Below are 142230 nucleotides of genomic sequence, written 5' to 3'. Positions count from 1 at the left end.
AAGTTCCAGGTCAGTAGTTCTCCAATCAGGGTCCCGCAGACCCGCAGAATCAGCATCACTTAGGTGTTTGTTATCAATTTGAATTCTCAGGCCCCACCCCAGACCTGTTCAACCAGAATCTCCGGGGGTGGGGCCCAGCAACCTGTGCTTTATCAAACCTCCCAGGGGATTCTAATGCATGCTCAAATATAAGAATCACTGTTCTAAGCAAAGCCTTGCAAACGAGGGCCAAATTAGGATGAGAACAAACTCACTGAGGATCTGTGACCTGCTCCTCATTAAAGGCTGCCACCCTCACCGCCTATCGTCAGTCTCTAAAGCCCGGCCTCGAGCTATATCTGAAGTCTGGGTCTGGACAGAGATCCAGATACATCCAGAGCAACCAGAGACCATGCCTTGTGGTCCTTCTCCACATCACCCCCCTCCGCCCCCCTTCCCTCCCCTCCCCTCCCCTCCCCTCCCCCCACCCCTCGCATTCCCTTTGCACATTTCTTGGCAAGTGTTTAGTGACTGTATCTAGGAGACCCGGACGGGTTAAGTTAACCACAGTGATTTGTCATACATTACGGAACAGCTGACACCCCTGAGACCGGCTGAACCATGAGATCAGTTAGAAACAATGCTGTTTGTGCCCTGTGTGTAGACACTGTATGGTTGTGGTTACTGCACGTTGAGGGGTTCAGGGAGAGGAGGTCTCCTTGTCCTTGTAAGGAGGGATGCCAGAAAGGCCAGCTGTCCTTCAGGAATTCTGTTTCTGCCATTTCCTTTCCAGAAACAGTAGGTTTATAATTGCAAACCGAAGTCTGGTGCAGCCCCTGTCATTGGCCCCTTGGGGCTCAAGAGAAGCACGCAGAAAGCAGAGACCCTCTCCTATATCCAGGAGCCCCTAGGTTTTGATAGAAGGTCTCAGAAATATTTGGCAAGGACTCATTGCTCACAAGCCTTTCTTTGAATCCTGGTGTCCTCTTCGATGTCATGGTAGCATCCTGCAGCAAAGATAGGCCAGGCCTCCATTCTGGTCCTTTCTCTAGATCAGTTGGGTTACATGTAACCAAATAAATAAATATGGCTTAATGTATTACTCCACATAATATGGAATACTGAAACATGCCTGTGCCTGCCTGGTTAATTTGGCAGCCCAACAGAATTATCCAGCACCCCATTTCCTTCCTCTTTCTACTCTGCCATGTTTGTGGTTAGTCTTATCCTCAGGCTTGTCCCCTCTTAGTCACAAAATGGCTGCATTAGCACTGGCCTAATGCATATGTTCACCAAATGCAATGGTGACCAGAGGCAATGGAAAAGGGAGTTCTTTCTTATGCCCTCGTTTTAAAAATTTTATTATGCAAATTTTCAAACACACACAAAAGAAGACAGAGTAGTATGAAGCCACCACCCACCCCCCCAACACCCCCTGCATTTACCCACAACCCAGCTTCGATCATTGTTAGCCCAAGATGGGTCTTGTTTCACTGTTACCCCTCCCCTCCATACACCCTGGGTTATTTTAAAGCAAATCTCAGACATCATCTCCCATTTAAAATGTATCAGTAGCTAATAGATAAAGACTCTCTCCTTTAAAAACAAAAGCAAAACAACATTAACAACAAAAAGACATTTCTTTGTCACATCTAACAAAATTATTCACAATTTCTTAAAATCATCTTGTATCTGCTCATTGTTTACATTTCTAGGTCATAAAAATCTTTGTTTTCTTTAGTTTTGTTTTGAAGACTTGGTTTGTTCAAATCGGGGTCCAAACGAAGTCCACACAATGTGTTTGGCTGATGTGTCTCAGAAGACTCCTTTAATCTAAACCATGGGTGGGCAGACACATGGGGCCAAACCCAGCCCACAGCCTGTTTGTGTACACACACCCCACCACCTTCACTTGTTTATGCTTTCTCGGCTTCATTTCATGCTGCAAAGCAGAGTGGAGTTGTTTCTACAGAGCCAGGATGAGCCGCCAAGACTAAAATATTTATTACTTGGCCTTTACAGAAAAGGTTTGATGACCCCTCATCTAAACAACTTCCCCCCGTCTTTTTTCTTCCTCTCCATTTTTTGGGTTGAAGAAAGGAGGACATTTCTCCCACAGAATTCCGCATTTTCTGGTGTCCCGTTTGAAGGGCCAGGTAGAAGCTTCCAGAGGCCGACCCACAGCAGTGTACCCAGCTGAGGCCCTCCTCGGAAGCACGTGGCTGCTCAGGAGCTGAACGAAATCGGATTTCTATCAGGAAGGAAGGAGGGGAGTGAATAGTTAGGTCGGAAACTGAGGATGATGATCCCAACCTTCCAAAATGGGCCAACTCAGCAAAATGCCGGAGGGGATTGCATCTCCCTCTGCTGGCTGTAACCAGTCGGGGTGCCCCTGCGCCCCCAGGACACAGATTCTCCTTGCTCCATCTTCCAACTCACAATCAGCATCTAACGAACCCTTGGCACGCCCCCTCTCCCAGGTTTGTGCCTGACACCAGAGATCCAGGGGGGACTATGGCACACCCCTCTGAGCTCATCATCCACTGAGGGTGTTTCCGGGATGGGAGCAAGCACAGGTGCCGGGAGGGCGTGGAGAAAGGATGCCAAACCTGCATTTGCACAGCCGGAGGAGGTGCCCAAGGGCTGGTGGGGAGGATGGGGCAGGATCCCACCTCTCAGGAGTTGAAAAGCCCTGTTAAGGGGTCTGGCCCATCCAGAAGGCTCTCAGCAGCCCCTGGAAGCTTCTATGAGGGGCCAGGAGCAGCATTAGGCTTGAGAAAGCTAGCGAGATGTAAAACCTGCTATCAGATTCCTCACTCACACAGAGGCATGAGTCAACCATGGTTGTATACTGGGGTGATTAGACCCCAGGGGGTGAAAGCGTTAAGATACAGTATGAGGGGTGCTGATAATAGTATTTTGTCTTTTCCAAAATATGTCAAATATGTACATTTTTAATGCATTTATCTTTATATTATATTTCATATTATATAATCTCTATTTTAATGTACAATTTATGAACAATCTGAGGGTTGCTGGAGGGGAGGTGGGTCGTGGGATGGGGTAACTGGGTGATGGGCATTAAAGAGGACACGGGACGTAATGAGCACTGGGTATTATATACAACTGATGAATCACTAAACTCTATCTCTGAAACTAATAATACACTATATATTAATTAATTGAATTCAAATTAAAAAAAATTTTTAAATAACGTACAATTTATGCATTATATATTATATACTATAAAATCTGTAATTATATCACGATGTATAAAATGCCTAATTTATTATATATTTAATATAAAATTTTATTTATATAGTTATTAAATTATATATCAATATAAAGATATCTATCTGAATATCTATCTGACGTATTTCAGAAAGACAGAATACTCTTGTATGTCTGTATTTCCAACGTCATGCGGTGCATCGCAGGGTGGCATTCTAATGATGAAACTGAGCCTCTGGAATGACACCACGGAGGTAGCACGTTTTCTCTCTTCACCCAAAGCCACCTTTGCTCCAATAGGTGGCTCTGGGCTATGGCCCCTCTTGGAGCTGGTTTTTAAATCTGGAAAATGAGAACAGAAATCCCTATCTCCCATTAGGGATGGACACACACGATACCAGCCATATATCTGGAAGTCCGTTAAGAGCCGGGGCAGAGGAGGCAAAATACTATTGGCATTTTGCTTCCTTCTTAGCTCTTAAAACTGAACACCCTGCGTGCCTGAAAAGCATCACTGTCTGCCACTCAAAGGGCAGACGGGTTGGAGGTGAGGCTACATTTGCTCATTTCCAGGATGACCCGCCCTCTTTTAAATGGGGAAGGGGTGGAGGGGACACACAGACACCCACACTTTGCCTGTGGAATTCCTGCCTTCCATTGGCACAGAGCTTTCACAAGCCCTGGCTTCGAAATCGTCATGAGTTGACAATTGTCCTCTGTGTCCTCCAAAAGAGGGAGAGGTCTTTGTTGAGCACTGACTGTGTACTGGGGGCTCTGGAAAGCACTGTCCAGGCCCCTAGAAACCCAGGAAACGTCCAATCCTCCAGCTCTGCTCTCCGTGGACAAACTTTGAACTCAGTTCAGGTGACCTGGATGTATGTCTGCTTGTGAGTCCAGCGGTGAAGGTGATGTTGTGTATAATGTTGTGTATGCATTTGCCCAGCGAGAGGAAAAACCTCAGTTGGGAAGTTGGAAGGCTGGGGTTCTGGTCAAGACTCTGCTGCTAACGGGCTGGGGAGCTCTGGGCTGTGCCTTCCGGCCCTGCGCTGTGAGCGCGCAGATGAGATCACCCTCGGGGGCCTCTGAGCGCCCCCCCATGACTCAGCCCCCAGGGCTTTGCACACAGGCTCTTTCCTGAGCCAGGGGTGCCTTCCCCCCCACCTCCTCCTGGCAAGCTATGACTCTTCCTTTAGATCCTTTGTCAGCAACCACCTCCTCCCTGAACCCATTATGACACATACTTCTCAGTGAAGCATTTCTTATCAATTTTTAAAAAAGATTTTGTTTATATATTTGGCAGAGAGAGAGAGCACAAGCAGGGGGAGCAGCAGGGAGAGGGAGAAGCAGGCTCCCCCTGAGCAGGGAGCCCGATGTGAGGCTCGACCCCAGGACCCCGGGATCATGACCTGAGCCGAAGGCAGCAGCTTAACCGATTGAGCCCCATAGGGGTCCCTCTTACCAATTTTCTTAAGGGCAGGGCTCAGGTGCCGTCTCACTGAGGCTTGGCACACAGTAGGTGCTCAATAAAACCGTGCTGTATTGACTAGCATCGAGGTCCTTTCCCTCAGCCCTCCACGCTGGGTGAGCAGCACTCTCCAGAGGGCTGAGTCATTCTTCTAACGGTTTAAACCCTTTGCCGTGAAAGCTGTGAGGTGAAAAAGGACAGAGGCCTCCAGAGATACTCAGGCCTTGGGAACCAAGGGAGGCTTGAAACACATCAGCTCCCCCAACAGCTGATGATGACACCCTCGCGGTCACCATTAGTCACCCACCCGCCACAGGCACTTCTGTTCTTTTTATAACTCTGGGCAGCTGAGGCCAGCGGGCCCTACACCTGCCCCCACATTTATGCTCCACGGGCCTCCAGGATGTGCTTTTTGGCAAGGCCCCCAGATCAATTAGCCAAGTCAGTGCTGAGAAGTTGGGAGGTTTGTGGGGTGGGAACCGGGTCAGAAATCCCTCGCAGCCAGCAAAGAGCTACTTCGGGCCAGTGGAGCTGAGCCTTGGGCGGAAGGGGTGCCAAGGGCTGTGGGAAGACCAGGTCACGGAGAGAGCAAAGTGCACGGGGCATTTAAAGCACAGGGTGAAGACCCAAATCCGGAGCGGGCTAAAAAAAGGGCCGTAGATTGCATGTTACAAGCTGTGTGCTCTCCCGGGTCCACTCCAGCTGGCCAAGAGGAAGCTTCCTCCCACCCGGCCGCGACTGACCTCCACCGAATGTTCCAAATAGGTCCACATATGTCTCCAGCGCCGTGGCCCAGAGAGCAGAGCAGCTGAGAGATGGAGCCCTCCCGGGAGGCAGCCACACCCAGTGACCTCACGGCTCACCACTGAGCCAGGAGCACCAGGGGGAGGCAGAAGGCTGGGCCCTCCATCAGTCCCCGGGGAGTGGCTTTTGGAAGGGGCACCCCTATCAAAGGACAAATGGCCCAGATAGCCAAACACAAGCCACAGATTAGCTCCAAGACTACATGGGTTTATCGGTCACCTGCAGACATGTCAGCAGCTGCTGCCCATCGTGGGCTTGGGTGTCGAGCTGCGGCAGCCTGGTCTCAGACTGGATCCGCCCAGAGCTGTCAGCTGTCAGCTCTGGGGACTCCTTGGCCCTTCCTCCTCCTCGATACAGGAGCATGAGTGACAGCCAAGGTGATGCTCAGGCTGCTTGCTTCCCTCCAACCTCCAGCCCCACAGCCTCAGTGACAGGAAGGACAATGAGGGACCCTTACTCCTCAACCCTCCCCCACCACCTGGGTGACAGCATCCATGGGGTCTTCTATCCCTCATCATGGCTCCCATGGGGCTCTTGCTCTTCCCTCTTCCAGAAAGCCATGTCTCTATAGCACCCACCCTCATCACCGGAACTATAAAGATTTGTGAAGGTCTGAGATGTTACCCTCCTTGTGGGCTCACCCTCTTTTCCGGGGGAAGACACTAAATGCCTGGGGCAGAGACCAAGGACTTTGTTGTTTATGGCATGGTGGGCTGAGTGAGCTTCTCCTTCCCTGATGCCAAGTCCCATGGGGCCAAGTTGGAGGTGGGCCCTGGTGGATGCTGGGCCCATAGTGGGTTGGTGTCGCAGTTGAGGAACCCTGAGTTTAGGAAATGCCCGTCTTACAAGGGAGCTGCTAGCAAATGGCCCTGCCCTGGAAAGAGACAAGATCATTACATGCCAGGGCCATCTGCTATGCAAAAGTCCTCAAAAATGTGGTCCAGAACCAAAGCTATTCAGGAGACAGAGTCTCCTTAGAATCATGTCCCAACAAATACGGTGGAAATGATGCACGTCTGTTAGCTGTGCAGAAAGAGGCCACCTGTCTCCTTAAGTACAAGGGCAGTGGGATACTACATCCTTTTTTCCCTTGGCTGAGCCCTGACTCAGACTAGAGCATCGAGAAGCAGGGTCTGAGACACCCAGGGGAAGGCTGCTGGGGGAACCAGGTACCTGGGGTCCAAGAGAGGGAAGGAGGCCGCAGAATGGGCATCGGAACTGATAAGGGGGCTCCGGGAGCCCAGCCTGTGACTTAGGTGACCTGTTTGTGTCCACCCCCAAAGAACCCCCACCCATGGGACTTCCTTCCCTGCTTGATCCACCTGACCTCCCCGATCCTAGCAAAAGGGAAGGCCCCAGGGGAATCCTGATCTCATCCAGCTGGTAGGAACCTGAGGGCTCCACGAATTTAGCCCAGAGGTTAAAGCCTTGGGCCCTGGCGTCAGACTGGGACAGGTTCAAGCCCGGAGCAAGCCACCTCACCTCTCAAGTGCCTCGCTTTCCTTCTACGTAAAATTGAAAGAATAAAGGTAGCTCCTCATGAGAGATCTTGTAAAGATTAACCCACCAGTCCATGGCAAGTGCTAAGCTATCATGAAGCAGCTGCACCATGAATGATGACCACTTGTTTCCCAGCGATGGTTCTGGTGGGAAAACTAAAGGCAGAAAGTGGAGGCAGACTGGCCAAGGTCCCACAGCAAGAGAACAGAAGCTCTGTATTCCAACCCAGATACACCAACCTCCCTCCCAAGACGCCCACCACCAACTGGGGCTGCCCGATCCACTAACCCCACTTCCTTCCTTCCACCCCTTCTCTCCCACTCGGCAGCCCGGCACCCCCCACCTTGGGTGGTCGATGCCTGGCCAAGGGGATTCCACCCACTGTCCCAGGTTTGTCCTGTCAAATGCACACCCTGGAAGGGCTCCAGGAAAGTCCGAAATGCTTGTGACTTTCGGAACATTTCTTAACCCCCTCGAGCCTCAGTTTCCTTATCTGTAAAATAGGAAACTCACAGAGCTGGTTTATAGGACTGTGGTGAGGACTGCTAAATGCAGAGTACTTAGCAGAGTGCCAGGCACGTGATAAGGACTCAACCAATGTCGGCTGTTACTCTGACCGCATTTAGTAGTATTATCCTAAATGAAGACACCTAGATCTGGGGGCTTTGTGGATTCTCTGCTCCAAATGAGAGCAGGTGAGGGGGTGCTGACCATGATTAAGTGGCTCACACACGCACTTCTGTCAGAAAGGCCTGGAAGCAGAGCGAGTACATAGTGCCGTGATGGAGGAAGGACACGGCGGCCACCAGCTGGACTCAGCTCTCTGGGGTCCCTCACCGGAGCGGGAAGATGACCACAATGTGCACAGCTGTCTGATGGAGGTCCCCACCGGGCTCTCTCACGCTCACAATGACTCCATATAATCTGCCGGGCAGGTGGGGACCAACACTCCTGTTTACAGATGTGGAAAAAGCCTCTGGGCCACAGTTCCACGGGCCCAGAACTGGAACCCGTCCAGTAGAGCGCCCAAGGTCCCACAGAGGCAGGGGTCCCAGTGGGGCCAGAGCCAGCTGGCTCTGCAGCATCTAGAGGGCCTCTGTCCTACTGCTCACAGGTCGGGTTAAGCGTGGGCTGGGTGCATGGCTGGGGTCACCAGCTCGTCCTGGTTTGCCCGGCTTCTCCAGTTTGGGCATTGACAGTCCCTGTCCTGGGCACACTGAGATGGGTGTGCGCCCCTGCGCGCCCTCAGTGGAGCCATCCCCAGCTCCTGCTGTGCACCCCACCCTAGCTGCACCATCGCCTAGGAGACCTCCCCGCGCAGGAGGTGGAGGTGCTAAAAAGAGGGTCAGGTGTGGCCGAGTCAGCAGTGGGGAGGTTGAAAGGAGGAAGGAGGCAAGAAGCTGTAGAGATCTGTCTCTTCCACTCCCTTTGCAGGCTCCGCTCCCCATGAGCTAGTGTCCCCCCGCTACCCCCCATCTCTGCAGCTCCATGCTTCTCCTCCTGGGGCTCCCCTCCTGCCTGCCTCCTGGCTGGTGGGGGAGAGCAAGGATGTGACCAGCCACCAGTGTTTGGGCTCCTTCCTGGGGGACACAACGCTTCCAGCAGCCTGATGGCCCCTGCGTCCTCTGCCACAACGCTCTGCAGCAGGGTGCCCTTCAGCACCTGCCCTGGCCCTCCCCAGCTGCCAGCATTACCTGGCCAGGGCCACATCTGGCTGTCGTGAAGAAGTGGCCCAGGATTTGGCTGCTAGTATCCACAGTGATTGGCAGGTCCGGCTGGACATGGCCCAGATGCCAGGGGTCAATGTGACTGTGGCCGTGACTAGCCCGTGACTGCCCCACTCCAAGGCAGCCAACTCCAAGGCCCCGAAGATGTGCCAGGACCACAAACTTGGTGGCGTATCAGTTCTATGGGTTGTCAGGCACAGGGGTGAGGCCTGCTGGATGGCCGGCGGGGGCAGATTAAGTGCTTAATGCAGTGTCTGCCCCTGGTAGATGCTCAAAACAGTCGTTTTTAATTTGACCTTTCATCCCCCAATATCACAGTGTGCACCCTCCCCTTCCAGCTCCCTTGCCCCCATGGTTTGGTACCCTCTAGATGTATAGCTCCTAACTGGCACCCTTCCCAAATCGGACATTTATCCCTTAGGTGATAGGGAGGCATGGACGGTGGTTGGACAGGGACTGTGTGACAGGCCATGGGAGAGATGGGGGTTGGGGGGCTGGCCCAGGATGCTGCCCACAGGTTCAGGAAAGGGCAGACTCTCTGAGAAGAAGCTGGGTGAATATACTAGACAGTTCGCGGCAGTCGGGGGAGAGGCTAGGAGGAGAAGGGGGAGCACATAAAGATGACCCCACTGGTTCTTGCCTTGGTGATTGCGGATGGGTGGGAAACATCCCCTGAAATGGAGAAGAAAAGATCAAGAGGGAGAGGGAAGAGCTCATTTGGAACAAGGTGAGTTTGAAGTTTCTGGAACAACCAAGGGGGCCCACCCCCGGCATGCAGTGAGCACCCATGCCTGGCATTCCTGGGCGACGAGAGATCTGAGAATCATCAGCCTCTGGGTGGCAACAGAAGCCACAGGGATTGGTGAGCTGACTCTGGGGCCAAAGCAGTCAGGAGAGAGGCTTGATGGTAGAATTAAAACAACACTGACTCCTAGCAGCTGAAGGTCTCGTCCTCTGAGTTTTCGGACTCCTGGGCAATTTGCTGACCATCTTACGGGACAGGATTAATTTTCAACCCCTTCTGTACATAACTCTCCAGCCCCTGTGCCAGGTACTTAATTCCCATCCTTGAGACACGTTCTTCAGTAGGATTCTGGGTCCTTCCGTAAATGGCACTTCCAGTGATTTCCCCTCCTCTCCAAGGTAGATGGATATGCAAATTACATCTCCATCATCTCCCTTGCCAAACCCTGGTGTTCGGGGCTTTTTGCTTTTATCTTTTAACTTTGGGCATGAAAATTTTCAAATATATACAAAAGCAAAGAGTATAAGAAACCTTCATGTACCCATAAACAATCTTAAATAATTAACTTGTAGCTAATCTCCTTCATTTATACGCTCCGCACACCCCTACACACACACACACACATGCTCCATCCTCACTGGATTATATCGAGGCAAATTATAAATAGTTTAGTATGTATCTCTAAAATATAAGATCCCTTTAAAGAAAGTAAATTTCCATTTGAAGGGTAATATATATACTGAAAAGTGCACAAAGAGCATGTGCTCAAGAAATATAAGAAATCTACACCCCTAACTCATGTAAGTACTTCCCAGAACAAGCAATAAAGCATCGTGAGCTCCCCAGATGCCCCTCCATGTAGTCTCCCCAGCCCTAACCCTTCACAAAATGATCACCATTCTGACCTCTGCCACCAAAGATTAGTTTTTCCTATTTTGAACTTCATATACGTGGACTTGTACAGTTTATATTCTGTTGTGTCTGGCTTCCTTCACTCAACATTTTACATGCAAGATTCATCCACCATTGTTTCCTGTATTGGTTGTTGGCTATATTTTGTTGCTGTGCAGAATTCCACAGCATGAAGATACTACCGTTCATTCCCCCATCCTGTTGTAAGTAGACATTTGCGTGGTTTCCATTTGGGCTGTTATAAATAACATTGCTATGACCATTCTTGTACGCAGCTTTGGTTGGACATAGCAATCATTTATGTACACAGGATCAGGATTGCCTGACCATAGGATATATGTATGTTAATCTTTAAAAATCTTAAAAACCCATGGTTTAACCACGGGTTGTCTGTCTTTTTCTTATGGATTTGTAGAAGCTTATTTATATTCTGGATTTTAATCCTTTGTTGGACATGTCTATTAAAAAATGATTTCTTCTGGGGCGCCTGGGTGATTCAGTCATTTAAGTGTCTGACTCTTGATTTCAGCTCAGGTCTTGATCTCATGGTTGTGAATTCAAGCCCCATGTTGGGTTCCATGCTGGGTTTGGAACCTACTTAAAAAAAAAAAAAAGGATTTCTCCTACTCTGTGGCTTATCCTCTTTACTCTCTTCATATCTTTTCATGAACAGAAATTCTTCATTTTCATAAATTCTAATTTATCCATTCTTCCTCTAGTAAGCCCTTTTTAAATCCTACTTAATAAATCTTTACCTCACCAAGGTCTTAAAGATAATCTCTTATGTTATCTTTTAGAAGCTTTACTATTTTTTTTCATTTGGGTCTACATTCATCTAGAATTTATTTTTACATGAGGTAGAGTAAGGTTCAACATGCATGTTTTTCCTATATGGGTATTCAAATTTCACATATCATTTTTAAAAATGTTTATTTGTTTTTATTTATTTGACAGAGAGAGAGATAGCGAGAGCAGGAACACAAGCAGGGGGAGTGGGAGAGGGAGAAGCAGGCTCCCCGCCAAGCACACAGCCCGATGCGGGGCTCGATCCCAGGACCCTGGGACTATGACCTGAGCCGAAGGCAGACGCTTAATGACTGAGCCACTCGGGAGCCCCTCATATATCACTTATTGAAAAGAACATTCTTTCATTGCATTTCAGTGACACATTTCTTGGAAATTTGGTGATCATATATGTGTGTCTGTCTCTGGACCCTATTCTGTCCATTGGTCTATTTTTCTATATGTATGCCAACACCATACTGACTCAATTACTATAGCTTTACAATAAGACTTTATATTTGGTGGTAAAAGTTCTGCATTCCAGCTTTGTTCTTCTTTTATATATCCTTGACTATCCTTGGCCTTTTGCATTTCCATATAGATTTTAGAATTGGCCTATAAATTTCCATATTAAAACAGGATTTTGTAGAATTGCCTTATATCTATAGATCAAATTGGGGAGAAATGACTACGCTACAACCTTAACTGTTCTAATTCATGAACATGGCATATCCCTCAATTACATTATTTACCTCAGTACTGTTTTGGAGATTTTTGTATAGCAGACATTCTTCATTAAAATTTTTCCTAGGAATTTGATGTACTATGATGTTATGATAAATGGAATCATTCTTTAAAATTTATTTTATAATCATGGCTGGTACACTGACTTGGAATCCAGGGACATTGCTAATTTACTGTTAATTCAATAGTTTATGATTAGATTCTTTTCAATTTTCGATGTACTTAATACACCATCTTCATAAAATGATAATTTCATTTCTTTCTTTCCAATCATATGCCTTTATTTCCTTTTCTTCCTTATTGTACTAACTACAACCTTCAATATAATGTTGAATAAAATTGGTGAAAAGAAGCACACTTGTCTTTTTCCCATTTTTCAAGGAAAAGCTTTTACTATGTCACCATTAAGTATGATGTTAGCAGTAGTTCTCATCTATTTTTAGATTTTATTAAGAGTTTTTATCATGACTGGGTATTAAATTGTATCAAGTGCTTTTCATATACCTGAAAAGGGTCTACTATCCAGAATATATAAACAACTTTTACAACTCAACAATAAGAAAAATAACTTACTTTTTAAATAGGCAAAGTATTTGAATAGACATTTCTCCAAAGAAAGTATACACAATGACCAATAAACACATGAAAAGATGTTCAACATCATTAGTCTTTAGGAAAATGCAAATCAAAACCACAATGAGATGCCATTTCACATGCACTAGGATGGTATAATCAAAAGGACAAATGACTACAAATGTTAACTAGGTTGTAGAGAAATTGGACCCTTCATACACTGTTGGTGGGAATGTAAAATGGTGCAGCTACTTTGGAAAATGGTTTGGCAGTTCCTCAAAAAGTTAACCCTAGAGTTACCATATGACCGAGGAATTCCACACCCAAGAGAAATGAAAATGTAGATTCACACAAAAACTTGTACATGAATGCTGACAGCTCCATTGTTTATAATAGTCAAAAAGTGGAAACAATCCATCAACTAATAAATAAACAAAATGTGGTATAACTATACAATGGAATATTATTTAGACATAAAAAGAATAAAGTACTAATAAGTGCTACAACATGGACAAACTTTGAAAGCCTTATGCTAATTGAATGTACCCAGACACACAAGAACACATATACTTGTCATATGATTCCATTTGCATGAAATTTCTAGAATAGGCAAAGCCATAGAGAGGAAAAGTGGATTAGTTGTTGCCAGGGACTGGCACAAGGAGGGGAGGAGAGAATGGGGAGTGACTACTAATGGATGTGAGGTTTCTTTTCGGGGTAATGAAAATGTTCTAACACTAGATAGTGGTGATGGTTGCACAACATTGTGCATGTACTTAAGACTACTAAATTTTACACTTTAAAAGAGTGGGTTTTGGGCGCCTGGGTGGCTCAGTTGGTTAAGCGACTGCCTTCGGCTCAGGTCATGATCCTGGAGTCCCGGGATCGAGTCCCACATCAGGCTCCCTGCTCAGCAGGGAGTCTGCTTCTCCCTCTGACCCTCCCCCCTCTCATGTGCTCTCTCTCATTCTCTCTCTCTCAAATAAATAAATAAAATCTTTTAAAAAAATAAAATAAAATAAAAGAGTGGGTTTTATGGTATGAATATCTTAATTAAAAAAAATAAAAACAGTTTTACAGCTGATATATAGAGTTAAATTGACTTATAATCCAAATTATTCTTAACAATCTCTCAGGAAGGCATAACATTGGAGACAATGACCCTGAATAAATCAGTTGATTTCTATATAAAGACAATATTTTATACAACAACAAAAAAAGGAAAAACATTTTTTTTCTAGGTTTGGGATTATTCAGACATTTCATTCCATGTAAATTTTGGTAAGCTATTGCTTTAAGGAAATGTATTGATTTTATCTAAATTGTCAAATTTATTGGTATAAAATTATTCATAATAACTTCTTATGATCTTTCTAATGTATGTAGGCTCTGTACTGATAATGCTTTTTCATTCCTGATACTGTCGATTTGTACCTCTTCCCTCTCTTTGTCTATATCAGCCTTGCTAAGGGTTCATAAATTTTATTTATCATTTAAAAAACCAAGCTATGGCTATTAGTTTTCTTTATTGTATATTTGCTTTCTGTTTCATTAATTTCTTCTCCTCATTATTTCCTTCCCACACTGTTTGGATTTAATCTGTTGTCCTTTTTAACACCTGGAAATGGTTTTTTGATTATTGATAGTAAATCCTTCTCTCTTTTTTTGATGTGTGCATTTATGACTATAAATTTTCTTCTAAGTATGATGTTAGTCGCATCCCACATATTTTGGTATGTCCTGTTTTTATTATCATCCAGTTGAAAGTATTTTTCAATTTATTCCTTGACTTAGGGTTATTTTGAAAGAATTTAATTCCCAAACATTTGGGGATTTTCTTTGGTTTTTTGTTCATAGAATTGATTCTAACTTAATCCATTGAGTCATAGAATACTGTCTGTAAAATTTCAACCTTTTGAAATTGAATTCATTTTCTAGACTTATTTTATGGCCCATTATATGGCCAATTTAGAGAAATATTTAATGCGCACTGGAAAAGAAGATGTATTTCTTTAGCACATGGATGCAGTGCTCTATACACATCAATAGAGCCAAGTTTATCAATCATGCTGTTCAAATCTTCTATATCAATACCGATTTTATTGTTGTTTACTTACTTAGTCAGTTATAGAGAGAGGGAGGATAAAGTCTTTCACTGTGATTGTGTATTTACTCTGTCCCACTGCTTGAGTTTTCTTCTTTAGGTTCTCTTTTACACAGAGGTTGGATCTTCTCTGTCTTCCATATCTATCTCTTTCTCACATGTCTTTTCTTTTTCACTCCCCAGTTTATTTTTATTTCTTCTTAACTTTCCTCCTTTTCATCTATTTCTCTAATGATATTATTTGTGTTATTTGTTCACTCTCGTATTCACTCGTTTTGTTTTTTTTTCATTTCTGACATGGTTTTTCTTTTTAGAAAAGAAAAATTGTCTTTCTTAACTCTATGTGAGCTCTTTTCAAGTCTTCCTTTTGTCCAATCATCTCATTTATTAATTTTTATGATCCTGAGTTAAGCTTTAATTTCATAGCTTCCATCATTTAAAAAAAAAATTCTTTTAGCTCATTTTGAAATATTAAATTAAAATTTTCGTTTGTTTGTGGGCAAGTCTTTCTAGGGGCCTTCATGTTCTGATGGTCTGTTATTATGCTCATTAGTCTCTTTTCTTATAAGAACTCTGAATGGAGCTGGGTTCCTTCTCTGCAATCCTATTCTGTTGCCCATGTTTGAGTGAAATAGGCTTCCCCGTACTCCTAAGTGGGGAGAATGGGAGAGGATTTCTTGGCTAAGATTCATGACTCTAGGGCTCCATCTTCAGTTGTACTGAAAAATGTCCTTGAAACTGCCTTCAGAGGAGTTTGAGAACTGTTTCCTCTGTTACCCTCCCCTACTGTGTGTGTGTGTGTGTGTGCACGCGCGTGCGCACGTGTTGTGCATGCAGGCATTCACAGAAACCAGGGTCCCCTATTTTATCTGGATCTTCTCCCTACTTGGCTCTGCACTGTCCTTTTGTTTACTTCTAGCCATTTCCCCTCAGTGTAGGGCTTTGTCCTAGAAGAGATATTTGGCTAATGAATTTCAACATTTCATGGGGAGATGCCATGTGTTCTTGGGAGGATTAATTTACATCATGATTGTAAAGCATTCCCCAAGGTTCCTGGCAGATAGTATTAGACATAGGATATTTATAATAGTTATAATTATTAATGCCTACCACCTTGTACCATACATATTAGTCCTACCCCTAAACACTCTCTCTTTCTTGCCTCCATGCCTCTGCTCCTGCTATTCCTTTCCCTGAAAAACTTCTGCACAATCTCTGTCACCTACCAATCCTTCAAGAGCATCCTATTCTGGTTATATGAGTGGGTTAACTGAACCCAACCACCACTCTGGACCACTGTAGCTCCATTTCTAAGCCACACATCCTAAACCTCCTCTAAGATTTTATGCCAATGCCCTAACTTTTATTTAGATTTTTTGTCCTATGCCAAGACTTTTACATATATGACCTCTTAATCCCCACAGCAAAACCCTGATTATAGGTGTAGTTGGGTATATCTAATTATTGGCCTTATTTTACATTTACGGACAATGAGGTTGAAAGAGATTAGATGCTTATGCCAAGGTTGATTGTTGGTTGTAATAAAGCAGGTATTTTGACCAGGTGGTCTGGTTCCCAAGACTATAAGCTTGATCATGGTGCTACAACTCTCTGGATTATAGTCTCCATTAAGGATGGAGTCCTGGCTTATATGCCTTTGTAACTCTCTGTAATCATCAGTTCCTAGCAGCACCCAGCACACAGTAGGTGTTCAGCAAAGACTTAATCGTGAGCTACAGTAGATGAATGTGCACAGTACGTTGTGCTGCTTAAATGCACAGGGCTGTGAGGTTTTAGGAAGAAACTTTTCTAGCTGAAAGGCAGATGGAAAAGTCTCAGACACTGCTCAATTTCTTCCAAAGAGTCATTAGTCAGACTCTTACTCAGAATTTCTTTTTTTCTTTTTTCCATTCAGGTTTGAGCTCAGTGAGATGTTTATGTTTTCACAAACCCTTGGCCACTAATAACTCATCGCAGAACTCCCAGACATGGCTAGGCACAGCACTGAGAACATTCAGAAAAGCCACACCAACTTTCTGAGCTCTATAATCTGAGGCCACCACTCTCACAGAGAAATCCCAGACCTACTGTTCTTTAATAGAAATATCAGAAAATTGAAAGCTCACTGATGAGTTAGAAATCCAGTTTTTCCAGACGTTGGAATTTCACTTGGATGTGGATTTACTAGGCAGCTGTATGTGAGCTGGACTCCTGAGAAAGCACTGGCCTTGAGCCAGAAAACCAGGGTTTGGTCCCTGCTCTGCCACTTGTTGGCTGTGTAATGTTGAGCAAGTACCTCTTCTTGTTCGTTCTTTGTTTTTTCTCATTGAAAAAACAATTAGGGATAACAACATTCTGCTTATGTCACAACATTGTTAGGCACAGACAAAAATAATGTATGTGAAGGTCTTTGTAAGCTAGAAAGTCTGTGCCATATAAAATCAAGAGGGTAAGCCATGGAAGCCAGTTGGGAAGGCTGGGCTGCCATTTTTTCAACAGCCATGATGGCACCACTGAAGCAGATGGGTGAGCCAAGAAGGCAGCCTGGTGAAAGTGGAGAATGGAGCAGAGAAAGAAAAGGAGATGAAGGCTATGTCATCTGAAAGAGAAATACAGAACACACAGAAGGAGAGAATGAGGAGCCTGATGTCTTTATGGTTTCTACAAGTACAGGTATTCTGGGTGATTTCCACAGTAGGCTCTCCTTATAGCAACCTCATTATTTGCAAGAGATTCAACTTCCACAAAACATTATTTCCATGATATGTACATTAGCAAACTGGAGTCTTATTTTTTTTTTTAAGATTTTTTTTTATTTAAAGATTTTATTTATTTATTTGACAGAAAGAGAGACAGCAAGAGCAGGAACACAAGCAGGGGGAGTGGGAGAGGGAGAAGCATGCCTTCTGCCAAGCAGGCAGCCCGACGCGGGGCTCGATCCCAGGACCCTGGGATCATGACCTGAGCCGAAGGCAGATGCTTAACGACTGAGCCACCCAGGCACCCCTGGAGTCTTATTTTATTAATCAATAGAGATTAATGTGATGGGATAAACTGCAAACCAAGGGTATGACCAATGCCCTCTTAGTGCCACTTAAGTTGGGTCAATCTCACATAAAAATGTTGTCGGGGCACCTGGGTGGCATAGTTGGTTAAGCGACCAACTCTTAATTTCTGCTTAGGTCATGATCTCACGGTTGTGAGATCAAGTCCAGCATGGGGCTCCATGCTCAGTGAGGAGTATGCTTGAGATTCCCTCCCTCTGCCCTTCCCCTCTCTAAATAAAAATATAAAATAAGATTGTTCAAGCATGCTCTTTCACTCTCTCTCTCTCAAATAAATAAATAAATCTTTTCAAAAAAATGTTGTCAGTATGTAACCACCACAAACCTGGTCATAGCCATCGTCTACCATGGGTTTAGACTTCTTTGTTGAAACAGGAAAAAATTTCCCCTTCATTTAATGGTGTGTGAATTAACTGGTGATTGCTATACTTATCAGTTTTTTGCATCTTTTGGAATGAAACAGAATAGAATAGATTAGTCTAGCACATAGTAGGTGATCAATAAACATTTCATTCAATATTATTGAATGAAATATTTATTGAATAAATAACATTTGTGAGATCAAATATTGTAGAATAATTATTCTTAAAATCTACCTTGCTGCAAAAACACCTAGAAAGGCTGAGTTAAATACAATGACATGTATCAGAAAGCATAGATGAAATTGAATATAAGTGAGAAATATCCCAAGGAGTCAAAAACTGAAGAAGTAAGAACTAAAGAGAAAAGCAGGCCAACAAGCCGTGGATGCCCTGAGGCACATGCCAATCCAGGAAAACCAGATCCGGAGTCATAATGGCCCCAAAAGTAAAAGGCAATAATGTCTTGGGGCAAGGCAAGGGGAATGGAAGCTGAGATCATCCCACATAAAGCTTAAATAAATTCTCCATGGGCTAATAAAGTCAACGAAAGTGTAGACTAGAAAAAGGATCTATTTACTAGGAAAAGGAATCAAGGAAGATACTTGTTTGTATCAGTCTCAAATCTGAGTAAAACGACAGTCTCTCCTAAAACCTAGTAACAACAGACTTACCTTCCCTACATTTGTGGTTCAATTTTACCCTACTGCTATAGGGCAAACTATGCCAAGCCAACAAATAAACATAAATAGGTGGGTGGGTAAAGCTGGGAGGTGCCTCACAAAAGCAAGTACAAAAGAATATTCTTAGCCCAGGCTTTGCAGGATGCCCACAGGTAAAGAGAGGCCAAGCATGAGAACACAGTCTAAACTACAGGCAAAACCCGGGATACAAGCCACCAAGAGGGCAGATTCCATTGATAGAACAAGATAAAGAATTAGATGCACCAAAGTCTTCGGATATTGGCATGCCTAGATGTGAAATTTTAAATAAGTATGTTTGAATGTTTTACAACTTTTTATTTTATTTTTTTAAAAGATTTTATTTATTTATTTGACGAGAGAGACACAGCGAAAGAGGGAACACAAGCAGGGGGAGTGGGAGAGGGAGAAGCAGGCCTCCCGCCGAGCAGGGAGCCCGATGTGGGGCTCGATCCCAGCACCCTGGGATCATGACCTGAGCCAAAGGCAGACACTTAACGACTGAGCCACCCAGGTGCCCCGTTTTAAAACTTTTTAAAGAATATAATCACAATGCATAATCACAGAATTCGGAACAGAATGAAAACATAAGCACAAATTTGGAACTGAGTGAAACAGAGATCTTATAAATAAAAAATAAATCACTGAAAGTAAAAATTAACTGAAGAAAAATCTGGAAGACCACACATTCTGTAGGTAAGATGGAGGGAAAACCAACTCACTCATGCATTGTTGGTAGAGTGAAAACTGAATGCCAACCCTATGGAGAGTGTTTGTTGTGTGTGTGTATGTATGAAGACACACTTCTATATGCATGTATATATCCACTATATATGTATATGTGTAAAGTATGTATAGATATGCATGTATATATATGTAAATTGTGTGTGTGTGTATTTTATGTAGGATCCGCACCCAGCATGGAGCCCAATATGGGGCTTGAACTCATGACCCTGAGATCAAGGTCTGAGCTGAGATCAAGAGTCAGATGCTTAACCAAAAGAGCCACTCAAGTGCCCCTGTGTGTATGTACTTTTATATGTGTTATACACAACAAAATTGAAGACTCATAATGTTCTGATCCAGCAAATGAGTTATGTATGGGTTATTCAACTGCAACATTGTAAGAGCAAAAGACTGTAAATAACTCAAAGGGCCATCAGTAGGAGGCTGGTCAAATAAATTATGTTTCATCTATGTAATGAAATACTATGCAACCATTTAAAAAAATAAGAGAATGAGGAAACTCCCTAATATTGAAGAGGAAAGATCTCCAAAGTATACTATTTTAAAACAAAATAAAAGCACAAAGCAAGATGTATAACATGCTTCCTTTTATGTGAGGAAGGAAGAAAATAAGAAAACATTTTTAGTAGTATTTACTTATATTTGTACGGGGGGATAACTCCAAGAAGACACCAAAGAAACAAAAAAAGAAAAAGAAAAAAAGTGGCACCCATTGAGGTAGGCTGGAATGGGGCAGGAGTGAGGTTATTCACTAAATATGTTTTTACATTGTTTGGATGTTTGCATCTTGGTAAATGTATGAGCTAATCTAAAAAACTCAATGGATGGATTAAATCGCAGACTAGACACAGAGAAAGCAAGCATTAGGGAACTGGAACAAAGAAGGGGAGAAAAACCAACGAGCACACGGACAGACACACAAAAAGTAGGAAATAAGAAAAAGAGCATGACAGACAAGGAGGAGAGAGTGAGGGGCCTTGTTGCATTGCTGCCGGGCACCCCACAAGGCAAAACTAGAGAGAGCCGGGGAGATGGGGTATGTGAAGGGATGATGGCCAAGATGCTTTCCAGAATGAGGAAAGATGAGAATCCTCAGATTTAGGAAGAACAAACCCCAAAGAGGAAAAATTAAGAAGAAAGTCATATCTAGATACACATTTTGTAGTAAGCTTTCAAAAAATCAAAAATGAAAAGATCTTAGAAACAGTCCCTTCTCCCCCCAATAGATGAATTCTCTACACAGAATAATATGTAAACAACAGCCACGATGCAAGACAGGAACAGCGAAATGACCTCAAAGCGCCGAGAGGTGTCAACCATCAGGGACTTCAAAGTGTCAACTCGCTAAAATGATGACCCAAAACCGAGGGTGAAATAAAGACGTTTCAGGCAAACAGAAACTGAGAGCAGGCGCTGCCAGAGACATTTCCAGTGCACAGTACTTTAAGGAAAAGAAAAAAAAACGATCCGAGAAAACTCAGAGATGAAAGACTAAGGAGCAAAGAAACTGACAAATGTGTGAATAAGTATAAACAAACGTTGACAGTATCCTGTAATAGCACCAATGACTAAGTTAGTACAGGAAGAGTAAGAGTGAACAAAAGTCCCGGACGACAATACCCCAGAGAATGAGAAAGGGTGATTTTAGTTAACGGCATTCTAAGGTCACGAAATCCCTAGAAAGGAGAACAACGAGAAACTTTCAACCTTGCTAAGAATGCATGTTAGCCTTTTTAAGGGCAACCACTAGAGAATCAGAAGGGCTCTAAGAGCCAACCGGCACAGAGAAAAGAATGTGACTTTTTAAAAGTTCCATCAATCTAAAAGAAGGCAGGAGAAGGGGCGCCTGGGTGGCTCAGTGGGTTAAGCGTCTGCCTCCGGCTCAGGTCATGATCTCGGAGTCCTGGGATGGAGCCCCGCATCGGGCTCCCTGCTCCGCGGGAAGCCTGCTTCTCCCTCTCCATCTGCCACTCCCCCCTGCTTGTGCGTGCTCTCTCTCAACTAATAGATAAAATCTTAGAAGAAAAAGGCAGGAAAAGAGGGGAGAAAGCATGGAAAGCAGGACATTGATCAAACACATCACGGTAGAAATAAACTCTCACAGAACAATAAATATAAATGAACCTAATTCAGGGTCACACCGCCAACTACCCAGATTGGGTGACATCACAAAATCCAATGACTTGTGGTTAACGAGACCCACCTGAAACATAAAACAAAGGGAATTTAAAGGTAAGATGAAAGATCTCCCTGTGAGGACTAATCGAAAGAAGGTTGGCACACTGAACAATGGTCAAGATGGTAAACTTCATGTTACGTGTATTTTACCACAATTAAAAATAATTAAATTGGGCGCCTGGGTGGCTCAGTTGGTTAAGCGACTGCCTTCGGCTCGGCAGGGAGTCTGCTTCTCCCTCTGACCCTAACCCCTCTCATGTGCTCTCTCTCATTCTCTCTCTCTCAAATAAATAAATAAAATCTTTAAAAAAAAAAAATAAATTAAAAAAGAAAATTGGAATAGCTCTATTAATATCTGACTAAATTTATATTTGGGGGGGAGAAGCATCATTTGGGGTGGTTTAAAGAATTTAATTCACCGGGAAGACAAAGCAATACTAAACTTGTTTAATAAAATAGCCTCAAACATATAAAGCCAAAGTTGACAGAACTCTCATTGCAGGAGAAAATCTATAGGTCTTGAACAATCTGTCTTCACAGAGCGAGAGTTTAACATGATTTCCTTAGTAATTAAAATATCAAGAGACCGTAGTTTTGAACATAATACGCTGCGTCAAAAAATCAACCAACAGATATTTTTCTCACGTACACAGGAACATTTACCAAAACATTTAGTTAACCACCGAGAAAATTTCAACCAGCATCGAAGAATGGCTTTCATCCAGACACGTCCTGCTACAGTGTGACTATATTAGAAATCACTAGCCAAGTGATAGTATTTAAAACCCCATTTTCTTGACAGTGTAAAAAACATACTTTTAAATAACTCACAGGTTAAAGAAAAATCAGGACTTTTAGAAAATGTTAAGAAACCAGGCAGTAATGAAGAAAGACTTCCTACCAAAACTGTAGAGAAGCAGTTTAAAAGATTTTTAGGGCAATGTAGAGCCTTAGGTGTTTACATTAAAAAGGAACAAAAATGAAAATTAACGAGCTAAGGACTTAAGAAGTTTGTAAGGGGTGGCTGAGTGGCTCTTGGTTTCGGTTAAGGTCATGATCTCACGGTCGTGGGATCGAGCCCTGTGTGGGGCTCCGCGCTCAGCATGGAGTGTGCTTCAGATTCTCTCTCCCTCTGCCCCTTCCCGTGCTCAGGCTTTCTCTCTCTCTAAAATAAATAAATAAAATCTTTTTTTTTAAGTTAGTAAAAGAACAATAGAAGGAGTTCAAAGAATATGGGAAAAAGGAAGGAAATTAAAAGGTAAGAATGAAAGTGATCAAATAGGAAATAATGATTCGATAGAGAGGATCAATAAAGCCAAGAGCAGCTTCTTTGAAAAAAATAATAAAAGATAGAAAAATCTTTAGCAAGACTCATCTAAAAAAAAGAGACAATGATAAAAACCTGTGATCAAAAAGAAAACATCGCTAAAAAGATTCAGAAAGATATTTTTTCTAAGAGCGAGAGAGAGAGAGAGAGAGACTACTATAAATAACTTCATGGTCACAACAGTGAAATTTCAGACAGATTGGAAATTTTCCTAGAAAAATGTAACTTGCCAAAACTGATACCAGGAAAAAAGCCAGAAAATCCAAATAGAGCCATCACTGCTGAAGATATGGGCTGAGTACAAAAACTGGGTGCCAGTGTTCCACAGAATGGAAAAAGAGGAAAGACTCCCCAGGTCTTTCCATGAAGAACCCCAGAGGAAGAGGGAACCAAGAATAATCACAGGATGAAGGGAATGTCACTGTGACTGCATTTGGTTTTTTCAAAATAGGCACAATAATTGCAATCTGCACCCCCCGTTTTTTTGAAGGACCTCTCTGATTATAGTTCGTGTGTGTAGTGCCTAGAGTAAGTAGAGTTTATGTAAGTAGATGCAATCAGGATCAACAGTTTCCTCATGCATTCTGTGTAGAGTATCCATGGAACCTTTCTGTCAAGGGTAAATATTTAGTAACCTTAGGAAAATAGACATCAAAACCATATCCACAAGCAAAGGAATGAAGTTGGACCCCTTTACAAACACAAAAATAAACTCTAGGTGAATCATACCTGAATGGGAGAGGTAGAACTATGAGACTCTTAGAAGAAAGTATAGGAGTAAATCTTCATGATCTTGGGTTAGGCAAAGACCTCTCAGGTATGACATTAAAAATATAAGCAACAAAAAGACAAACAGATACTTTGGACTACATTAAAGTTAAAAAAAAAAAGTTTTGTGCTTCAAAGGACACTCTTAAGAGAGTGAAAAGATAACCCAGAATAGGATAAAATGTTTGCAAATCATATATCTGAAAAGGGTCTTGAATCTAAAATATATAAAGAACTATTATAAATGAACAACAAAAAGACAACACAATTCAAAAATTGGCAAAGCACCTGAATATACATTTCTCCAAAGAACATATACAAATGACCTATAAGCAAATGAACAGAAGCTCACCATCATTAGCCATTGGGGAAATCCAAATCGAAACCACCCTGAGATACTACTTCACATCTACAAGAATGGCTGTAATTAAAAAGTCCAATAATAACAATGTGGAGAAGTTAGAACCCTCCTACAATGCTGGTGGGAAAGTAAAATGGTGCCGCCACATAGGAAAACAGTTCCTGAAAAGTTAAATGTAGAGTTACCTTATGACCCAGCAATTCCATGATTAGGTATATATCCAAGAGAAATGAAAACCCAGGTCCACACAAAAACTTGTACGCAAATGTTCATAGCAGCATTATTCATAACAGCTCCAAAGTGGAAACAACCCAAATGGCCACAATTAATGAGTAAATACAATGTGGTAACTCCATACAAGGGACTATTATGCAGCCACAAAAAAGAATGAAGGACTGACAACATGGTACAACTTGGATGAACCTTGAAAATATGATGTTACATGAAATAAGCCAGACACAAAGGTCACATCTTCCATGAGTCCATTAATACGAAATGTCCTACACTTTCTGTCCTCCATCCATAGAGACAGAAAGTAGACCAGCGTCTAATGAAAAGAGCAGTGACCACTAAAGGATACAGGGTTTCTTTTTCAGAGTGATGAACGTGTTTGAAAATTGATCATGGTGGTGGGTGCGTGACTCTGTGAGTATACTAAAAACCACTGAATTGTACACTTTATTTTTTTCTTTTTTGAGAGAGAGAGAGAGAGCACAAGCCAGGGGGAGGGGCAGAGGAAGAAGAAGACTCCCCGCTGAGCAGGAAGTCTGATGCGGGGCTTGAACCCAGGACCCAGGGATCATGACCTGAGCCAAAGGCAGACGCTTAACCGACTGAACCACCCAGGTGCCCCTGAATTGTACACTTTAAATGCGTGATTGTATGTGAGTTCTATTTCAACAAAGTGACTAATCATAAACCATATGGAGGGTGTCTGGCAATTGAACACACTGTGTGAAAACTTACGTCTCAGACAAAAAAGTGTTTGTAAATCTCTTGTGAAGCGCTAAATGTCCCCCGGGGAGGACAGCTGTCATCAGGCGCAGAGGCCAAGAAAGGTCGTCCTAGACCCGATGTTATCCTCGCTCTTTAACGGACCGCCCCCACCAGGGTCCCTTGGACAGTAGCGACTTCACATGGCACTCGGAAAGTGCCAAATGCACATTTCATCAAGAATCCAAGGATTGTGAGAAATCCCCAAGACCTCCGTTTGATGTTATGGATGAGCAAACTAACCTGGAAAGGGGTTCAAACTTAGCAAGTTTCCAACAAAGCTGAGTCTACGACCTATTCCCTCTTCCTCACCTGTCTCTTCCTACAGAACTAAACTCACAGCCTCGGCAGGCTGACCTCTTTTTTTTTCTTTTCTTTTCTTTTTTTTTAGTTTTTTACAGGTGATTTTTATTTTTAAAGGTGACAGCAGCAGTAACAGGGGCATTCAACAGATATGTTTTGAATCACACTAGATTCTAAATATGTTTTGTGTTCCTGAAAGAAACATGGCGTGTCCCTATCCATTCCTTAAACGCAGAGATGTAATTTTATTCATGTGATGGTATCAACACTATTCGACATGTAGGGCCTTTTCCTCCCTGTTTAAATTGAATTTCATTTTGAAAAGCTGATGTTGAGATGTGTCGACCTATTTTAATCGGGTTACCTTCTACTTTTGTAAAAACAACACTAATTTCTCTGAATGCCGCTCCAGAGTACTTACCTGGTAGCAGTCTCTGAAAAGTTTCAAAGATCTTAATATATGTCTTCACGCTGCCATGCAAACAACAACCCAACTCCTGTTTACGTCCATGTGACAAAACTAGGCACAGACAGATAGAAGGCGGTCAGGAGGCTACAATTTCTGGAGGGGGGCGGAACCTCGCGGACGAGATGGCGTCCAGGTTCCCCGAAGGCAGCATAAGCCCCTGTTCCTGTAAGAGCAAGGCCCTCATGGGGGGACAAAGACTCAAGGGGTGAGCTACCCCTTGGTGTCACACGTGGTCTGGGGCCTGTGGGTATTTGTTCCCGTCATGTACACCAGTTGCAGTGTGAACTCTTGAAACAGCCCCCCCACTTACCCAGCTGTCTTCACCTCAAACCAGTGTGATTTTGGCCCCCAGAAGTTGCCCTGTGAGTCACTCAACCCATGGAAACCTCACCCCACCCTGACCTCAGGGAGGACAAAGGATGAAGACCCTGGGCCTCTGGCCCCACCCACATCTCTTTCCCCATTTGTTCACCCACCCACTCTGCGGCTGCAACCTCAGGCCAGGGCTGGAGAGGGGCTGGGGAACCAGTGTGGCCACTGGTTCTCCTCACAAAAGGGGGAACAGGTAACTGTGTCCTGGGGTACGTTGTTTGGGGTCTAGAGCCTGGGCGGGCTGGGAAGCAGGTGTGGGTAGGAAGTGGGCCAGGAGGTTAATTTCTCCCCACTGCCTGGGGAGGGGGGAATGGTCACCTGAGTTCACCCATGCTGAGAACCAGACACTGTTCTAAGCACATCACATGTAGTAACTCTCACGTTCTTCACAACCTGTAGGGTCTACACTATTATTATCCCCCTTTTCAGCTGAGGAAACTCAGGCGCAGAGAGGCTAGAGAAGCTTGCCAGGTCACACAGCTAGAGCCTAAAGGAGCTAGCCCAAGCCCCACGGTGAGCTCCTATGCTATGCCACCTCCTAGGCCTCACACACGTGATGCTGCAGATCAGAAGCAGGGGGACTGCCCTTGCTGGCCCACTCGTCAACCCCAGAGTTGAATCTCAAAATCCCCAGGCCCCTGTGTGTGCTCCACACCAAGCCTCACCTGTCAGCCCAGGCCTCCGCGCCCCAGGCAGCTCTGCTTGAGGGATGAGATTCTGGCCCTCACAGCTTTGCTTCCTGGAGGGCTGTCAGAAGGGCCGGATGGGGAGGTGAGGACAGGATGGGTGCTGGTGGGAGGGGGAGAGCGGAGGGGACCCATGACCACAGCTGGAGGGGCGGGACAGGAAGCAGAAGTGATGTGCACGGTGGCCTGGGTGATGAGCTGTGTGGTGAGCCTGCCTGGGGGCTGACACCACCACTTCAGGAGCATCTCCGGGGGGAAGAGAATGTCTGTGTAGAGCGTCTCCGCCCAGGACCCCAGGTAGGGAGGAAGGAGGGCATCGGGGAGGCTGCGAGCCCCTGGGTGGGGACAGAGAGGCCCGGGAGTGGGGCTGCTCCATCCGGGGAAGAGCCTGTTGGAGCAGGAAGTGCTATGACCCATGAGACTGTGTGCTGTCACTGACTTGCTGGGTGGCCTCATGCCTGCTCCGGGCCTCAGTGTCCTCACAGAGAAAGTAGAAACGCTATAGGGCATTGTCTATAAGGCCGCTTCAGATGCTGACAGGGAAAACCTTTTAGAAAGCTGGAAACAGGCTCCCTGGAAGATCATATGATGAGGACCAGGATAGAGATGGAGTTCTGTGCATTAAGGTCATAAACTGTGCTGGCCTCCCAAGTGGGATGACCCCAGAGCCTTCTCCTATTTACTTCCCCTGGGGCCTGCATGTCACCTGGAATCCCACCACCCAGTCACTCCTTCAGGTGAGGCGCAGAAGGCCCTGGCTAGAATGCAGGCGTTCCTGCTCTCCACAACCCCCCATGTCTCAGAGAAGCTGCGGTCCCTGGCAGGTGCTGGAAGGGACAGCCCTCCGAGGAGTCCAGTTTGGATAGGGGGAGAGTGTGGAGACTCCAGATTATAAACAGGTCCCTGTGAGGCTCCAGAGCCACCTCAAAATTGGGAAGAAATTTCTAGCCAATGGTTGCCCAACAATAGGCCACAGGTAGCTCGCGGTACTGCTGGAATTCTGCAGAGCATGGCAGAGAATGCCAGAGGAGGCGTGGGCATCCGGAGATCTGGAGAGGGAGCGTGAAGCCCTCCCCACACAGGAGGCAAGGGCAGAGGCACGTGCTCAGCCTCCAGGCTGGAATTCGGGCTACTGTTCTCCCATGAGGCTCAGAGAGCAGGCCCCAACGGGAAGGTGGGGACAATAAGGGCAACGCATTCTTTCTTTCCCAGTTCTGTTAAGGGCTGAGAACGAGAGAGGGCAGACAGAGAACAAGAGAGGTGGGGTGGGAAAAGCATGGCTTGTTCTGGGGCCCAAAATGATACTCCCCCAGAATCCAGGCTTCTCTAGAGTCCCAGATCCCTCCCCAAAATCGCTCCATCTGCGCTCTGCCCCCTCTTCCGTGCGCAGAGCCCCTTCCCCACCAGCAGCGGCTGTGGTCCTGGGGACAAAGCCATCAGTCTGAATCCCCATTAGGCCTTAAATAATGAAATCCTAGCAAGGGGCTCCTCCTGGCTGGGTGACCTCAGGCAAGTGCCTTCTCATCCTTGGGCCCATTTGTACAGGTGGGGGATGGGCCAGGTTTGTAAAGGCCATCGCAGCTCTGACGTTCAATGACTTACGAGGTATCCCATTCCCTCTCCATTCCATATGCCATGATGGTTCATCCTCCATACCTCTGCCCACAGCTTCCAGAGCCCAGACGCCCCCCGTCTCCGCAGCTCCATGGGTGCCCGCCTGTTCCTCCTGGGCCTCCTCCTGCTGCTGCTGCCCACGCCCACCCCAGCCCCCTGCCACACGGCCACCCGCAATGAGTGCCGGCGCAACCAAGTGTTTGTGCCCGGCGCGGCGCTGGCCGGGGAGGGTGTGGACGTGACCAGCCTCAGGCGCTCGGGCTCCTTCCCCGTGGACACGGAGAGCTTCCTGCGGCCCGATGGCACCTGCACTCTCTGCCAGAATGCCCTGCAGGAGGGCGCCCTCCAGCGCCTGCCCCTGGCACTGACCGACTGGCGCTCCCAGGGCTCAGGCTGCCAGCGCCAAGTGGTCAGGGCCAAGGCCAGTTCCACTGAGGGTGTGGCCAGGGAGGCGGCCAACAGCATCCGCAATGACTGGCGGGTGGGGCTGGATGTGTCTCCCAAACCCAGCGCCAATGTGCAGGTGACCGTGGCCGGCTCGCACTCCAGGGTGGCCAACTTCGCTGCCCAGAAGGCCCACCAGGACCAGTACAGCTTCAGCACTGACTTGGTGGAGTGTCACTTCTACAGGTGAGTGCTGCAGGTGGGGTGGAGGAGCTCAGAGAAAGGGCTGGGAAACTCGGCATGGTCCGGGGGCCCTGGGATGGCAGGGTGGGGACTCGGAGGCTGCGTCCACCAGGAGGATACACAACCCTGGTTCTCGCACACTGGGTGGTATGGTGCCCTCGGGCCTCCTCCCCGGGGTCCCCTGAACAGGAAGAGCCCTGGGAGAGAACAGGTGGAGGAGGAGCGAGCAAGGCTGTGCTGAGATCCCCAACATGGTGCCATTTGGATCTACGGAGTGCCCAGTTCCCTCTGTCCTGTGGGCAGGAGACTTCCCATCACTGGGCCTCATTCACCCACTCGACCACGATCACGCCTGTCATGTATCAGGCTCTGTGCTGGGAATTAGAACTACAGGGCTAGACAGCAGCAATCAGACCCCTCCCTTCAGGGACCTGGGTCCCACAATCCCAGAAATGCATGGTCTCCATGGAGCACCCAAGTCACCCACCCTGATTTCTCCCACAGTGAGACAGGGCGTCTCCTGCCTTGTGGCCAGAGCTTTCAGGAGCCCGATCTAGGGGACAGACGGACAGGGCCACAGGACTAGGTTCCAAAGCTAGAGGGTCACCATCAGTTTTCTAACTAGAAAATAAAAAGGAAAGAAAAAACTTTACTTTGCAAAGGAAAAGCAGAAATTCAGCATACCTAGGTCACCAAGGAGCAACCTTGGGTTTCCCTGACAGCTCAGTGGTTCAGAGCTTGGGCTTGGAGCCAGGCCACCTGGGTTCAAGTTGTCTTTCTATCACTTACATGTGACCTTGGGCAACCTTGAGGGATGGCCGAATGGGGAAAACTAACCACTGCTGGCCCATCTGATGTTTCTCTCCCCTTCCAGTTTTCACCTGGTACACTCTCCCCCACTCCACCCCAACTTCCAGAAGGCTCTCAGCGACCTGCCCCCCAAATTCAACACCTCCACAGAGGCTGACTACATCAGGCTCATCTCCCACTATGGCACCCACTTCATCCGGTCCCTGGAGCTGGGCGGCCGGGTCTCGGCCCTCACTGCCCTGCGCACCTGTGAGTTGGCCCTGAACGGGCTCACAGCCAATGAGGTGGAGGACTGCCTGGCCGTCGAGGCCCAGGTCAGCATCAGTGGCCGCGCCAGCTCTTCATCAGAACTCAAGGCCTGTGAGGAGAAGAAGAAGCAGCACAAGATGGAGACCTCCTTCCACCAGTCCTACCGGGAACGCTTTTCCCAAATAGTCGGGGGCCACCACACCTCCGTGGGCGACCTGCTGTTTGGGAACCAGGCCGGGCCGGAGCAGTTCTCAGCCTGGATGAACTCACTGCTGGCCAGACCCGGCCTGGTGGACTACACCCTGGAGCCTCTGCACGTGCTCGTGGAGAGCCGGAACCCACGGCGGGAGTCGCTGAGGCGGGCCGTGAGCAAGTACGTGATGGACAGGGCCCGGTGGAAGGACTGCAATAGGCCCTGCCCCCCGGGGCAGCAGAAGAGCCCCCACAACCCATGCCAGTGTGTGTGCCCCAGCTCGGCGGCCACCAACCAGGACTGCTGTCCCCGGCAGAGGGGCCTGGCCCACTTGGAGGTGATGAAATTCCAGGCGACAGGCCTGTGGGGAGACCACTTCACTGCTACAGATGCCTATCTGAAAGTCTTCTTTGGAGGCCAGGAGCTGAGAACCAACACGGTGTGGAACAGTAACCACCCCAAGTGGGAGACACGGCTGGACTTCGGGGACGTGCTCCTGTCCACAGAGAGGCCCCTGCGGGTGCAGGTCTGGGACAAAGACAGTGGCTGGGACGACGACCTCCTCGGCACCTGCGACCAGAAAGCGCAGTCGGGCTCCCATAAGGTGACGTGCAACCTGAACCACGGTCACCTGAGTTTCTTCTACCACGCCAAGTGCTTGCCTCACCTGGAGGGGGCAACCTGCCTGCAGTATGCCCCCCACGGTCTTCTGGGGGCGCCTCCAGGAAACCGGAGTGGGCCAGTGTGGTGAGCGCAGTGGGCCTTGAGAGGACCAGGGGACCTCTACCTGGACTGAATGGGGTTCTCACGGAGGGAGCCAGGGCCTCTCTTCATATCCCCAGTAGATAGATGGAAAACTGAGGCTTTTTTTTTTTTTTCAATGAAGTGGCTGAATTTCTAGGCCAGCCCTGAGTGTCCTGTCCAAACTGCCTTAGCTCTCTGATATTCTCGAGCCCTGGAAATGAGCTGGGGCTAGGCCACGCCCTCCAGCGCCTGCTACCCACGCCACAGCCTGGGTCAGGAGCTGGGCAGGAGGCCAGGAGGCCCTTCCTCCCAGACTGCTTGCTGTCACTGAAGACTTTCCCTTGCAGCCCTTGCCAGCATGGGGAATTCTTCATCCCATTGGGTCTAACCCTGCCCGTCCCGGCTGCTCTGCTTGCTCTCTCTTCTTCGCCCAGCCAGCTGTGCCCCTCAGCCAAATCCGGGACCGTCTGGACCGGCCTCGTGTGTGCACAGCCTGACGGAGGACTGATACCTGTGCTGTGATGGCCACCGTCATGGCCGTCCCTGTGGCAGAGGAGAGGGCCGGGACCAAAGGCGGCCGGAGAGACGGACGTCTACATCAGCAACCCTACCCAGCAGGACAGGGGGCTCACCCCGGAGCAGGCCAGCAACTGGCTTTCCACTTCCGCTGGAAACGTGGGGACCCAAAATATTTCACTTCCCTCGAAACTCCTGATTCAAGACCCAGCAGCACACACTCGGGGAGAAAGGCAACAGACATTCAGCCCTTAGCCGGGTGGCCACAGGGAATGGTGAGGACTATGGTGAGCTGATTTATGGAGCTCTGGCCCCGCCAGGCATTCCCAGGCAGGAGGGCTGGCAGGGCTGGGGATTTCTGAAAGTAGCCAGAAACCCCAAATTAACTTCTCTAATTGCTGGCAATGCAGTTCCCTTTGTAAAAATAAACCTACGTACAAGCCACAGAGAACGTGTGTGCAGGCCGGAATCGATCCAGAGCCGTCAGCTTGAAAGCTATCATTTCACCAGAACCCCCGTGACGGGCTGAGGAGCTCTCCCCCGTCCCCCACAGTTGGAGGGGAGAAGGCAGTGACTCCAACTAGGGGGTGACGGAGGCTTCCTGGCCTTGGCACGTAGGGAACCCCAGAGCCTCGGGGTCTGCCCTCAAATGAAATGGTCTTTGTTTCACACGCTTGGGACACAGGCCCGTGGGGGTGGGTGGCGAGATTCGGGCAGCCTGCTAGAACTGGCAGGATTGGGCCAGGCAGGGCTGCCGTCAGAGGGGCCCCGGCTTGCTGGCCTGGCTTCCTGACTCTCTCCGAAACTCCCTGCAAATTAAGGCCTTTGAGGTTTGTGTGGACCCATACTCTCAAAAGCCCAGCAGTCATGTTACACTGACCCCGAATCCCCAAGGGGGGTGGGGGCAGGAGGGACTGGCTGGCTCTAAAAGGCTGATCGAAGCCAATGTTCTTACACCTTTCCCTTCACAGCCACGCGCACAAACAAGAGCACAAGAAAAATCTTGAAAGGTCATGCAGGCTGCTGCGCTCATTGAAAATAAACATGGGTGTGGGCCGTAGCCCTCTGGGAAAGCAGGCCTGGCTCGGGGGACTGCTCTGACTAAAGAGGGGAGCCTTGTTTAAGTGCCCACAGGATCAGTGACCTCCAGCAATCGCTTTGTTCCCTGGGCCTTGGTTTCCCCAGAAGGATACTCTTCATTTTTCTCCGTTCCCAGGACTGTTTGGAAGGGGGCCACAAGCCTTTCTAGAAGGTCAATGTTCCATAAAGGGTACTGAAAGGCCATCTTGTTACCCCTCCTGGTGTTCCATCTAGGGAGGCTGGGACCCGGAGGATGTAGCTGCGGTTGCAGAAGTTATTAGCACAGCCAGGTCTCCGAGTCCTGCGCACGGCGCTCCGAGCCCCAGTCTTGGGAGAGACCAGCAAGGCTCTAGAAAAAGGGCCCTTGGGCGAAAAGGTGTGGGATGGCCAGGGAGGAGGAATGGGCCGACCTTGTTGAGGAGCAGCTCACCCTCAGCCCCAATTCGAGACCCAGTGTGACATTTCCCCTTCCAACCCACACAGACTGGAAGACTGTCAGCCCAAGGCCCCTTGTTTGCTCGGGGAGTTCCCTGCTGGGCCAGATCGCTTCCATCGGCCCTCCTCAGGCTCTGTCCTCACCCTGTCCCACCCTGCTCCGGCCTGGGAGGCTGATCTGTCCGCACCCGTCTCTAGTGGGCAAGAGATCGGGGGCTTGGGGGGGTTGGTGGGAATTTCAGAGACTCGAGCTTTTGCTCCCCTCCAGTCTCTCAGTGAGGTGGCCCGTGTCCAGCTGGGTCACTGCTCTTCCCAGGGGGCTTCTGCCTGTCTCTGGGCAACTGCCCCCCTCTCTCACCCTTTCAGACCCGGGGATGGTAGCAGTTCCACTGTACTAATCCTGAGTTACTGCACTATCCCATGTGTTTCTCTATAACCCCCCCTCTGTACACAGGCCTTTTAGAAACAACCCTCCCTGAAATTATTACAATTGGAATTTGCCACTGGCCTCTCTATGGCCTGAATGTTTGTGTCCCCTCAAAAGTCACAGGCTGAAATAGTAGCCCCCACGGTGATTGCCTCAGGAGGGGGGTGCTGTGGGAGGGCATGTGAGCAGGATTAGTGCCGTCGTAAAAGAGGCCCCAGAGAGATTCCAGGCCCCTTCCACCGTTGGAGGACCCATGGGAAGGTGCTCTCTACAAACAGAAAACAGGCCCACTGAATCCACCGACACCTTGACCTGGGACTTCCAGATTCCAGAACGGAGAGGAATGTATTTCCCCCCTGCGTAAGCCCCCCAGTCTGTGATATTTCATTATAACAGCCCCAATGAACCGATAGGGGCCCCGATGACACACCACCTATGAGTCCCGGTGGAAAGCAGAGCCCCACCCCCCCAGCAGCTGGAAATGCCCGACTCTTTTGCTTCCCCGTCCTCCCCTGCAACTAGGAAAGGACATGCGATGGGGTCTGTCCGTAGGAGGAACCTGCCCCAGGTATGGGGTCCCTTCAGGAGCAGAGGTGAGCCCAAGTTTCGAGGATAGGTGATTTATGGGAGACGCAATCCCAGAAAGCCCAGCAGGGGAGAGGACGAGTGAGCCAGGGAAGGGACGGTGACCCACCATTCAGCAAGTCACCACCGTGGGCCCCCAGAGCCAACGAAGAACACGCACCTCAGAGTTATCCCAGCTCCGCGTGGAGGGAGTTGGGCGGCAGTATTTAGCACCTCCCATCGGTCATTGGTTAGAGTACATTCTTTTTCTACTGAGTTTATCCAGACTTGGCTTCTCTTTCTGGCAAAGAAAAACCCTGGCTTGATGACACCGTCCATCTTCTCCCTCACTACTTCAACACTCCCGTCCCCTTTCCCAACCATCCTTCCACCCCCATCTGTCCTTAGAAGCTGCTCACTTGTCCCCAGCACTCCCCCCGCCCCCTTCCCAAGCGCACAGAGCACAGAACGGCTGGGACCACTCACAGGTTCCATCCTTGAGCAGATGGTCACAGAGCACCTTCTGTAAACCAGGTCCCGCAAACTAGCCGTGCAGCCCACCTGCCTTCTGGCGGCCTGTCTGACCGGGAGACACATGTGGACTTGGAGGACGGTCCAGGGGGCAGGGTGGCGTTCAGACAGGGGGGCGGGGCGGGGGGGTCTCGGCTGCATTGCTTTTTTCTCATCCCCCGTCCTAGGTCCAAGTGATCACTCCTCAGACCTGGGGCTGGCACCGAGCACAGCTCAGTTTGGGGGTTTTTTAAAGCAGTTCCTTCACAGCACCTTCATCTCCCTTCAAACCCGCTGAGTGATCTCTGGGGTGCAGCCCCGCTGCCCTGGAGGCTGCAGAGGGGGACCTGCTGGAGCACAGGCAGTGTGGGGGTGGGGAGAGCCCTCTGGGAGGCGCAGGGGCCCTTGCAGCTTTGGGAGGTGTGCATCCTCTCCACAGTGTTCCTGATTTCCCCCCGTCTGTCACCCAACCCTGGGCATTTCCGCATCCCGACATTTGTGCCCTTGTGCTCATAACCTCAGCCTCCCCGGGACAGCAACATCTCCCGGACATGTCTTCCTGTGGGCTCCTCACAGATCCCTGGGCTCCTGTCTGCTTCTCAGTGTCCCTCCAGCCTACCGTCCCTCGGCCCACTCTGAGCCTGCCCCCACATCTCTGCCCGAGGGCCTGAGCTAGGCCTGCTCTGCCTGCCCCACGGGGAAGCTAGAAGAGCCAGGGCGCAGTGTCCGTGCCCCACCCATCCCAGACAGCCTTCGCCCAATGGCCGATGGGAGGTGGGTGGCGCATCAACACTCCAGCTCCCTCCCCGTCGGGGGGAATAACTCTGACGGAATGCCCAGGGTTCCCCAGCAGGGTGAAGCTCCCGTGCCCACAGGGGCGACTTGCTCGACCACACATGCTCTCTTGGCTGGCCTCCTTGCCAATCTCAATCCCTCATTCCCCTACTGGTATTTTCTGGAATCACCCCCCACCCCCCACAGAAACAACCTGCTTGTGAACCCGTCTCAAGGTTTGCTTCTGGAGAAACCAGCTAAGACACACATCTGACTATGTCATTGCTTGCTTAAAACTCTTCACTGGTTCCTTGTGGCTCCCGAGATAAAGCTCAGACCCCCTAAGGCGACCCCATGTGCTGACCTCACTCTCAGCTCTCTCAGGCCCCCACCAAACCCTGCCTCACCGAGCTTACCGGCTCCTCGCTGGCCACGTTCTCTCTTGCCCTTCCCACATGCCGCCTCCTCTTTCTGCAAATTATCTCCATCACCCTAAGTCCTCCTCAGCCTTCAGGCTTCAGCTTCCAAGACAGTTTCCTCCAGGAAGCCTTCCCTGGTTTCCAGGTCAAGGTCACAGCCCACTGTCAGGCCAAGGGCCACTTCTATCTTAGTCAGTGTGGAACCAATAGTCCAGCCCCCGGCCTAAGTCTGCTGCTTGAAAACTACTGGATGGGCGATTAGATGGGAAATGGATAAATGAATGAATGGGGCATGTGAGCAGACTCTTCCACCCTGTGCTTGAACTCTCCCACAGGCAGGGGGCTCATTACCTCGGGAGGTAGCTGTTCTGCCTGTGATGGGCTCTAACCACGAGCTGTCAGGGGACACAGACACCTGTCTTCTCAGAGTGTGCAGCCCTACCAGCGGATCAGGCGCCCTGTGTGTCTCCATCTCTGGTCCCGTCTGCGGGCTGACTGACAACCTGACAACCACCGGCTGCCGCTCACGCCTCCCTCCGGGAGGTTGCCACAGAGGGAGACACACGGCCCGGTGCAGGGGCTGGCCCAGCCGCCGCCTCTCTGTCACTGACAATGGAAACCAGAGCCTCTCAGGGACCGGACGGACGGCTCTTCACTCTTACCCACCTCTCACCTGCAACGGCCCTAGGCACGACTGAGTCAGTTCCAGCTAGGGGTAGCTCTTTCTCCGGGCGCAGCAGGTGCCCCCTTGCCCTGGGCAAATCGTGACCCCTAACCTGCTCACGGGATCCCTCTCCATGCCCCCCACCCTGCTGCCTGATGAGGCCTTTTCCAACTACGGCTTCTGTAGTCCAAGCGGCCACACACACAGGCAGGGCCAGACTGAGCATCTGCCTGGCCTCATACAGTACAGGATGGCGGGGGGTGGGGAGAGTGGGTCTGGCTCAGCTGAGATTCTCACCAGGTGGTTAGGGTTAGTGTCACGCACAGAAAGAGATCAACCTCCATCACAGACAGGACCCTCAAGAGCAGCCAAGGACTGACATCCAAGCCAGGCCACAAATGAAATGATCCCGGCCACACATTCACCCAGACTAGCCAGAGACATATCATATGAACCTTGATTTTGATCCAAGATTGAGTCTCAACCTCAATTAGTTCTCTGTAGTACACTGCAATCATGCAACCCCCTCCCCTGCAGATCTCGTGGTTCCCAGCTATAAAACAGGGGCTAGAACCCTGATTTCTGCACCGCTTTCCCGCTGGGAGCGGCTGGGCCTTGGCCCTCAGTGGGCATGGCCGGATGGACCCAACACCCGCAGTGCCCCCGGGGAACACCCCCTGAGCACCACCTCCCCCATGCTTGGAAGAAGCCCGGCCCCACTTGCCTTCCTCTTTCCAAAGGCCCAGACACACAACCCAGCCCGCCAGACCCCCAACAGCTGCTGTTGTTTTGTGGGCTGTCTTGGAATCTGTGTGCCGTGGGGCTCCCACTGCACATCTGGCCTCACCAAGAATCTGCACAACAGCTGGTTCCCAGCTTCCTCTTAAAAGGGCAGTGACGTCAGCTCGCTGGCAGGACACTGGCTTTTCCCCTGGGAAACCCAAACTCCCTGTGAGACTCAACCATCCTGCAATGAGGCTGACCACCCCCCCTCCCCCGCCCCAGAACATGTCTTTGTCCCCTCCCTTTTGTCTGTATTCACAGGAATCGGCCCCTCTGGGACCGGGGACCTTTGCCCAAGGTCCCGCTGCCGCCAGCTGAGGCCACGATGCAGCAGGGACATGGTGCCATCTGCGCCTGCCCCTCTCCCACAGGAATGGGGGACTTGGTGTGATTTCATTCTGTAAAGCATTTCTCCAAGCCGGAGGAATTGAGAGACTTGCTGCCCTTCCTTGCCTCTTCCCTTCCATTCTTTCCCCCTCGCCAACACCACAGAGGAAACGCTAACAGACAGCATTTCTGCAACACTTACTGTAGTGTTCGAAGGAGCAGACCTGTGCTGAAGCATTTAATCTGCCCAGCAGCCTAGGAGGGGGGTGGACTTATCCCCACTTTAGAAATGACGTCTCCCAGAAAGCGGAGGGCCTTCCCCCACTTCGTTCCGAACCTTCTCCGCTCGTGCCACCGTCGGACTGCCCAGATGTTGAGAGCCCAGTTTGCACTCCCCCTCCTAGTCTTCAGGACCATCTCCATGCCTCAGAGCGGCTGAAGGGGACCCACTTTAGGGGGCTGCTCGCAGGGGGAGGAATCTCTCTATGCCGCCGCTCGCTTTTTAGAAATGTCATAAAATATACCTAGCATATTTATCACTTTAACCATTTGTAAGTGCACACAGTTCAGTGGCTTTAAATACATTCCCAATGTTGTGTAAGCCTCACCCCTCTTTACGCTTGGAAATTTTCCAGTATCTCCAACAAAAACTCTGTACCCAGCGAACAGTAACTCCCTCTCCATCCTCCCCCCAGCCTCTGTAACCCCTAGTCTACTTTCTGTCTCTACGAATTTGCCTGTTCTAGGGGCCTCGTACAAACGGGATCCTACAGAGTTTGTCTTCTGTGCCTGGCTTCTCTTGCTAAGCACAGTGTTTCCACGATCCACCCAAATTACAGCACGTGTCAGGACTTCGTTCCTTTTATAGCTGAATGATATTCCATCCTATGTATGTATCATTTTGTTTATCCAGTCATCAGGCCACGGACACTTGGGTAGTTTCCACTTTTTGACTGTTGTGAACAAAACTGCTATGAACAGTGGGGTACAAGTATCTGTTTGAGTCCCTGTTTTCACTTCTTTTGATACATACCGAGGGGTGGGATTGCTGGGTCACACGGTTGTTCTATGTTTAACCTTTTGAGAAACCACCACATTGTTCCCACAGCCCTGCCACTAGCTTCTTCGCCACTCTCTGCCCTCACCTTCCTGTGTTCAAATCAGGACTTGGACCCAGATCCAGCTCAGCTGTCCAGCCACAGGGAGACCATCCTCACACTCATGGCAGGACCACGGCAACTCCAAGCTTTCCTAGGGGCCAAGGGCCCAGCTTTGCCCACCACTCCGCCTCCCCCCTACAGAGCACAGGGCCCACCGGGCAGGGGCAGGGGGAGAAAGCTGAATGGGTGGGCACCTGTTCCTGGGTGGCGAGATTCTCTTGCCTAGTATGCTAAGTCGCTCTGTCTTATGGGTTCCACAGCCCCTCGCACGCACCTGGCATATAGCACGTACTCAATAAACACTGGTGAGTGAATCCCTGTTGACGTGCATCTCTGCCCCCAAAGGACTATGAGCAGGGGGGTGGCTGAGACAGCGAGCATGGAGCCCAGCTCCTGAGAAAGCAGGCAAGGAATGCTGCACCTGAGCTGGGCTGGAGGAAATGCCGTGAGGTCCTCCATCCTTACCTTCTGGGAGAAGCAGGCTCCCCACTGCCCCCTGGTAGCGTGGGGAGCTGATATATTTGGAGAAAGGGACCCACCAGAGCCAGCCAAGGTGCCCCTGTCCTCAGGCACAGGTGCATAGAGGTACAAACGCCTAGTGAGATGCCAAGGTGCGGATGGGACTCTAGGGGTTTCTGTTTTTACCTTCACGTACCATGTCTCAAGTGCCCGCTGTGGGGCAGGCCCTGTGTAAATATGCATTATATTATTTTGTTTTCCTAAGAGCCCCACTTCACAGAGAAGGAAACTGAGGCTAAGGAAGGTGTGGTAACTTGTCCACGATGCTGGGAAGGGTGAGATTCGAACCAGGGACGGTGCTGCCAGTGGTCCAGAGTACATGTCCTGCACCTGCCCCCAGGCCTACCCTCCCAGTCTGCCTTCCCTGGGCATCAGCCCCTCGGCTGCTGCAGACCTGAGGCGGTGCCCACCACCCTAAATCTCTCCTTTGCTCCCATCGGTTCTGGCTTTCCCTCTGGCTCCCCATTCCCTCCGCCCTGGTCCATCCTGCACTGCAAGGTTCTCTAAGACCCTGGTCACCCCCTCTGCTCTCCTTGGCATTTGTAAATGATTCCTACAGGCTACACAGCACTCTCCAGGGGCTAGAACTAGGGGCCCTCCCTGAGCCATACCCTCTGGACCAGAAGAGGGTAGGGAAGGCTGGATTGGGAATTCCAGGAAGCTTGAAGGAAAAGCAGGGAGCATGCATTTGCCGAGCATCTCTCTGGGTGGGGCCCAGTGCTGGGCATGCAGACCCTCCTTCTCTCTGTCACTTTGACCTCCTCCGCCAGTAGGCAGGGACCCCGTAGGCAGGACAGGACGAGGGCTGGTTCGAGGCCTTGCAGACTGGCCCGGGAAGCCCACTCCCTTCCTTCCGGATGGCCGCCCGATCCCCCACAGGAGACTGGAAAGGAAGCAGCCAGTCGCTGGAGGCAGCTCAGGGGAGGGCCCCGGGGACAGGACTCCAGCCTGGCCAGAAACCCCCTTCCCACCCCTGAAAGAGCAAAGCTGGACAGAGAAGTAGAAAAGCCTATGTTTAACTGGAGCCAGCAGTCTAAACATAAACATCTGTTCGTGATTTCAAAAAACAAAACAAAAATACGGTTTGCAGAACCAATTCACAGAGCAAACGAGATGGCAGGGAATTCTAGAACTTTGTTAAGAACCCACAGTGCTTTCAAGTCCTTTGGAAACCATTTAAACCGTGCAAATGTGCTTATTAAGCAAACCGTGCAAATTAGCTTATAAAGTCTGAGTAACACCTTGTGATTCCGATCTGGTACCTACCAGTGAAGCAGGTGCTGCGGGGACCCAGCCCGGGCACACGGGAGCTTATTCTTGGCTAGCATCCGTAGCATCTCTGAAAATGATACTAGGGCTTTCCTTGAAAAGCTTCAGTGATATAGACCATCTGGTCGTTTCTTCCCTAATTATGTCCCCCACCTATTTCTAAAAAACATTTATTGTCTTCGTCGTACTAACAAGACTGGGCAAAGGGGCCCCTTATCCTTGCCATCGGGAGCGAAGAGCATTCCCCAAGCCCTCCCAGACCAGATGTGTGTGGTGGGCTCTGCCCTTACTTGCTAAGTGACCTTGAGCAACTGCCTTCTCTGGCAAGTACCCAGCCGCTCATGCGTCACCTGGCCAGACTAACAGCTAAATCACACGTGTGCTTCGGCTGGAAAGGACCTCACGTGGGAGCAGCTACAAACACACCACGTACAGCAGCATCGGAAAGGGGCCCTGCTCGTGGGTGGGGGCCTGTCCTGCTGCTGATTCCACAGACAGCTGGGGAGCTCAAAGAGGGTCTCGAGGGCAGGGGAGCGTTATGCACTCCATTTTAGAGATGCAGAAACGGAGCCTGGGGCAATGTATCAGGTAATATTCGGTGCCCAATAGTGCCCATTGGCTCAGGACTCACTCATGGAGACTCTGCCCACTTACGGAGACATAAGGACCCGCTCCTGGGGCAGGTGGGGGGGGGGCAACTTTCCTCTTCAGCAAATCTTCCCTAGAAAAATCTCTGTGTAAAGCCAGGTCCCCCTGCTTGTTCTCAGCCAAGGAGAGAAGGGGCCCAGCGGGGGAGACCGCCAGCCAGTGTGCTGACGCTGGCCTGACTGGGAATCCGAGGCAGGAGGGACAAGGGCCTGTCTAGACTGCGGCAGCCTCGCGCAGGAGGGAGGGAGGGACCCAGGCAACCGGAAGGGGGGCTCATCACGCATGGCCAGCACCTCCTCCCCCTGCGCTTTCATGCCCCCCTCCCCCACCAGGCTTGCCCTTCCAAGAAGGTGAGGGGCAGCAGGTTGCTTTAGCCGCTGGGAGCCTGCATTCTTCAGATTCTCTCTCAAAACCCTTGAGAGGAAATTGCGCCCCAGGGACAAGGACATAACCTCCCTCTGTGAAAGTCATAAACACACCTGTGTTCGTGCCCATCTGGAAAGCCCAGGAGAGCACCGCTGGCACCCGCCGTGCAGGAAACACCACCCAGGAACCCAGCAGAGCCTGTGCCCAGCCAGCTCGGGCAGGTGCTTTTCAGAACCGTCTGCAGCTTCTAGGACACAAGCTCTAAGCAGATGCTTCTCTGCGTAGAAGGTGCAGAGCAAGGCTTCCAAAGGCAGGTCCACACTGACATTTTCCGTTGAGGACAAAGGAGCAAAATAAGGACAGAGACAGCGTGTTACAGCTGCCCCTTTATCTACTTGAAGACCTGTCACTATGCCGCACCCCGAGAATTTGTCCTTGGTTTGGGAGGTTAAAATGTCCTTTTATGATATGATAGTGTTGTGACAGTGGTGAATTTCTTTTTAATGGGCTTTGCAAAATTTTGCATCCTCATATTCTTTTGAAAATTCTATTGTCTCTGCAATCAAAATGTTGGGGAACCAGTGGAGAGAACACAAAAGGGAGGCCCCCCACATTTTGGGGGGTCACAGTTTTTGTGTTTGCTTTGAGAGCCTGATGTAAACTCTGGACCCTCTCCTGAGAAAAGTGTATAAACACACTTTTACATGCAACCTCAAACCTCGGAAGCCCTGAAACTCTCAGTGAAGGAGAAAGGAGGAAAGTCCCATCAGCACGTGCCTGCTTAGACACCCACAGACTCAGGGAGGTTCTTAGGAAATGCGGTTTCTTTGGGGCTTCAGGCTGTGGGTTAGTGATTGGTATCAATCTAGATGCTCCAGTGGATCTGGAAAAGAAGGGCAAAGAAAGAACCCTGGGCAGGGAGTCAGCGTGCTGGCTCTGCCTTGGCTCCCTGCATGACCTTGGCTAAGGCATGGCCCTCCAGCCTCGGATCCCCCATCTGCTACGTGAAGAGGTCCGTTGTGAAGTACAAGCTCCCTCAGAGACCATATTCCAGTAGTGAAGGGATTTCCAGTAAGTTTTATTCATTCTTTCTTTCAAAAAGAAGAGTTCCTACACCTGCGACTTGCCAGGTCCTGGATAACTGGAAACACATGAGCCACGGTCCCCAGCCCCAGGTAGCCTCCAGTCTGTGGAGGAAGCAGCAGTCCACTGTTACCAGCAGACACTCAGGGCAGCTTGATGACCTCAGTCCCAGCTCCCTCGGGGATGCACGTGGAGCCTTGGACAAATGGTGAAACCTCTCTTAGTCTGCAAATTAAAAACGGAAACCCCTGCCTCACCTGACCTGCGAGGCTTTGGCGAAAGATTGCGCACAGCGCCCTGATCTGACGTGTGGAAGTCACCACAAGCATCCCATCAGTGACCGTCCCCTTCTACCTTGCCTCACGAACACCAAACGCTCTGCGAAGTCCTGAAGCATCAGACGCTGCTGGTCACCGTCCGTGTGCCGAGCCCTTCCAGACCGCGGGGACAGGAGCCCAATCTCACGCGGCCCTTCCCTGAAGCAGTTCGCGTGTTAGCGGAGGATAGAGACCAGCGCATGCACAATAGCGTACAAGTGCGTTTGGGAAGTGGGCGCGGGGAAACATGGATGTTCTCTAGACAGTTCTTTCACCTTTCCTGTAGGTTTGAATTTGCCACAATGAAATGTCAGGGAGAATCATGGCTCGAGAAGCCAGAACCCTTTCTGCAGGTGCCCGTGGGCCTTCAAGCTGCCTGGCGGCAGAGACCCGAAGCCAGCGGCCTGTGGAGGCCACACAAGGGGCTAGAGAAAAGAGAGAAGGCGCACCAGGCCGAGGGAAGGGCGGAGGTGAATTCTGGAGGTGTGAACGAGCACAGAGTCACTAGACCCAAGATGCCCGGTGTCCTCCTTGAACTGTCGTGGAGCTACTGGATGGGTGGTGTCCACACAAGGCCTGGAAGAGGGCTGTGCTGGTTATTCCCTGCTCCTCTCTCCCCCCACTCCCCATCTCTGGACCCTGGTCCCCTAGACCATGGTGCTGGGACCTTCTCCAGTCAAAGGGGGGCACGGACAGATCAGCGGATGAGAGGAGAGAGAGGTTGGGCCTCTCCCCTGCCTCCACCAGCCCTGCGCTCCATGATGTCGCTCGGGTCATGGCTGTTCCAACAACTCAGTTCCTGGCAGATGGCCCCCAACGTCCCCTGAAGATACGTGTAGTGGGCTCAGGGAGGGCTATGCTGCCCCTTGCTCCTTCGGGTCCAGGGTGGTTACCACTCACCCCTGTACTAGCTCCTGGGCGCCTCACCAGTCCTAGCTGGTCCCCTTCACCCGGCCCACGCCTCTGCAAATGGTCCTCACATTCGGTTCTCATCACAATCCAAGCTAAGGCTGCCGTTCATTCTCTGCCGGGACCCTAACTGCCGCAGGGCCCGGCACATAGTGTAAACTATTTGTATGTAAAAATTAAGATTAGGGGCACCTGGGTGGCTCAGTCAGTTGAGTGTCTGCCTTCGACTCAGGTCATGATCCCAGGGTCCTGGGATCCAGCCCTGCATTGGGCTCCCTGCCCAGCGGGGAGTCTGCTTCTCCCTCTGCCCCTCCCCCTGCTTGTACTCGCTCTCTCTCTCAAATAAATTTTAAAAATCTTAAAAATTAAGACTAAAGATATGCTCTGATTTCCCTTTTCCAACCCAAAGTCCTTCAAATATCATAAAAAGTGTACAGCTTTAAAATTCTATGCCAGTTCTGAAGAAGAGGTCGGAAACTGTGATGAGTCCCTGAAAGACAGAAGACCAGTGGGATGGGCCGGGCAGGGGGGTTGGCAGCCCACAAGCCATGTAGGTAAACGCCCTCTGTGAGAGGAGGAACCCGCCTTCAGGAAGCTTTGGCTCAGAGATGCCAAGCCAGGGAGCAGGAGGAAGCCTGGGCCCCCATCGTGGCATGGCTTGGAACATTCCAGCAGAGGCAGCTGGAGAGTCTGACTCTCCCTGGGCCCCCGAAGGAGCCTGGGTCAAGTCAAGGTAGCAGTGGAGGGTGCCCTCAGTACAGCAGGGAGGGGGGCACTTCGGGCAGCACCCTGGGGCCGATATACACCTGGCACAAGGGGGCAGCCCTGCCAGAAGGTCAGCCGCTGGCCCACGCGGGCATCAGCATGTCCCATCCCTCCCCCCGAGCTGCCAGCTCAGCCTGCACCAAGGAGGCACAGACCTTACAAACAGGATAGTCTGAAATCTCAAGACCAAGATGAGTGCACAACCCAAACTCACCAACCACGGAGGAAAACCAACAACATGAAAGACAAGCCCCCCACTCACTAAAGAACTAACGTCCAAGGAAACAGGGCTAACCAAGTCGGCCCTCAAATAAGAAGATCTTCAAAGAGATGAGGCTTATTCAACCAAAAAAAAGAATGAAATGTAAATCTGAAACATATAAAATGTGACTGGGGGTGGGGGTTGGAACAGACCCACTACATACTTATCAGAATGGCTAAAGTTAGAGACTGACAATACCAAGTGTTGGTAAAGACGTAGAGACACTGGAACCCTCACGCTGTTTGGAAAAGAGCTTGGCAATTTCTTAAACAGTTCAACATACACCTCATGTGTAAGTCACTCTCCCCCTAGGTATCTAGCAAAAGAAATGAAAGTTTATGCCCAGGGGCGCCTGCCTTCGGCTCAGGGCATGATCTCATGGTCCTGGGATCGAGTCCCACATCAGGCTCCCTGCTCAGCAGGGAGTCTGCTTCTCCCTCCCCCTGGCTTATGCTCTCTCATGCTCTCTCTCAAATGAATAAATAAAATATTTTTTAAATAAATAAATAAATAAAATAAAATAGTTATAAGACCAGAGAGACTGGATGAAAGAATTGGCTGTATATCTATCTACCTATCTAAGAATTAAACAGATTGTATTAAACATTTATGCCTATTAATTTAAGAAAGACAAGCTGGTAGAAAAATAAACCCATAAGAGAATAAATCCAAAGGGCCAATAAACATATGAAAAGATGTTCCATCTCAGTAGTAATTGGAAAAGTCATATTAAGATAAAAATAAGACATTTTTTTTCCTTATCAGATTGGAAAAAGTTAAGAAGACTGGTGACCTCAAATGTCAGAGTGAGAAGGGGGAAGTGGGTATTGTTATAAACCGTTGGTGTTTAATTCAGCCCAGAAGACAGCCTCATTTAGTTCAAAGAAAGAATGACAAGAATGACAGTTACTTTGGGAGTGCATAGACACGCTGTCCCATAGGCTTTGTGCATGGGTGACGTGAGTAGATGGTAGGAAAAGGAAAGAATCCACTAAGAGGAGGTATGAAGTCAAATTTGAAAGGCCCAGGTCTTAGAAAATCTGTCACTATGACTCATGGGAAACAAGCATTTCTTGTGGGTATTGAGGGGAACCTCCTGAAAGCACGTAGGGGTTTGAATAGCATCGAGTCCGAGAACCACAAGACCTTGAGGGAGGGTTTTCAAAGAAATCATTCCGTCCCCCTCAGCCCCCCCTCCACCCAAGCAGAGAGAGCTAGGGCACTCTTCCAGAAGGATTCTTTTTTTTTTTTTTTAAGATTTTATTTATTTATTTGACAGAGAGAGACACAGAGAGAGAAGGAAGAGGGGGAGTGGGAGGGGGAGAAGCAGGCCTCCCGCGGAGCAGGGAGCCCGATGTGGGACTCGATCCCAGGACCCTGGGATCATGACCTGAGCCGAAGGCAGATGCTTAATGACTGAGCCACCCAGGCACCCCTCCAGAAGGATTCTAAACCTTGAAAATGTCAAAGAGGATTCCAGTAGCAAAGAGGATCCCCAATATTGCTGGCTCCAACACCCACCTCTGAAATGAACAAGGGCTTGGAATCACTCTCCGGGCCTCAGTGTCCCTATCTATAAAATGGGGGTCATAATACTACCCTGTGGTATTGTTGGGATGTTGAATGGGATGAGGACAATAAACAAAGCTAAATACAGCACCTGACAAAGTAAGTACTCTCATACGGAACATAATAAAATAAGCACAGGTTATTGATCTGAGAACCACTTGGCTACAGTGTGGACTGAGGGCATAGAAGGATGGAGAAAGGGGAACCCTCTTACACTGTTGGTGGGAATGCAAGTTGGTACAGCCACTTTGGAAAACAGTGTGGTAGTTCCTCAAAAAATTAAAAATAGAGCTACCCTATGACCCAGCAATTGCACTACTGGGTATTTACCCCAAAGACACAGATGTAGTGAAAAGAAGGGCCATATGCACCCCAATGTTCATAGCAGCAATGTCCGCAACAGCCAAACTGTGGAAAGAGCCGAGATGCCCTTCAACAGATGAATGGATAAAGAAGATGTGGTCCATATATACAATGGAATATTACTCAGCCATCAGAAAGGATGAATACCCAACTTTTATATCAACATGGATGGGACTGGAGGAGATTATGCTAAGTGAAATAAGCAGAGAAAGTCAATTATCATATGGTTTCACTTACTTGTGGAACATAAGGAATAGCATGGAGGACATTAGGAGAAGGAAGGGAAAAATGAAGGGAGGGAAATCGGAGGGAGAGAGGAACCATGAGAGACTATGGACTCTGAGAAACAAACAGGGTTTTAGAGGGGAGGGGGGAGGGGGGATGGGTTAGCCTGGTGATGGGTATTAAGGAGGACACGTACTGCATGGAGCACTGGGTGTTATACAAAAACAATGGATCGTGGATCACTACATCAAAAACTAATGATGTATTGTATGGTGACTAACATAACATAATAAAATTAAAAAAAAAAAAAGAAGGATGGAGAGGACAGGCTCTAAGGGAACGTGTGTGTCTGATGACATTTTAAAGCTAAAAATAATGCAACATACATGGGAAAGCAAGCGTTACCATCTTTACAAATCAAGAAGGAAAAGACAAACCCCCCAAAGAAAAAGTCAGCAAAGAACACACAGACAATTCATAAAAGAGAAAATACAAATGGCCAATAAACATGAAATAAAGTTCAACCTTACTATCAATTTCAAAGAAATACAAAATTAAACAAGTATGAGATCTATTTTGAGCCACAAAATGGCAAGAACTTTTTAAAAATGTAACAGGCAATGCTGGCTAGAGAGAAGAGCACACTCAGGCATGAACTGCTCTTCGGGACTGCAAGGAGGACGTTTCTAGAGCACACACTGGAGGTGCGGTTCAAAGACCTTGAAAATGGGGATTCCCTTTATTTAGAAAAGAATCAGAGGTTCGCACCACCATATGCACATTTGGGGGCATCAACTCCTTCTGTCCTCCTGTCTTTTCCACCCCTCTATCCACAGGTAAACGTGAACAACGGTGTCCTGGCTGCAGTCCACAGTCCACAGGACCAGCGGCGCCTCCCTTGAGACAGAGGGCAGGGCAATGAAGAACAGGTGAAGTTGGAGACAGGGGGTCATTCTACCCCGAGCAGTGCCAGAGAAGGTTGACCTTCCCCAGGAAGCAGGACAAAGTAGCTGCTCAGAGAGGCCAAGACAAGATTGAGGGGGTGTCGTCCAGGTCCTCAGAGTGATGGACACCAAGATGGGATTAGATGTATGAGAGATTTATTTGGGGAACCCCATGAAGGAGGAAGGGGGAGGAGACAGAAGGCAGGGAGGGCCTTCAGACCATGATGCGGGCTGGTAGTTGGGGAAAGAGAGAGAGGGAAGGAAGGGCCCCCCACGGCCATGTGGCTTGAGGAGCTCTGGGGCCGAGCACGGGGGGGGGGGGGGAAGACCCACGCTAAGCTGCCAGTGGGGAGAGACACTGCAGTGGGCAGGAAGTGCCCAGCTCTATGGCCCCTGAAGCTTCCTGACCCAACACAGCTCTCTCCCGGGCCACCCAGAGGCAGGGAAATTTTCTGGAAGCCGGGTTGTCTGCCCTAATCCAACTGCAACAAACTTAATCGCTCTCCAGTCGGCTCCCCAGGGCTCTGCCGCTGCTGCCTTCCTCTGGGACACCACCAAGTCAGCCCTTCCCAAGGCCTCTCCCTGGCCTGCTACCCACCACCCTCACGCCGGCTGCCCTGCACCTGCTCTGGGTGTTAGAGAAGTCAGCATGGCTTTCCTAAGAGAACAGCTGCGTGAGACACTGAGCAGTGCCTTCGTCCCTCATACTGGCTCCTCCAGGAGGGAAGGAGACGTGGATGAGCTCTGCCTCCCGGACCCCCTGGCCTCCGGAACCCCTGGCCTCCAACTCCCTGCCATTACTCGCCTACTGGCTCAAGCTTCCCTGACTTTCAGGGAGCCTCCAGTGTCCCCATCACTACTTTGGGGACACCTCCGCTGGACTCCTTTGCTCCGGGTCTTAGAATAACAAACTCATCAGAACAAAGACGATTCCTGCGGGAATTCCTGCCAAAAGTAAGGCACGGCACTGGGCACCCTACCTTAACTTTGATCTTTCCCTACAAAATAAGTATTTTCATCTCCTTTACAGTTGAGGAACTGGAGACTCAGACGAGGTGAGTCACCCACGATCTCAACGGCCAGGGTACGCATGCTGAAACCATTCTTGCCGCCGGAGCAGAGAGGGCTGTGCGTCTCAGCTGGGGCCAGACCAATGGGCAGCGAATGCCACAGCCAGGGACAGCACCGGCAGGAGAAAGGCCCAGCCGTCATGGGCTTCTCTAGCGACACGGGTGCCTTCTCTAGCCAGAGGGTGGGAGTGGGGGTGGGAGCTGGGCGCGGTGAGGATACTGGTTGAATTTTCATAACGAGCTGCTGATCATTATGGGTCATAACCCCCGAAATTTCATTTTGCTCCATGTCCCTGAACACAACAGTCCTTCACACTATAGCATGAATTAGCCTATTGTGCGGCTTTCTTCAAGGAGGGGCTCAGCATGACAGCCCCAGGCATCCAAAGTGAGATGGTCACGCATGAAGGATATGAAGGAAGGAGAGGGATGTCTGGAAAAACCTACCTTCTCCAAGAATCGGTGCTTTCAACTCACCTTGCCCACCCACCGCTACTCTGAAGGAGCCAGGACCACAGCTCACATCAGTTCTAGAATATACTACAGACATCAGCAGGCAGGCACACTTCACATGGGAATAAAAGATAAGCAGCCTTTTGTAAGGAAAAGCCAAGGTAAAGATCTAACAGTGCTGGTTCTGCAGGAGAAGCTGGGGGTCCCCGGACTGGACACGGCGGGAAGATCTATCAGGCAACATCTGGGTGGGCGCTCCATTTTTCCAGCTCATCCTAAACTGGTTCTTGGGACGAGCAGAGAAGACAAAGCCCCTCTGGGGGTCCCCCTTCAATATGACCAATTCCTGGAGTCTGGTCAAGGCCGGGAGGGTAAGCGGGGTCAGGAAGAACTCAGATCATTTGAGCCCTGGGGGTCCAAGGGTGAGGTGTTCTGACTCCAGGCCCAGCATGTCCCTGGGCTCCATGCCCCCAGGGTCCACACCCTCAGTGTTTCCTTGTTCTAGAAGCTCCATCAGAAGGGAGTAATGGAAGCCAGGGCCCCAGGCTGAACTCTGGACCTGGTATCCGACCTCACTGCTCCTATCTACGGGCAGCCCGCGGCATCCCAGTTCTCGCCATACCCAGTGCGAATGACTCGTTCATTCTCTTCCCAGAAATACCACAGGCTCTGGAAGGTGGGGCTGTCCCTGTCACAGCCCCATGTGTGACTGTTGAATCACTGCCCACAGCCCACATACAGGCTTCTCCACCTTCCACAGTCACCCTTATATACAGAAGCCCGCACGTGCTCATTAACACCCACACGTACACCCCTAAGGCAGGCAGGGTCCCAGCAAAGGCTCGTCTGGTTTGGGCACAGGGGCAAATTGGCGTGGCAGGACCCCCAAAAGACCCAGAAGCCTTTGGGAAAGAACGCAGGGTACGGGAGCGGGAGCCAGGCATATCGAGGCCGCTGGCCTAGGTGCCAGGCCCCCAGGGGGCAGTGGGAAAATAGGGTGGCAGCTCAACCAAGTGACCTCGTCGGGCTCCTCGACTGCAAGTAAACGCAGACCCCAGGCCCTAACCCAAATGACACCTCCCAGCCTGGGCACTTGAGTGCGGGAAAGCCTCCATGATGTCTGAAGTTCTGGAAGGCACAGGGATGCCCCCACAGCGATGACCAGACATGGGATAAGTGAGGGACTACTCCTGAGCACCCCAAAAGGACTGGCGGAGAGACTTTGCGAAGTTGGCTAAAACTGACCTCACGCTTACAATGCGTCAGGGGCTGTTCGAAGGTTTCGCGTGTCTTCACTCAGCAAACAGAGTCTTCAGACGCCCTGCACCAGAGGGGCTGCTGACCTGGGAGCCAGCACTGTCCACGTAACTGCCAGATGCCCTGCCACAGGCGGGTCAGGCCCAGGGAGCCTGAGGGGACACACCCGTGAACACACCATCCACTCCTGCGTATCCCCAGGCCGAGAACTGCCCACGTGTGCGTGCGTGCACACACACACACCACTACGCATGTCTCTACATTCACATTCAGAAGCCACAGGGAGCATCCTTGGACTCTGCCGTGCTGGGAATAACCCCAGGAGGCGTTCCCTCCCAGGCTGAGAAGACCACCACCCCTAGCCCATGGGGTTCTGGGTTCCAGCTGACCTCGGAAATACAACCCAGAGGGTCTCATTCCCCTAACGCTGGGAGAGCATGGGGAGGAGACTGGGATCTATGCCCTCTGCCTCACTCTCCTCACTGCCTCTTGACACGCCAACCTCTCTATGCCATTGTGTCTCAGTATTTGGGGGCCGGAAGGGGCCAAGCAAAGCCCGCGGGAGTGAGAGAAGGAAGTAGAGGCTGAAGTCCGTCCTCCGTCATAACCCCTGAAATTTCATTTTGCTCCATGTCCCTGAACACAACAGTCCTTCACACTATAGCATGAATTAGTCTATTGTGCGGCTTTCTTCAAGGAGGGGCTCAGCATGACAGCCCCAGGCATCCAAAGTGAGATGGTCACGCATGAAGGATGTGAAGGAAGGAGAGGGATGTCTGGAAAAACCTACCTTCTCCAAGAATCGGTGCTTTCAACTCACCTTGCCCACCCACCGCTACTCTGAAGGAGCCAGGACCACAGCTCACATCAGTTCTAGAATATACTACAGACATCAGCAGGCAGGCACACTTCACATTTAGCCATTTTTAATGCTCAAAAGCTCTGTACAAAATAAAGTCACAAATGAGTCCTCACAACACCCCTGTGAGGTAGGTAGGCAAGTATTATTCTCCCATTTTACAAATGGGGAAACTGAGGCAGAGAGGCAAAGTGACCAGCCCGTGGTCCCAGCACAGCTGAAAGTCAGGGTCAACTGTGAGAACACAGAGGATCCCTCCCAGTTCAGCCTGATCTGTGACCCCTCATCTAGACCTTGTCTGCAAAGAAATGAAAACTTTTTAATTCATGCAAAAATAAAAACAAAAACAAATCCGAAAAGGTAGTGAACAGACATACAGTAGTTTTGCAGAAGATTTCAGCCAAGATGGCCAAATATTTTCCACTACTAGGTAGATGTGAACAACTCTGGCCTCTCCTCCTGAGACCAGAGACGTGTCCACTGGTTTTCTGCAGAAGGGCATGCGTCCAACCAGGGAGGGCTCCCAGGCTGCCACGAGCCAGGCCCAGGGGGGCAGCCTCCACACTGGTCAGCCCCCGGGGCTTCGGCGGACCGTGGTCCCCAGAGGAAGAGCTGCACGACTCACCTCCACAGGGCCGGCCCTTCCAGCAGCCTTCCCACGGTGGGGACAGAGCTGCTCCTGAGGCCTCCCGCTCCTCAACCCTCGGCCCCTCTGCTCCCTCTGGAGGGAAGCTCAGGGGTCCTCAGCCAGGATGGCCTGGAACCCCCCTTAGCCCACTCACATGCTCCGCTGTTCACTCAGGGCCCCCCAGCGGTCCTCGGGGCTCCTGCTGCAGCGGAGGGGGACCTGGGGCCACCTGGGCGGCCAGGGCGGGGAAAGTGCGGTAAGACCAGCTGCTGGGAGCCTGGGCTTCCTCAGCACTGCCCGCCCTGGCTCTCTGGGAAATGAGGCAGGCCTCTTCCATAGGGCTGCATCCATCTTCTAGAAGCTCCTTCCTCCCGAGAGGGACTCCTCCCTTCTAGCTCCTTGGGGACCTCCACAGTCCCACCAGCCCCAGGGGAGGGGGAGGGGAAGGAAGGAGAGGCAGAGCCTCCCCCAGACCCAGCAGGCCACGCCGTTGCACTTCTCGGGGTCTCCAGGTTGGAGATGGGGCACGAGAGGCAAGGAAACTGGGTGAAGCTGCCATTGAGGTGACAAATCCACCAGAGCCCTGTCTGTTCCCCAGGGACCGGGGGCCCCAGGGCAGTGCTCAGGCAGCAATAGGGGAGAGGCCAAGCGGGGAGGGCAGCAAGAGAAAGCAAGCGGGGAACCGGCTCCGCGCCCCAGGCTGTCAGGACCGCTGTGAGGTGGCCGAGGAGGGTGCGCGTGGCCGCAGCGAGTAGCTTTGCTCGGCTACTTGGGGACCGAGCTCCCTGGAAGCCGTCTGCGGTCTGCAAGCACGCGCACCTGTTGTTCACAAGTGTAACTGTGCACTACTCGTCCTAAGAAAAGCTCTTTTTAAAACAGGGTCCCAACCCCGCCCCAGTCTCTCCTGGGGCCTGGGTTCCTCAGGACCACTCCCCGTGAAGAGCACCTGGAGCATCCCCAGCCTGCATGGAGCCCTGTAGGAGGGGGCGGGTAGGGGCAGGGGCAGGGGCGGGCAGGGGCAGGGGCGGGGGGGGGGGGAGCCCATCCTACAGGAAGTCCCCAGCGGCGGAGGGCTCGGGTCTGCGGCTCTGCTCCTGCCACCGGCAGCGCAGCCTGGAGAAGGGCTGCTCCTGCCCGCTCTCGAGCTCGGGGAAGCCCAGCTGGTTGAGGATCTCATAGACTCCGGCCTTCGATGCCACCTGGGGGAGACAGCAGAGCCGGGGGCCGTAGTCCCAGGGAAAGAGGCGGTCATCCAGGCCCACCCGCCCCCTCCACGTCACCACGCCCTCCTCCCCTCGGCAGGCTCTGGATCACACAGCTGAGCCTGGGGCCCAGCGCTGCCTTCCACCAGCTCAGCCACCTGAGCAAGTCTGCGTTTTCACTACCACGAGCTTCAGCTTCCTCATCATGGGGACAACTGTCTCTACCTCCCAGGATGATGCTGGAGGGCTCCAGAAACCCAGAAAGCACCCGGCAGATAGTAAGGAAGAGGAGAGCGGCGCAGGAAGCCAAGCACCTGTGCCCATGCAGCCCTGATGTTCGCACTGAGACACTAGGGGTCACGGGCCCAGTGGCTCATGGGCATTACAGCCGGGGCCCCCACGGAGGGCTAGAGAAGGCGCTGTGCGTGTGGGAGCCAGCAAGCAACCCTGTGGCTGTGTGTTCCGGCCGTAGACCAGGCAGGTCTGCCACAGGCCTCCCCTCAGGCGGGCGGGGGGGGCCTCCCTGGACATTCTCCATGCAACCCTGTGGCCCAGGGCCTGGGAGACACAACCCATTCAGTGACCAGCCCCCCTCTCTCTCCACCATCTTAGGAGATGGGGAGGATGCAGGCTCCACTCAGACCAGAGGCAACCTTCACCCCCACCCTCCACGCATCCCCAGGAGGGAGGGCCAGAGGGCCCCTGAGGCGGGAGCCCACACTCCTGACTGGAACAGCTCTCTCCTTCCTAGACAACCCCCAACATGCACCACCTAGTTGCAGCTGGTTCAAGCTCCCGCCCAGCCCCTGGTTCTCCCAGTGTCCACTCTCCAAGGAGAACCCAAGCAGAAGTGTCCTAGGTTCCCCACGACCTCCATCCCACCCAGGGGTCCAAAGAGGAAGCCAAGTCCAGGCCTGCTCAAGAGGATGGCCCCAATGTGGCCTTGGGTCCCCTGACTCGACACTCATCCTCGAAAGGACCACCCCTAAGGCTGTCTTCGGCTCACACAGGGCCCAGCACACGGCACCAGACATATCTCGTGGCATCCCCACCACGACGTCCTCAGGTGCCAGGGACAGCGTCAAGACGGTCTCTGCCTTCACGCTGAGGACAGCTCGGGGGAAGGGCCCACCTGTCCCAGGTCACGGCTGGGAGGTGGCAGGGGCCAGGCCACCACGCCGTCCTGCCCCTCGCAGGGCACAGGGGAGGAGGGAACACAAGAATGGGCACGAAGCACGCAGGTCACCTCAGCCCTGGGGCTGCCCAGAGCAGGGCCGGGCCCAGCACACTGCCCTGTGCCGTTCCCCACACCTCCCCCCTTCTCACTGATTCATGCCTCCGACTTCCCCCGACGGCCGGCCACATGCAGACGCCGGGCCGGACACCCAGTGCTGAACGAGACACAATCCTGATCCTGGAAGCTTCCCGTAGAGCCAAAGGACAGCTCTGCCCACGGGGGAGCCTGCTGCCGGGCCCGCGGGGGCCGCGCGGGGCGGCCTCTCACCTGCCGCATCCACGAGCTGAAGGGCCTCTGCCAGGAGCCCGCCTTCTCCAGGTGGAGGTAAGCGTTGAAGAGCACCAGGTACACGTAGCGCTCCAGGTACTGCAGGGCCCGCAGCAGACACCTCCCGGCCTCCGGCTCCGATTTGGCCGCTTTTGCCTGGAGGACGGCAGAGGGTGAAGAGTCCAGCGGGGCCTCGCCCCCCACCCCCAGGCACGGACACAGCACGCACACAGACACACAGACACACACAGACACACAGCACCGGGGCTGGGACGGGAGGGATTTGCACAGCGAGGCCCACGGCATGGCCCCGGCTCAGGTTCCACGGGAAGCCAACGGACGGCAAGGCTAAGCCATCGGGGCTCTGACCGTGGACGCAGCAGGGCCTCCCCTCCGCCCCCGAGGCCTGGGCTCTGCGGCCTCCAGTGGCTCCCAGGCAGGTGAGTGCGTCTCTGCCTGGGAGGGGGACCCGCATCTTGGCCTCTGACCCCAACTGGTCCTTAACGGACCTCCTTGCCCATTTCTCAAATGGCTCCGGATCAGGGGCAGAAGGGGGTGAATCCAGCCGTCCGGCCTCGGCCCCACCCTCCTCAAGGCTGGAATAGATCCTAGAAAGGCCACCAGGGCTGGGGGCAACGAAAGATACAGAGGCTGAGGAGAGAAAGAGGTGCGTGTGTTGGGTCGGGGGGCATCGGTGCTTTTAACAAGCCATCCTGAGCACCTTCTAAGAACGGTACCAGGCCACGTGCCGGGGGGAGAAGGAACCGCCACGCCACATGACTGGAGATAGGCTTCCCAGAGAGCGTGGGATGTGGCTGGGCCGTGCGGGCCGGCAGGGTTGGGGTGGAGAGAGCCAGCAGCCCATGGGGCGGCACAGAGGTGTGGACGGGGCCCAGCAGGCGGGACCCGGAAGGCGCTGGCCTGACTGGATCGAGGGTGTGAAGGGACAAGAAGGGGAACTGGGCTGGCAAGCAACTGTGGAAGCCCACGCTCTACTCTAGTCCAGCTTCCCAGTCTGGCAGGCGGATGCCGGGGCCCCAGCCCAGACCCATCAGAGCAGAGCCTGAGAGACACGGGCCTACGCAATCCTGAGAAGCTCCCCGGGGACTCTCTGCAGCCAGGGTGGAGCCCCGTGGCTTTAGCTCAGGGGAGTCACTGAAGGTGTAGGGGCAGGAGTGACCTCTGAACGGAAGACTCACAGGAGGCTAATGCTCAGGAGGAAGGGGACTTAAATGGGGTCTTCTTGAGGCTTTCTCAGCGCGGGCATCGGTGGGCACCCCAAGGCACACAGAGTCAGCTTCCCTGTGGCACGGTGTCCTTGCCACCATGCCTGAGTTGCTCCTGTGACCCACCACGGACGTGCAGCCCGCCCTGGAGGGGAAGCCCAGGAGAGGGAAGGCCATACCTCACCCCACACCCTCCAGGTGTCCATCCGGACCCACAGCAGCTCTCTGTGCACCAGGAAGAAGACAGAGCCCAGGGGCCGTCCCCTCAGGCGCCAGGAACATCCTCGGAGGGCACAGCCAGCCCCAGGCCCCCGGGAACCAGGAAGGGCGGCCTCCGCACAGCTGGGCCGCAGCTGAAAGCCTTCCTGCTCGGCACACCTCAGCCCAGTGGGTCTCCTCTGGAAGGCTCCAGGGTGGGCCCCCGCCCCTGACATGACATGACCCCTAGCCCCAAGAACCAGGAGCTGGAGTGGGCCCGTCTGCAGGGCCTGTGGTCCCCCACCTCTCACTTCTGCCTCAGCTAACAGCCTTCCCGGGGTCGAGTGAGCGCTCGGTAGGAAGGAGTTCTGGGGCACTGGGGATGGGGCAGGGGCGGGAGGTGGAGAGAGGATGGGGCCCCGGATGGGCGAGGGGCCCATACCCACTGCCCTGACTCCCTGCGAGACACGGCTCTGGGCTCGGTGCTGCCATTGAAACTCTCAGCTCCCAGGTTTCTGGAGGCAGGATTGCTCAGGTACGTAAGGTACGAGGAAGCGCCTGTAAACCATGAACGGCCACAGCGAGTCATAGCACAGAAGAGAAAGCTCCAACACGAGGGTGACGCGTGCAGCGACCCTCGTGGGCTGGGGCAGCGGGAGAGGGCAGCGGCAGAGCAGCCGGACCAAGGGATCAAGACAGGGTGGGGGGCAGCCGGACCACGGAGGGCGTCAAAGAGGCAGCAGTATCTGAGGTGGGGGGGGGGCAGAAAGGTACCCTGAGAAGGGGAGGAAAGGGGCCAGAGGGTGAGGTGTATCCAAGGGAGATGACAGGGAAGGGGGCGCAGAGGAGGAGGCAATGTGGGGCGACCGGCGCCCAGAATAGGGTATGGAAGGCCAGCCAGGCCCTGACCTACAGACAAAGGGGCCACCGAGGGCTTCTGGCGGAGGTGAGGGTGGAAATGGCCCTGGGGCTGCTGCAGGAGCTGACTGGAGCAGGGGAGAGCGGGGTGCCTCTTGTTTTAAGCATCAACCAACCAGGTGCCCAAAAAAAAAAAAAAAAATGCAATTTTGTTTAGAAATTAGGCAGTAGACACACACACACACAAAACAAACACGATTTTACCTAGAGACAAAGTATGACCAATACACCACCACCACCACTCTGCTCTCCCGGAGGAGGATCATTCCATGCTGCCCGGCACGGGGCACTCCCCACCCCATCCCTCCCACTGCCTTCCCCGTCTCCATCCCTGGAGCTTCTTGAAGGAGAGAAAATTACCCACAGTTCCACCAGACAAGAACCATTTTAAACTACTTTCAATTAGAGAGTGCTCAGGAAACATCCTTTGGGCAAGAAAAGCCCACGGTTCTGGGGCTGGCCCTCGGGCACAGCCACCTCAGCCCTGTTTTCTCCAAGCCCCCGCTCCCACAGGGACAGTGGCCTGCTGCTCCCAGAGACACCAGAGAGGACTGCGTCTGAGCACTATTCAGGGTGGTGAGGTTGGGTGATTCCTTCTGAGCCCTACTGGCAACGTAGGGTAGAATTATCCCTAAATTCAGACCGCAAGTAAAGGTGACACCTGACACCCCCCCAGAAGGTTCCATGGGCACATCTTGCGTGATCATAGTCTGTGATTTGAGACAATGACCCATCTTGCTATCAAGGCCCTGGTTTCCTTAAAATCAGCCTATGTGGGCACTGTCTGGGGAGGAGGATAGGCCAGCCTCCTCCTGTTGATAAAAATAGTGGAGCTGTTTTTAAATGGCCTGGGAGGCCAGGCTGTCATTAGCTGTGGTGAAGCTGGACAAGGCTTCCTCATCCATTGGGACTGAGCCCTAAAATAGAAGAGGCCTAAGAAAGGTGGCCAGGGCGCTGGGCACTTCAGCTCTCTCAGGCCAGCGGTCAGCCGGCACCCACGTGGGCCTGGTGTTGCCAGCAGTGGCCCTCTTGAAGCTCCTCCCTTTGCTGGGCCACGTGGAAGAGACCCACCAAGGCAGGGCTGATGCCCCTCCCCAGGTATGTCCAGGGTCTACCACACACCACATGCCAGGCTGAGCATGTCACATCCAGAGCAGAGTGTTAGATCCTAAAATGTCTCCTAGAGGGACACCCATTTTGCAGATGAGGCTGGGTAAGGCCAAGTAACTGCCCAATGTCAGAGTTCCCAGCTGGGACACAAATTCCAAACGCCCAGCTGTCTGACCACCCTGGGCCCTTTCGCCATCGTCAAGCTCAACCACACCCTGCCTCATGTTTGCCTCTATACCTTGACCCCACCACGCCCCCACCCACCCCCTCCCTTCCTCCTGCCTGGAAAGCCCTTCCCCTCCACCAGGCCTGGCCCTGTTCCACTTATCTCTCCAGGCCCAGGCTAAGCCCCTGCTCTCCTGAAGCCTGCTCTGAGTGCTCCAGCCTCCAGCCTCTTCTCGGCCTCCTCTACTCCCCAAGGAATGATCAGTCTGGAAAACAAGCCTGGGGGCAAGCACCAGATTAGAATGAGGTCTACATCTTCCCTGCCCCCCCCCCCCCCCCCCCCCCCCGCTGAATGTCAGGGTCAGGACACAGACTAGGCATGCAGTAGTCACCCAGCTGGTGGATGAGCACTGACTCCCCAGGCCCTCTCAGCCAGTCTCATGCTTCCAATGCCATCTGGAATCTAGAGTCCAGACGGGACACTGGGGACCCCACATGCACGCCTCCGCCCCCGGGGATCCAAACTCCATGCTGAATGGAGACTCCAAGCACGCTGCCGTGCTTGAGGGCTCCAGGTAGGTTATCGATCCAGCTTCTCCAACTCACAAAACATGTCCCAGGCGAACCTCCTGAGCTCCCCCAAAACCTGCCCGTCCACATGTCTGTGCATCTTAATGTCTATCCTTCTTGCTGCTCAGGCCAAAACCTGGCCTTCCTCCCTAACTTCGCCCTTTCTCAGCCCCACATCCAACCAGTCAGGGCATCCTCCCAGCTGCTGCTCGCCTCTTATCACCTTACTGCCTCACCTCAGTGACAGCGGCTGACTGGCCTCCCTGGCCCCCCCCCACCCCCACTTCTGCGGCCTAGTCCCAACACAGCCCCAGAGTGAGCCTGCTAGAACCTTAAGTGGGCACCTCTGCTCAACCCGCTGCACAGGCCCCTGCTGGCACTCAGAGTAGAAGCCGACGTCTGTGTAATCATCTGTGCGATCCCAGAGCAGGCCCCATCCCACCTGCCCCCGTAACATCTGACCTCCTCTCCTGCCCCTCAAACATACCAGGAAGCCCCCACCTCAGGGCCTTTGCACTTGCCGTATCCCTCTGTCTGGGTGTTGGCATGGCTCCCCCACTCACCCCCCTCAGGTCTGTGTTCAAACGCTACCTTTTCATCAAGCCCCTTCCTGAGCCAGACCCCATGTAAAACTGCAACCCCCTAGCCCCACAGACATTATCACGACCTGATACAACGTGACTTTGACTTGTGTCTTGTTCCTTGTGTGTCTCCCTCCCTGGAGTGCGGGTTCCATGAGGGCAGAACTTCCCTGTGCTGTTCATGAGGCATCTCCAGAACTAGCACAGTGCCTGGCACTCAGGAATCCTAAGAGAAATGTCTGCCGAATCGGGGACCAACGAATACTTCTATCTCCCATTTTTATTAAGCCCTGCATCACAGACTGCCCGGGGTTACCTAGATCAACACTTCTGCTTTCCAGAAGGGGAGACCGAGGTCAAAGAGGTGAACTGACCTGCCGGGGTCGCATGGAGAGCTGGACGCAGCCCAGGCCATGGGAAAACAGAGCCCAAGGAGAGAAACAAGAAAAAGCGAGGCCAGGCTCAGGGCCTGAGTCAATCCAAGCCAGATGACACCCCCATTACTGGAGTCTGCCTGCTGTCCTTTCCCTGACCCACTCAATAGGAACGAGCATGGAAGGCCTGGTGGCCTCTGCTGTCCTCAAAGATGGCTAGTCTCTAAGGGGCGAGGTCCCAGAGCGCTGACCCCATCATCCTTCTCAAAGCTCAGTGCCACCCACTCCTCGGCAGACAGTGGCCCCAAGCAGTGTCAGCCACTTCCAGGGGCTTTCTGTGAGTCTCTGCAAACTCCCCTCAGGCCTGTCCTGGGGCCTTGAGCACAAGGAAGCTTTCTCTACCTAGTCCCCAAAAAAGAGAAAATGGCCCTTGGCCCATAGACAAGTAATCAGTTTTCCAAAGAAAACATTCTTTTTTTAAGATTTTATTTATTTATTTGAGAGAGAGCATGAGAGCGAGAGCGAGCACGAGCAGGGGGAGGGACAGAGGGAGAAGCAGGCTCCCCACTGAGCAAAGAGCCCCATGTGGGACTCAATCCCAGGACCCTGGGATCATGACCTGAGCCGAAGGCAGATGCTTAACCGACTGAGCCACCCAGGCGCCCCCAAAGAACACATTTTACTCAGTACTTCCAAAGCAGGAAGGGACTAAACCTGGCACCACGGGCTTCTCGGTGCACCATTCATTCCACAAACGTCGTTTACCCCTAGGTCAGGCTCTGGGATGCGGTGCCAAGACATGGCCCTCGGGATCCCACTGCCCTGCACATAAGCTAGTGAGTTGGCCAGGTGTCCCAACCCCCCTGCCCACCGCACCCTATATACCCCACCCCTACTTCATCTTGTACCCAGGCTGTGCTCACCGCCACCATTCCAGGCAGGTAGAGAAGCAATGGTGACCCCAGGTGACAGATGGGAAAGGAGAGGCCCAGGCAGGCCAAAGCAATTCACCCAGGGGAGTGCAGGGAGTTCCTAGCAGAGCCCAGGCTAGAACTTGGGGCTTCCAACCTAGACTCAGGGCATTTTTGTGTGGCTGGAGAAGAGTGTCCTCTCCTGGCGGACCAACAATGTGGACAAAGAACAAAAAGGTATAAGGAAGGGTAGGAGTCAGTTTTCCTATTTAATCACATGGTGACTTATTCAACCTTCTGCCCATTCGTCTGCTCACTAGACAGACGTCTGCGGAGCCCTACCCATGCCAGGCAGAGTCTGGGGGTCAGGGGGTCAGAGACAAGCCCTGGCCCAGCAGAAGAGAGATGAGCAGCAGAGAGAGGCGCCCCTGGTGACAACCACAAGGCTAACAATGGCAGCAGTGAGCACAGAGGCAAGGTCTCCTTGATGGGGACCCCCTGAAAGCTCCAAGCCTGATGGTGCACGCGTAGGAACAAGCCTGGCTCACGGCAGGTGCTCAGGGCATGTTGGCTGTCGGATAAAGCAGGAAGTCCCCCCGGAGGGTGGAGATTGTTCCTGCTCAGCCACACCATGGGAAGGACGGGAAAGCAGAGAGGTCTCAGCTCTGAGAACATGAGAGGGACCCCACCTGGGGCTTAGACCCAGAGCTGTCTCACTCGGTATTGTTCTGAATACCCTTTGTCTTTGGGGGCACCAAGCTGAACCTCTGACCTTTCAGCAACTCTGCACCAACCCAGGGCAGTGCGTACAGTAGGCCCTGGAGGCTTCCTCACTGGCCCCTTCCTGTCCACCCCCCACAACCAAACTGCCCCAAGTGTCACGGCCACTGGGGAGGAAAGGAACACAGGCCGAGGAGTTGGGAGATAGGTTCTGGTCCCGCCTCAAGCTGATCACGGGGTCATCAGGCCTCACTGTCTTCCTCAGTAAACTGGGCTAGTAAAACCTACCATCACCTCCTTACCAGCTACTCTGAGGACCAAAGGAGACAAAAGATAAGTTCTTAGAAAACCAAAAGCACTGCTCAAAGTTAGAGATCTACAGACGAAATCTCAATTGGAGACCAAAGGACATCTTATTATATCTCTCTGTGTGGCTACTTTTATCTCAGTTTTTCTTCAAACTCTTTCTGAAGGGACAGACGGGAGACACATTAGACTGTTTTAAACACAGAACACTAAGAATTAACGTCACCAGCCAAGGCTAAGGAAAAGGCCCCTGGCATTAATGATTCTAGCAGGACTTCCTCCAGGAGCCCTGACCTTGGTTTCTGTCACAAATATTTTTCCCTTTCCAGGCCCAGCAGGAAACAACTAATTCACCAGATGGTGTCCCCACCATGGGCTGGTGGTCATCCCAGATTCTCCTCAGCCTAGGGCCCAGCTTTGTCACCTCTATCACAGCCTCACAGAGTGGCTTAGTTCAAAGAGCTTTCTCTTTCTTTTTTCCTTCTGAGGTGGTTTTTAAAATGCCCTAGCATTCTGGCCCCCTCACACACATAGCGTTGGTCAGGTCCCGGCCCAGGCTCACTGACGCTCTAGAGAGTGGAGGACACATCACTGGGCTGCAACCTGCAGAGGCCAGGCAGCCTGGGACAGGCCCAGGCAGAGAGGGGAGTCAAGGCTGTCGGACCAGGGAAGGCCTGTCTCTGTGGAAAATGTACGTACAGTTTTAGTCCCATCCCCCCTCTGAGCCTGCAATGTGCTCTTGTCCTCTAGCCTTCTCAGGCTGGGAACACAAGGGCACGGGTCGTGGCTTCTAGTTCTGATTCCCCCACCGCCCCCAGCAGCAGGGCTTGAGGTGGGAGGAAGGCGGGGCCTCCTCCAACTTGGGCGGCAGGATGGCGGGGCGGAGAGGGCCCGATCTGCGCATCCGGGTCTGGGGTCTCGCTCTCCTCCTGCCATCCACCAGTGTGGGTTCTTGGGCAAGCCCAGCGCCTCCCTTCCTCAAATGCAGACACGGATGTGATGGTGCAGACTGCCCTTCGTCAGGCACAGATACAGAGTAAGCACTGAGCCAGACCGTGGATGCGAAAATGCACGGTGAGCCTTGGGCGGGGGGGGGACCTCCCACGCTGTCTCTGAGTCGGGACGTATGGGGGCTTGGTCCCCTGGCCTCCAGCACTGGCCTCTAGCAACTCCCAACCTCCCCTCAGGAACCCCTCCATCTTCCTTCTCCCAGCCCACCCCGGTCACCCAGACCCTCATCACAGACTTCAGGTTCATCTGAGTCTAGAGGAACCCGAGAGCTCACCAAACCCAACATCCTTCCCCTCGGCTTTAGAAAAGCACCTCCCAAACCTCCTTTGAACGTGAGCAAGTCAAGCGAAAACCCAAGCTCTGGCCCTGCCTTCCTGCCTCCACCACACCTCAGTGCAGAGGATCTTTCTGGAATTACTGCAGTTAGTTAACGGAGGGGGAATGAGAGAGCCAGCATACCAGCATTTTGCAAACCCTCCGTGAAATAAAGAATCCAGGGGATGAGCACCAGCAGCTGCCCGGTCACAGAAGAGACCACGGGCCTTCTGTACCCTGTGGCAGCCCACAGCATCACCCATGATCAGTTAGAGCCAGGGGTGCAACTAACCAGGTCCAGACTGCGGATGCCTAGGAAGCAACCCGCTTACCTCTGGGGTTACGCTTCTGGGGAATAAAAGGGGGAAGAGCTGCTCTAGATTCCATGGGCCACATCAGCCAAATGTGACATGTGGCTCTTGTTCGGATCCTGATCCAACTGCAAAAAGACTTTGTGAGACCACTGAGAAAATCTAAACATGGACCAGGTGCTGACTGGTATGAAATAACTTTTAGAGGGTGGGGCCTGGGAGCTAGGATCTTTGCCTCTCAGCCCCGCTCGGATACCAACTCACATGGGACCCTATACAACCCACTCTCTAGCTCATCTGTCAACAGAGGGGACAAATGCTCTGTAAGTCTTTTAGCACTAAAATCTGAGGGTCCCTGTGGGGATTCTGAAGCTACAGGATATCACAGGACACTCTGGCCCTACACTGATCCTCAGAGCCCTCCCATTAGTTGAACACTTGACGTGTATCAGCCCTGTACTTCTGGTCCCTCGTGTCCTTCCCACATACAGCCCTGCTGGGAAGCAGTACTGGTGCAGCCTGGCAGGTGGGACACAGGCGGTCAGAGGGGATGAAGACGGCTGTCACCCACATCCACATTCCTTCTGCCAGTCAGCCCAGAACAATCCGGCCATTCCAGAGTCCACACACACGCATGCATGGAGCAGGCCAGAGGCCCCTTCTAATCTCAAGGCAGCTGGGGCAGCTCAGGCCATCCTGACCTCAGGCAGGACATACGCTCTGGGTCTAGCCAGGCCAGGTCAAGTGCAGGGTGACCTTGGAGGAAAGACATTCTGCCTTTTCTGGCTAAAGGACATAGTGGCCTGGTCACCAAAAGCTGTGATTCACAAATCCGTGTCCATAACCAGTTTCACAGGTCTACAGGAACTTAGAAACATAAATCTGTTCAAGGACTCTTAACTACTCGGAGATCATGTCCATTCTACTCTGAGATCATGTCCATTCTACTTTTCTGGTACTAAAATATCCTTTCTTTTATGAAATGCCAACCGTGTAGATGGTAGTTAGGTTTTTAAATTTTTGCTTCTTTCTTTCCCTCCATCTCTCCTTTCTTTAAAATGGACACATTTAGCAAGGTTATATACTGGCAACCGTAGAAAGGTCCTTCCCTGTTTTAAACGGGCCTCTTGAATCCCAACTACTGGGATTGAGGTTGCTTTTAGCTCTTTCTTTGTTCTCTACCAGTAGTTCTAGGATCTCTAAGATTAGTGTCTTTCTAAGAAAATATATCAGACAGCGCCTTCCGTCTCTCTCTCCCATCCCGCTATCTGTCCACATCCAGGTACCCGGGAAAGGCTGTGGGAGGACACGGTGAGAAGGCAGCCATATGCAAGCAGGATGAGAGAGCTCAGTGGAAACAAATTGGTCAGAACGTTCATCTTGGACTTTCCAGCCTCCACAATGTGAAAAAACAAATTTCTGTTGTTTAAGCCATGTGGTTGTGGTATTTTGTTGTGGCAGCCCCAGCTGAATAATGCACGTATGATGGCCTCTCCCTTCTCGAGGTTTCGGTCTCATCCGCAAAAGTGAGACAGTCACACTCTGTGAGGCCGGCAGGACCCTAACGCCAAACCGAACAAAGACATAAGAGACCAAGATCTCTTATGAATCTGACCCAAAAATCCTCAACAAACCAAATCTAGCAACATAAAAGACACACCATGACCAAGCAGGATTTATCCCAGAATGTAAGGTTGGTTTAATACCTTCAATTAAAATATCATTCCATATCAATAGAATAAAGGGCAAAAAATAAGATAATCATCTCAACAGACATGGAAAAAGCATTTAACAATATTCAATATCTCCTCATGAAAAGAAAACACTCAGTAAACTAAGAATGGAAGGGAACTTTCTCAAGCTGACAAAGAGTATCTATGAAAAAGCTAAAGTTAACATCAGATTTAATGTGAAAGGCTGAAAGCTTTCCCCCTAAGATCAGGAACAAGAGAGGGTGTCTGTGCTAGCTACTTTTACTTAACATTCTACTGGAGGATCTAGCCAGGGCAATTAAGGAAGAAAATTAAATAAAAGACATCCAAATTAGAAAGGAAGAAGCAAAACTATCTCTATCTGCATACGACATGATCTTGTAAACAGAAGATTCTAAGAAATTCACTAAAGAAAGTATCAAAACTAATGAATTAGTTTAGCAAGTTTGCAAGGTAGAAGATCAATATACAAATATCACTTGTATCTCTGTATAGTAACAATGAACAAACTAAAAAATGAAATTGAGAAATTAACTCCATTTACAGTAACACAAAAGCAATAAGCTACTTATGAATAAATTTAATATAAGAAGTGTAAAACTCACACTCTAGAAACTATAAAATATCTTGTAAAAAAACAAAGAAGTCCTACATAAATGGAAAGACATCTCATATTATGCATCAAAAGAGTAACTATTGTTAAGATGGCAATACTCCCCAAATTGATCTGCATCAAAATCCCTATCAAAATCTCAGTTGGCTTTTTTTTCTTTCAGAAATTAGCAAGTTAATCCTAAAATTCATATGGAAATACAAGGGACCCAGAACAGCCAAAATAAGTTCTGAAAAAGAAGTCATACTTGGAGAACTCATTTCCTAATTTCAAAATTCACTACAATACTATGGTAATTAAGGCAGTAGTACTGGCATAGAACAGATAGATCAATGGAACAGGATTGAAATCTCAGAAATAAGCCCTCACATTTACAGTCAATGGATTTTTTTAGAGGTGTCAAAACAATTCAATAGGGAAAGAATTGTTTTTTCAACACATATGCTGGGACAACTGGATATCTCCATGCAAGAGAATGAAGCTGGATCTCTACCTCACACCATATATAAGAATTAACTCAAGATGAATCAAAGACTAAATATAAGAGCTACAACTATTAAATCTTAGAAGAAATCTACTTACCTCTTTGAGGTAAATTCTCATGACCTTAGATGAGGCATGACACCAACAACAGAATGTGATGTATCCATACAATAGAATATTAGTCACAAAAATGAACGAAGTAATGATCCATGCTAGAACACGGATGAAACTTGAAAACATCATGCTGAGTGAAAGAAGCTGGTCACAAGGACCACATCTGTAGGATTCCATTTTTATGAAATGTCCAGAATAGGCAAATCCATAGAGGCAGAAAGTAGATTCACAGTTGCCTAGGGTTGGGGAAGGGCGAAATGGGGTGATGAAAATGTTCTGTATCTGGTTGTGGTGATGGCCACACAGCTCTGTGAAAGTACTAAAAACTGTTGAATTGCACACTTTAAATAACTGGATCGTATGGTATGTGAATTCTATCTCCATAAAGCTGTTATTAAGAAGACAGCAAGAGGGTGAGACTCGACTGCAGCAGATCCCCCAGTGTGGGCCCCCACCAGGAGCATCAGTATCACCTAAGAGCTTTCCAGACCTACGGAATCAGAAACTCAGAACTGGAGCCCAGCAACGGGTTCTCCAGGTGATCTTGAAACTCACTGCAGCTGGGGACTCCCGCTTAGACGAGGTGGTCCTCAACCTTGACTATGCATTGGGATCACCTAGGGAACTGTACAAAAAAACACTCACACGCTGGCCCCCCCAAGCAGACCTAGTAAATTAGACTCTCTATGGATGGAACTCAGGCATGGGAATGTTTCAAAGCTCCCGTGTGAAACTAGTATGCTGCCGCTGCCGGGTGAAAAGGACTGCATTAGAGAGTGAAGGCCTTGTGTTCTTCAGCCTCTTTGAGAGTCTGACCCAGGCCCAGCTCACTAAGGCCACCTGGTGGCCATACTGGGGAATGACTATCTTGCTTCTGCTCCACCCCCACCCCACCCACCAATCCACCACCAGGGAGCCCTGGGATGGGGTTCAGGGATCCCTATCCTCCCACTGCTGAGGTCAGCAGCAGCCTGGCCTCTGGAATGGGGGTGGGTGAACGTGATAATCAGAAGATAATGTCAAGTCATCTGACTGGGCCAGGAGAGCTGTGTAGGACAGAGCCCCACAGACAGCTAATGGAAAGGCACTTTTTTTTTCTAAATAGGCTGAAATTCTGGATTTTTACATAAAATTTGTACCTTTATGGAAACCGTTTCATTTTTATCATTTCATGAGTTATCCAAACACAATTTTTAACTGAGGAGGTCAATCTGGGGGCCAGCCCCAGCCCGAGGGCAGCGCAGACATACATAGGTCCTGAGTGGGCAGTCATGCGGCATCAGCCATTAAAACACTGAACGGCTGCCCTGCTGGTCATTAAATGGCCACCTGCCAAGCCCCGGGAGTGGCCCCATCTACCAACCTGACTCCTGCCCTGGACCCTCGGCACCGCCCACGACCCAGAACCTGAAGGGTTAACATCTGACACCACAGGGGTCAGGACAGGGCGTTAGTTCTGACTGGCCACATCCTTGACTGGTCCCAGGGCTGCCACAGCTGTCAAATACTCTGAACATCACCAGCGCATACACCTCGTCAAGCACTCCCGAATCAGGCAAGGGTGAGTTGGGGCTGGGCGCGTTTCCATTTCACAGGTCACATCCAGAAGGTGAGGAAGTAACAGAACCGATGAGGGCCCCCCGGGAGCCCTAGCCACCTCACATCCAGTCAGCCACAACCTCTCTGTGCACTGGGGGAGGGACCCGTGGGTCAGGGCGAGGCTCACCTGGCGGTAGGTGCAGATGATGATCTCCCGCAGGTGGTAGTGCATGGGCGTCATGGTCTCACTGACGGTGTCCAGGGCCGCATCTACCTCCTTCTTCACGCGGTGCCCATCAGGTAGCAGCTGCACCACCTTCATCACCACCTGGGGCCAGGGGAACACAGAGGAAACCAAGGGGGGTAGGTGAGGTCGCCAGCCCTAGCAACAGACTCACCCCACACGAAGGAAAACCTCAAGGTCCATCTCAACAGTGGTGCTGGGAAAATTGGATATTCATGTGCAAATGTAACTCAAAACAGATCAAAGACATAAACACAGAGCTAAAACCATAAAACTCTTAGAAGAAAATAGAGAGGAAAACTTCATGACGTTGCATGTAGCAATGACTTCTTGGACAGGACATCAGAAGCACAGGTGACAAAAGAAAATGACACCATCAACAGCGTAAAAAGGCAACCAACAGAATGAAAGGAAATATTTGCAAATCGCATATCTGCTAAGGGATTGATATCCAGAATATATTGAAAAATTCCCATAACTCAACAACAAAGCAAACCAAATCAAAAATGGGCAAAGAACTTGAACAGACATTTCCTCATAGAAGACACGTAGGTGGCCAATGAGCACATGGAAAGATGCTCAGCATCACTCAGCATCAGGGAACGGGGACTCAAAACCACAATAAGATGCCACCTCACATCCACCAGGATGGCAACTGTCAGAACAGAAAACAACAAGTGTTGGCAAAAACGTAGAGAAACTAAACCTCTTGTGCTTTGCCGGTGGATATGTTGCCACAGACAACGATACGGCCGTTGTTTAAAAACTAGACAGGTTACCATATGATCCAGCAATTCCACTTCTGAAAGTGCAAGCAGATATCTGAACAGGTATTTGTACTCCTGTACTTCATAGCAGCATGACTCACAATCACCAAAGGGTGACGAGAACCCAAGTGTCCACCAACAGATGAGTGGGTGAACAAAACGTGGTCCATACGTACAATAGGATAATACTCAGCCTGAGAAAGGTGTGAAAGCTAATAGACCCTCAACATGGATGAATCTTGAGGACTTCACGTTAAATGAAATAGACCAGACACAGAAGAACAAATACTGGATGATTCTACGTGTATGAGTTATATGGAATAGTCAAATCCATAGAGACAGAAAGCAGAACCACAGTCACCAGCAGCTGGGGAGGGAGGAATGGGGAGTTACTGTTTTATGGGTATGGTCGGTTTGCGATGAATAGAAAGTTCTGGAGACGGATGGTGGTACTGGTTGCACAACAAAGTGAATGTACTCAGTGCCACAGAACCATACGCTTAAACACAGTTAAAATGGCAAATTATATGTTAGGTACATTTTACCACAATGAAAAAAATAAAAATCTAAGAATCAGCAAATCAGCAAGAAGGAAGAGAGGAGTTTTAGGGAGAGGAAAGAGCACATGCAAAGGCCGAGAAGCTGAAGGAGTTTGGCAAGTTTGAGGGAGCATGCAGAGGCCAGGGTGACAAGACAGCAGGGACAGTGGGGGGGGGGGCGGGAATGTGATGAGGCCAGTCGACGAGGCAGGAGCCGACCACAGCGCCGACACCAGGGAGCCACACGCCAGCTCTGAGCGTCACATTCCCCGCCCCCGTAAGTCAGGGACTTTGCCGCTTACTTGCAGGGTGTCTGGACTGACGGCATGTAGCAGGGGCACAATACAGGGGTGACTAAATCGGAAATGTGAGTGGCCATCCACCCAGTGCCCTGGACTGAAATAGGGGTGGGGTGGGACAGGCCATGGCCCGGCATCAAGGTCACCGGCCCCAGCTGGGGCCCAAGCGCCTGTGAGGCAGGCGTCAGCGTCACCCAGACAAGATGTGGCCAGGGGCTTCCCCAGGGCACAGAGCAGCCCAGCGGCAGGGCCAGGCAGACAGGGGTCAGTCTAGCCCCCTCTTCTCCAAGAGCCATCTGTCAGGGCCTGGAGCCAAGCTGACCTGTGCTTTGGTTTGCTCATCTGTGAAATGGGAGCAGGCGAGCACTGAGATGATGAGATGCAAGAAGGTGACGTAATTAATAGGAGCTCTGAAGATCCCCCAGACCTGCCAGCAAGACTCGCCCTCTCCCCTCACCAGGTGTCCCCGGGGGACCCCGTGGGGTGTGCTCACCTCAAACTCGCCCTTGGTGAACTTGGCATCAGGCACACTCACGAGCTCCTCCTCGCCCACCTCGGGGAAGCCCTGGGGGAGGACAGCTGCTGGGACAGGGAGCACGTCCATCCAGGTCGCGCCCTCCCCCACGTGAGGAACCCCTTGCCGGGGGTCTGCCAGCCCCCAGGCCCCCTGCCCAGGACTGATGGGAGAGACTCCACACCATGCACCATCCCTGTCCCCCACACGCTCCTGCCACAGCCAGGGTCCCCGGGGCCGAGTACCACCCTGCCCTGTCCACACAGGACGGGCCACACAAACCTGGATGTGCCAGAAGGCGAGCACGGCCACCACCATGGCGGTCGTGGTCCGGCCCTGGCCACTGAGGCAGCTGAACACGAAGCCAGTGCCCGGGTCCTTGGCGAGGGCAGCCCGCAGAGCCTCGAGCAGTCGGTCAAAATCCTGGGTGGGGAGATCAGGGTCTGAGTCAGGCAGCCGGTGCTCCAGGCTGCAGACTCCCAACGTGGCCCATCCCTCCAAATGGCAACCCCAAAGCAGCGGTCCTGGGGCAGCCGGGCACAAGATGACATGCTTGTAAACAGCCATGCCCCTGCTACCTTCCCCCCTCCCCCAGGTGCGCGAGCGCACACACACACACACACGCACGCACCCTCCACCAGGCAGCGTATGAAACATGCGTATGCCACTCCCACGTGCTGTGTCCCCCAGGGCTGCGCAGGGACCCCTGGCCTGGCTGCTTGCCTGAGAGGGACCCAACCCAGGTCCCAGCCTGAGGGCAGGGGTCCGACCTGAGCAGATCACTGCAGCACGCGTCCACCAGGGGGCGACAAACAACAGGCAACCAGACCCGCAGAGGCAGGACCACAAGCCCCGTCTCTGCCCCTCACAGGCTGCACATGAGACGTCCGCGCACGCCCCGGGCCCAGAACCACACCCCGCACAGACACATCACCCAGACAACCGATGTACCACACAGGCACGCAGCGACCCGCACGCAGTGAGTGCTGGGCACACACACCACGGACGTGTCCATGGACGCTAAGACACACAAACTACACAGACTCTTGCAAAGACACAAAGCTACAGAGAGCACATAAACAACCTTGGTCACACACAAGCACCCCACAAGCCCCCACACACATTCCACACCACACAGTTCCCCAGATACGCCTGCCACATACCCCCTGGTAAAGACAAGATGCACATCAGATTCCAGACCAACACACCCACCACACACATGCACACACTCCACAGTGATACCCACACACTCTCCAAACACGTCTCCCTCACAGACGCACATTCACGAACACCATGGATGTGCTCCCACACACACACCAACGACACGTAATAAACACACAGGTGCCGAGCGAATAAACCACTTGGTCATATGTGAAGGCTCGTGGAACACGCTCCCAGTCCCTCGGGGGAGCTGCGTCCCGAGCCAAGGCCCAGGCCAGAGCGGGGTGGGAGAGGGCCCCCTCTGGCTCCCCAGAGGCCAGGCCTGCACAGCCCCCTCACCTGCTCACAGGGGGCGCAGAAGTCTGGCAGGGGGATGCGGTGGTAAGTGAGGCCGGGGTAGGCCCCACGGTGCTGGGTGAAGACCTCCTGCATGGTGAGGCATGTCTGGAACTTGCGGGTCGGTGCACCCCCCGTGCCTGGGAGAGGCATACTCAGGTGGGCCTTCAGCTGGGACTCCAGGTTCTAGAGGAGGGTGGGACAGAGGGCTCAGGCCACTGAGGCAGCCTCCACGCCAGCCCCGGAAGGCCAGAGCCTGCCATGGCCAGGACCAGTCCTGGCTTTCGGGGGCATCCCTGCCCCTTCCTGAGCCTCAGGGATCAGAGCCAGACCCAGAGCCAGGGAGATGGCCACGGTGGGAGTCCTGAATCAGCCACTCCCTGAGTCTGCTCCTCTTGGGGCCTCAGTTTCTCCATCTTATAAGAGGAGCATGGGACCTTCTAAAGACCCTCCCAGGCCAATTTTCCAGAAGGCCTCCAAGGTAGGGGTGTGCGGAAGGCAGGAGGGCCTCACCTCAAGCTGGTCGGAGGCCATGGGGGGCCCAGGCCACCGCAGGCTGTGGGTATGCCCGTCACACTCCAGCACGGCCTCCTCCCTCAGGTTGACCCACACGACATGCCGTAGCTTCCTCTTGGCATCAGTCAGGTAGGCCAGGATGCTCCCCAGGGCCTGCGGGGAGACAGGAGGGCCATCAGTGAAAGGGCTCAACCATTACCCCACTCAGCCCACGAGGGGACGTAGGGCCCCTGGGGTGGTCACCTTGGCGCTGGGCTGGGCTGTGCCATAGATGGGCATGCGGGGCACCCGTCGAAAGTTGGCCACATCCATCTCTCTGACAGTGCTGAGTGCGTCTGGAGAGATGAGGTCGTCCGCCCCCTGCGGGGAGAGCAGCAAGCCTGGGACCCACAGCAGCTGACTGAGATTCAGAGCCCAGCCCAAGGTGGGGCAGGGCAGGGCAGGGACCAGCTCTCTACAGTTTACCAAGCACTTCTGCACACTTGGCACTTCATCACCGCCCCGGCAAGGAGAAAGGCGCTAGTGCCCACCCTCCAGATGAGGAACCTGAGGCTCATCAGGGAGAGGCTGGTGGCAAAGACATCAGAACCAGGCCTCCTGCCTCCTCGCCTGCAGCACGTGGGTTTGAGAACGAGGAGAGGGAATGACAGCAGTGGCCAAAGCTGCAAACGCTTCTTGGGGCCGGAGATCAGCCCCATGTCACTCACAGGAAGAGTCTGCTGCCCCAAAGGCCATCGCCCCTTTGTCTTCTGGGAAGGGCAGCAATGTTTAACCCAAGCCGTCAGGAATCAAGGGCCCACCAGCCCCGGGGCCAGCCCACACCCATTCCCACTTCCCCAGCCACCCAGCCACACTCACCAGAGAGCCCTTAGCGACGAGGTCCCCGGGGGCCACAGGCCCCGCTGAGCTCAGAGTCACAGGCAGGCGGTACAGCTCAGGATGGGCACAGAGCCAGCGGCTGAAACTGAGGGCAAAGGCCAGCGGGTACTGCAGCCCGAGGCAGAGAGAGATGGGAGTTCAGGGGCACGAGGCCATCCCAAACTCTCCCAGCTGGCCCTGTGGTGGGGGAGCCCCAAGAGACATCCATCATGGTCCAGGGCGGGGGGGGGGGGAGGAGACAGGACCAGGAGGTCCGAAGCAAGATCCTTCCAGGCCCCAATGCCCCAGCTAAGGGTACAGAGACTGGGGCCCAGGGGAGAGAGAGGTAGGCCCTCTCTCTGCCTGACCTGCTCTAGGACCACCACTCTATCGGGGTCTCTCCATGTCCCCCACACCCACCTTCCTCTGGAACCAACACACACGCCCCCACCCTCCTCCCCAGTTCCACAGGGGTCCTCGACAACCCCATGCCAGTCACTGTGGGAGACAGGGCTGGAGGGACCCCAGGAGGAGGGCTTGTGGGTCCACTCATCCTCCAGCCGCACCTGCTCGTGGAGATAGTAGTTAAACAGGATCAGGTAGAAGTATCGCTCCAGGCTCTGCAGCGCCCTCTGCCGGACACCGTGCTGGCTGCAGCTTCCCTGAGAGGAGGTGACCCAGAAGGGGGGTGGGTGGTGAAGACAGGGCTCGGGGCCATCCTGTCCCCATTCCCAGAAGGGCAGGAGGTAAGCCTGAGAAATCCCCAGAACACCATCTATCCCCTCCCTTTATAACTTCTGCCAGGCTGGAAATTCTTCCAAGCGTCTAACCGCTCTCCGATTTGCTGCGATTAATCTGTTGGTGAAGGGGAAGCAGTTGGTGACTACCCCAGAACCACTGCTATCAACCCAGGGACCGCCTCGCCCTCCGGGCCTGTGCCCACAGACAAGCTGGGACCCCCCCTCTTTGCACCAAGCCGTGCATGTGCAGGTCCGTGCACAGTCGTGTTGAGGAAAGAAGTACATAAACACCCTTCTCTAAGCCAGAGGCCCTCCCTTAAGAACTGTGACCCACCCCACAAGAAAACAAAAAGACTCTCATAACAGTGCTCCAAGGGGGCCATGATTTTTACCCTTACTTTACCGAGGTTCTGAGAAATGAACTGACTTGCTCAATCATGACGTTGATGGCAGAGAGAGCTGGATCCCCAAACAAATGTCCTAACCCCAGCCCAGCATGCTCTGGGGTCAAGGAGCTGTCAGAGAGAATCCCAAGCTCCCTCTCTCCACCTTCAGATCTCAGGGATCGCCTACTGGGTCAGTACCACCTTCTGGAGGGCAAGTGAGATTCAGAGAGGCCCGAAAGAAAGGTCATACCCTTTGATTACATTGAACCTCATCTTTGGGAATCTAGGCCAGAGGTCAGCAAATGTCTATTTGTATAAAAGGCAGTAAATATTCTGGGGTCTCTGCTGTACCTGCCCAACTCGGCCACTGCAGCATGAGAGAGCCGGACGTGCTGGACTGAACGGGCAAGACCATGTTCCAATAAAACTTATTCATGAAAACAAGGTGGCGGGTTGGATTTGGCCCATGGGTCACAGTTTGCCAACCTCTAATCTAGACTAAGGGAAAAAATCCTAAATACACAACAGCTTCATTTTCATGAAGTTATCTTGATGCACAAGAATTTATACTGATGAGGAACTGGAAGCAACTCAACTGTCCAACCAGAGGGGCGTGGTTAGTAAACCATGACAGGTGACATCCCAGGGACATCTGCTCCATGCAGACTCCCTTCTAAGGGCCTCATGGCTCTTATCCCAGCTGATCCTCACAACAACTCTATGGGTTGGTTATTATTCGTGGCTCCCTTTTTACAAGCGGGGAAACTGAGGCACGAAGCAGTGAAGCAGGTGGCCCACGTCCACACACCTGTAGGTGGCAGAGCCAGGCCTGGACCCCACGTGGTCAGGCCAGAGGCCACGCTCTTAACCTAACAGGCCAACGATGGTTGAAGTCACACAGCCGGCAAGAACGGCGATGACGAAAGCAGGGATGGCACAGGGATGCTGAGGAGAAGCGCTAGAAGCAGGCCACAAACGTGCCCTGGGGCGCCCGCCACAAGATCATCACAAACAAAGCACGTGGGAGGAAGGAAGCTGGCCCCAAATGCTCCCAGTAGCTGTGCTGACATGATGGATGACTTTCTGCCTCCTCCAATTTCTCAATTTTCCATACTATACTATTGCTTTCAAAAGATGTTTTTTTAAAGTGTCGAAGAAGAAAAAGTCTCTGCAGGCCTTAGATTCCTTCCATGCACTGTGCACACTCTCAAGACAAGGCCTCTCCCCAGAGCCGAGGGACAGGACTGCTGAGACAGCCCAGAGCCCATCACTCTTCCAGAAGCAGCAGGCTGGACCAAACCCCGGCCTACCCAAGGAAACAGCAAGGGACTGACTCGCGGAGGGGAACCAGGAGCGGTCTGGGAAGTCTCTGGATCCAGAGGCCCCCAGCACCCTGGCCAGCAGCCCCTTCCTCCATCCTGTTTATTCCGCAGCAAGGGGACCTGGCCAGGGAAAGTAAACTTTCCCTCTTCCTTGTCCATCTTTCCTGCAGGCCCAGCTCCTCTAGCTTCCCTTCCTCTGAACGCCTCTCTTCTCTGGGAGAAGCAGCAACCAGGAAAAGTCAGTTGGAAAGAAGCCAGTCAAGAGGTTTAACAAAACGAGGTCACAGGACTCGGGCGAAAGCAGACCCTCTCCAGGCCTCACCTGGGCTGGGCTCTCTGGCCGGGGGCCTTCCAGCTTCCTCTGGTGTTCCAAGATGACCTCCTTCAGGTCATGCAGCTCGGCACAGGCAGTGATGGCTCTGTCCACCTGGTGCCCACGACCAGGGCAGGGAAGGGAGAGGGAAGAGGGCCGCAGGGCCAAGCAAAGATGGCGGAGGCGGAAGGGAAGAGAAAGGGAAAGAATGGTTTGTCAAAAAGGGGGCAGTGCAGGGGAGGAAGAGACCCCACCAGCGGAGGAGTGCACGGCCCCTCCACGGCCCCTGCCCCCAGCCCCCTGACTCACCTCGTCCACCATCTTCCTCCCCTGAGGCACCATGTGGAGAAAGCTCTGGATCAGCTGGAGCTGCTCCAGGGGCAGTGGCTTGGTCTGCAGGGGGACAGCCCTGACAAGGAAGGGGTCAGTAGCATAAGCAGTACCCCCAAAGGCCTCTACTACCACCCCCCTGTTGACATTTCCATTCACATGGCCGCTGAGGGGCATTGGACTACAGTCTCCAAGTCTTCCTTCCCATTCAGGTTGGGGGAAGCAAGGGGTATTTTCCCCAGTGGGGAAACAGGCCCAGAAAGGTCAAGCGACTTTTTTCGCATTACTCAGCAAATCTGTGGCAACCCAGGAAATGAACCCCACATGCCCCACCTCCAGCTCTGGCCCTGGGCTCCTGACACGTCCCCAGCACTCTGGCAGCCCTGCCCCCTCCTCTCCTCATCCCTGCGGTGCCTTGGGACACTCACTCTGGCCTCGAGGCAGCCCCGCTGTGGTGAAACAAGATGAGGGTACCCAGGGTCATTCCCAGATTGGTCCTGCCCACGCCTGTCTGGCAGCTGAAGAGGAGAGCAGGGGGAGGCCCGTGGTCATCTCGGAGCTGCAGCAGGCTGGGGGTTTCCTGGGAAAGACCATGACCGTCAACAACAGCATGCCCTGGAAACCCTCAGCCGGGACCAAGTCGAGGGAAGGGGGTCATGACATCGGCCCATCTGCACCCCACAGTCTTTGGCAAGGGGGGCCTAGACAGGTGGCTCAGCCGCTTTTGCCAAACTTCAAAGCCCAATGTGCTCCATCTGCCCCGAGGTGGACTGCCCTGCCTCCTTCCCAGGCCCTGGGGGAGCCCAACCAGCTGGTCCTGGGAGTGAGACTGCTCAGAGGGGACAGGCCCGTATTTGACATCGCCGTGAGATGCAAATTAAATGAGGTGGCCTCCCGCAGGGGCTGGGAAAGAAACACCACCAGTCCTCAGGAAACACCAGCTCAAGAGGCTACGGATAAGAAATTTTTAGCCCCGGTAAACTTGTTGTCTAGAGAGGTCAGGTGATTTGTCCAAGATCACACAGCAAATTAGCAGACGAGCCTGCTCAGAGTCCAGGCCTTCAGATGGTCAGTGCTGGGCTCTGTCATTAGAGAATGTACAAATATACACCCCCCCAACACACACACACATTCCACCTCTTACACAACACAGAAGGAAACCTTCCTCTGAGGAAAGCCAGAGGCCATACTCGCCCTGAGCATCACCATGGAGACAGGGCCTAGACCCACACCCGCTCTCCAGGCTCCTGTCCCTAGTCTGTGCTCCCACCACCCACTGCCTCCTGCCCTGACTTACCCGGAGGACACTCACAAAGACATCAAACTGGGCTTCCAGGGGGGCCCCTTGCTCTGGCAGGGGCAGGCGGTGATACCTGCCAGGTGAGGCGGAGAGGCCCATCAGGCAGGCCACACAGCCCGGGCATCCCCCACCCCGCATTCCTGTGGGAAAGATGGGTGCGGGGAGCTCAGCCCAACCTGCAGACGGTGAAACTGAGACCACAGCTGGGGAGCAGGGCCAGAGAGCACCCCTGCCCAGCACAGTGGCATCCATGCGGCCCAAGTCATCTGCTGTCACCGGGTAGGACTGGCACCCGGTACCTGTAGGCGGGCCTCAGGAAGAGGGGCCGCTTGTACACCTCCTCGGTCACGTGCACATCGTCCTCGCCCCGGATGGCCACAGCGTGGGGCTCCCCCAGCAGGTCATCAATGTTGTGGTAGACGTGGTACGTGTTCTCACTCAGCTGGGCAAAGTCATGGATCTGCATGGAGGAGTGGGGGCCAGAGGACCATGACTGACCTGCAGGCCCCTGCTGGCCTTCCTGGCCGAGCTCTAAAGCGAGGAGACCACAAAGAGGCCACGGACAGGCTGCTCTTCCTCCAGGGGGAACCATCTGGCCAGAGGTGCTCTGTGCCCTGGGAGGCCTGATGGGATGGAGGTGGCCAGCTGCCCGAGGGGGCCACCTATGCACAAGATGACATGGTCCACACTGGGGCCAGGGAGGAAGCGTCCTGCCCTATGGGCAGCAGGGGTCAGCTAAGCCATCAGACTCAGGGACAGGGGGAAGCTCAGTCAGCTGGGTGCTAGAGGAGACGAGACCCCAAAGGGAGATGGGAGACAAGTGGGCTCCTGCCCGTGGGAGTCTCTGGGGGCACCGCAATGGCATCCTCCACGCACACACCTCCGTGGTGTGTCAACAGCCTCAGAAACCTTGACAGGGCCCCAGGTGGTGGAGGGGAACAGGGGCACCTCAGACAGACAGAGGCCCATCGAGAGAAGTGCCTCATCCAGGCCTCACAGCTCACAGAGGGCTGTCCCTCGGTGTTGGGCCTCCTAGTCTAATGCTCCTTTCACTCCACTAGGCCCCTGCTAAATAAGGATGCTGAGTGCAGAGGAGGTGCGCATGGTGGGAAAGGGGCAGAAGCAAACGGAGCTGGGAACAGGAAGGTTTTCCCCTAGCTTCCCCTGAGCTGGCCTTGCATCCAGCTACTCGCCCAAGCAGGGCAGAAGAGTGGGTGAGTACAGGCCGGTGAGAGCAAAGTTGGGCTGGGGACTAGGGTCCCAACTCAGCCGCCCACGGCCTGCCAGAGAAGGGGGCCTCCACCTACGCCAGTGACCCTTACCTCTTTCCGGATGGCCAGCTCTAAGCTCTCTGCCTGGATCCCAGGTCCCAGGCCCCGGAGGTTCTCATGAAGATTCTGCTTATCTCGAGGTGTGTAGGGCACGAAGTCCTCCTCAGCACGCAGAAACAGCACGGGCTCCTCCCGCACACAGAAGATGATGCACTCCTGCCAGGAGCCAAAGGAGGAAGAAACTGTCCCCACTACCCAGCACGGAGACCCGACCTTCTGCCTTACCTCTGTGCCTTTCCACAGACCGGTCCCTGCTCTTTGAGCGCCTGTCACCCCCACTCTGTCCCTGCAACATGAATCTTACACAGTAAGCAAAGCTTGGTCCAAATACCACCTGCTCCTGACTCTCCCTCTTCTCGGGGCCAACAGCCCTTTGTCTGAAGCTCATGGTGTTGATTCCTGCTTCATCCTAACATGATCAGTGACTACATCTCCCTTCATGGACTACAGGTTCCTTACACGACGAACCATGTTCTAGTCATTTTCACATCTCCATTATTCCAAGCACAGAACGCCAGATAAATCAAGTGCTTGATAAACACTGGGGGAAGAAATGAATGCCCGCCACCACCATGCAATCATTCATTCACTGAGCACCTTACACACAGAGAGAGATGTGGGCAGACCCTTCCCTGTGGAACTTGAAGTCAGGCTGGGAAGAGAGGATCCACCCAGAACTAACACCCCACCCCACTCTGGTTCACTCAGGGACTCTCCAGCTAAACCCCAGGTCAAACCAGATGCAGGCTGCAATCAGATGGGACCCTCAGCCTCTGTCCTGCAGACACTCAAAACCCCGCCTCAGCATCAGGCAGGAAAGAGGAGTCATTAAAAACAGGCATTTAGGGGCGCCTGGGTGGTTCAGATGATAAAGCATCTGCCTTCAGCTCAGGTCATGATCTCCAGGTCCTGGGATCAAGCCCCACGTCGGGCTCCCTGCTCAGCGGGGAGTCTGCTTCTCCCACTACTCGTTTGTGCTCTCTCTCGCTCTCTCAAATGAATAAATAAAATCTTAAAAAAAAAAAAAAAAAAAACAGGCTCTAATTTAGAGTTCAGATGCCTTGTTTGGGTCTTGGGACACCACTCCTAAGCTGTGTCACTCATCCTCTCTGGGCCTCGGTTTCCTCCTCTCTGCAATGGGAGGAACTGCCCTGCCTTCATAGGGCTGACACAAGGACCTGTGTCCGCTGTGGTCATCATGCTGTGCCTCTCTTGCTATGACCTGGACCCTCTTGTCACCCTGTCCCCCTTCTCACTTCTCCAAGGTTCTCAAAGTGGGGTGTATAAGGGGCTTCTGACCTAAGGCCCCCATGTCCACATACGACAGGGAAATAAAAATTGACCCAGAATTTCCCAACCATGCTGACCACAATGATCACTGTGGCATTCAAGGCCTGCAGAGCCTGGTCTGGGTCCCCAGGCACCCTCCCCATCATGTGGCCAGGCCACTCCCGGGAAGAGCCCCTCTGCCAGATTTGGGGGGCTGCGAGACCCTGCCCGGAAACAGTCCTGCTTACCCTGTGTCCATCTTTCTGGAGTTTCTGGAGCACCTGCCTGAAACCAGAGAGGCTGGGCTGTCCCATGCCAAACACGGTGAGGCCACCCCGCACTTGCCGGAAGTTGGGGGCCCCACAGCTCCGCACAGTGCCCAGTACATCCATCTTCTCAGCAACATCCCGCACCAGGAAGTAGCGTCCCTGGCAGGGGAAGAGCCACAAGGGGTTACTCAGATGCTCAGGGACATCTTCTATCAGTGGAGCTCTGTCCCACGCCCCAGAGGATGGGGAGCAAGAGATGGGGCAGGGGACATGGTCTTCAAGTTGTCTGCAGGCTTTTGGAAAAAACAAAATATGTGACCATCTGTGATCCCAAGAAGAGTGTCATTTAGCATGGGAAAGGGAAAAACAACAACTCCTGATGGGGAATCCAAGAAGGCTTCATGGAGGAGGCAGCATTGGGGGCAGGTCTTGAGGAAAGAAAGTAGGGAGAGGCACTCCAGGGGCAGGAAACTGAGGCTGGCTCTAGGGTGGGGCCTGAAGCTCTCCAGGAAGAAGTCAAATGTCTCCCGCAGCCAGAGGAAGGGCTTGGAGCAAGGGCCCAAGTGGGGAGTCACAGCCGGGGCCCCAGGAATCAGCTAGAGGAAACCTGCACTAGCCCCCTCCTGAGGTCCTGAAGCTCTGAGGACGGACGGGGCTCTCCCTTCCCCGGCTGGGGTGATGGATGCAATGAGGGACAGAGTAAAAGGGTGAGAACAAGAGGAGCCAGGGGAGTTCATTCCTGGGCACAAAGGAGCTCGGACATTATCTGGCCATGCCCCTCCAACAGGACCCACACATTGCCTGACAGATTAGAAATGGAACCAGTTCTTCCAGACACCAGAAAACCCCAGCTACTCTTTCAACAAACACAGTTTCATCAGCATGATTATCCCTTCTCCGACTATTTACTGAGCACCTACACGGTGCCGGAGCACTGTTCAGGGCTGGGGGCTGCTGCAGTGAACAAGAAAAATGAAAGTCATCTGGGCGTGTGGACCTGGCTTTCTAGGGGATATGTGAGGGGAAAAAGCAGCTAAGCCAGAGAAGTTCTGGAGCGTAGAGAACAGGATAGAGATCCCCCAGCTGGGGCCCTGACTCTGTTCTCCCTGCTGCTCCAAGGGCGGGGTGTGGGCAGACTGAGGCCAGGCAGGGACCTGCCAGAAGAGCAGATCAGGGGGCTCCGCGGGGCAGGGGGCATGGCCCAGGAAACCAGGGGGTGACAGGAAGTGGGGGAGGAGCCCAGACGGTGGGGTGAGGACATGACTCAGAGAAGGGGTCAGTGGGGAAAGCAGGAGGGAGGGACCCTGTGAAGAAGGAGGACCAGAGGTGGGTGGGGGAGGCCGAAGGGGGAAAGGGGCCGGGCTGCCCTCACCTGCACCAGGTAGTGCTCGGGGGTGGCGTCTGAGAGCCGGCCCAGTGTGTAATGGGCCTTGAGCAGCTCCTCATGGATCTGGAACTCCTCCTTACAGTTGTACCTGTCAGGGCAGAATGGAAACTTTCATGATCAAGGTAGCCTCCACCCTCACCAGACTCCATAACAGGACCACCCCACCGGCACCCGTCTATGGCAGAGACAGCCTGCTGTCCCCAATACCCACCCTCCCCTCCTTCCTCAGCAACAGAACCCTGGAATTGTGACTGGGCCATCTGGCTGAGGACTACATTTCCCAGGTTCCCTTGCAGCTAGGATGGTCACGTGATTAAGGTTTGGCCAATGGGATATGAGGAGAAGTGATAATGCGTACAACTTCTGGGCCATTCCCTTAAAGGGAAGGTGGGTGCCTTCTACTTTCTCTCCTTCTCCCTGGCTAGCATCCAGAAGTGATGGCGAGAAGCAGATGCTAATGATGGTGGGGAAACAAGAGAGGGGCCTGGCTGATCACAGAGTGGCCATTCCAGCTTGGTGCACCTCCCAGAGTCTTGTGTAGAGAGAAGCTTTGGTCCTGTTTAAGGCCTCCTATTCGAGGGTTACCTGGGTCCCAGGGGACCCTTCCATCAGATTGTCTCTGAGAACAACACCATGGCACAGTGAGGGGGCTCAGGACAGAGGCTTTGGGGTTGCATGATCTGGGCATGAACCCAACTTCACCACACAGCAACTTTGGGGCTTTGGAGTGACTCACTCTCTCTGTGGTTCCCTTTCCAGTAATTCTCACCTCCTAGGGCTGCTGTGAGATTTCAAGGCACTGCTGAATGGAACTGTGGTCAGCCAAGGGCCTTGGGCACAGTGTTTATTAATATAATTATTTTTACTAGTCGCAGTGCTACCTCCACACAGGTCCATTTCAAACAAAACCCACAGGTATAAAAACAGATTTCTGCAGATGCTAAACCAGCATCTGCAGAAATCTGTCTGCTCAAGACATAAGAAGCTTCCGTGCTGATTATAACAGTGAATAAGACACTCGCCCCCTGGTGTCTGTTCCTCTTTACAAAAGAACTGCGTCTAGGAAAGGCAGGGCGGTGGAATGAGTGAGGCAGGGGAGCCCGAAGCGAGGAGTTGAGAGACTTGGGGTCCCACTCCCAGCTCAGTCTCTATCTCACCACATGGTGGACAAATCCGTCTACCCCCGGAAGCTTGGTATTTAGATCCAGTCTTCACAACCGATCTAAAACGCATTCAATCAGGAATCAGCAAACGTTTTATATCAAGAACTGGACAGTAAATAATTTTGGCTTGAGAGCCATACAGTTTCTGTTGCAACCACAACTCTGCGATTGAAGTGTTGAGCATCCACAGACAGCATACAAAGGAATAGGAGTGGCGGTGTTCCAATAAAACTTTATTTACAAAAGCAGATGCTAGGTGGGATTCGGTCCACAGGATACAGTTTGCCAAGCCCTGCGTTGGGTGATCTCTAAGGTCCCTTCCCCACAAACATGCTACAGCCCCAGGGTCCCTGTGCTCATACTCGCTTCAGGAGGCAGATCTTTACAGCAGGCTCATGACTGTTCTGAGCCACACCATTTGGTTAAGTATTCTGCACGTCATCACCATGCAATCTGATAAGAAAAAGAAGACCCAGGGGCGCCTGGGTGGCTCAGTCATTAAGCGTCTGTCTTGGGCTCGGGTCATGATCCCAGGGTCCTGGGATCGAGCCCTGCATCGGGCTCCCTGCTCAGCAGGAAGCCTGCTTCTCCCTCTCCCACCTCCCCGCTTGTGTTCCCTCTCTTGCTGTGTCTCTCTCTGTCAAATAAATAAATAAAATCTTAAAAAAAAAAAAAAGAAAGAAAGAAAGAAAGAAAAACAAGACCCAGAGAGGGGAAAGGATTTGCCTGAGGTCACAGAGCAAAGCCCAGGACGTGTGTCTCCGACACTGCCCTCAAGGGCCAAACCTAGATGTGTCATCTCTGGTAGAGAGACAATATCAAGTCTCTTCTCTTCCCCTTATCACGAGCACAGTAATGGATTAGGATTCTAATTTTCCTGTCAGGCCCCAAAGCCAGCAGGCCGATTTATCATTCCCACCCCTCAGGTCTCCTGACACACAAAGTCCCATCTGCTAGGTCTCTGCCAAACTTCTTTGTGTAGAATACAGTTCATTCTTAGTTCACTGTGTCCTACTTCCTGCATGCTGGAGGGGCCCAGAGGCAGATTCGACGTGAGCTGAGGCTTCCCGATTCACCGGGAGACAGAGCCCTTGCCTCTCTTGTCCTCCTGGCCTCTGGCTCCCAGCACCCACTCCTTCACTGACCCCACAGGGCAGACAGGGTTGCAGAGCCGCCTTCTGGACCCTCTTCTTCTGGACACATGTAGTGTATCCATGTGTCTCAAAATATGGTGCCTGAACCCACCCTCAGCCTCCTCCAGGAAAGTCCCTCAAGGACCTAATTAAGAGAGGTGACCAAGAGCTTCCAGCTTTTTCAGCCACAGCTCTTTTACGACCTGGTATTAACCTCAGTTTTGAACCATAATTACTAGTTGTGAAAAATAAAAAATCTAAATTTTAGGCACCTTAGTATATAAACTGTTTGAAAATGTTTGGCCAAAAATGATTTTCAAAAGGGTGTCCCCCCACCGGCCACTTCTCCTTCTCCATGCTTCCTGGCCCTATGGACATGAGCTAAGAGACCCACAACAGAGACCCACTCAGGCACTTGCTTGCTGTGTTACTCCAGACAAACTGCTTAACCTCTCTGGGCCTCAGTATCTTCATCTATGAAATTGTAGACTCAGTGCTTTATGCCACCACTCCTCCGGGAAGCTGCCCCAACCATGTCATCCAGGGACACGGTCACACACACACACACACACACCGCCACTCACGTGATCACGACGGGGGCCACTTTGTTGGGGATGATGGACTTGGCCTTACTGTTGTGCAAGCCTGTGGTCTGGAAGGAGTGGACACTGAGTGAGTGCTGACTGTCCATCGTGCCGCCCCCCTGGAGGCCCTCGAAGGGGGCGCCCACCGAAACCGTCTGCTGGGCTGTGCTGGCCGTAGTACCCATAGTCCGCTGGCAGCCTCAGGACCCCAAACCTGCGGGATGAGAAGGCATGGGGTGTGGGGAAGGGGTGGGAAAATCCACAGCAGGAAGGGACCTAGCCCAGCTCCACCTCCACCCCCACCGCCCAGATGCCAAGTCTGAGGCCCAGAAAGCACGAGCTCAGCCTGCAGCAGGAGACAGAGGGCAGGTGGGCCGCCTCCCAGTGTTCCCTGAACGCCTACCCTGCGCCTGTCCCTTGGCTTCTGCTTTGGGGGGGTTACGGACATGAAGGGACATAAAGACACAGCCCCTGAACGCTTACGGTTACACTCCCCTGGCAAAAATATGACCGTTAGGAAGGGGTTAGCCCTCCACACCAGGTCAGGACCTCGGGCTCTAAGTGACTGGGTCAGGCCACACAGAGGCAGGGCCCCCCAGACGCACAGAAGTGGGAAGACCTGGGGCAGGTGCAGAAGGAAGTCAAGCTTGGCTCTGAAGAATGTGGAGGCAGGGGCGCACCTGGGTTGCTCAGTTGGTTAAGCATCCGACTCGATTTCGGCGCAGGTCATGATCTCAGGGTCATGAGATCAAGCCCAGCATCAGGCTCCGTGCTCAGCAGGGAGTCTGAGATTCTCTCTCTTCTCCCTCTGCCTCTGCCCCTGTTCACTGCGTGCTCTCTCTCTCTCTCTCTCGCACACACGTGTGCTAAAATAAATAAATAAATCTTTAAAAAGAGAGAGAGAGAATGTGGATGGAAACAGGATACAGGAGGTCACTCTAGCCATGAATATCACAAAATGAGGCTGGGGACATCCAAGGGTTCAGTGAAAGCACCAGGCCCCTGAACTTGACATCACCGATCATCAATATCCCCATCAACAGCCAAAGATTCCACCCCCCACAAGGCAGGCTGGGTGCCCTGGTGGATTCAGCAATTCCCCTGGTGGGCTCTCTCCCTGAGAAATACTTAAGGATGTTCGCAAAAACCAGGCTTCTGGGATGTGTTGCTGCCGGAAGTGTTGTTTACAACTGCAAAACACGGGGACCCACCTCCAGCCAACAAGAGCGGCTCTGCTGAATAAAGTAGGGGCATCTCTAAGGTCAAAGGTTAAACAGCCATTGAAAATATCATACTGATGGATCTGGAAAGACACGGAGGACACAGGGATAGAAGGAACAGGTTGCAAGGCAAGAACGGGCTCCAGTCCCATTTTAATTCATGAAAGTGTATCGGGAGAAAAGCCTGGGAGATACACATCAAGATGCTAATGTGAGTTATTACCAAGTGATGAGATGAGAGTTCATTTGTGTCTTCTCCTTTTGCTTTTTCTCCTCTGAACACTAACTGGGTAATGAAGTTAAAGCCTATTGAGAACAGATAAGAGAATGTCTGGGGAAATGGCCGGAGACGGGTGAGGAGTTGATGGAGGGTGTGAGGAGCCGTCCCCAGACACAACTCCCTCAGCTGCCCTCAGCCACCCTCAGCCCAGGGTGAGCTGCTCCACATGGTGGGGACAATCTGCTCCCACCACCCCGCCCTCTGGAAACCAGCAGCGGCACCCGGGGAAGAGGGTGGTGGAGGCAGCGGGTCAGCGTGAAGGCTGAGCTCACTGGGCCTTCTCTCCCCCAGGCCCTGAGTACTGGGGCTCCCCCTCCCCAGAGCCGCCTAGACAGAATGACTAGACTCATCCACCCCTCCTCAAACCTTCCCAAACCACCACCTGTCCCTATCCCTCTGCAGTCTGGAAAGGGCTCCCTCTCTCCCTCTGGCCCTGCCTTGTCATCCTTGAAAACTCCCAGTAGCCATGCGACAGCTCTGTCAACATGCACATGTGCTTATAAGAGCCCCATCGCACCCCGTCCAATTTCCCCCTCCCTCCATCCCTCTCTCCCACTTTCCCTCTCTGTCTCTGTCAAACGTGGACGGAATGAGCCTCTGTTCCTAAACAGAAATACGGGCTGCTCAGAGAGCATGAGGGGCTCCACAGTGGGCCCCAGCCTGCGAACAGCAGAGCCAGAAACTTCTCTCCACTTCTCCCCCAACCCAGCTCACCAAAGTTCCCCGGACCCCTCCCAGCAGCCCGGGCCAAGGAGGCATGGACAGGAACAGTCTCCTCCAAGAACAGGGGCACGGGTAGCTGTCCCAAATGAGGGCATGAGGGACAGGAAATGGGAAGGGCCTATAGGAGGCAGCAGCTGCCCACAGCTGCCCAGCCAGGCCAGGCCCTGCCCGCTTTGGGCTGAGCTGCAGCCACCCCCGTGTCTCACGGGCCCCACAGGCGACAACAGGCCCCAGCTGGTGCCCTGTCAGGGCAGCCGGGAGATAATACACATGTGCACAGCTGCAGGCTAGAGGGCTGGGGGAAGGACAATAGCCTTTGAAAGCTGACTGGCTTCCAAACTGTCTAGAGGAGGGTGAAGCCCCGGGATGTCCAGGCCTCCCACTCTGTAAAACTCCTCCTGAAACCCCTCTCCACCCTGCCAGGAGTGAGCCTCACCAGCCCAGGGGCCTCCTCCTGCTGGCCCCATGCTGCAGGGCCCCGAGCAACTTCCCCACGTCCCCAGCCCTAAAATGGCAGTAGGGACGGCATGGTCCAAAAGCCTCTTCCAGATTCAAACAGATCTGGCTCCTAAGACTGGAGGTCCTGGTGGTCACACCCCAACTGCCCACTACCAGGGAAGGCGGTCAGCAAGGTCGGGTGGGGGGGTGTTAGTTGGGTCCCTAGTGCTCAAACCTCTGCTTGGGGGAAGAATGGGGAGGGCAGGGTGGAATGTAGGCAGACTGAAAGTTGTGGTCCATGGAGCCTGGATGGTTTGTAAACAATTATGCTAGTCCAGAACTTCATCGGATCATGAGTGAAGGCTGTCATCCCCACTGTGCCGCTGAGACTGGGACGTGGTCGCCACGGAGCTCACGGGTGGTTTACACCCCACTGCCGCCGTGCTGATGTCTGGAAACACGGCTTGCACTCATCCCGGACCCGCAGGATAAAGAAAATAGCAATGAATCTACAGTTAACTCTATACCACACTAATGTCATCTGTTGTTTTTTGTTTTTTTAGCTTAAGGAAAATTTAGGAGAAAACGAGGTGCTTCATAGAATATTCTAATTGGGAGAAAATTTTATTTCCTCTTATTTCTGTTGTGAATTTTTAAAACATTTTTTAGAGCTAAGTGATAAAAAGCCCTTATAAGAAAGTATTTTTGTTTTTGCATAAAATTTAAATGTTTAATTTTTAAAATAATTTTCTAAGTCTCAACAGTTTCTGGAGAATTTTACTTTATTGGTAAACCTTCATTCTCTTTTATTTACTAGATTATATTTTTTAGAATGTGCCTTCTGACCTTTCAGTTTTATTTTTTTACGTTTATATCAAGTGTCTTTCTGATTTATTGCCTACTTAGTTGTGGAGAGATATTCATAAATCTCCTGTAAGTCTACCAAAATGTTCTGTACGGGAGGCTGCCTCCTATTTGTGGAATCCGTGCCAGAGAAGTGACCTTGTTTCCCCAGGAACAATTCAACATGAGCTCCAGCTCATCAACTGACTGCCTGATGCCACAAATGCTCAGGCTACAGAGTGATGAGCTTCTGGTCAATGGCAGCATTCAAGCTGAGGAGGTGCCAGAGCAGGGAGGACAGGCAAGAGGTTCAAGAGCAGACCCCTCAGGCCTCAGCCCAAAATACCTCGTGAGTCTAAGTCTGTTTCTGAAGAACTGAATCGTCCCCATTCCGGTCTCAGTTTCCACATCTGTAATCCAAAGCTCACAAGTCCCCACCTTCTTTGTCCCTGTCCCGACGCAGCAGCCATGACCTCCATGCTTGGCAAACCCTGTGGGCCTTTCCAAAGCAGAGTTTGGCTCTTGGGACTGAAGTGGAAAGCTGCCCATCAGCTACTGACCCCAGCCCCGTTCCTTTCTCCTCCCTCCCTGCGCACCGGGATGGACCCCAGACCCTCCTGCAAAATCCCAAGTCCCACCTCAGAACAAGATGTGACTCCAGGAACCACCACAACCAGCTGTGACCACAGGCCCCCAAAAGCAGCTTCCGAGCGGGCTACGCCCCTGGAGGCCAGCAAGTCCAACCCTCTCTTTCCACAGATGAGGAAACGGAGGCCCAGGGAGGGAACGCAATGTGTTCCAAGTCACAAGGACAGAACTGAAACCCAGAGCTCCTGCCTCCCACGCGGAGGCTCCCTGGCTGGGCCCCGCCCCCTCTAGGCTGAGCAAAGGGGAAGATTCTGTTGTGAGCACAGGGAGATGGTGTTGAGCAGATATTGCACAAGTGTGTAATTACGCTAGCCAAATCAGGGTGTGTGGTCACCCTGCCTGAGATAGCCAGTGGCCCTCACTGCAGAGACGGGATGCCGGGAAGGCCAATGGGTGGATCTCTGGGTGCAAAGCACTTGACATATAGTATCTCATTTAATCCTGACCCTAAAAAAAAAAGAGGTGTCAACTCTTGGTACCAACTTGGTACCACATTAACAAGAAATCCAATGAAAAATGAGTAAAAGATGGGGCACCTGGCTGGCTCGGCCAGTGGCGTATACGACTCTTGATCTTGGGGTTGTAGTTTCGAGCCCCATGTTGGGGTTAGAGGTTACTTAAAAATAAAACCCTTTTCTAAAAATGAGCAAAAGGGGTGCCTGGGTGGCTCAGTCAATAAGCGTCTGCCTTCAGCTCAGGTCATGTGGGATCAAGCCCCGCATCGGGCTCCCTGCTCCGCCGGGAGCCTGCTTCTCCCTCTTCCTCTCCCACTCCCCGTGCTTGTGTTCCCTCTCTCCCTATGTCTCTCTCTGTCAAATAAACAAATGAAATCTTTAAAAAAATAAAAATAAAAATGAGCAAAAGATTTGAAGGTATATGCAAAATGCCAAATAAGTATATAAATATACACCCGGCACCATTCATCATCAGGGAAACACGTTAGACTAACAAACGTTAAAAGACCAACACCAGTAAGCTCTGGTAAGGATGTGCAGCAAAGTGGGTCTCAGATGTGGCCACTGAAGTGTAAGATCATACAGCCACTCTAGAAGACAGCTTTACCATTTCTAACGATCCAGCAATGTCACCGGGATGTGCTAGAGGTGTAAAACGCACACAGATTTCAAGGAGTTAGTACCAAAAAAAGTAAAATATCCCATTAACAATCTCTTATGTTGATACATGTCAAAATGATTCTATGTTGACATAATGGGTTAAACAACATTATTAAAATTACATTCATCTATTTCTTTTCACATTCTTAATGTGACTAAAATGACACAGGCGGCCCACGGGACATTTCTGCGGGACAGCACTGCTGAGTCTCCGTGCTCCTCGGTCCAGCACGCACCCCTCGGATCGCGGGGGGCCGTCAGGGTAGAGCCCCACACCTGCTGCAGGTAAGAACTTAATGACCCTGTTCCGGGCACGGGGACTCCCCGGGAAGCCCGTGCCAGCATTCTCACTTATCAGACAGAGAAGTGGGGACTCACGGAAGCTGCAAGTGACTCTCTAATGGCCCAGGACCTAGTCGGGGACACAGTGGCTCCAATTCCAGGAAGCACGGGCTCTGGGGCCCAAGACCGGCGGATTCATGTCTCTACCACTCCTTAGTGACTCTCGGTGTGTGGCCACCTTCCCCGGGTGTCAGTTTAGGAGGGGCGTCCCTGTGCCTCCTGAGTTGGGCTGTATGAGGCTGAAATCAGTGAGTGCCTAGAAAGCAATAGCTAGCCAACCTGACGCACAGCAGGGGCTCCGACTCATCCCCCCCCCCCCCCCCAGGGCCCCATCCTCATGCACGTCTGTCCCCTCCTTCCCACGTCCCCTCCCTGCCACCGCTGGGTGTGAACCTCCCTGACGGGGCTGGGGGCCTCACCCAGACAAGGCCTATTTTTTTTTTTTTTTAAAGATTTTATTTATTTATTTGAGAGAGAGAGAATGAGAGAGACAGCACATGAGAGGGGGGAGGGTCAGAGGGAGAAGCAGACTCCCTGCCGAGCAGGGAGCCCGATGCGGGACTCGATCCCGGGACTCCAGGATCATGACCTGAGCCGAAGGCAGTCGCTTAACCAACTGAGCCACCCAGGCGCCCCAGACAAGGCCTATTAAATGGAAGCATTGGGAGGAATAGGTGGGCTCAGCGGAAGGCTGGCTCCGATCCCACGCAAGCAACAGGGCAGAGCGGGCTTAACACACAGTTCTAACTCCCCATTTCACTCGGTCAGTCCAGGAGGCCACTAGGGAGGTTTCCATCCGCTCCTGGCTGTCACCATGAACCTGGAGAGCCCTGCTCTGTGTGGCTTTGGGCAAGTCCTCTGCCCACTCTGGAACTCTCCCCACAGAAGAACGGGTTTGCCCCCTCTCTCTCCCTCCCACCTCTGCCACCACCCGGTCCAGACCCCCCAGCTCCTCCCTTTCGCTCCTGTCCCCCCACAATCCATCCTCCATGCGGCAGCCAGAGGATCCTTTAAAACCCGGAATCAGGTCACGCAACATCCAGGCCTGTCCCCTGCTGAGGAGGCCCCGCCCCTCCGCCCTCACTCACCCTGTGTCCTCCTTGCCTCCACGCTCCAGCCACAGGCCACAGGGCCCTCTTTCTTCCAGCGCCCCAGGCCCACGCCTACTCATAAAGGCTGTACACCTACCACCCCTCTGCCTGGAACCTTCTTCAGCTTGTTCACACGGCTGCCCCCTCCTGTGGTCTTGGCTCAAATGTCCCCGCTCAGGGAGGCCTCTCTGAGCCTCTGATGACGCTGTCTGCCCACAGCACCCCACACCACAGTCCCTGTCCATCCACGAGCCCTTTTATTTCTCGGCTGCCTCACTGACGGCGTGTGTGTCACCTCAGTCTCCCCCGTCCCTCTCCCGCAGTGCCTGACTGGTCCACACGGCGGCCCCAGCACCAGGACAGCGCCCGGCAGATGCTCGGGAAATATTTATGAGATGAGCATATGACAGCCTCAGGCACCTGCAGCTTCTAGGCCTCCGAGAGGAGCGAGCAATGGCACCGAGGAGCAGGTCTCAGTCCTTCACAAGAGGGTGAGGGGGAAGTCACTCCCACCCAGTCCTCCTCTCCCCTGGACTGCCCTCCTCCCCCACCCCACCCCCACCCTCCCACATTCCACCCACCCCTCCAGGTTAAAGCCCAGCGCCTCCAGGAAGCCCTCCCTGACGACACACCCACACCCCCCCCCCCCCCAACACCCACAGCCCATTGTGACCATCGCAAGATGGAACACTCCATTCCCTTCCATGGCATGCTCTTCCTGGCAGGGGCCATCCTGTGTCCTTCCTGGCTCCGTCAGCTGCCTGGCTCAGGGGAGGGGCCGTACACATAATGACGGAACAAATCAGCTCCACCTCGTTACCTCCCCACCCCGCCTGGCTCCTCGGTGATGGGAACAAGGGCGGTACCCCACAACAAGGAGGCACAAAAGACAGGAAGGATGTTTACTTACTCCTGAGTGGGGGCACCGAGTGATGTATTTACTTTCCGTTTGCTTATCCATCGCTTCTCGATTTCCACCGATGCACAGGATTACTTTGGGAACGTTGTTTTGAAGTCTAGTTATTTGTAATGGTTTCAGAGTTGGACAAAGGTCACAGCGCCTCACCTAGGGCGCCCCCTCGCCCCCCACTGTGCTCCTCCAGCTCTGTGTCTTTGTCCCCCGCCCGAGTCCCGCCGCCCATTGCCATCCACGTTCCCACAATAATCACTCCACTCATACAGCCTGGTGGGATTTTTCATGTCTTTGCGGGGTTTTGGTCTTTGCTAATGTCAACAACCTCAAAAGGAAGTGAGACAGGGTTTATGACCCGCCCCCCCCCAACTTTACAGCAGAGGACGCAGCTAAGCAGGGCCAATGACAGGAATTTCCCCAGGCTCCACAGCTCAGTAGAGGCAGAGTCACGTGGCTTCTGCCGCGTGGCCCATCGTCTCATATCTCTGAGGGTCACCCAAACCTATCCCTCCGCCACCTCCATCCCTCAGCCTCCTTCTTTTGAAAACTAGGAGATCAGAATATAAAATAAAGCTACCAGGGGTCTGGGATCGCAGGAGAACTTCATCTGCTAAACTGCGTGTTTCCAAAATGTTTTCACTTTTTTTCTAAACTGAAAACACAAAGGTCTAAAAGCTAAAACCAGAAGGTGGAGGAATGTCTGGAAATATTACCACGTATGCAGCAGGTGGACTGTCACTGCGGGATGGGCCTGGAGTTCTGGGCTTCAGCCTGCAAACAGCAGGGAGCCTTTGAGGGTCCGGGTTCTGGCCAGGGAGAAGTCATCCTTGTCACCCCCTGAGATGACACTGGGGTGGGCTTGGAGCCAGGAGTGGACAGAGTGGGCAGAGGGTCTGGGCAGCCCACTGAGGAGCTGTGGCAAGTGGGGGCCAGCAAGGGGCAGCAGGTCCCACTGTAGATGGAGCGCCCGAGCTGGGAGACGCTGCAGGGTGGGGGCTAGCCTCCCTCCCGGCTCCCCTAACAGGCCGAGGACAGAGAAGCGGCTCCTGCCAGCTCTGTGGCCAGCCAACACCTTGGCCCTTGTCACCACATGCTCCAGCATGGCCCCTGAGGCTCCTGGAATTTGGGACCCTCAGGAAGGAAAAGGGTCCTCTCCAGCACCCCTAGTTGCCTGCCTCCAAGCCTGGGGAGCCCCACCACCACCTCTGAAACTCCCCTGTAGGTCAGCTCTGCCTGACAGAAAGCTCTGTCTCTATGGGAGCTTGGATTAGGGAAGGGGGAAAGATTATAATGAACATTCTGGGGACAAGTGGGAAATTTTGAATATGGATTGCATGTTGGATAAATAAGTTAACTCCTTGGGTGTGATGATATGGTGGATACTGTGCTCCTGGGAGACCCAAGATGAAGTGTCTAGAGATGAAGCACCTTGATGTCTGTCAGTTTTAGGTGGCTGAGAGACAGAGACAGACAGCAGAAGCAAATGGAGCGAACAACAGCCACCAGCGAGGACAGACACAAACTATACTCTCCTCTCAACTCTTCTGGAGGCTTGAAAGTTTTCCAAATACAAAACTGGGGATGAAAACATTTTTTAAATGAAAGTTTTAAAAAGTTAAGCTGTGGGGCACCTGGCTGGCTCAGTCGTTAAGCGTCTGCCTTCGGCTCAGGTCATGATTCCGGGGTTCTGGGATCGAGCCCCGCCATCGGGCTCCCTGCTCAGCGGGAAGCCTGCTTCTCCCTCTCCCACTCCCCCTGCTTGTGTTCCCTCTCTCGCTGTGTCTCTCTCTGTCAAATAAATAAAATCTTTAAAAAAAAAAAAAAAGTTAAGCTGCCTCACAAGAAGCGAGTCTTCCACACATTCTCCCAGGTTCTCCCCCTTGAAGACGCAGGAAGCATCTCATCTAGAGGGAGGAGGTTCGTAGTCCGAAGGCCAAAGTGGTTGCTTGATCCCTGCAGGTTTATTTTCCACTCTAATTAGCTGCCAGTACTTAAAAATCAAGGGGTTTCGAATAAAAGTGCAGATGTCTGGTTTCTCCTGAAGTGGCATGCAAGCCCAGGGCGCCGCGGCAGAGAGGAAGTCCTGGGGCCCTCCCTGGCCTCGAGGGGGTGGGCAAGGGTTCCCTGGGGCAGCCCTGCATTCGCGGCATCCTCTCCACCTGTCACAGCACCTGCAGCCCCTCTGCGAGCCCCCAAGTCTGTGAGTCCCCTGGCCTCCCTGCCACCCTCCAGTGGGGGGAGCGTGTCCTCTCCCTGCGGCCCCAGCAGCCCAGACACAGGCCACACTTCCCGGGCAGACTCTGACCCCCTCAGGAGAGGCTGGTGCACCTCCCTTGTTCTGACTGATGCCACTGGGCTGCCTCCTAACCCCCAGAGAGCTTCTCTGCTCCCTCTTGCTGGCCCTGGGGCATGGGGCTTTCTGGTCCCAAGTCAAGACTGACCTCCCCTAGGGGGAAATCTCCCTGGGGGAGACTGGCCCCACTTCTCGGCCTGGGGGCGTCCTTGGGTTTGACCAAAATGCCCACCATGCCTCCACCCCCTCCTCCCTGCCATGTGTATTAAACAAACCAGATGAGGGGCAGGAGCCCCCTCCCTATCTCCCCTCAGGTACCTGTGACCAGTCCCAGCTAATGGGACATAAGGGGCAGTGTCACGTGGCAAGTTCCAGAATCTTCCCTATGAGCCCCCCCTTTCCTCCCTTCCTCCATCCTGCTGTCTGGAACACAGATGTGATGACTGAAGTTTCACAGCCATCTTGAACCACGAGCACGTGAAGCCACACCCTCTGAATGGGAGAGGTCAAGTTCCCCCAAGGAATCCGAGGAGTGGAACCACCACCCCAGGCGTGGGCTGCAAAGCTCTGGGTTTGGACAGGACATAGAAATCAACTTCCATCTTGTATAAACCATTGTTATTTGGCTTGTCCTATTACTCGCAGCCAAATCTAATCCTGACTAATGCACTCCATTATTTTTAGGTTTGACCCTCAGTGACTGCACGCCACATGGCAAAAAGACAGAACTTACTTCTCTCCCCTCTCGCAGGAGAATGTCAAGTTTCCCTGCTCGTAAGAGTCAGGCAGAGCGACACCAGGATCCTGTGAGCCCAGCCCGTGCTGGGGTGTGGGGGTTCACAGAATACAGAAGACATGTCTCCAGCCACCAGGGCCCACGGCGGGGCTGAGGAGATGCACACAGGACACCATTAGAGCACCAAAGATTGCTAGATGGTGTGGTGCAGCAGCTCTCCCCAAATCAGCCGCAGAGATTTAGAAGCTCCAAGCAGCTAAATGTTTGTTCCATCCTACAGAGAGAGGCTTGGCCTCCATGGCTCCAAAAAGGCAGAGAGAGACTGACTACAGGTGTCTCCCCATCTGGAGTCTCTCTTTGGCCCTCCTGGGCTGTTCTGGAAAACAAAAAGGTGTTATCTGGATGGGAGGTCCCCTGCCTGTTGGATTTTTCAGGGAGGAGCGAGAGGAGGGGGATGTAAAACTCCCCAGGGAGGGCCCAGTCAGCTCTGGGAGGGCAGTCATTCTGCTCCTGAAAGAGTATGAGGCACCGTCCATCTCCAGGTTCCATGCACCTGGGATTGGGGGGAAGGGGAGCCAAAATGCCAGTGGGGAAGACCCTGGGAGAACAGAATTAAGAGTACATGGACATGCTCACCTGCTCAGCTCCAAGAAGTGGGCCATCTGGGCATTTCAGTGTCAGTAGAAATCTATAGAGTTTCCTGAGACCCCACCCAGGGCTCTGGGCCTGCTGATACTCACCTGGCCACTTCCAGGGACTGGGCCCCAAAGGGCCAGTGAGACCTTAGGCTGGATCCCCACTTCTGACCTCCAGTAATGTCATGAGGGCCTGAGGCATCCTTTCAAGAAGCTGTGAAAATCCATGACCCAATTCTGGGGCCTGTCCCCATCCTTCCACTTCTGTGGCTTTCAGTCTAGACTCCCTTGCCCGGCATTCAAGATCCCCCCCTTCCCACCCTCAGCACCCCCTATTAACCTCCACAGCCCCAACCTTCCAGGCAAATCCCGGTTCCAGATGCCGTACGGTACAGAGCAGCAAAAGCCCCAGGAGACGTTCCTCTCCAGCTTGGGCTTTCCGAGAGGTCTCAAGTTCCGCACAGCCCTCTCTGGACCATACTTCATTGCCGTCTGGAAAGTGAGGGGGCTGGACAGGATGGGAGGCTTTCCAACATTCTAGCAGCTGAGCCCTTTCAATCCTTGATGAAAGTCCAATGTGCAACACAGCCCGATGTGCAATACAGCCAGAAGCAGAGCCGCTCTGCCAGGAGCCAGCCCAGGAAGGGAGATGCAGAGCCTCCTGCCCCCAGCCCCACCACGCGGCTGCTCCTAGGGAGGAATGCTCCAGAGCTACTGGCCAGAGATGCTCAAAGCCCCTTCCTGCTCAGACCTCCCAGGACACATCCAGCAGTTCCCTGCCCCCGTGCATCTGTCATCCCTGGTCCCAGAGCCAGGAACACCATCCATTCCCTCACCCCCTCATGCCCTCCACCAACGCCCGGTGGAAATGCCCCCTCTTCCTGCAAGCCTTCCAGCCTGCAGCCTGGGCCCCATGCGACCCCAGGCTGAGCTCCCTGGCCTGGTGTTTGGTAAGCACATGCTCCGTCTCCCCGCTCTGGATCCAGTGCTCCTCCAGGGCCCCCACAGAGCCAAGCCCACCATAGCTGTAGGTTCCATATGTCTTTTTCCTAAATAAATTTCACGTTCACTACCTCATTTCCACTTCAGAACAATCCTCTGAGAAAGGCAGACATGTCGGCCACTGTGCCAGTCAGCAGATGGAAACACTGAGGCTTCAGAGAGTTCACGACGTGACAGAACAACAGAACCAGGCCTCTGGCACACCCGGGGCTCTTTCTACCGCATCACCCTCCCACCCTCCCCCATTTCCCCTGACACTACCCTCACTTTCCCAAGAGACAATGGGAAGCGTAAACCAGGAACCTGGTGGAAGGCAGAGAACAAGCTGGACCCCGAGAAGAGGACCCCTTCCAGGGCCATGGCCTGTCATGTGCACCCCAGGCAGCCAGATGCCCAGGGCGGGTAACAATGGAGCTAAAAATAGGGCAGGAGGCTGAGTGGCCAGCTGCCGGAAACATCTGCCTCAGCTGCAGAACAAACATGACGGAAGTCACCACTGCGGAGTCCCCTACTGTGGGGCAGGGGACAGCTGGGGGCGGGGGAGGGGAGGGTAAAACCCTCAGGTCTGCACCCAGGGCAGGGGCCTTGTGGCTCCAAACACACGCACGCGCACACACACACACACACACAGTGTAAATCCACCTTGTGCACCAACACGTATCTCGTAGTCGGAGTCAGACGCACCTTCGAGTCCCCAGTCTGTTCCTCTCATTTTACAGAAGAGGACGCTGAGGTCCAGAGTAGGCCAGACAACTGCCCAGAGGCAGTTGGACAGCAGGGCGAGGACCGGGGATCTCTGACCCTTGCCTCTGCAGGTCCCGGCCCATCTGCCTCCCTGAGCACGTCCATCCAGGGCCGGGAGGAAGAGCTCTCCTGCCCCACAGAATGAAGCACACCAAGCAGAGGAGACAGATCAGCATAAAAGACTTCAGTTTAGACTCAAGGAGGAACTACAGAGCGATCCATGACTTCTGCCAAGCAGACCCAGCCTCCCCTTCCAGCCTCGTGCTCCCCAGCCCCCACCCTTGTCCTCTCAACTCTAGCCAAAGTGAAATTCTTACAGTCCCGGGCACAGACATCTCAACGGGCCTTTGCAAATAATTAGCAACAACAAAAATAATAATAAAGCAGAGGTGCATCTTACTAGGCCAGGGGATTAGGTTGGGGCGTTCTAGAATCTCCGTAAGGCAGGAACTGTGCCTTCGGAAATTCTTCCTATAACCATGAAGGCCAAGGCTGGGCCAGCTCTCCATGGGTCCCACGCAGTCAGCTTTCCCTCTAGCGAGATGATACAGACTCCAGTGTGTTCTGCTGAGCGGCACATGAGGTTGAGAGCCGCACACGGCCTCACGCTCATTCACTCCACAGCTTCCTGCCCCGCGTGCTCCCTCTGCCTAGCAGACCCCCATCCCCTCAACCAAGGAGCCTCCTTCACGTCCCCCAGGCCACATCCCCCAGGGCCGTTGCCTCCATGAAGCCCACCAGGCCGGGGCCGGGGCTGGCCTTCGACGGTACCCTGGTGCTGGGCACAAAGAGCCACTTGAATGAACGAAACTGGACAGATGTCTGAAGAACACCGAGAAAAGGTCAGCTCTGCGGGTGTCCATGCTGCAAGCGCACATGACACAGCACAGGTGGGTGTTAGCCCAGGGCCCAGCAGGTACTCTGTAAATGCAGCCCTGTTTGAACCAGCATAAGAAAACGGGGCCCGGGGGAAGGACGCTGACCCCTGGGTCCCACATGGCAGAGAAGGTTAATGAGGAAGGGACATGAAGGCCAGAGGCTGTGGAGACCCCTTCAAGCCAGGCAGGGGGGAGGGTGACTCTGAGGGCCCCCGTCTGAGAAACAGACCCCACCCCTGCAGGAGAATTGCCTGGCTGAGACCCCTGGGTCTCTCCTGTCGACTCTCTCTCTCTCTCTCCTTGCCTCCCAGAGGAACAAGAAGAAAGGGGCACCTCAAAAGTCCCCTGGACTCCTCATTCACTCCTAAGGACTGAACACATTAGCAGATTTGAAGGATTTGAAATCACAAATGATGAACTAACCGCAAGTGGCTTACATCTCCACCTCCCACCCCAGGGTGCACTTTCAGGTTTGTTAGCGGGGAGAGGATAATTGTGGCAGTGGGCAAGACATCCCAGAGCCCAAGAGAGGCCCAGGCCCTGCACAGAAGCCATTCCCCTACCACCTGACCCACAGTTCCCACCGCATGCTCCGCAGAGCCGGGGTCCCCAGTGCCTTCCAGGTGTCCTCAAGGTCAAGACTAGTCTCAGGAGAGTACCAAGTATCATCGCCTTCTCACCATGAGTGAAGACATTGATGGAGCAAAAGCTACAGGTGAGACTCAGCAGGAGGTGAGACTCAGCAGGAGGTGAGACTCAGCAGGAGGCGTGGCACTGGCCCCCATCCAGGCTGCCCGTCACTCAGAGTGACAAAATATGCCAGAAGGTCTTGATGAGGGGCACCTGGCTGGCTCAATCAATGGAGCATGCAACTCTTGATCTCAATGTTATGGGTTTGAGCCCCATGTTGGGTGTAGAGATTACTTAAAAATAAAATCTTAAATGGGCGCCTGGGTGGCTCAGTTGGTTAAGCAACTGCCTTCGGCTCAGGTCATGATCCTGGAGTCCCGGGATCGAGTCCCGCATCAGGCTCCCTGCTCAGCAGGGAGTCTGCTTCTCCCTCTCCTGCTCCCCCCTCTTGTGCTCTCTCTCTCTCTCACTCTCTCTCTCAAATAAATAAATAAAATCTTTAAAAAAAAATTAAAATTAAAAAATAAATAAATAAATAAAAATAAAATCTTAAAAAAAAAGTCTTGGGGCGCCTGGGTGGCTCAGTGGTTAAGCGTCTGCCTTTGGCTCAGGTCATGATCTCAGGGTCCTGGGATCGAGCCCCACTTCGGGCTTCTGGCTCAGCAGGAAGCCTGCTTCTCCCTCTCCCACTCCCCTTGCTTGTGTTCCCTCTCTTGCTGTGTCTCTCTGTCAAATAAATAAATAAAATCTTTAAACAAACAAAAAAAAGTATTTAATCAAGCAGTAAAACTAATTTCACTGAAGCTCAGCCCTTGAGTACACATCTGTTTACTATTCTGTGTGATGACAGTGTGTACCTGGGCTGGTTCAGGGTACGACAGGTGTCTGGGGGAAAGGCACCTGTGAGCCTGTCTGAGCTCTCAGCTGAACTAGCCTCTCTGTTCACAGAAAGGACGGCTGACAGCCAGCCAAACACCAGTTATTCAGAATTGGGTATCTGGCAGAGATTATCTCAAAAATGAACAAGGTGAGCCTTTCCTTTCAAGGATCACTGTTGCCAATGATCAAGTTTGAGCTTTAAGGGAAATAACTGAATTTTGGAAAACTTGCATCAGCCATTGTGAGTCTGACAGCTTCCGAAAACACAAAGACTTTGCAATGACACGGGTGATGATGCTAACATACGTAATTTCTGGATGTTGCTGAAATGAAATGTGTCCACATTTAGAAGATCTGTATAACTCCGTGAACCAGTATTTTCCCAATGGCCAATACATGATGTTACAAAACCACCCCTGTGTCAGAGATCCATTCAGGGTGCAAGAGAGTCTGATGGCTCTTAATGAAATGAATTATGAAAAATTCATTAATATGATTGCAGATTCTACATTTCAAATGACCTTTAAGAAACTATAACATGTTGAATTTTTATGTAGTCTCAAGAGAAAATATCCAGAGGCTAATAAAATATTCTTCCCTTTTCCAACCACTTATCGGTTTGAAGCTGGATTTTGTTTCATATACTTCAATCAAAACAACATATCACAACAGTTGAATGGAGCAGATATGAGAATCCAAGGGTCTGTTATGAAACCAGACACGAAAGTGATCTGCAGGGGCTCCTGGCTGGCTCAGTCCGTAGAGCATGTGACTCTTGATCTCGGGGTCATGAGTTTGAGCCCCACGTTGAGTGTAGAGATTACTTAAAAAAATTTTTTTTCAATCTTTAAAGTGATTTGCAAACACACTGTATTTGCAATACAATGCCACTCTTCCCACTGTATTTTGTTTTGGAAAACATAGTTCAGTTTTCAGGAAAAAAAAAATGTATCTATGTTAACATACAATGGGTTTGCTATTATTTTTAAATAAATTTACACATGTATGTTTTTAAATATATTCAGTTTTAATTTCTAATACGGTAAATATCAGTTTATGTATATAACCCACATAAACAGAAGTTCTTTGGAGTCTTTAATATTTAATAGTGTAAAGGAAGAAGGCCTGAAGCTAAAAAGTTTGCAAATAGCTATGATTTAACTCCCATAAACCCTTTGGTTAACATGTACTAGCATCAGTCCCATCTTGCAGGTACAGACCCTGAGGTTCAGAGAGTCTGGGTAACCTTCAAAGGTCACACTCTCACTCTCCAAACTATCCCTCCCCTAACATCATGCCCCTGAAGGAAGTGCAGAAGGATGACCAATGACATAGTAGAAAGGAAACCACATAAGTGAAGGAAGAGAATTTGGGGGCAGAAAAGAACTTTCTATACAATGCTAGGAAGACATATAGTTAAACATCAGTAGATCAAACTACATAAAAAATGGTCAGCTTTGGGCCGCCCGGCTGCTAAGTAGGTGGAGCCTTGATCTCAGGGTTGTGAGTTCAAGCCCCATTTGGGTTTACAGATTCCTTAAAAAGAAAAATCTTTTAAAAAATGGTCAGCTTTTGGGCGCCTGGGTGGCTCAGTCGGTTGAGCGACTGCCTTCGGCTCAGGTCATGATCCTGGAGTCCCGGGATCGAGTCCCGCATCGGGCTCCCTGCTCAGTGGGGAGTCTGCTTCTCCCTCTGACCCTCCTCCCTCTCGTGCTCTCTGTCTCTCATTCTCTCTCTTGCAAATAAATAAATAAAATCTTAAAAAAAAAAAAAATGGTCAGCTTTTAACCAACACAGAAAAACCACAAAGCTGAAAGGCAAATGATAAACTGGATAAAGATATTTTTGACATATTTTTTTATCATTTATCATATTCGATACGGCTCTTTTCAAGCCAAAAAACAAGTATATCTTGAGAGTATAACAGACCCAAAAAACCCCAAAAACCCAGCCAAGAAATACGAATGGATGATAAATATGAGAAAAAGACGTTCAACCTAACTTGTAATTTAAAAACTTGAAAGCATGAGGGGCGCCTGGGTGGTTCAGTCGGTGAAGCATCTGCCTTCAGCTCAGGTCATGATCCCGGGGTCCTGGGATTGAGCCCCGCATCGGGCTCCCTGCTCAGTGCGGAGTCTGCTTCTCCCTCTGCCTCTCCTTCTCTCTCGTGTGCTCTCTCTCTAATAAATAAATAAAATTAAAAAAAAAAAAAAACTTGAAAGCATGAAATGCCCCATCTTTCCTCTCATTGTATCAGATAAAACAGCATGAAAACACCCAGCGTCCAGGTGGGTGCCAGGGACGGGCTCCCTCCGAAACACCTGGCAGGATGCACCTTGCACTACTCCCTAGAGGCCAATCTGGCACTAATTCTAAAATACCTTAACAACACACAACCCTTTGATCTGGCAATTTTCCTATCAGCTGATTCCAAGGAAATAATCAGAGACATGGCCACAAAAATGTTCATCCTAGCTTTGCTTAGTTTAGTCAAAGCCTGAAAACATCTTTCACATCAACCATGGTCAAAGTCTGCTGTGTCATGGATGTCATCGTGTAGTCATTAAAATGGACACGGTGTCAGATGACCATCACTTAACAGAATGTGGAGGGAAAGAAGCCAACACACTGTCTGATTCTGTTCGTCTAAAACTCAAACACAGGCCAAACTAATCTATGGTGTTGGAAGTCGGACAAGACGTCCCATTTGGAGGAGGAAGGAGGGGATGACGACGAGGTGTGGGGATCCGGGGTGCTGGGAGCCTTCTGTTCCTTGGCCTAGGGAGGCTGTGAAGGCTGTGCTCGTTTGGTATAATCATCAGGGTGGATTCTTGTGATGTGCCTACTTTTCTGACCATGGGTTAAACTCTTAACTTAAAAGTTTCAAAAGCAAGGAGTAACAGTTTATTTACTCACATAGGAAAATCTCTATTGTGCGTTTAGTTACCAAAAAAAAGACACGGTATACACAGGTGTGCCCCCACATACATACACACAGGAGAAACTTCTGGAAGGCTAAATCTCAGAACATGCATGGTGAACTATGGTTCTCACTGGAAAGTGGGGTCACAGATGGTTCTTCTAACCTTCCTACATATCTGTTTTCTCTGTTGTTTTTAAGATTTATTTCTTAGAGAGAGAGTGGGGCGTGCACTCGGGGGGGGGGGTAGGGACAGAGAGAGAGAGAGAGAGCGTGTGTGTCAAGCAGACTCTCCACTGGGCAGGGAATCTGCCACGGGGCTCAATCCCAGGACCCTGAGATCATGACCTGAGCTGAGACCGAGAGTCGGACACTTAACCGAAGGCGCCACCCAGGCACCCCTCTCTGATGTTTCTATGATGAACATAAACGATTGATAGAAAAAAGAGGGAAAAACCACAGCACGACACAGCATGGCCACTGACAGGAACAACCCTGGTTCTGTATCAGCCTTACAGCCCGAAGAGCCCCTGACCCCGCCGGAAAAGCCCAGAGGACTAGGTGTTCCTGAGCTGCCCCTGACAGAAAGCTAAACACCTTCCCATAGAAATCGTTAGGATCTCGGAATCAAAAAGACCTGCGTAGACCCCAGCCCTGCGGCCCCACCAGAGGCCTAGGCTACCTCCTGAGCCTCAGTCTCCCTGTGGTGGAGAAAGGCTTAAATGAGGTCGTGGATGTCCAGGCCTGACCCGGTCAGTGCCCAGAGTGTATGTGATACACAGGCTCCCCCAGGTTCCACCAAAGAAGAAATGGGGGCCCAGGGGGCTGAGTGACAGCCCTGGGGGCACCTGTATGGCCCCCCTGGCCATCAGCTCCCCCAGAATACAGTGCTGCCTGGACACTGGACTTGACCTCAGGTAGCCTCCCCTGGAACTCACACCCACCATCCCCATGAAACCTCCACGTGGAAGACCAAGGCAGGAAAGGTGGGTGGCTGATCCAGACAGGAAGTGACCTCACCGGATGAATGACAGGCCAACATTCCACCGTGAGCCCCACCTGCTGGGGACCTTCGGGGTCATGGGAGCCAGGAGTGGGTGGGTACACGGAGGCCAAGGAGGAAACAGGATTTACTGCAGAAGGCCAGGCACATGGCAGACCCCCCGGCAGGGAAGTGACTTCATTTCACACTCTGTCGCCCTTGTTTCCGTCCCTGACATGGCAGGGAGTTAACCCTGCGAGGGCCATTCTCCCCTGGGCTCTAGCCAACTCCACACAAGCCGGGGGGAGAGAATCCAGGCTTTCTCCTCTCCCCCACTCCTGGGATCCCCAATCCACAGAGAAGGAAAATGAGGCTCAGAGAGGCTGACCACAAGACAGGAACTCCAGGACCTTTCTCTCTACACTGAGCTGCACAGAGGAGGGAGATGTTAATTCAGGCTCAGGAACTCAGGGAAGGCTTCCTGGAAGAGGAGACCACTGAGCTGGGCCTTAACAGAAGAGTAACATTTGACAGACAAGAAAGGCATCCCACATGGAGGAAACAGCACAGAGAAAGAAGTGCTTGGCAATGTACAGAGGTACTTGTGAGGCCAGAATACAGGACAGGGTGGGGTTGGGCTGAAGCTCAGTTGCCTTGGGGACTGTGCCAGAGAGTCAGGATGTTGCTCTGTGGGGTGACCATTGCGCACACTGGGGCAATAGTAGAGTTGCGTGATGATGCCCTGTGTCAACCTAAGAGGGCTGCATGGAAGACGCAACACATGGAGAAACCATCTCGGCAAGGGCCAGCTATTACTCTGGGACCACTGGGGCCCAAAGCTCAGCAGACCTCACCACCACCACCACCACCACCCAGCATCCCCAACTACACTGGGTTTCTCTGCAAAGGAGAGGGAAAGAAATTCATAGTCCCAATAATAGTGTGTGCCAAGCTATGTATCAGACGCCAGACCATAGCGTAGCAGGGCGCCGAGGAACAGACTGTGTTCCAGACTTAGCCCCACGACCACCGGCTGTGTGATCTTGACAGAAACACTTCACCTCTCTCGGCTTCAACATCTGTCAGATGAAGACAAGGCCCATGCCGCTCTGAGGATTAACTGAGAGGGTTCCTGGGCACGCCCACCTGAGCCTCCATAGCCAGGGTTCAGCCAGCATTCGCTGCCACATTACCCTTCCAAACTCCCCCGTGGGCTACGTCTCGTGGCCATGCTGAGCCACGGACAGGCTGAGTGGACTGGCCTAGATCACATGGCAAAGAAACAGCAGAGCCAGGATTCAAACTCAGGCCCCCTAACACCCAGGCTGATCCCGGCCCATCAGGCAAAACAAACCCTGAAACCCTAAAACCTAAAACCCTCTGCGCTGGCTCTCCAGGCCTCTGGGTAGCTTCCGGCCGGGGAAGAGATCCACCACCTCAAACCTCCAGTGACCATGGGAAGGGCAGGGAGAAAACACCAGGGCACAGCAGGGGAAGAAAAATATTTTGAAGTTTCTCCCTCTTCCTGTTTATCTATCCTCTTGATCCAGAAGCTCCTGGTAGCTGTTTGTTCAGGGAAAGTTCTGCCAAGAGCGACATCCTGCCGTCAGCCGCCCTGGACCCAGCGGCCCCTGCCAGCCTTGGGCTGGGGACACTGAGGACCACATCCCTGCAGCCCGCGCCGAGGCCAGGGAGGCTGCTTCATAAAGGGGCTTTCGACAGAAGCTGGGGCCCGGGAACGGGGACCCGGCCAGGGAGGAGGGGCCGCTGCTGCTGTCTCCTCGGCACCTGCCGGCACCGATCAGCTCCATGCTCAGCTGCGGAGAGATGACAGACAAGGATTCAAGGAAAGGATTCTGAGCCTGGCCTGGGCACTGCAATGGGCGTGGGACCGCGGAGCATGGACTGTGCGGTCAGGCCGACCTGGCAGCCAATCCTGGCTGACCGATGACTTGCTATGTGACCTTGGCCAAGTCACCGAGCTTCTCTGAGCCGAATCCCCTTATCAGTAAAATGAGGATAATATTGGAACCTACTTCATAAGGATGTGGTGAGGATTACATGAGACAACACAGGGAAAGGGCTGGCCCCTAGTAAATGTGAATAAATGTTATTTATTCCCACACCCACCATCAAGCTAACACTCTCGCTCAATCCTGAAGATCTGAGATACCTTTAAAATAAGCTCAGGGGCACCTGGGTGGCTCAGTCGGGTCACTGTCTGCCTTCGGCTCAGGTCATGATCCCAGGGTCCTGGGATCGAGCCCTGCATCGGGCTTCCTGCTCAGCGGGGAGTCTCCTTCTCCCTCTCCCTCCACCCCTCCCCGCGGCTCCTGCTCTCTCTCGCTCAAATAAATAAAATAAGCTCAAAAGAACAATTATAGCTTCAAAAAAGGAATGAAATTCTGACACAAGCTACAACATAGATGAACCCTGAAGCTATTAGGCTAAATGTTTAAATAAGCCAGACATGAAAGGACAAATACTGTATGAGTCCACTTACATGAGGGACCTAGAGAAGTCAAATTCACAGAGACGGGAAGTAGAAGGATGGCTGCCAGGGGTCGGGGGAGGGAGGGTGATGGGGAGTGAGTGTTTAATGGGCACAAAATTTCAGTTTCAGAAGAGGAAAAAGCTCTGGACATGGTGGTGACGGCTACACCACAGCGTGAACGTACGTAATGCTATGGACCTGTACAATTAAAAGTGGTTAAATGGGTACATTTTATGGTATGTATATTTTATCTCAATTAAAAGAAAAGGCTCATTCAAAAAAGAAAAAGGCTTTTGGATGCCCACATTAATTTCTGTCCCTGCCTTTGGACAGTTGAGGGTCAAGAGGTGGGCAGGCATGGAAATTGCTGAAGGCACCACCTCCCGGGAAGCCGGTGCCGTCAGAGACCTGGGTGGGGGCTGCTGAGGAAAGAGGCACGCACATTACCTCCTGGGCTCGGCTGGGCTGGGAGGAGGCAGCCCTTGAGCCAGGGGGGCACCAACTCAGACCGAGCCACTCTGCCAGGCTCCTTCCAGTGCAAGATGGGGTCTGAGCCAGGCAGCCCCACGCTCCTGCACCCACCAGGAGCACAGTGAGTGTGAGAGATGCGGGGCCCCACTCACACCTCACGCCTACACGTGCGCACGGGCACCCCCCCCACACACACACACACACACGCTACCAGGCCAAAGACACCAGATCAGCCCTCACACACCAATCCCAGCCTGTGCCTGGCCAGCCCAGGCACCAACATCCAATAAATAACAGTGGTTCCTCATCAAACCCAGCACCTACCACAAGGAAGGCAAACTGTGGCCCGCCCACCATGTCCAGGGCCAGGGATGGGGAAGGAGGTGTGTAAGCAAGAACTGCTCAGTGGGCATGCCCAGTGTAAGGAGACCTGGAAATGCAGCCCTCTGGAGACCCCCTGATCTCAGCCTGACAACCCTACCCACAGGGCTAAGCTGAGAAACAGGCCGCATCTCAGAGGTGGGAGGTGGGTAGGAACAGGGGTGAGAGGGCCTGGGGGTGGTAGATTGGCTGAGCTCCACCATGAGTCACTGTGTGACCTTCGGCAGGTCACTTTCCCTTCTGGGTCTTTTGAAGACTCCTTAGCTTCCTTCTTGGTAAAATGAGCCTTCTATCTCACCACCCAATGGGCATCCATCCTACAGAAGTAAGTGTGTGTGTCCACCACAAGACAAGCAGGAGTGTTCAGCAGCTTTTTTCACCATCACCAAAAGCTGGAAACAAGCCGAAAGTCCATCTATAGGGAAAAACGGACACATAGTGGTACACTTCTATAGTGGAATACTAGAGAGCAATGAAAAGGGATAACCCGCTGAGGCCTGCGGCCTCACAGATGACTCTTACTATTGATGCTGAGAGAAAGAAGCCAGAAGAATCCAGATAAAAACAGCTCCTATTCTATGCTTCCATTTACATAAAGTTCAAGAGCAAGCAAGACTAATCCCTTGGGAAGGCACTCCAAAGCATGGACACTTGAGAGTGGGGCTCAGGTAACTGACCGGGAAGAGGCCCCGGGGAACCTTCCGGGGCACTGAAAACGTTCTCTATCTTGGTCTGGGTAGGGGTCATAAGGTGATACCTCTGCAACCATCCATCAGACTGTGCCCTGCTTTACTGTCTGTAAATGAAACCTCGATTTACAGAATAAAATACAAACAGCTAAGAACTCCTACTCTGTCTTCCTCTGAGGACTGCAGCGAGGGTCTGCTGGGAGTCTGCACGTGGAAAGGGTTGAGTGGTGGTAAGAACGTGGGCTGCGAGGCAGAAGGACCAGGGTTCAAATCCTGATGCTCCCTCTGACTGGGTCCATTTTTTTTCCCTTTTTTGATTTCTTGTTGCTGTCGTTCGCCAGATTTTTTATTACATAAGTATGTGTACCTACTGTCCAAATCAGATGAAGGTGTATAAAGAAAAGGCTTATGCCCTTCCCATCCTCCTCTGAGCCCACGTCTTAAAAACTTCCCTCTCCAACAAGGCTTTTTCCCTTAACTAGACAACACAAACACCCCTCCCATTTATACACAGACTCCCAACCCTGTCTGTTTACTGACAGCAAGCCATTTCATTGAGTTACTACTCATCCAACTAACAGCTACTAAGTATCAACCACATCAACCAGAGGGGCGCAGTCCTGCCCCCTCATGGAACAGACATTCCAACAAGAGAAACAAAAGAGAGGGAGAGAGGGATGGAGTAACAAGGGAGTCAACAAAGACATACAACAATGACACATTGTACACATTGGGATGTGGGCTCCAAGGGGCTGGGAAGCTCAGACAGAAAATGAGGGAGGCCAGCCTCATTGAGGGAAAGGACCACGGTCACAGAAGGTCTATGCTGATATCTGAAGACAAGGAAAGTTTCGGCCAGGTGAGAAAGCATGCCAGGCAGCGGGGACAGCACGGGCAAATGCCCTGGGGTGGGGAAGAACACAGAACTGAAAGGAGACAGTGCGGTCTCCAACACACTGCCGCAAAATCCCTGTGCACACAGCCTTCCATCCTGATGGTTTACGTCTTTAGAGCAGGCTATGGAAATTCACACTGCTGAGATAAAAAGGCATGTGCATTTAAAACTATAGTAGGTTCTGCCATCTTACTTTTCCAAAAGGCAATAGCATTTTGCCCAGCAACTGGCATTGCTTAAGAGGGCCAGTTTCCTCACATCTTCACTGGTTCAAGAACTTATTGATCTTTGTCCTTTCTGCCCCATATGAAATCTGTCCACTTCCTGGTCTGTAAAGTGGGGTCAATGACAGTTCCTCCACCTCAGGATACTGTGAGATTTAAGTGAGAAATAAATTCATCTAATCTGCTAAGCTCAGGGCCTTGCACAGAGCACTGAACAAATGGGGATAGCCTGTGACCATCATTTCTGCACAAATGCCAGGAGGTACACCTGTCCCTTCCACAATCACCGTACTGACCAGGCGAACTTCCTAAGGGGAGCTTTGAAGGCTCAAACCCACACGGTAGAGCATGGTGTTCCTTGGAAACAGGGACAGAGGGAGAAGGAGGTAGAAATCACGGCTCAGAAGAGCAGTGAACTGGGCGGGAGTCAAGAGACTAGGTTCAGGTCAACCTGAGACTCAGCTTCCTCGTCTATTAAATGGGCCAATTCATTCCCTCTTCATTCTGCGAATGTTCCTGGGGCACCTACTATGTGGGAGGAATTATTCTAGGAGCTGACAACACAGGACAAAAATCCACCTTATATATGCTGGCTGGAGGCACAGAAATACACTCTATAAATTAGTAAAATATATAGGGTATGGGGAGGTGAGAGTGATATGGAGGTGAGGCATGACATTTTAGACAGGGTACCTAAGGGAGGCATTTGAGTAAAGATCTGAAGGAAGTAACACAGCAAGCTATGTGGCTCTCTGGAGAAAAGCATCCCAGATCAAGGTGACAGCCCATGCAAAGGCCCTGAGGTGAGGTGTTCCCAGTGTGCTGAAGGTGCCCTGAGGCGGTGTGGATGGCTCAGTGTGAGCAAGGGGGTGGGTATTAGACGGGGTGTCCTGGAGGCTATGGTAAGGACACTGGCTCTCACTGTGAGTCAGTGGGGCGCCGCTGGGGCCCTGGGGCAGAGAATTGCCTTGATCTGATGTTCACGTTCTAACCCGGTCACCCTGTGTTGGGTAACGGGGTGGGGAACGAAGGTAAAAGCCCACAGACCTGTGTGGGGTATCCCACGGGAGTACAAGTGGTGCTGGGGGCTGGGCCAGCAATGTGGGGAAGGTGAGGGGAAAAGGCTTCATCCCAGATCTGCTGTGAGGGTGAGGCCCACGGGGCCTGCTCACACGTGGTTCCAGAAGCGTGAGAGAAAAAGAGGAACCGTGGATGGTGTTTGGCCAAAACAACTGAGATGAGACAGACTGGGGAGGGACTTGGAGACCCACGAAGAAGGACAAACGGGACAGAGGAGAGGTCAGCGTGGCGCATCTATAGGCTTCACTGCCCAGAGTCTGGGCCACAGCCAAGGCTGGCTGCTCACAGGTGCGGAAACTGAGGGAACTGCGTTCTACAGTGAACACCTGTCGTTTAGAAGCCAGAGAGACACAGAATGAGCTAAGGAGGTGGACAGGCAGGAAGCTGGCCCATTTGGTTCCTATGGCTCCCACCCACCACCCCAAACAAGGACCATGGGGTGGAGGCCCAGCGTCCCCACCACTCAGGAAGTCTGCCAGGACCCCATGAGGCAATGCAGGATGGTGGCTTTTCCAGCGCTGGCAACATGGCTCAATCCAGTCTCCACGGATGGCTGCTCTGGGATCCATGAGCACTCTCTCTCTCTCTCTCTCTTTTTTATTGGGATTTAATTCACATACCATAAAATTCACCCTTTTAAAGTACAATTCGGCAGTATTTCGGACATTCCCAATGCTGTGCAACCATTACCACTCTCTAACTGCAAAATTTCAAACCCAAAAAGTTAAACGCAAGGTTACCATATGACCCAGAAATGCCATTCCTAGGTAGATACCCAAGAGAACTAGGTATCCAAACAAATGCTTGTACACCCGTGTTCATAGCAGCACCATTCACAATAGCCAAAAGGTGGAAACACTCCAAATGTCCCTGGACTGATACATGGATAAACACAATGTGGTCTCTCCATACAGTGGTCTTATTATTCAGCTATAAAAAAAAATGAAGCAGGCTACATGCTACAACACAGTCGAACCTTGATAACAGGATTTCAAGCCAGACACAAAAAGGCACATATTATATAATCCAATAGGTCATAGAGACAGCACACAGCTTAGTGGTTACCAGGAGCTGGGAAGAAGGGCAGGGCTGGGGTGGATCCCAAGTGACTGCTTAAGAGATATGGGGTTTCCTTTCGGGGCGATGAAAATGTTTTGGATGTTCAACATCACTGATCAAGGAAATGCAAATCAAAACCGTGATGAGATATCACCTCATGCCTGTCAGGAGGGCTACTATTTAAAAAAAAAAAAAAGAAAAAGGACAAGTGTTAGCAAGGATGTAGAGAAATGGGAACCCTTGCATGCTGTGGGCAGGAATGTAAAATGGTGCAGCCGCTCTGGGAAATAGTACCAAAGTTCCTCAAAAAATTTAAAAGAGAATTACCACGGGATCCAGCAATCACGCTCCTGTGGATATTTACCCAAAAGAATTAAAGTCAGGATCCCAAAGAGATATTACTATTAGCACACTCGTGTTCGCTGTGGCACTAATCACAACAGCCAAGAGGTGAAAATAGCCGAAATGCCCACTGACGGATGAATGGATAAAGATGTGGTCTAGCCGTACAACAGAATAGCGCTCAGTCTTAAGAAAGAAGGAAATTCTGCGATATGCCACAACATAGATGAGCCTTGAGAACGTTACGCTAAGTAAAATAAGCCAGTCCCAGAAAGACAAATACTGTAGATTCCATTTATATGAGGTATCTAAAGTAGTCAAATTCATGCACTCACAGAGTGGAACCGTGGCTGCCAGGGGCCAGAGGGAGGGGAAATGGGGGTTAGTAATCAACGGGCATGAAGTTTCAGTGAAACAATATGAATACATTCTAGAGATCTGCTGAACAACATTGTCTCTATAGTCATCATTATTGCACACTTAAAATTTTATTAAGAAGGTGGATCCCATGCTAAGTGCTCTTACCACAATAAAATAAAATTTTAAGAAATGTTTTAGAATTACACAGAAGTGATGGTTGGTTGTACAACATTGTAAATGTACTAAATACGCTGAATTAGCTGCGCACTTTAAAACAGTTAATCTTGTGTCATGTGAATTTCACCTCAATTTGTAAAAAAAAAAGAAAAAGTAATGAGCGCATCCCCTGGGTCATCTGAATGACCTTATTCATAAGCAAGCACCGCTGTGCAATTTGGGGCTAAAGTCTGCCCCTGCGTTTACAATCGAGGTCCTTTTCTGTGAAGGCCAAATCACATCATTGCACATGGTACAAACAAAGGTGGTGGTTCAAGCAGAGGAGGGGGTGAGGTGGAGAACTGAGCCACCCCATACATAGCCCATGGCAGCCTGGACATGCCCAGTTCAAAGGCCTGCCTCTTAGGAGTGGGGACCATGTTCGTGTTGACAGCATCCGTGTGAACTGAGCAAAATCCACCTCTGTTTATGCCAAATGCCTGATTCCCACAGGAAGTGGGTTTAAGAGCCAATATAGACAGATTTCAATAACACCACTATTCCACCCTTATCTTCAATCAAACAAGCCAGCTTCCCAGATATCAAGTGGTGCACTACTGAGACAGACATTTGGGGATTACTCACCGGCAGTCTGGGCTCTAATGTGAGTGATCAGAATTACCCCCAAACCAGCCAACCAGCCAACATCATTAATGCCACTCTGTACAGCAAGTTCAAGTGACAGAGGCAGGGGAAACAGAAGAGACCCAGCTTTTTACTATCAATCCAACACTGGCAATTTAGGTGCAGCTTACATCCTTCCAATACATTAACATTGTTCATTTGCAATGGGTTGGCTTTCTGGTTTTATTGGTATTTCATGTTTATTTCATGGTTATGGAGAAACTATGTAAATGTAAGGCATTTACATCTAGTTTTATATTTGTACACATTTAAGTTATTATTCTAATAAGAAACCTTCAACCAACGGAGTGAGGTTTTTCTCTCTCTCTTTTTTAAAGATTTTATTTATTTATTTGAGAGAGAGAGAGAAAGTGAGAAGCAGGCTCCCCACTGAGCAGAGCCAATGCAGGGCTCGATCCCAGGACCCTGGGATCATGACCTGAGCTGAAGGCAGATGCTTAACCAATTGAGCCACCAAGGCACCCCCTATTTTTTTCTTTTAAAAGAGAGTCCACAAGGGGCACCCGGCATTGGGCTCTCTGCTCAGCAGGGAGTCTGCTTCTCCCTCTCTCTGCCCCTCCCCCCAATTCATGCTCACGCTCTCTCTCTCTCAAATGGATAAATAAAATCTTTAAGTAAATAAATAGTAAAAACTTTACAAGGGAGTCCATAAAACAAACACACACACACACACACACACACACACACTCTCTCTCTCTCTCTCTCTGCATGACTCCATGCAAAATGTCCCGAATAAGTGACTTTAGAGACACAGAAAGTAGATCAGTGGGCTGGGGGTGGGGTGTGACAACTAAGATACAGAATATCTTTTTGGGGGTTGATAAAAATGTTGTAATCAGATAGTGGTGACACAGGCAGGGCTCTAAATATACTAAAAGTTATTGAATTGTACGCTTTAAATTGGTGAATTGTATGGCATATAAATTCTATCTCAAAATGCTAATTTTTTTTAAGATTTTATTTATTTGAGAGAGTGAGAGAGAGAGAGAGCACGAGCTGGGGGGCAGAGGGAAAGGGAGAAGCAGACTCCCCACTGAGCAGGGAGCCCGACGTGGGGCTCGATCCCAGGACCCCGAGATCATGACCTAAGCCAAAAGCAGACGTTTAACCAACTGAGCCACCCGGGCGCCCCCAAAATGCTATTTTTATTTTGTATTTATTTTTTTAAAGATTTTATTTATTTATTTGAGAGAGAGAAAGCAAGAGAGCACGAACAGTGGGGAGGGGTGGAGGGAAAGGGAGAAACTCCCTGCTGAGTGGGGAGACGGATGCAGGACTGGATCCCAAGACCCTGAGATCATGACCTGAGCTGAAGGCAGGCATTTAAGCTATTTTTAAAAGAGGAAGGGTCCACATGTTACCCAGGTCTGAGCAGCACTAAAATGGAGAATCACAGGGAAATCAGCAAGCCCATCTATTGTTAGCTTCCCTCCCAGGCTCACTCCCCTCTCCCTCTCCCTAAACCGTCCCCAAGAGCTCAGAGAAGGAGGCTGACATGAAACCCAGTCACAAGACAAGCCCAACCTGGAACACAACTCAGGATCCCCATCTCACAGAGTTCACTTCATACAACAACAGCAAAATACTATTTTGCATTATTAAACTAGGAAAAACTTGAAAACAATGAAAACAACCGATGTTAGTAAGTATGCACAGAATGTGAATCATTTATACATGCAGGGCAATAGTCAAGCAAAAAAGCATGACAATACAGATGCAGAGCCTCCATGACCCCATCGGGGTCATGCAAACCTGAGCCCAGGAGGTCCCTCTTCCCCAGGAGACCACAGACATCCCCACCCCCCACCCGCACACCCAAGGCAGGGTTCCTGTCGTCTCGACAAGGTGCAATTTCACTGCAACAGGAAGGGAGGCCTCGAGGCTTTTGGTCGTCCAACAAATCACTCTCTCCTTAGGCCTATCCCTTCCCGCAACATGTCATGGAGCCCGGAAGAGGAAGCCCCTGCAGCCAGCTGCCAGTGGGAGGCGGGAGTGACAGAAGCAGGAACGCTAGCCCACCCCGAGGACAGTCTGATCTCTTGTGTTCCAATGCCTCCCTCCTCCAGAAACCTGATCTGAATGGCCCACCTCCAGGAAGCCTTCATTCTGTCTCCCCAAAGCCTGGCTGAGCCCCAGCTCGGAGCCAGGGGGAGAGGGACACCTGCCCGTGTAGCCCAGGCCCCCATCTCTGGGCCCGCCGATCCCAGGGAAGGGACACGGAGTTCCAACGACAGTGCTGGGACCCTCCCCAAGACCAATGGCTAATAAGTGAGAAAGCAGCCCCAGGCACAGCCCCAGTGTGACTGACATCCCCAAATCAAAACTACACAAATTCACACGGAGGCACAGAAGAAACAACCAAGGGAGACTCAGCAAACTGCGGACGGCGTTATCTCTGGCGAAGACAGGAATTGGGGCGTGGGGGGGTTGCTGCACTTACTCTCTCTGTATGAAGCTACTACTTGATTCTTTCATAAAGATAATTACTTTATATTCTTTTTTAATTGACGGCACTGGGCAGGCATCCCCTGGAACCTAAGAAGCAGTCTTCCCACACCCTGGAATACTACTCTGCAGTCAAAAAGGAAGGCACAGGCCAAACGTCCAGAACATGGGCACATCTCAATGCCACGTGGAGCAGAGAAGCCAGACAGGAGACTACCTATGATGTGAGTCCATTTATGTGACAACCTAAGAAAAACAAACCCAGAGGGACAGAAAGGACCTAAGTGGGCTGGGTGCCAGGGGTGGGAGTGGTAACTGGCTGCACCGGAGCTGGAGGAACCTTCCAGATGGTGAAGTGCTCTCAGACTTGAGGGAGGTGGTGGCTGCAGGTCCCTGGCAGTGACCAGCACTCACAGCTGTGCACTTAGAATGCACGAATTTTATGGTACATATACCTCCATAAAACTTTTTTAGGGGCACCTGGTGGCTCGGTCGGCTAAGCATCTGCCTTCAGCTGCCTTCCGGGATGGAGCCCCACATCAGGCTCTCTGCTCTGCGGGGAGTCTGCTTCTCCCTCTCCCTCTGCCCCTCCCCACATGCTCTCTCTCTCTCTCTCTCAAATAAATAAATAAAATCTTTAAAAAAATTTTTTTTTTAAAGTAAGGCAGAGGTGGGAACAGGAATTAGCTGCCCAGTGGGTTTGGGTTTTCCTTTGGGGTGATGAATGTTTTGGAACTTGACAGAAGCAGTGGTCAAACGACATTGTGGATGTACACGCCACTGAAATGTACACTTGAAAATAATTGATTTTATGTCAAATGAATATCACCTCAATAAAAAAAAAAGTTTTGTTTTTTTTTTAGGGAGGGAGGGAGGGAAAAAATTATGCCCATTTTGCAGATGGGAAATTGGGCTCCAAGGCAGCAGTGAAATGCCAGTCCAGGGCTTATCCACCTCAGGCCCGGCTCAGGGCCCAGTAGAGAGACCTGCACTGCACCTCCCTCAAGGGTGCTGCACCTCGGGCAGCCCATCTCCAGGGAGGGCCCTTCTCTCTGAAGCATCTGGAAACCAGAGCTTCCCAACAGGCCTTGGAGTGAGCCAGCAGAGCGGCCCCTGCAGGAGACCTCCAAAGCCCATGAGGCTCCATCCAAAGGCAGGGCTGACGTGGGGGCAGGGATTGTGCACCCACCGAGCAGGTGGTCAAACTGAGGCTGAAGAACTGCTGGGCCAGGATGCGGATGGGAAGGGGGCCGCCATCAGATCCAGCCTGGAGGAGGTCTTCGAGGCCCTGCCAACCAGGGCCCTGGGGCTCTGATGGAGGGCTGCCCCGGAGAGTTAAGAGGTCAGCACCCACTTCAGGGGCCCTAGGAGGAAGGACTCAGTCACTACAGGGCAGCAGTCAAAGGGGACATGTCCAGCAGTCACTCTGTGACCAGCAGGAGAGAGTTAACTTCGTCATGGGGTCTACAGTTCCCGGAAAAGGAAAGGAAAAGAAAAGAGGAGGGAAACTCCCCTCTGTGCTTTCTAAACATCCAACAATCTTCAAAACATCCAAGCATCCCTGTCCTACACTCTGGGGAAGGCCTGGACAGAGGCCGCACAGCCTGCAGGCAGGCAGGCCCTGGGGCTCAGCAGGCAGCAGAGGCTGGCAAGGCCAAGGTCATCTGAGGGCACCCACCTCTCTCCTCCTGCATGGGGCCAACCCAGTCTCTTGGCAGTGGGGCCGTTTCTCATGGGAGAGGGCGGGAGGCCGAGCAGTGGACCCACAGCGCTCCCAGCACCACACCCTCCCTCCTGGAATTTCCAAAAGCCCTAGCTCCCTGGGAGCCCACAGGGTCAGCATGACACACCCAGTTCCCAGATGCTCCCTGCTGCCTGCCTTGGGCATGCAGGTTACCCCAGATGCCCTGCGTCTCTCTCATCAGAGTATCCCAGCCAAGAAGGAACACCCTTCAGAGCTAAAGCCAGTCCGCATGTCAGTTATAGGAAATATATAAAACACTTCCCAAGGTCCCAGAATTCCACCATTAGACATTCACTCCTTAGGAAAAGCTAAGGAGTTTTCAAAGGCTTCAGTTCATTCCCAAGATGGGGGACCTATTAAAGCATGGGTATCTTAACTAAGAGCAAAAATAGGCATGTTCCTGGGGCAGGAGCAGTCTGGAGCCCCACCTCAAAAACAAGGGCCCCTAGGGAGGGTTGGCAGACATTTCTAAGAAGCAGAAGGGTCTCTGGAGAATGAGGGGACAGCAAATGTGACTCCTAAAAGGGAAGTGAGAGGTGCAGAATTCTGGTGGGCCTCCAGCTTGTGTCCTGAGGGAACCCAGGGCTGCCTCTGAGCCCAGAGTGGGAGGAACAGAAGGTCCCAGCATGCAAGGGCTTTCCTGACAGGGCGAGATGCTAAGTGTGGGTCCCCTCCCCAAGTGCATGGATCTGCTCATGTTCCTAAACACACCAAGCTGTCACCCCTCTGCACGGGCTGCTCTTTCTGCTTGGGAAGCCTTCCCTCACCTTTGGAAATTCTTGTCCATCCTTCAAAGCCCACCTGATGCATCACCCTACCCCCCAGGCAGGCCATTCCCTCCCTCCAACTCCCATCACAGCTAGCGCAGACCCCGGGAAGGTGCCGGTCGGGTATGATACAATGTATGTATGTGCCTGTCACCCAGCAGGGACTCGGTCTCACCCACCTTTGGTCCCCTGCCCCTCATACTGAACCCAGGGCCAGGAACCCCAATCGAGAGGCATGCACACTGGTGCCTTCGGACCATGAGGCACGGTGCAAGCAGCCTGGCCTCACACACCTCTCCCTCTGTGGAGAAAGCATTCATCATGGTAATCACAGAAGCACCTGATGTTTACTGAGCACTTACTATGAACCGCATGTGACCCCAGGGGCTCTCCAGGCACCACCTCCTTTCATGGTTGCGACATCCCTCTAAGGGATTTCCTATCATTAACCCTGCTACACAAGGAAATCAGGCACAGAGAGGGGAAGTGAGCTGCCCAGGGGCGCACAGCTAATGAGAGTAGGACCCGAAACTCAGACCCTGGTGGTATGGTTCCCGAACCGGTGTCCTTAGCCGCTACAGATCCACTGGCGGGTAGGAAGATGGTCAGGGAGCAGGTGACAAGCTCTGCATAGAAGAGGAACTCAGAGATTTGAATGGCCAGTTCTTCCCAGGTCTTCTCTTTCCCCAGGTCCCAGCCAAAGACCCAAGAAGAGCAGCAGAGCCTCTTCCCAGACTGAGGCTGCTTGCAGGCCCACTCCTGTGCTGAGTGCCGGCTCTAAGAAACGTCAAAGGGCCGGCAAGCACCTTGGCCCGTACCAGGGTGGCACCCGGCTGCCCGCTGGGACGCAGAGCCATGATCTGGGGCTATTCTTAGCAAACCACTGGCTCCCCTCCCAGAGGCCTGGCAGGCAGCAGGCCCAAGCCTCCATACGCCCTGCCTGCCATTTCCTGACCCTGCATGTGGAGATCCCACGGGATTATGGAGTGGCTGGTGGGCAAGGGTTGAGGACAAAGCCCTCCAGCTTTCCAGTGAGAGGTGCGTGCCTGCCCCGCTTGCCTGGCCAGGCCCCTGGCTGCAGCTCTGGGGGGTCCTGGCCACAGGGGCAGGCTCGTCATCAAAGCTGCACAGGCAGTACTCACTCTGTACCATACCCTGGGCCACATGCCTTCCGCGGATTTCCTCCCATTTAACCCTCAAAGCACCCACAGGGGCTGGGGGTGACTGGCCCCATTTTAAAGATGAGGAGTTTTCTGCTAAAGGTAAATTAATTCAGACGTTAAGTAACTTGCCCAGGGTCGTGCAGTGGGTTAGTGTCAAACTGTGTCTAGACTCTGGGCTGGCTCCCAGTCTCCAGGTTGGGCAGAACCGAAGTGACGACAGCCAGAAGCTGGGGGCCCCCTTCCCTGGCCAAGCCCAGGGTTTAGGGGAGGGGGCACCTGAGGGCAATAGTCTCATCAAAGACCCCCCCCCCCCGCACATGTCTACCTTTTCTCTTCCCTAAGAATGGTCTCTTCCTGAGGCCCCTGGCTCTTCCTGAGGCACCTGGCTGGCTCAGTTGGTACAGCCCATGACTCTTGATCTCAGGGTCATGAGTTCGAGCCCCACGTTGGGTGTAGAAATTACTATTAAAAAAAATAAACTTTAAAAAAAAAAAGAATGGTCCCTTCCCTGCCAGAGACCCTCAGGCTTGGGCTCAAAAGGAGAGTCCCCAGCCAGGTTCCTTCCCTACCCAGGCCACAGAGCCTCACTTCAGGAAACTTCTGGAAACCCAAGGAAGATGAGACTTAAAGGTTCAAGGAGCCCCTGCTGGTGCTTAGGGCATGCACCCAGCCCTGTAACTAAGGGAGTAGGGAGGTCAAATGAGTCTCAGAGTAAAAGAGAGAATACTAAGCCTTTTGGGAGCTTCAAACCCCAGTGGGGACCTAGAAACAAAGCCACACCACAGATCACCTGCACCACCACCACCCTAAATGGGACAATTTCCTGCTGCCGCGCAGAGTCACAAGGATAACTGAGTAGTGCACACCTCAGACTCTATCTTGGAACCCACCTCTGTCCATGTCCTGGCCTTCCTGTCAGGCGACTCAGCAGGCCCACAGCCAACTCCACGTCTGCCTGGTACTCGAGCTACTTCCTTGTGACTCCACACCTCCTGTCTGTGAATGTCAGCTCACATCCATGCTCGTCATCCATATGCCTGCCCTTTACACATCTGCCTCTTGCGTGGGGAGGCTCGAGGCCCCGTGAAGGCGTAATCTGCTTATATAGAGTCTGTGGCCCACGTGTGGTCCACATTTATGTGTCCACGCTGTCTGCCCCTTCACATCTGTACCCCTGGGTTGCATGCCCACCTCTGTCACCTTCCTGTGTCTGTCTTCATTCACACGGGCATCCAGCTCCTGTCTCCGCCCACACGGCTGCAGACCCAAGCACGCACACATCTCTGTGCACACCTGTGCCTGGCTGACCCTGTGTGCGCCACCTGCTTGGAGGCGGGTGGGTGTACTCACACGGGTGCTCACAATGCCAGCCACGGGCCATGGCGTGAGCTCAGCACACCCTCTCCCAGAACAGCGCCCAAGGCCATGAGCACAATGCTGCCTCCACAAAGTGTTCCAGAAAAGCAAAAACCTGCCAGGGACGATGGGGGAGGGGGCAGAGCCCCCAGACAAAGCAGAACCTCAGAGTGAGGTCAGTACTGCCCCGGGACCACCCACATCAAGCCAACCCTGCCCTACCCTCCCCCCGCCACCTCCATCACCCCACCTTCAATACCTGATGGCCGGCAAAGGAAAGAGCGCCTGTCTGTGCTCACAGGAAACCCTGGCTCGGGGCCTCCAGCCTTCCAGCCTCATCCCCAGCCCCTGGCAATAGAGGCTCTTCAGAAATGAAATGAAGACTTCCTCCCTGCTGGCCTCTGAACCTCCCATAAGGTTGGATCTAGACCTCAAACCTCAGAGGCCCCAGGGAAGCTGGGAGAGTCCCGTGCTTGGCCTGACTCCAAAAACCAAATGGGTTTCTTCAGAAATCTACCAGCAGGAAAAAAACCGGAGAGTGGGGCTGGGGGCGCATACAAGCAAGAGAATCTCCTGAATCCTCCTGCTGCTCCCGGTCCATGGAGGTGGAGAGGTCCTCACTAGGAGCAGAATAACAGGGAGGGGAGGGGTATGGTGCTGGAACATTTTAAATAGATTTAAACATATGCATATGATTGCCTGAGAACAGGATTCCAGCCCCCCCAGCGATGGCAGCCTACACCACTCATTTAGCAATTAATCACGTGGAGCCTCTTGGCATTTCCACTATTATTAGTCCGGGACTGGTATGGAAAGCCTCTATCAACAAACTTTCTGTATATTTGTCTTGCATTCGCCATAGGGCTGAGCCACCTGAGGACAGCACCCCCGAGTCCTCCCACACTCCCATCCTCCCCAGCAGAGCCGGGGGCCTGACATTTAAGAGGTGCCCGGTCACTGCGTCCAGCTGCTCTGCACAGAAGCCAAGGAGTTGGTGCCTAGACCTTTGGTTGGGAGAGTAAAAAATCCCAGAAGCTTCCTGAAGCCAGGACACTTTCTTCCATCTCTGACTCCGCAAGAGATAAGAACAGGTTCCAATCATCCTGGCCACTTTAGAGGCAGGTGCAGCGGCTCTCCCACACCCCACTCTGCTTTCTGACAAGTCACTGACTCTTCAGGAAAAAACTCTGAAGATGAAAAGGGACTCTCCCAGGAGACCCAAGCCTGCAGAGGGACAGGGCCAGAGGGGCTCAGAATCAAAGCTTGAGCCCACTGGGACCTCATAACTCCAACCAGTCCCATGGGCCTAAAGCCCGTTAAAGATGAGCCCAGGGACCCCATGTGTGGATCATGAGACGGCTTCCCTCCTCCCAACTGCTCAGTGAGGCTGGCTCCGGGGGCCCGTGCCCCAGGCCTAGCCCCGAAGAGTGGAGGTGCCGCCAGCCCACGTTTACCCCAGTGCGAGGGAAACCTTGGGGGAGGAGACAGCCCAGCGCCCGGCAAACGACTCAATAACCGCCCACTCTTTATTGAGGTCCCGCTTCTCTCCCAGGCACCAATACCGTGCGGGTTTGGATGGGAGCCCAGAACCTCTCCTCTCCCGGAGCCCAGGAGGCGTGCACAGCCGGGGATGGGGAGTGGGTGGTCTGAGCCGCCCCGGGCAAGGGGGTGCCCAGGGGACTCCGGAGCTGCCCTCCCATCGCCAGCTCCGGGTCCGGACGCGTCGATACCTGCCAGCCCACGGCTCCGGGGGGCATCCGCGCTCCTGCGGCTGGCGCGCTGCGTCCGGACTGCGGGCGCCGAGTCAGGCAGCGGCTGGGCGCGCCACGCGCGGGCTCCGGCTCGCTCCTCCCCACTTCCCCAGCCCATCCGTGGGCAGAGGCGGCTCCGGAGGCGGGCAGGCCGGGCGCAACCAGGCGAGGCCAGGAGAACCGCAGCCCGAGCTCGCCGGTAGTGGAAGATGCGCGCCCCAGCCCCAGCGCGCAGCTCGGCGCCCCGCGCCCCCCACGCCGAGGGGCGGACCCGGGCGGGCCGCCAATCACCGCGCCCGCCCCCGGCCAGCCTGAGCCCCCGCCCCAACCGCCGAGGGGGCGGGGGGCTCGGATTTAAAGACACACTCACCCCAGCCGCGTCCGGATTGGCATCCCAGAGCCGCGACTCCGGGGCGGAGAGGGAAAGCCTGGCCCCACCTTCTGCGGCCCCGCTTCCTCCCTCTGCCCGCCCACCCTCCGCCGGGAGGAAAAGTTTGGGGCGGGGGAGACTGCCTGAGAAGCCAATTCCTCTTCCCTTGTCATTAGCTCGGCTCCTTCTGGAAGATGCCCAAACCCTCCATCCAGCCTGGCTGGAGAAAGAAGCAAATGCTCTCGGCGCCACACCCCCTCCCAGACTCCGGCTTCCCGGGAGATCCGGGGGCCAGGGCTTCCTTCGTCCCTCTCTGCTTTTTTAAAGCCCGGCCGTGCCTCGGCGGGACCCAGAGGAGCATCGGAGCCTGAATAAATGCCTCAGTGTGCTGTGCAACCTGAGCTGGGCGATTGCCCTGTCTGGGCCTCAGCCACTCCAGTGTCCACGGGCACAGAGCCGACTGTCCGCTCAGTCCTGGGCTCCTCCCAAGCCCTGGACGCCCCTCAGCCCTGAGGCTTAAAGGGAAGCGCGAGGCAGAAACTTCGGAAGGGGAGGGGACCCTCTGCCCCCATCCCGAGTGCCGGCGGTGACACGCCCAATCCCCGCCCCTTGGGTGCCAGGCTCCCGGTCCCCACGCCCCGGCAGCCCACGCGGGCCGGTGGCTCGCACGCCCCCGCCGGCGCCCACGTGCCTTCACTCTCTCGCCGCCGCTTCCTCTCCGGGAGACCGGCTTTGTTGTGGTTAGCGAGTCACTTCCTCCCTCTCTCCACACTCGGGAAATCCTTCTTCCTCACCTGTCACTACCTGTCTCGCCCCCACTCAGGGCTGGAGCGGGAGGTGGGGGAGCCGGATCTCCTCAGGAAGGAGGCAGCGCTGGCCAGAGGGCGACGGGCTGGAAGAGGGGCACGCATGCCCCCCCCCCCCCCCCCCCCACGCCCCGTCAGCCCTGGGAATAAATGAGGACAAAAGGAATGGTTGTCGTTTGTGGTTCTCTGATCAGGTCTCCAGCACCTAGGTTTCAAATGCTTCATTCACCTAGATGAGTTTATGGAAAAAGTACTGTTATTACCCCTACTTTAGTGGGTGGGGAAACTGAGGCCCAGGGAAGACTTGCCTTCCGCTCCAGGCCTGCCTCTGCCCCACCCAAGATGTGCCAGAAGAAGGGCAGAGGAAGTCCAGGAACCACTGGGGAAGCACTCCTGACCACCTTCAGAGTCCCGCAAAGCGAGGCTCAGATTGGCTCACAGTCTACGGGCTGTGTGGTGTGGGAAACGTGACATAAGCTCTCTGATCCCCAAGTTCCTCATCCATAAGCTGGTCTGTCCGCCTTCAAGGAGGTCCTGAGAAGCCAGAGAGCTGGGGTGCCTAATGCCTGGGGCTAGAACGCTGCCCATGGTAGGCTCCATCCTTGGGCGCCATTCCCTTTCTTCCTCCTCTTGCCACAACCCCATAATTCACCCCATCCCCTGCCAGATGCCCCACTGATGCCCCTGCCTGCCATCCTGAGGCTGCTGCATTCCTGGGTACTGCCCCCCTTGAGGCCGGGGGCTAAAGTAAGCGTGCATGCCCCCGCGCTAGCATGAGCGCGCGCACACACACGCATGCACACGCACACAAATACACACGCGTGCACACGTGCTTCTCCCCCTCCCTCACTGTCCAGCAGATGCCGGGGGCTGTGTCTGCGTCTATTCCTCTAAGACGGAGCTCCTGGAAGACAAAATTCTGACTCTGACCTGTCTTTTGGTCCCCAGCGCAATACCAAACTCCTGCATTTATAGTCACCATGCACACAGTAGGTGTTCTTGTTGAATCAAGCAGAAAAGCCCAGGGTAGAGGTGTCCCCAGGAGAGCCAGCAATCACAGCCCTTCTAGCTCCGACACACAGCCCCAAGGCTCAGCTGGTAGACCCCAGAAGTAAAGGACTGGAGGCCTCAGGTGTTTCAGGGTCACACCAGACACTCCATCTAGACCACAGTGCCCAGCCTCACCAGCCCACCCCCAGCTCCTGAAGTTCTGCCAAGTCCCTGCTGGTCTTGGGGCTAGGAGTCCCCCCCAACCACAAGAAAGGCTCAGGACCAGACGTGCCCCACCCTGGGCCTGGGAGGGAGAGAGAGCTGAATACTGAGGGAGAGAAGAAGGAAGGGACACAGAGCAGCCCTAAGTATGACCAAGAGAAGACACTCTGCTCTCTCCCTGGCCCAAAGCAGGAGGGAAGAATCCCTTGTGCCAACTCTTTCAGCCCAAACTGCCCCAGAAGCTTCCTAAGAGATCTGGAAGCTCAGAGCAGAAGCCCAAAAGTCCCTGGGAAGGGATGAATGGTCCCAGAACAGGACTTCAAAAACCAGAAGGCTCCGGACATACGCCCACTCTTATGGCACCCCCACCAGCACTATGACCACCCCACATTCGACACGTACATACGGCGCCCAAGACATCACGTCATCATCTAAAGAATGCCGGGGCCCCACGGATGGCCCTGTACAAATGTGTGCACTTGTGTGTGCATACATAGGTGCTTGTGTTCCTCATGTGTGAGCTCATGTTTGCAGGGATGTGAATAAGGGTAGGCACGTGTGCCCAAGTGTCCAACGGGCGTGAGAGTGGACATACAAGTGAGCATGTGTGTACACGTGAATATGTGTAGCACACACACAAACCAACCTATCGCAGCCCAAAGCTACACAGAATAGCCAATAACCCCACTACTCACACTTCCAGAATTGTCTGTGGCCTCCACAACCCCCTCTGCCCAAGCAAGCCAGGTGCTGGTTCTCTTGGAAGAGAACTCCCACGTCCAGTCCCTGCCCAGAAACATAAGCTGCGGGAACCCCAGTTCCCTCATGGGAACACTAGAGCCAAGAATTATTTCCTTGACAGGCACAAATGACTCGCCGGAAGGCAGAGGAGCTGAGTTCAAACCAGCAAAGATGAGACTTGACAAAAGATGAGAAACAGGCCCTCCTGCTCTTCTCTGCTTCTTGCTCCCTGCCAAACCCACCACAGGCCGCAGGAGGCTGGGCCCGAGACAAGGACAGAGTCAGGGCAGGGAGCCGACCTAGCTTTGCTCCCCAGGGCACTGCTTTGGTTGAGACCTGGGACCTACATGGGCCCTCCAGGCTGGGTGGGTGTCTTGGAGTCTGCGGTCTTTCCCCTGAGCCAGGTAGCCTCTGAGCCTCAGGTGATCACAGCTGCTGAGTCCCAGCCCAGACCATTTCCCACCTGCCCTGGCTATCTGGGGTCCTGCTGCACCTGTCTGGCCTTCCAGGCCCACTGCCCCATCTCCAGGACCCAGCACCCCTCTTCTGTTCAAGCCCCTCCCATGTATGGCCCAGGCCTTATACAGATGCGGGCTCTGAGCAGGGCAGACTTGCCCTGGATCTAGCCTCCGTAATGTTCCCTACCCTAAAAGCCCCCACATTTTTCGAGTCTCATTTTCCTCATTTGTAAAATGATGTGAGTGGTTCCTGCCTCCCAGGAGTGTCTGGAGGAATGAAGGGGTGCCTGGCACTCAGCCAGAGCTCACCGATGGCACCTCTTTCTAGCGTTCCTATTAGTGCGACCCGAGCTTGCACTCTGACCCAGCCCTGAACCTGCCAGGGCAGAGGGGTTTTTCAAGGCTGAGGTCACGTTCTACCTCCTCCAGGCAGTCTTCCCTGCTAACAGGATCTCTGTCTGCTCTGGATTCCTTCCCCCTCACCTCTGTGCAGGGCCCTAGACCTGAGCAGCCCTACCTGGCATGGAACACATGTTCAATAATTGGCATTATACTTATCAGCAGGATCATTAATTTTATTGCCTGTACTCTTTCAGGTCTAGGTTCAAGAATAACATCTCCCATGACTGAAATTCACACATCGGATTCCAATTTTTGTGACTGAGACTCGAAGTAAGAAATACGTTTTACATTGGGACCACCAGCTACCCAGAGCCATGAAAATGTGCGTGTGCCACAACAAAATGCTTAGCCTTCTGTGTGTGATGCATTCTGATCCTTTCTAGTCTATCCTGTCCTGTTTCTTTTTGTTTTTGCCAATTGCGGTACACAAAACTGATTTTACCTATGACCTACAGTGTGAAAATGCTGTCCCCAAAGGCAGGGGGACCTCCCTTCCCTCTCCCGAGTACCACTCAGTGCCTAATTGAAGACTGCCCAGGATATATGAGAGGAGGGTCATTCTGTCTCCAGAACATTCCTCAGGAACAACAGAGAGAGTGCTCCATCAGAAGAAGAGAGGAAAGGGAGAAGAAATCCTGGCTCTTTCGTTCAACAAATATTTCATTCATTTATTCATTCAGTCAGTTGCTCAGTCAGTCAGTCAACAAACATTTACAGAGCTCCTTCTCTATGCTAAGCCCTGTTGTAGGCTCTGAGCAGGGAATGAGGCAAACAAGGTCCTGCTTCTGTGGGGCTGACATTTTTGTTACAGCACAAGCCCAGGACCCACGCATGTATTGACTTGTCCCTCCCCATTCCGCCCCCACCTCCCTACTCCCATCCTACTCACCAGAATTAGGCCTAGCTCAGTTTGAGCTGTCCTCTCTCTAAAAGCTAGGGCACTGAAGAGTTAACTTCCTTCTAGTGGGGCGTCCCAGACCACCCAGGGCCAGATACCCCCTGCTCCCACACCCAGAGGCCTTCACCACTCTACCCTGTGCTTTGAAGGGCTCCCAGCTGATCAGACCACGCCTGCCCAGGAACCTGGAAGCTGGATCCCGGCAAGACAGCAAGAGGGTGCAGATCTGAAACCAGCCCCAGCGAAATGCTGAAGGGCCCAGGTCGGTCCAGCTGAGGCAGGGACGCCCCGGAGGAGGACATTGTCCTTCGGGCTCTGCAGGGCCGTCAGAGTGACAGTGAGGACCCTGTCTCAGGCATCTGAGCTCCGTGTGACCATGTTCTCTAAGTACCTACCATATGCCTGACCCTGGGCTCGGAGATAAGCAAGATCCCACCCCGCCCTAGGTGCTCACCAACCAGTGGGAGAGGCAGACAAGGGAATTGATCATTTCCCAGTGCCATGTTTCGGCAGAGGGGCGGTGGGACCCGGGTGCTGGGGGAGCAGGGATGGGGGCACTCAGCATGACCTTCCAGGTCAGGATGCAGTGGGTGCCCTGCCAGGGCCCTGCCAACTCTAGCCACGTACAGAGATTCGTTCCAGTTTCGGCATCAGACAGACCTGAGTTTAAATTCAGTTTCTGCCACTTCTTAGCTGTGTGACCTCTGAGCCCCTCTGAGCCTCTGTTTCCACATTTATAAAATGGAAATAGTCACATCTACCTCGACAGGGCTTTTTAAAGCTCTTAAAAATGAGTTGTTGGAGAGGAAGCTCAATACATACTAGTTGTTATGGCTACTAACATCATCAGAAGGTTCCCTCCGAGGCCTTGTTCCTCTGCCTCCCCGTCTTCCCTCCTCTGCCTTCCTTAGCCAGCACTTGCTTAGTGCCTCCCTAGAACATTCAGCGAATCCCCTGCCCTACTGCTATCAAGAGGGAGCTCTCAGTGGCCTTCTGCTGGGTCTCACTGCAGAATCCCAGGCCCTGGACACTGGGAATAATGAGGCAGGAGGTGGGGGGGAGCTTGAGAGGGGGTCTGCCAAACCCTGTGGCAGGGAGATCATCCACTCCTGAATAAACAGGCTGTCACCCCTTCCCTCCCTCCCTCTCTCTCCTTTAAATAACCCAGATCTGTTGCCCAGTTGTCTCCAAGCAACATCACTCAGGCTCCCAAGGATGCCTCACTCTGACAGAGCCATTTATGAAGATGCTGTAGGGGAGGTGGGGGCAGGGCGGGGGTGAAGGGAGCTACAGAGGCCTGACACAGCGTCTTCCCAGGACCTCCGAGTGGCAAGCTCCTGGGCCGACCCCTCAGTGGACCAGTGGGCAATGCTTGCTTACCAGATCCTTTCCAGGAGAGACGGAGGCCCCTAGACTTACAGCGAAGGTCCTCGGCTCCAAGCAGCTCGGGACATGCAGGAGCCAGCCAAATGCCTTGAAAAGATCACTAGCCCTGGCTCAGTCTCCTGGGCTCTAGTCTCAGTATTAACACTCACTAGCTGTGTCATCCCAGCCCAGTCACTCACCCTGTCTGAGCCTCAAAGAACCTTAGTGCTAGAAGACAGCTTTTTTGGGGGGGGGCGGCAGGAAAGGGGCACCGTCACACCTTCCGACAACATCTATCCATGTGACAAGTACTGTACAGACTCTGCTTCAGCAGCTGCACCCCCAGGAGTTTCCCCTACATTTGTACACGTGCACAGATTGACAACTGGACAAGGGTGCTCACGCTTCGTGGTGGTGAAAGATTGGGATCAAGCAAAATAGTCTGTGGACAGAGAGCTGAGGGCTAGCTAAACTCTGCAGCATCCAGAAACAGGAAATACCACGCCGATGTCTTAAAACACGAGGCAGATGTATGTGGGCTGATGGGAAAGGATGTCTAGAGCTGGGAGCAGCGTCCACACATGGACATGGACACGGATGGTCAGGGCAGTGTTGTCCGTGACGATGCAGGGCTGGAGTCAGCATCAGGGCCTGTCTCCAGAGGAATGGGTAAGTCACATGGATTCCAACCATGGAATCTTGGGCAAGTTACACTCAACAGTCCAGGTGTACACACAGAAATGGGGAGCAAGTGTGAAAATGCAGTATTCTGGGATAAACTAAGAAACAGAGCTCGATTGGCCACATAATACCATGGATGGAAAGCGACAATGCTTATACACAGAACAATATCAGGGTGAGGGTATGTACATTATGTGAAAACATTTGTCAAACTCACTCCCATGGGTGCTTATGAGAAAAAGGAATAAGATGAAGGGAAAATAAAGAGAACAACATAAGAGAAAAGCCTCACGCATATCAATGATGAGAAGGTGCTGTGGGTTCAGGAAAATCATTCACTCAACTCTGCAGAAGTTGGAGGGGAAGGAGGGAGGGGAGGCAATGGGAGGGAACCAGGGGAATAAAGTATAGGACAGAATCTCTAATATTCTAAGACTCGAGAAGCTGCGCACACACGCACGCTCACACAAACACACACACTGACTGTCTCTGAAGGACAGGTAAGAAACCAGTAACTTTAGTTGCCTCCAGGAAATCGGGTGGCTGGGGCCTCGGACAGGAGGGATGCTTTTTGCTGTACACCTTCCCATGGATTTGAATTTTGTTCCACGTAGATATGTTATCTATTTTAAAATAATTTTTAAAAATGAGCTCATAGATTTGTATACCCACCCTCAGTGTCTACAGGCTACAGAAGATGCTGGGTAGGGGGCTCAGCCCTCGAAGGGGAAATGGGGCCCAAGGAAGGGCAACCGACTGGCCTTCCACTCACTATCCTTTTGTACAGTAGAATTTTTTACCCCGTGCATCTAGGACACGTTCTGATAACTAAGTCATTTTTAGTTTTTATTTTGAACATTTTATATACGCACCAAAACAGAGACGAGTACACTCGATTCTATGTACCCATCATCCGGATAGGACAACTATCACAATTTTGCCACCCCTGCTCCAACTCCTGTTGTCTCTTTTTCTCTTTTGCTTTTCTTGCTGGAGGATTTTAAGGCAACCGCTCAACATCACACCATTTCACCCCCTGCATCAGGATACAATGGATGTAATAAAGGCAGTTTACAGGAACAAAGCCTAAGGGGCGAGTCAGTGCACCCTGCCGGACATGGAAGGATTCCCTGTATGAAATTGCCAAAGGTAGTGGTCCCTGCCTCCACTTGACTGTTCCCAGAGACCGGGAACTCACTACCTGACCCAGTCTCCTTCTTTGTCTGTGATGGCCTAGAACTAGGCCTCTCAGAAAGGACAGACACCACCCCACTCTCCCTTTGCGGTCTTGGAGGCGCCCAGCAGTGGGCCTGGGCAGTCAAAGCCACAGGGAAACAGGCCAGCTCATTAGAGGCTGTTCTTCTCCAAAACAAACTCGGAAGCATAATGGCACACCAAGCATATTCTCAGAAACCGGAGGCCCTTGAAGCTTGGCTGGCTTGGGGGGCCCATCCAGGCACCCCCCGCAGGCCATCTGAGACAGGCATTCACTGTCCTGGCAGTCAGGGGTAAATCTCAGGCCAGGACTGGATAGTCGTTCCCCGGCATGCCTGTGTGCCCATTTGAATCACCAGAGAGAAAGGTTCAGCCTCAGACCCTTAGGCTCCACTCCAGTCCTCCTACGCTAGGATCTCCAGGGCCGGAGACTGGAAGAACCCCCTGGCTGGTTCTAAGGCTGTAGTCACATCTGGTGTTTGGGGAACCACTGGGCCAATAATTCTGAGGCGTTCTTCCAGCTGCAATCGTCCATTCCAACTCTCAGCCACCTGCCCTTGTGCTAAGATTCCAGCCTCCCCCACCCATCAGCACCGATGCAACACTCCCACCTGCAGCTGATAGGGCGCTGGGTGGTGCCAAGTCCTCCTCAGAGTGTGCCGGCCAGGACGCCTGGGTGGCTCAGTCGGCTAAGCGTCTGCCTTCGGCTCAGGTCATGATCCCAGGGTCCTGGGATCGAGCCCCACGTCGGGCTCCCTGCTCCACGGGGAGCCTGCTTCTCCCTCTGCCTGTGCTTGTGCTCTTGTTCTCTCTCTCTTGCTCTCTCTCAAACAGATAAATAAAATCTTAAAAAAAAAAAAAAAAAAGGTGCTGGCCAAGGCTCAGAGAAGCACATACAGCCCCTCCACCAAACCCAGGGTGCTTTCTGGAGCTAGACACAGCAGATTCAGAGATGGCATCTTGCTCCCTCCTCTGCACCGTCTTCCCTCCTACAGGGAAGGACAGACACTGAGCATTCCCTCTGTGTCACAGTCCGTGTGCATTAACTCACTGAAGGCTGCCTCCATCCCGATGAGGCAGGAATCATCCTGATCTCCTTTAGCAGATGAGGAAACTGAGGCTCGGGGAGGTGAACTAACCTGCCCAGGGCACAGAGCTGGTAAGGGGCATAGAGGGGATTCTCATCAGGCAGCCTGACTTCAGAGCTCACCCTTCTCCATCCACAACACTTGGCAGCCCCCACACTCCAGCAATCTGAGACAGACATCTGAGGTCCCCTCTGGCCTGCCACCCAGAGTGAAGGTGCCACTTTATACTGGATGTCAGTAATGACCCCTGGAAGGCAGACCGCGAGGCAAAGTTAGCCATGCCAGAGGCTTACTGGGGGAATGCAGGTGAAAGACTGGGTGGAGAGGCAGGGGTAGGAGGGAGAGCATTCAGAGTGCCCTGCAGGCCTGACACCTGTGGGGGGGGGGGCGGGGGGCTGCAGGAAGGAGGGTGGGAAGGAAGAGCCCAAGACCTGGCACAGGCCTGAATGCATCGCGGCCAGGCCGAGGGGGCGGCCAAAGCAAAGGCTACCCAGTAAAGCAGTCCTGCTTCTGCTTCTGGCAAGCGTGGCCCAGCTAGTGCGTCAGCTGGGCTCGGCCACGGTCTGGGAGCAGCCCCGGGCGGATGGTGGCCTGCGTGTGAAGGCAGCAGTGGACCCTGAAGGGGTGGCTGCTGGGGGCAGCCAGGTCTCTGGAAGGGAGCTCAGAGTGCCCCTCTGCAAGGCCGCCACCCCCGGCGGGACCCATGGGTCATGGCTCGCCTGTCCCTTCCAGCACCAGGCAGTGGCTCCCAGAGGGCAGGGAACGTGCCGCGTTCATGTCTGTGTGCCAGCCCGGGCCATGGCATGTACGAGCAGCTTCCTGAATTCATGTGCAACTGGCCAGGCGTCCCCAGCAACCACTGCAGGCGGCGGCTCCCTCGGTGAGAGGCAGTTTCGGCAGAGAAAACAAGGACTACTTACCATATGCCAAGCTTGGGGCCAAGGTCTATGGGGTTTTTTGGGTTACGAAGGGCTTTCTCGAATGTACCATGTCGGTTATTCTCAGCCACACTGGGATGTAGCCACCACTCCCACCCCCCAAAGCAATGAGGCTCAGATGGTGACATCACTCATCTGAGGATGGCTCTCCTGAGGCCAAACCCTGCCAGGCTCTGTCCACGACAGCAGGTCCACAAGAGGCCCTGGGCAGGGGCTCCTCCTGGGACAAAGACAGAGAACTCCACACCTGAGACCTGAAGGAAGCTTCCTTCAAAACCGTGCCTGGTGCCCCTCACCCAGCCTTGTTCCCAGCAAGACAGTCAGGCAAACCCCCTAGCTCAGCGGAAAACCAAGGGGCCCTGCCCAGACAGGTCGGGTGTTCAGGGCCCTGACCAGGTTTCCGGAGACCCAAGGCCCTAACCCAGCTCCTGCCTCACCACGTCCACACTGGGCAAGTCAAGGGACTTCTCTGGCCTCATCTGTCAAATGGACTCAATAACTCTTGTCTTACACAGAAACACAAGGTACTCGCCTCACATCCCATCTGTGGTGGGTAGGGGGACATCTGGTGGCAGGTGACAAACTCAGACAACTCTGAACTCTGTCAGAATGAGCCCCGTGGTTCCCCTTCCATGGAACATCAGGGCTGAAGGATCCCTGGTGAGGATTTAATGGAACCCCGCCACCTCACCCAAGAATGCTCCCCACAAATACCCCTGTCCTTCATGGGGTGCTTTCTAAGTGCTCTGCACTGTGTTAAACTTCATATCCACAACCTCATTCCTCACTTTTTGAAAAGTATATCCCATTACTGTTCCTATTTTATGAAGAAACAGAGGCACAGAGAGGTTGAGGAACTCACCCAACGGCCCCCAGCCCTTTCTGACTCCAGAGCCCTGTGTCCAGCCAGTAAACTGCCACCCGACTGTAATCCTCCCAGGGACAGGGAGTGAGGTCCCTAGGGAGTCTTCCCTGCCAAACTGTGACTGGCATGAGGACGTCTTTCGTCTTTTTCCTAACATGAATCTGACACCCACTTCCCAGACACTCCCCTCAGTCCTCAGAGGGTCCTGTTCCCCCCCCACCCTGTGGGAGCACCAGATCACATTTCACTAAGTACCTCTTTCTTTCAAATATTTGAGAAATACCCATCTCATACCCCAGCCCCAGATGTCTTCAGCTGTTAACACCCCCAGGGCTTTCAAAGCTGGTGGGAACCTCCAGAACCAGGAGAAACCTTAATTATATTGTACCTCCAGACTCCCCCAGGAGGCTCCTTCCCAAGGGGGTAAAGAAGAGAATGAAGCCCTTCTTTCTCTCACCACTCAGCACGCCTCCTACCCCCCAGGAAGCTGGTCTCCTGGCTCTGACCTCACACCTAGCTGACATCTGACATTTAGAAACCTCTAGACAAATCTTGTGGGGCCACCAGCCACCTCCCAGCCTGTGCGGGTGCAGTGCTGAACTGTTGCTGGCACAAGGCAGTGAAGGGGTTAAAATGCACTCTGTGCCTGTAGGGGGAGAGAGGGAGCAGCTAGGATGGGGGCAGGAAGGAAATGAAGAGCCCAGTGCAGGAGTCAGGAAAACCCCAGCAGGGTCTTGAAGCTGAGCATGCTGAGTGTTCCACTCAGGGGCCCTGGTTGCCCCACAAATCCCTTTGTTCCACCCTCTCTCACTTCCTCTTGGCTTCCCCCACATCACTCAGGGAAGGCCACCTCCCGCCTCCCCTCGGAAAACCACTGTTCCAAAAGCCTCTGCGCGTCAGTGTTTAATGGGTAGAGAGTTCCACTGGGGGATAATGAGAAATCTGGAGATGGATGGTGGTGATGATTGCACAATGAAGATGTACTTGCTGCCACGGTACCGTATACTTAAAAGTGGTTAAAATGATCAATGTTAGATCATGTGTATTTTACCACAACTTTTTAGAAAGGACAACCCATGGAATGGAGACAATAGTCAGCCGCACCCACACCAAATGCCTCCCCAAGGTCTCAAGGTCCAGCTCTGAGGAAGGAAGACTAGGGTGCAGGAGGGGAAGACCCCGCACAGCCCCAGGGGGGTGGCCCTAAAGTCCCAAAGCCCCCTCTCCCCTCCCTTCTCCCTTGTGGCAGCCCTGGAGCATGGGGTCCCTGTCAGCAGACCCCCACTCCCAACCCCAGCTGAGAAAATCCTGGGAGCAACTCAAACATCCATCGAGAGGAGAGTAGATAAACAAACTGTGGTGTCCTCTCATAATGGAATACCCCCAGCAACTAAAATGAATGAACTACCCGTACAATATCCTGGGCGAATCCCACAGACTCCAGGAGTGAGAGAAGCCAGGTAGAGATGAGAAGGTGGCAGAAGATGTCCTCCACCAAACTGAAGTCCTAGGACAGGCCACACTAGCCTGTGATGGTCGAGGTCAGAGAGTGGTCACCCCTGGGTGAGGGGCGACACTGACTGGGGTGGGGGGGCCTGAGGGAACCTTCTGGGGTGCTGAGCATGTTCCACGTGTTGCTCCAGGTAGGGGTTACAGGGACGCACACATCCTGATGTGAAAGCCCAGCAGCTTGGGACTGTGTTGTCTTCCTCAGCCCCTTCACCCACTGAGTTCCAGCCTGACTTGCTTGAGTTCTTCCAATGGGCCAACCACAGGACCTCCTCAGGGCCTTTGCACTGGCTGATCCCTCTTCCTAGAATGCTCTTCCTCCAGGCCTTCCTTCCTTCTGCTTAGACCTTTGCTCAAGTGTGGCCTCCTTGGAGTGGCCTTCCCTGCCGCCCCACCTGAAGCCACCACTCATTCCCTCACTGTTGCCAAGCCCTGGATAATCCCCGGCACGGCACCCATCACCACCGGATGTTTATGTTCCCCCACCTCCGAGGCTGTCGCTCCATGAGAGCAGAGACATGTCCATCTGGGCTCATATCTGGACTCCACCCAGAGCAAAGGATGGTATGCAGTAGTAGCCACTTAATAAGGCTTTGTGGGATGAACAGGCCATCTCTAGAGCAGGTCAGATTATGTCTCGCAACGTTACTCTCTTCTAGGTGGTGAGAGGGAATTCATTTTGTGTTTTCAGCCATCCCACAAACATGCCAGACAGGCCACTATGTGCTGGGCGCAACCCGAACTCCTGAGGGGTTCACCATGGAACAGAGGAGAAAGGCCTACGCCAGACCTTTCTAGTAGTGTGTGAGGAATGGGCAAAAGGGGCATGTGCCCGGGGCTGGCTCCGCGTCCCGTTCCCAGGGCAGGGAAGCTGGGGTGGGCTCCGGGTGTGGCCATGGCTGCCCAAGCCAGCGGGGTGGCTGGGCAGCAGGAGGGCCTGGGCTCTGGCAGGAAGCCAGCCCCTTCTAAAAAGCCAGAGAGCTCGGCCAAGGCCAGCCACCGTCCCCCCTGCAGGCCCCATCCCCGGCTGCCGTGGCAACCTGTCCTGTCAAGCCAGTGGCACTGAGCGCAGGGGGCACAGTGTCAGGAAGGTGACAGGGCATCTGCTGGGCTCCCCCGTCCTGGCACGGGAGGCACCTGGGCCCACCTGAGCTGCGGCTGGGAGCGCTGTGTGCTGTTCCCGTACCCTTCCCTGTGTGCACGTGTGAGGCTGCCCAGGGCCACCGTGGGCAATCTCTCCGGCACCTGTGGTTGGGGGCTCCGGCAGGGGGTAAAGAATTGTTCCATTGAGCTGCCCTTCACTGAGCATCCACTCCACACCAGGCACCATTCTAAATACTTTCCACGTATTTCCTCAGTCTGGTCTCACAATGACCCTATGAGGCAAGGGCTGGTCTCATTTTTACAGAAAAGCAGCCACTGATTGGTTAACTCACTTGCCCCAAATCTCACAAGTAAGCAACAGAGCCTCCCAGGCAATTGGGCTCCAAAGCCTTCACACTGACCACCAGGAGGACGGCCTCTCCCCAGGACCAAGTCACCTTGTTTCCCACTAGTCATTGGTTCTGGAGCTCTGCACTGTCGCCAAGGGGGAAACGGGGTTAGATCCAATCTCTGGTTTAAGCGGCCACTAGACCTCTGCAGGAGATGTGGGCCAAAATAACCATGATGCAATACTTAAAGATAAAGGGGGTTGGGTGCCTGGGTGGCTCAGTCGGTTGGGCGCCCCGCTTTTGATTTCAGCGCAGGTCATGATCTCAGGGTTGTGAGATGCACTGATGTCGGGCTCCTCACTCAGCAGGGAGTCCGCTTGACATTCTCTCTCTCTCCCTCTGCCCCTCTCCCCCCACCCTCTCTCTCTCTCAAATAAGTAAATCTTAAAAACACACACACACACACACACACACACAACGAGGAGCCACAAGTCTCAAAGAAGTGCAGAGGGCAAGCTGGCTCCCATACCTGCCTTTTGGATCTCCAGCAGCTGGGGGCCCAGAGACCAGGTGAGCAGTCCCGGAATGGGAGGACCCATGAAGTTCTGTCTTGGGAGGCCACCTGCTGGCCAGATGGCAACAGGACAGCCTCGCCTCTCCTCTCCCTCACAACAGGTAGCTCCTGGGTGCCCACTGGGTGCTTAGCACCGTACCAAGCATAGAGATGCAGAACAACACAGACAGTAAAGTCAACAGCCCTGTGGGTGCTTACAGTCTGGTAGCGGAGGCCGACAGAAACCAGTAGCCCCACGAGTAAAGACGAAACTAGAGCTGACAGTAAGTGCTCTGAAGGAAATATATGGGGTATTTGGAGGGAGTGTGTGTTGGGGGGGTCGTCTTTGGACAGGGTGGTGGGGGGAGGCCTCCCTAGGGAAGTCATATTTAAGCAAAGACTTGAAGGCTGAAGAGGTGTCTGCCAGGCAGAGTGGGAGAAAAGGCATTCCAGGCAGACGGGACAGCAAGGACAAAGGCCCTGAGGTGGGAAGAAGCTCATCAAAGCCCAGGAACTGAGAGAAGGCTGGTGTAGCCAGAGAGTGGGGAGGCCTGCAGGGGGGGAGGGGGGCGGGCTTCAGGAGCTTGTACTTGATCCTAAAGGCGGTGGGAGGCTCTGAAGGGTCTTCATGAGTGAAGCACTATAGTCCCATCTATGATAGCAGCTCCCAAGAGGAGTGGATTATGGGGGGCGGAGGAGGAAGACCAGCAAGAAGGCCACTACAGTTGTCCAGGCGAGAGTTGACAGTAGCTGGGACCAGGGTGGTGACAGAGGAGATGGAGAGGAACAGACAGGTTCTAGAGAATGATTTTGGAAGCAAAATCAACGGGGCTGGTATTGGATTGGATGTTGGGGTGTTGAGGGAATCAGGGTTGAGTAACTGGGTCGAGGGAGGGGCTTGAGTGAAATGGGAACAGTGGGCAAGGAACACGACAGAGCTCAGTCCTAGATGGGGTGGGGGGGAGAGCTCAAGATGTCCCAAGGGAGCCCAGGCGAGATGCCCAGGTGGGTGGTGGATCAAGGGTCCCGGGCTCCGAGTAGTGGTCTGGGGTAGAGAAAGGCAGGGCACTATGGGTATCAGGTGGGGTTCAAAGCCTCCAGGGGAAGCGAGTAGTGGGAGGTCAGGAAAGCCATCTGAGCAGAGTAGAGGTGGGGTGGAGGGAAGTGAAGGAAGAAGAGGCGGAACAGCCAGGGAGGTGGAAGGGAAGCTGGGTGGCACGAAGCCCAAGGGGTAGGGAAGTGTTCCGACTGTGTCAAAGGCTGGTGTGAGGTCAACAGGGCTAGAACCCGTTTGGCAGCAGTGTCCTACAACCCAGCGTGGTGGGTGGGACAGCAGGAGGCACTCTCGGGGGTGAAGAGCGACCCTGGGAGGCAGGGATTGTGCGGAAGCAGAACCCATCAACAGCTTGGCTGTGAGGAGAAGATGCAGCAGCTGGAAGGGAACTGGGGTGCGTAGCTGTAAAGATGGGGTGTCAGGGCACCGTGGTGGTGTGTGCTGATGGGATGAGGGGCAGGGAGGCAAATAGAGGACTTTGGACGGGCTGTAGGAGCCAGCAGCTTTCCAGAGCCTCTTGTGCTCCATCCCCTTCCCCCTGGTTTCTGCAGTCAATGACCACTCCTTCCTCTGATGAGCAAAACTGAGCCCCACAGAGAGGTCCCAGGTCCCAGGAGGGCTCTGCCGAAGCTGGCTCTTTCCACAGTAGACAAAGGGGGTGGGTGATGGGGGAGGGGCAGGCTGTTTGGAGTCCTGGGAAGCCAAGAATCATGGTGTGGTCATGGGAGCTCCTTGACCAGGTCTGGGTGCCCTTCCCTCCCTGCCAGGCCTGCACACACACACACACACACACACACACACACACACACATACACACACACCTGGACAGTGTGGCAGAGGATGGCAGACAGAAGAGGTACCCAAGAGAGATCACTTGTTGTGGGGCCTGAGACTCTCATACTGTTGGGGGAGGGAGTCATTAAAAGAAAATACAAAAGTACAAATACAAAATAGGGTGGGGGGCCTTGGAAGGGTCTGAAACTTACACTTCATTAGCTTCAGGGTAACTCCTCCTGTGGTTGCCATGACCTCAAGCAAGTGACAGGACCTCTCAGTGCCCACTCTGTAGAGCTGGGAGCACCAAAGGAGACAAGTGTGTAAAGCGTTTCCCGCTGTCTGGCTCGGGGGCGGGTGCGCTGGCGTAGCCCGGGCTTCTCGGGGGCTGGAGGGTGTGGGGACAGCCCTGCTCTCAGTGAGCCCAGGGCCGGCAGCAACTCCTGGGGGCAGGAAACACTGAGGAGGACAAAAGGCGGGTAGTGGTGTGTGTGTGACCCACCCCTCCTGTCGCACCCCTGTCCCAGAGCTAGCCTGGCACCTCCTGGGGGCTCTGCGGATGGCCCTGAACTATGACTTTATCCTCGGGCCCCCGGTTTACAGAGCAGGCACGTGCCACCCCTCCAGGGAGTGGCAAGAGAATTAGGCTATTGGACAGAGGCCCAGAGTGGGGATGGGGCAGGTGGGAGAGGGACGCATCCAGCCGCCCCCAGAGCCCTGACCACCCTGCTGCCCAGGCGGGGGCTCACCTCGGAGTGCCCCCGTTTGGCGGGGCTCGCGTCCAGGACCCCCTGGTGGTGGCGAGACCCGCAGGGCTGGGGAGATGCCCGCGGGGCGGCTCCAAGTCGCGGGCGCAGCAGACAGGACTGGGGCGACTCCACAGCGCACTCAGGCCAGGGGGAGGGGGGGCTTGGGGAGGGGGCACCCCTGCCCTCCCGGCCCCGGGACACTCACCGCTGCCTCGGGCCTCCTGTGCCCTCACGCGCCGCAGCCGCTCAGCTCCCGTCCCGCCGGGTCCGCAGTCTCGGGGCACCTGGGCTGGGCCAGCGCAGCGCGGGGCGCGCCAGGAGGACTGGGCATCGCCCCCTCACATCCCTTTCTGACCCTTCTCCACAAACAAGGACGCGAACCAGAGGCAGGCACACACGCTGAAGGGCACAGGTTGGACTCCTGGGCCAGCCGATGCTCCTTTCCTCCACCTCGGCCACCTCCCTGTGACAGCACCCAACCTTCCTGGGGAACGCAAGCTCTCTGATAAGAAAAGTACCCTTTTGTGTTTCATTTATTAGCAGCTACTGTACACAGGGCACTGAGTGCAGGGGTCAAAAGGAGACTTCTGCTGCCTGGAAGCTCATAGTCCAAGAGGAGGTGGGTCATAGGGGGCATGATGTAAGGGCCCTGGAATCATGCCAAATGCAGAAACAGGCTCCCTGGGGCCATGTGCCCTGGCCAAGGTCACATGTTGGTGTGGATTGAGCTGAGAAGAGATCCTAGGTGTCCCAACTCCCTTCACCTACCCCCAACATACTGCAAGTCTAATTGGTACTAATTTAAACCAATACCATCTCCCCCTCCTGGCTTCCCTGACCTGGGCCTGGAGGGGGGGTTTTCTTGGCTGGATGCCCCAGCGGGGCAGGGCCTGTCAGTTTCTATTACCAGTTCCTCCAGCTCTGCTAGGGCAGCTCAGGACCTGAGGCAGGTACAGGCAAAGAGTTCCGTGATCTTAAATCTTACCAGTGGGGAAAGAACGGCGTTTTGTGGGTGCAGCCCACAGGAAGGACAGAAAAGGGGAGCGGAGGGATGAGGTGGGAGAGGAGAGGGCAGGGGTGCTGTGAGCCGGGAGTAGGAACTGGGCCAGGGTCTCCTTGGAGGGAAGCCAGTGTAGCCTTTCCCACACCTCATAAACCTGGTCCCCTAGCTCTGAGTGTCAGCTGTCAAGGGAGTGATAGGGGTGTGGGGGATGGATATGGGAGCCGCAGGATAAGGTGGGGGTGTGGGGGGTCTTGTAGATATATAACATCTCAAATCCTGGGGACATGATCTCAGCACTGGATTACCCAGTCCCTGTCCCCCAAAGATGCAAATGTGGTAAGTGGGCAACCAGGCCCAGGGCCACCACCTCCTGTGCATGCCACACTCACACCAGAGTGAAGAAAAGACCAGAAGAACACCCGGGGGTCTTAGCTGATTGTCCGCTTCCAAATGATAGGATGTCGAATGAGAGTTAGTCAAAACGGACCTAGGCTCCAATTCCAGCTCAGCAGCTTAGTACCAATGTGACCTCGGGCAAGTATTTAAGCAATCCAAGCCTCAGCTTTCTCATCAGTAAAATGGGAATAATTATACCTATAGAATACAATGTGAAGGGAGTTGTGCATGAGACCCGTGTCCAAAGCACTCAGCACTATGCCTGGCACAAAATTGGTAACAACTGGTTTCCAACGTGTTTTTCCATCTATGGAATGGCCCCCACCTCACCCCTAATTCCCAGGTGTCTACAGTGTCTGTTAGTAGCCATAGAATGAAAGATGCTGGGGGGTGGGGGGTGAGAATGTATTCAAGTTCCTTCCATTGAATTATCTGCTCCGTGAAGACTCTTCCTGCCCCATTGGGTCTCTGGTTAATCATATTAGCTCTCCTGGGCCTTTCCTGCATACCCAGCCAGCTATGTGCATCTCCCTTTAACCTGCCTTTGAAGCCTGGGGCCCTTTGATGTGAGTGGGGGATGCATCAGCCTGGGATCCTGCCCGCCTTGTGGTCAGTAGCCAACAGGGCACAGGGCTTAGTGGAGTTTGGAAATACAAGTCCCCCCACCCTGCCTGAGTTACCCCAAGTGCAGGCTTTGCGTCAGACTGCCTGGGGCCCGGATTCTAGCACTGCTTTTAACTGCCTGCGTGACCTGGGGCAATGCACCCAGCCCCTCTGAGCCTCGAACCCCTCAGCTGTAGAACAAACCTGACAGAAGCACCTACCTCGTGGGTTTGTGGAAAGACAGAAGAGAGAGGAAAAAAGAGAAAGAGATGATGCTGTTTTCCATCGTACTTAGTAAGACTCCTCCAGTGAGTCTACAGACCTAGAAGGCTTTGGTATTCCAAATTTTAGTGCACTTTGAGGCTTCAGCAGAAGTATAGTCTATTAAGCGGACTTCTATTTCAGAGCTATAAAAGCTACAAATTTACAAAGAACCCAAGCTTAATTATCTAAATTTCTTTTTTTTTTTAAGATTGACTTATTTATTTTAGAGAGAAAGCAGGGAGGGGTAGAGGGAGAGGGAGGGAATCTCAAACAGACTCCCCGCTGAGCTGGGAGCCCGATGTGGGGCTCAATCTCACGACCCTGAGATCATGACCTGAGCTGAAATCAAGAGTCAGATGCTTAACCATCTGAGCCACCCAGGCACCCCTCTAAATTTCTTTTATGCTTATTTAGTTTTATGGATTTTGAATAATAATTTTTGTATTTCGAAGACTTATTATAGTTACACTCATTGTGACAAATTTATTTTCTTATTTTTTTTAAAGATCTTATTTAA

General features: G+C 52.6%; 2 protein-coding genes across 7 annotated transcripts; one reads left to right on the top strand and one right to left on the bottom strand.

Annotated features, from left to right (window-relative positions):
* The first annotated feature begins 27144 nt into the window (after positions 1 to 27144).
* Positions 27145 to 32088, top strand: PRF1 (perforin 1). The gene is made up of 3 exons (XM_032423789.1): positions 27145 to 27193; positions 28565 to 29140; positions 30012 to 32088. The coding sequence occupies exons 2-3, from the start codon at positions 28602 to 28604 to the stop codon at positions 31138 to 31140; spliced, it is 1668 nt and encodes a 555-aa protein (XP_032279680.1). The 5' UTR covers positions 27145 to 27193; positions 28565 to 28601; the 3' UTR covers positions 31141 to 32088.
* A 21250-nt stretch (positions 32089 to 53338) lies between these two features.
* On the bottom strand, positions 53339 to 131203 carry PALD1 (phosphatase domain containing paladin 1). 6 transcript variants are annotated; one of them, XM_032423706.1, is made up of 20 exons: positions 131096 to 131203; positions 84943 to 85156; positions 82048 to 82150; positions 80655 to 80834; positions 79129 to 79293; positions 78106 to 78266; positions 77804 to 77879; positions 76935 to 77086; positions 76486 to 76585; positions 76186 to 76290; positions 73982 to 74077; positions 73416 to 73544; positions 72801 to 72917; positions 72555 to 72710; positions 72045 to 72227; positions 70827 to 70967; positions 70524 to 70595; positions 68369 to 68509; positions 55005 to 55160; positions 53339 to 53497 (listed from the first exon to the last, which is right to left on the bottom strand). In XM_032423706.1, exons 2-20 carry the CDS (start codon positions 85125 to 85127, stop codon positions 53345 to 53347), a joined length of 2571 nt encoding a protein of 856 aa, XP_032279597.1. In that variant the 5' UTR covers positions 85128 to 85156; positions 131096 to 131203; the 3' UTR covers positions 53339 to 53344. The 6 variants fall into 6 exon arrangements, with proteins under 6 accessions (XP_032279597.1, XP_032279596.1, XP_032279595.1 ...); XM_032423705.1 differs by lacking the exon at positions 131096 to 131203 and adding an exon at positions 122707 to 122768; XM_032423704.1 differs by lacking the exon at positions 131096 to 131203 and adding an exon at positions 122316 to 122567.
* Between the last annotated feature and the right edge of the window lie 11027 nt (positions 131204 to 142230).

The sequence above is a fragment of the Phoca vitulina genome, unplaced genomic scaffold, assembly GCF_004348235.1.
Source record: "Phoca vitulina isolate PV1807 unplaced genomic scaffold, GSC_HSeal_1.0 scaffold29, whole genome shotgun sequence".
In the NCBI taxonomy this organism is placed as follows: Eukaryota; Metazoa; Chordata; class Mammalia; order Carnivora; family Phocidae; genus Phoca; species Phoca vitulina.
This window is presented reverse-complemented; position numbering and strand designations above follow the sequence as displayed.

What these genes read in the sequence shown, in the direction of transcription:
- PRF1 (XM_032423789.1), top strand. Translation starts at nt 28,602, where the DNA reads ATGGGTGCCCGCCTGTTCCTCCTGGGCCTCCTCCTGCTGCTGCTGCCC. An exon ending in GTGGAGTGTCACTTCTACAG is followed by an intron (nt 29,141 to 30,011) that starts GTGAGTGCTGCA and finishes CTCCCCTTCCAG; the next exon opens with TTTTCACCTGGTACACTCTC.
- PALD1 (XM_032423706.1), bottom strand. Translation starts at nt 85,127, where the DNA reads ATGGGTACTACGGCCAGCACAGCCCAGCAGACGGTTTCGGTGGGCGCC. An exon ending in AGCTGGCCATCCGGAAAGAG is followed by an intron (nt 78,267 to 79,128) that starts GTAAGGGTCACT and finishes TCCTCCATGCAG; the next exon opens with ATCCATGACTTTGCCCAGCT. An exon ending in TCTGCGCCCCCTGTGAGCAG is followed by an intron (nt 70,968 to 72,044) that starts GTGAGGGGGCTG and finishes CTCCCCACCCAG; the next exon opens with GATTTTGACCGACTGCTCGA.